Source organism: the organism of the source record quoted next, unplaced genomic scaffold, assembly GCF_019419815.1.
Source record: "Pyrus x bretschneideri cultivar Hongxiangsu unplaced genomic scaffold, Pyrus_bretschneideri_v1 Contig138, whole genome shotgun sequence".
Classification (NCBI taxonomy): Eukaryota; Viridiplantae; Streptophyta; class Magnoliopsida; order Rosales; family Rosaceae; genus Pyrus; species Pyrus x bretschneideri.
Window position 1 is genome coordinate 115,223 of NW_025999433.1, and position 137,154 is coordinate 252,376.

General features: G+C 37.2%; 7 protein-coding genes and 4 long non-coding RNA genes across 54 annotated transcripts; 2 read left to right on the forward strand and 9 right to left on the reverse strand.

Annotated features, from left to right (window-relative positions):
* Positions 1-33,309: 33,309 nt before the first annotated feature.
* On the reverse strand, positions 33,310-39,408 carry LOC125475135. 3 transcript variants are annotated; one of them, XM_048579503.1, is made up of 3 exons: positions 39,231-39,408; positions 38,536-39,063; positions 33,310-33,558 (listed from the first exon to the last, which is right to left on the reverse strand). In XM_048579503.1, exons 1-3 carry the CDS (start codon positions 39,253-39,255, stop codon positions 33,455-33,457), a joined length of 657 nt encoding a protein of 218 aa, XP_048435460.1. In that variant the 5' UTR covers positions 39,256-39,408; the 3' UTR covers positions 33,310-33,454. The 3 variants fall into 3 exon arrangements, with proteins under 3 accessions (XP_048435460.1, XP_048435461.1, XP_048435459.1); XM_048579504.1 differs by lacking the exon at positions 33,310-33,558 and having other exon boundaries at positions 38,218-39,036; positions 39,231-39,387; XM_048579502.1 differs by lacking the exon at positions 33,310-33,558 and having other exon boundaries at positions 38,218-39,063; positions 39,231-39,383.
* A 3,545-nt stretch (positions 39,409-42,953) lies between these two features.
* Positions 42,954-44,287, reverse strand: LOC125475140. The gene is made up of 2 exons (XM_048579510.1): positions 43,971-44,287; positions 42,954-43,549 (listed from the first exon to the last, which is right to left on the reverse strand). The coding sequence occupies exons 1-2, from the start codon at positions 43,993-43,995 to the stop codon at positions 42,954-42,956; spliced, it is 621 nt and encodes a 206-aa protein (XP_048435467.1). The 5' UTR covers positions 43,996-44,287.
* Positions 44,288-46,672: 2,385 nt separating this feature from the next.
* LOC125475128 lies at positions 46,673-48,617 on the forward strand. Its single transcript, XR_007256464.1, has 5 exons — positions 46,673-46,704; positions 47,001-47,091; positions 47,245-47,876; positions 47,959-48,065; positions 48,418-48,617. It is a non-coding gene; the product is annotated as an uncharacterized LOC125475128 (long non-coding RNA).
* Positions 48,618-53,663: 5,046 nt separating this feature from the next.
* Positions 53,664-54,795, reverse strand: LOC125475141. The gene is made up of 4 exons (XM_048579511.1): positions 54,754-54,795; positions 54,570-54,656; positions 54,360-54,449; positions 53,664-54,098 (listed from the first exon to the last, which is right to left on the reverse strand). The coding sequence occupies exons 1-4, from the start codon at positions 54,793-54,795 to the stop codon at positions 53,664-53,666; spliced, it is 654 nt and encodes a 217-aa protein (XP_048435468.1).
* A 16,217-nt stretch (positions 54,796-71,012) lies between these two features.
* Positions 71,013-76,340, reverse strand: LOC103963054. Its single transcript, XR_007256475.1, has 3 exons — positions 75,940-76,340; positions 72,418-72,582; positions 71,013-72,099 (listed from the first exon to the last, which is right to left on the reverse strand). It is a non-coding gene; the product is annotated as an uncharacterized LOC103963054 (long non-coding RNA).
* A 20,848-nt stretch (positions 76,341-97,188) lies between these two features.
* Positions 97,189-98,909, reverse strand: LOC103963058. Of its 4 annotated transcripts, none has more exons than XM_048579505.1 (4): positions 98,749-98,909; positions 98,402-98,503; positions 98,146-98,267; positions 97,189-97,922 (listed from the first exon to the last, which is right to left on the reverse strand). In XM_048579505.1, exons 1-4 carry the CDS (start codon positions 98,783-98,785, stop codon positions 97,365-97,367), a joined length of 819 nt encoding a protein of 272 aa, XP_048435462.1. In that variant the 5' UTR covers positions 98,786-98,909; the 3' UTR covers positions 97,189-97,364. The 4 variants fall into 4 exon arrangements, with proteins under 4 accessions (XP_048435462.1, XP_009374111.2, XP_048435464.1 ...); XM_009375836.3 differs by having other exon boundaries at positions 98,146-98,282; XM_048579507.1 differs by having other exon boundaries at positions 98,636-98,777.
* Positions 98,910-100,586: 1,677 nt separating this feature from the next.
* On the reverse strand, positions 100,587-104,604 carry LOC103963056. The gene is made up of 6 exons (XM_048579512.1): positions 104,464-104,604; positions 102,652-102,864; positions 102,381-102,541; positions 102,006-102,181; positions 100,746-100,805; positions 100,587-100,662 (listed from the first exon to the last, which is right to left on the reverse strand). The coding sequence occupies exons 1-4, from the start codon at positions 104,602-104,604 to the stop codon at positions 102,022-102,024; spliced, it is 675 nt and encodes a 224-aa protein (XP_048435469.1). The 3' UTR covers positions 100,587-100,662; positions 100,746-100,805; positions 102,006-102,021.
* A 28-nt stretch (positions 104,605-104,632) lies between these two features.
* LOC125475136 lies at positions 104,633-106,407 on the reverse strand. The gene is made up of 3 exons (XR_007256476.1): positions 105,951-106,407; positions 105,747-105,836; positions 104,633-105,485 (listed from the first exon to the last, which is right to left on the reverse strand). It is a non-coding gene; the product is annotated as an uncharacterized LOC125475136 (long non-coding RNA).
* Positions 106,408-107,438: 1,031 nt separating this feature from the next.
* LOC125475137 lies at positions 107,439-108,135 on the reverse strand. The gene is made up of 2 exons (XR_007256477.1): positions 107,904-108,135; positions 107,439-107,774 (listed from the first exon to the last, which is right to left on the reverse strand). It is a non-coding gene; the product is annotated as an uncharacterized LOC125475137 (long non-coding RNA).
* Positions 108,136-123,788: 15,653 nt separating this feature from the next.
* LOC103963046 lies at positions 123,789-130,119 on the forward strand. Of its 39 annotated transcripts, XR_007256504.1 has the most exons (13): positions 123,792-123,974; positions 124,139-124,195; positions 124,658-124,840; positions 124,924-125,026; positions 125,130-125,220; positions 125,382-125,419; positions 126,229-126,314; positions 126,406-128,136; positions 128,413-128,446; positions 128,529-128,635; positions 128,988-129,056; positions 129,539-129,612; positions 129,885-130,029. XR_007256504.1 is itself a non-coding variant. In XM_048579508.1 (3 exons), exons 1-3 carry the CDS (start codon positions 124,523-124,525, stop codon positions 125,330-125,332), a joined length of 624 nt encoding a protein of 207 aa, XP_048435465.1. In that variant the 5' UTR covers positions 123,804-124,522; the 3' UTR covers positions 125,333-125,375. The 39 variants fall into 39 exon arrangements, 1 of the variants encoding a protein (XP_048435465.1); XR_007256506.1 differs by having other exon boundaries at positions 123,793-124,195; positions 124,658-124,770; XR_007256487.1 differs by having other exon boundaries at positions 123,794-124,501.
* Positions 130,120-131,775: 1,656 nt separating this feature from the next.
* On the reverse strand, positions 131,776-137,148 carry LOC125475138. The gene is made up of 13 exons (XM_048579509.1): positions 137,121-137,148; positions 136,774-136,899; positions 136,079-136,194; positions 135,673-135,761; positions 135,435-135,589; positions 134,803-134,931; positions 134,654-134,680; positions 133,768-133,815; positions 133,424-133,486; positions 133,190-133,305; positions 132,916-133,020; positions 132,710-132,799; positions 131,776-132,516 (listed from the first exon to the last, which is right to left on the reverse strand). Exons 1-13 carry the CDS (start codon positions 137,143-137,145, stop codon positions 132,229-132,231), a joined length of 1,377 nt encoding a protein of 458 aa, XP_048435466.1. The 5' UTR covers positions 137,146-137,148; the 3' UTR covers positions 131,776-132,228.
* Positions 137,149-137,154: the final 6 nt, after the last annotated feature.

A 137,154-nucleotide genomic window follows, 5' to 3' on the forward strand; every position in this document is an offset into this window, starting at 1 on the left:
CAAATTTTTGTCCCTATCATACTCGGAGTAGGCTTTGGAGTAGGCTGGAACATATTGTTCTAACTGCTTCAACAAACCCATAATCATTGGTCTGGTGCCGGCGGGAAAGCAATTAGAATCTACCAAGCTCTGGATGCCTGGAATCACGCGAGTTCGTTGAACCTCGCCAGCCATTGTAATAAAGTCCATTTCTAAAGTAGCTCTGGTCGTCGCTATGGCTTGCAAGTCTATGGTAGGATTCGAAACGGAGGAGCTGGCCGGCGTATTGGGTGCAGATGCTCGGTCTAAAAGTTCAAGGAGTTCTTCAAGAGAGCACATCACCTCACCTCCCGCAAAATCATGACTCTACAATAGAAAGAGATTGAAGAAAATTAATAAGGCCTCTTTAAGCTAGTGTCAAAGGACTGGAACAGAATATATATATGTGATGTATCTCAAACGATGACATGGATGCCAGCTTCCAAATCCCTCTAAACCACAGCCTTGCTTTTGACATTAAAAGGGCATAGTTTCCTTCTCTTGACTCTTGTGTTTAAACAGATTTGTTATTGAAAAGGTTCAAATAAAACAGGATCAGAAGATAAAAACAAACGCAACAAGGCATTCGAGGTTGGTTCCGACCGCACCAAGGCAGGATTGCTAGACTCGGAAGCAGCAGTGCCATTGGTTGTGGCGTTAAAAACAACCCTAGTGGTTGCAGTCTTGAGCCTAGCAGAAGGAAATTTATCTTTTTGATACAAAAAGATATTCTACTTTAAATTAATATAAAATGAAAGCAAGGGAGATTAGGTGACTTTGGGTGGCTGAGTCTACCTTCTGGCCACGGCTGACTTTGGGTCGCTTCCGGACTCGGTTTATATCGTTCCCCACTTCATCTTTCTCTTTGTCGACTTCTTCAATGGTTGCATGGGGTGTAACCTTGGACTTTCCATCTTCTGAGGCAGTGGAGTCTAGAAATAAGTCATCACCCTCAGCTAAGAAACCAAGTGTATGAACTAGAAGTATGATGCAGAAAGTAAAAGCAAATTCGCGAAAGAAAATTCGAGTTTAATCAGCCAATACAATATTTCTTAACAAATGCAATGCAGCAGAAAGTCATACTTTCCTCCGGACGTAGCCCTTGATGATGTTTCACGTCGAGTCTTGCTTCCATTCTACTTGCTGCATCCAATCATATCATAATCAATAAATAATAAAATATCTCAGTTGAAAATTTTGATATATCTAAGTTGACAACGTCGAAGAAAACATAAGAACCACAGATAACCTTGGATCAAAATATTTTTGCGATCACAAGTAAATCTCCTTTACCAAAAAAGACCTAATTGATCAAGAAGATCGCGAGTGCTCTCCGGCATAAACTCGGCAGTGGGTTTCGATTAAATTCACTGAGATTGCAATTTGCACAAGCAGCTGCAGATCCAGCAACAACATATATATTCCTTTCTTTGAGCCTTATGGCATCCTTGTTGGCGGTTCCTTCGAGTATCTATAATATTATAATAATGCATTGCTTTGATCCGAAAGTGGATCCCTGAAAGTGTTTAAAAACAAATAAACCGAGTGCCGAGTAAAAGGCAGAACGCGTTTAAAAGTGAAAGCCGAGTAGCCGATTAGTGCCGAGTAAAGGACAATACTTCTTTTTCTCGGTGCAACGAGTGAGCAGCTGCGTAAGTGCTGCCATGGCGAAGGAGAAGGTTGGGTTTGAGCGGGCAGGATTCAGTTCGACGGAGGAGAGAGATTGATTAAGAAATTCGGGTTGGATTTGATGGCAATGGGATCCGCGGCATGGGCTGAGGAGGACATAGGAGAGAGACTGGTTGTTTGGTTACAGGAGCAATCTTAGAGTTGGTTGTTTGGTTATAGGTTTAGAGGGAGCTTTAAATGACACATGGCTTGAGAGACCTTTCTCACCACCGCTTGTGTGAGGGTTCCACTTTCGATCAACTCCGATGCCACCAACCCTAGCTGTTGCTGGGGTCGGTGGTTGTGCTTTCTTTGTTCTGTTGTCTTCCTTTTTGCTGTTTTTCCCCCTGCTCTTCTTTCGGATCTACCCATTTCTTCATACCCCCATCGGCGTTACTCCTTGCTCATCTCTACTCCGATCTACAGCCGCTTCATAATTGCGGCTTGTTGCGGTATTTCGAGATGGTGTGTAGAGTTCCGGTGTTCCCATCGGCTCGGGTATTCAACACCACCACCTTCTCACTGTCTGCCTTTGTTGGCAGTGTTGCTCGTGGAATCCCACGGGCTTCCTATACATGGTTCTTGGTTCTCGTCTGTGTGGCTGTGTTCGAACAGGTGCTTGTGGTTGGATGTTGCAACGGCGCGGCGTCGATTGGTTGGTGGCGAGGGTTTGTGCTGGTAGGGATGCTTGGCGGCAGGTGCAGCAAGGGAAGCCTTGGGTTTCTGTTGTTGTATTTTAGGGTTTGGGCCTTTTTGTTTGTTGGGTCATTTGGGCTAATTTGGATCTTTCCTGTTTTGTTTGTTTATGCTTTTGTATCTTTGGACCTTGTACTGTTACTTCATGTTTGGTAATGATATTAACCCACTTCCGAAAAAAAAAAGATTCTTAAATTGTATTAAATTACACATTTTATCTAATAAATTATTTAAATTTTCACTAAATTGATGACATGATGAGCGTAAAATCTATAATTGAGTTGATATGCAAGGCACAATTAAAATATAATAGACGTTAAAATATACAAAAAGTGTAAACTGATAAATTTTCAAAATTTTAAGGAGATTTAACAAATGGCCTAATTTGAAACTTAGCTTAAATCTTATAGGTATAATGATGAAGTGTCGATTTAGTCCCTAAATTATCAACTCAATAAAAATTAGGTCCCTTAATTCATTAAAAATTGCTAATTTCATCTCTACTATTATATTCAAAACTATTTTATCTAATTTTTTGTCAACTTAAGTCATTTGACACACTTTAGAGTATAATACCATCATTTTCTCGCCTATAGGCCCTTAAAGTTTAATATACATTAGGCCTGGCAATTTCTGACACGACCCGATAACCCGACACGACACGACACGAAATTAACAGGTGTTTGGGTCGACACGATAACGAATCGGGTCTTATCAGGTAACCCGATAAGCACCTGTTAAGATAACGGGTTGGTTCGGGTATACACGTGGGTAACACGATACACGATAAGCAGAATATTATTTTTATAATTTTATAACCCTAAAAAATATTGTAATAATTATATACATTAATTTTACAATTTTATATCCCTAAAAATTATAATAAATATATATATATATATATTAAATTAACTATAAAATTTATAATAATTATAATAATTATATATACTATAATAATTATACCCCCAAAATATTAAGTCTATCTATAATAATTATATATATATATATTAAATTTTATAAAAGCTATAATAATTATTAATTAATAATTTAATATGCATGATCATGCATTGCATATTTGCATGATTTTGCATCCATTGAAATTTGATGCGTCAGATGTGATTTGTTACCATTCAAATTTCAATAATCAATTTTTTGCCATTGCCATTTGCCAACTTGCCGCCCTTTTTGAAAAAAAAAATGGAGGGAAAATGAAAATGTTAAGAAAAGTTGAAAATAAAACAAAAAAGTGAGGGAATTAGGGAAAGATGTTGGAGGGAAAAGTGAAAATAGTAAGAAAAAGTTGAAAAGGTAACAAAAAAGAGAGGGAAAAATGAAAATTAATAGAAGTGGTGAGAAATTTTTTTTTTTTTTTAAGTTATTAACTTTTTATCACACACATGACTGTCATGACATATCTCACTATTTTTATAATGACACACGTGACACGTGATGTATGTACTATTCCGTGTACCAGTCAATTATAATTTATACGCACAAAATAAATAGATTTAAATCTACTTAATAAATATATATATATACACACACACACACACGGAACTTGATTGATGGCATACGAATTCTCCAGAACTAATTTCAACGATCCCAACCGTCAAACTTGTTTGTATATGCTTTGAGATCACATCAACAAAAAATCATAAAAAATAAACATTCAGAGATCAAGTAACGGGACAAAGCTTTTCAACGGTTATAAACGAAAAATCACGATTTAACAGTTATTTTAACTCTGATTTTGATGATTTTTTATAACTACACTCCTTGACCCTATATGAATACAATGAATGAATTCGATCTTCAATTTAAAATATTTACACAAGTGGATACCACAAAATCTTATGTTATACTTAATGAAAGTATAAATAAACTCTAAGTGTTAGTCAATCTATCGTTTTACGAATTCTCCAAAACTAATTTCAACGATCCAAACCGTCAAAATTGTTTGTATATGCTTGGAGATCACATCAGCAAAAAATCACAAAAAAAAACATTCAGAGATCAAGTAACGGGACAAAGCTTTTCAACGGTTATAAACGAAAAATCACGATTTAACGGTTATTTTAACTCCGATTTTGATGATTTTTTATAACTACACTCCTTGACCCTATATGAATACAATGAATGAATTCGATCTTCAATTTAAAATATTTACACAAGTGGATACCACAAAATCTTATGTTATACTTAATGAAAGTATAAATAAACTCTAAGTGTTAGTCAATCTATCGTTTTACGAATTCTCCAAAACTAATTTCAACGATCCAAACCATCAAAATTGTTTGTATATGCTTGGAGATCACATCAGCAAAAAATCACAAAAAAAAAAACATTCAGAGATCAAGTAACGGGACAAAGCTTTTCAACGGTTATAAACGAAAAATCACGATTTAACGGTTATTTTAACTCCGATTTTGATGATTTTTTATAACTACACTCCTTGACCCTATATGAATACAATGAATGAATTCGATCTTCAATTTAAACTATTTACACAAGTGGATACCACAAAATCTTATGTTATACTTAATGAAAGTATAAATAAACTCTAAGTGTTAGTCAATCTATCGTTTTACGAATTCTACAAAACTAATTTCAACGATCCAAACCGTCAAAATTGTTTTTATATGCTTGGAGATCACATCAGCAAAAAATCACAAAAAAAAAACATTCAGAGATCAAGTAACGGGACAAAGCTTTTCAACGGTTATAAACGAAAAATCACGATTTAACGGTTATTTAAACTCCGATTTTGATGATTTTTTATAACTACACTCCTTGACCCTATATGAATATAATGAATGAATTCGATCTTTAATTTAAAATATTTACACAAGTGGATACCACAAATCTTATGTTATACTTAATGAAAGTATAAATAAACTCTAAGTGTTAGTCAATCTATCGTTTTACGAATTCTCCAAAACTAATTTCAACGATCCAAACCGTCAAAATTGTTTGTATATGCTTGGAGATCACATCAGCAAAAAATCACAAAAAAAAAAAAACATTCAGAGATCAAGTAACGGGACAAAGCTTTTCAACGGTTATAAACGAAAAATCACGATTTAACGGTTATTTTAACTCCGATTTTGATGATTTTTTATAACTACACTCCTTGACCCTATATGATGCATGCTTTTTTATGATGTAGGATTTTGATAATAATTATGATGGTTCAAGTTCGATTGAAAAAAATGAATTGCAGAAGTATTTGGAGGATAAAAGAATAGATAGAAAAGTAGACATAGATGTTCTTTCTTGGTGGAAAATGGAGCGTTTTCATTATCCGATACTTTCTCAGTTAGCACGAGATGTGTTAATGATTCCCATTTCAACTGTTGCATCAGAATCTGCATTTAGTATTGGGGGTAGAGTACTAGATCAGTATCGTAGTTCATTATTACCAGAAACAGTTCAAGCTTTGTTGTGCACACGAGATTGGCTATTTGGAAAAAGAGGTAATATATTTTTATATGGTATAGTATTATTATTTTATTTCTTTTCATAATTATTTTGTTTAACTTTTCATAATTGAATGATTTTTAATGTTTGCTTTTTCTATACTTAGTTTATGCGGAAAAGAGTTCTGACGTGGAAAATCTTACTGAAAACATCTTCAACATAACTCTTGAAGGCAATAGATCAAGCCAAAGTTCCAATAAAATTTCATGAAGTTCGATGTAAATTGAAGATTTTGTAAATGGAGGTGTAAACTTTTAAGAAAGACTTACAATCTTAAAAACAAAAACTCTTTATCCTTGCACATTTAATATTTGTAATAGATTAGTAGTGTATGTATTATTTTTTTATTAGGCTTTTATTTTCGAGTGTAGATATAGTACTTGAACGAGAAATGTTTTAATATTTTCAAGTAATATTTATGTCGCAATGTGTGGTATGTGCAAATTTTTAAAAAATATATTTTTTTCTTAACGGGTCATAACGGGTCGGGTCACTTTACCCGTTGGGTAAAGTGACACGACCTGTTAAGGACCCGTTAAGATAACGGGTGTGACACGACACGACCCGTTAAGATAACAGGTATTACACGAAAACGACACGAACACGACAGACATGACCCATTTGCCAGACCTAATATACATTGCGAATCAAACGTCTAATTTACCCTTCAAATATAATTTCATACACTATTTCTTTATGAAAAATTACCAATCTACCCTCCAATGTGTATCACATGCACATAACGTGACTTAAGTTGATGAAAATCTGAATATAGTAGTTTTGAATCTAATATTAGAGATGTAATCAACAGATTTTTTTTCTAAAAAAAATTTAAAAAATAGTTTAAGACCCTAATTTTTACTCAGGTAATAATTGAAATACTAAATTAACAGTTCACCTCATAACTAATAATAAATATAGCTAGTCCGAAAAACTTCAACAAAGAATCTCGCATGGTCAAACCTACAGTTATATCCAACTTTCCTAAATATTAACCATGATTGAAACAAAGCAAAAAAAAAAAAAAAAAAAATGACTTGACCAAATCTTAAATAAATTATTATAAAGAAAATTGGGTTATTGTTGATTTGGTACATCCATGAAAACCAATTGGGTGTTTATCACAAACGTCTCTGCAATTAACATGCCCAATCAAGGTGGTCGCTGAAATTACGTTTTTCGTGATTGTCCAGATGCCATCTCCAATATCCAAGTTGGGTTTTAGATTACCCTCATTTTCTCTAAATTGATCTTGCTGTAGGAGCAATTTCTCAAGCTGTGCCTGGATCTTGAGATTACGCTCAGTCTCTTTGACGGCGCCATGAATTTCAGCAAGTATTGCAGCCTGCCTGACTTCAATACTCATTTTCCATTTGGCAAGCTCTTGAAATTCTCTCCTTGCTATTACAAAACTGAACCTTATCATACTCGGAATAAGGTGGTCCCTGAAATTACGTTCTTCGTGGTTGTCCAGATGCCATCTCCAATATGCAAGCTGGCCTTGAGATAATCCTCATTTTCTTTAAATTGATCTCGTTGTCAGAGCAGTTCCTTGAGTTCTGCCTGGATCCGTTTAGTCTCTTTCTTGGCGCCATCAATTTCAGCACGTATTGCAGCCAGGTCGGCTTCAATCTGCATTTTCAATTTCTCAAGTTCCTCAAGTTCTCTCTTCTTGCTATCCCAAACCTGAGCCTTAGGTTCAAGACGCTTTTTCGTAGCTTCGACTTGGTCATTCAAGTTTTTGCCCTTATCGTACTCGGAATAGGCTCGAAAAGATTGCTCTAGCAGACTCGATATTGACAAAATCATTGTTCTGATGCCGATGTCAGAGCATTCAGAATCTACGAAGCTCCTGATGAGTGAGATCTTGTCAGTTCGTTGAACATCGCCAGCCATAGTAGTAAAGTCCATTTCTAGAATAGTTCTGATTGTCGCTATGTCTTGCGAGTCTCTGGTAGGAGTAGAAATGGAGGAGCTGGCCAGTGTATTGGGTGCAGACGCTCGGTCGTAAAGAGCATGGAAGCTTTTACAGGAGTCCATCACCGCAACTTCTGAAAACTCATGACTCTACAATAGAAAGACGTTGGAGAAAACTATTAAGGCCTCGTTAAGCTAGTGTCAAGTGCTGGAATGGAATAGATATATACGATGTATGTCAAACAAAGACATGGATGCCAACTTCCAAATTATGTCCAAGTTGAAGCTAGAAGATAGTTTAGTTTTGAAGGAAACTTATCCATCCAAATTCTACTATTTTCTAATCCATGTTTTACCTTCAAACTTGACAAGACCTAAGGGATGTCGAATTAAAGAAAGTTGTGTACGTACCTTTCCCGTCCAAAAATCATTTTGAACGACAACCTTGCTTTTGCCATTTTCTAGCTCAGTGGAGGTAGGCTTGAGTTCTTTCTCTTGATTCTATGTTCAAACAGATTTGTTAACGAAAAGTTTCAAATAAAGAAGGATATTAAAAAATAAATAAAAAATACGCACACACACATACACACGTACAAATCAAAGATGAAATGGTGTTTACCTCAACGTCTTGGACAAAATCTTGGTTGGCATCTGAGGTTGGTCTTGATTGCAGCATGGCTGGATTGCTAGACTCAGGAGCAGCAGTCATGTTGGTTGTGGCAGAAGTAGCAATCCCAATGGTTGCGGTTGGTTGTGGAACTGGTGGCTGCAATTTTTGAGCCACCACAACAAAATATTGTCAGAAGTTTAGAAACGAAGGAAGACGGTAGTAAGAGAAGAAATCTGAGTCGCATTCTGTAATGAGAAACAAGGAATGTTAGTTTTGGAACATGAAATAATTGGGGGTTTCATCCACTAGTTACTTTGGGTGGCTGAGTCTACCTTCTGGCCACAGGTGACTTTGAGTCGCTTCCAGGCTTGGTTTGTATCGTTTCCCTCTTCGTCTTCATCTACTCCTTCAATGGTTACAAAGGGTGTGGCCTTGGACTTAGTGGAGTCTAGAAATAAGTCATCACCCTCAGCTAAGAAACTATCTAGAGACTGCCTCTAGGAATTAAGTGTATGAATGAGAAAAAATCAACGCAGTTTTTGTAATGTTGCAACTTGAGAATTTACCGCATTGCCTTTTTCCAAGAGATGAATGACTTGGCTCCACCGCAGCACTTGAGCTGACTCTCGAGTTGGTGCAAGCTGCATCTGAACAATAATGGTTTAAACTTTGTAAGCATAGGGAAAAAAAAGTGCAAAACAAAAGAAAAAAATTATCGTGCCATTGTCCACCATCTTAACCCAGATTTCAGTGTCCTCATCTTCGTGCAAATATGAAACAGATTCTTCAGGTTTTTTTTTGTTGACCAATTCAACAAATAGCAGCTATTTAATGAACTCATGTATTGACAAAGACGATATAGAGTTAAAAGATACATTGGAACAAGTTGCTTGAATAAGACAAAAGGATCACATTGCACGTACTAGGTAACCCAGTACATGAATTCTCGGGGATTCCCCAATCACTAGAGTCTGCACATTATAGAATGTCAAGTTAAATAATGAACAACTCTAGAGAAATATGGAAGGCAAAGCTGGCAAAGGAATAACAAAGGGAAACAACCAACAAGTTTTGTTAAACAAATCACCAAAATCTTGAAATTTTTTGGAAAAACACAGACAATGTACAACAAAAACGTGAAGAAACAGCTTCCTCAACCTCTCTTTCTTTGTAATCTGATTCAACAAACAGTAACTATTTGAACGAATTCAGGTGTTGACAAAGACGATATGGATTTTTAAAAGGTAACAAGTTTTACTTAAAAGTATCAAGGAAAACTCAAGAGGCGATCTGATGGTGGCTGGGTGAATCCGTAATTCATGGAAGCAAAAGATATGTGTACACGAGTTGTAGTAAACATAATTCTTATCTCAAGTCATCTAGGGGTCATGGAGTGGTGAAAAACCCTTAAAACAAAGCCCAAATGTGCTCCACATGATGTGCTTTGACTGAGTTTTTTACAAAACTAACAGAGGTAGTACATTCACACTAAAGGAACAAACAAGTTTAGTTTACCAAATCACCAAAATGATTATAAAAGAAAAGTAGTACTTGATGAAACAGGTACTTGTCAAGTGCCTGTTCATCATCTCCAAAGTTTGATGAATTTGGGCTATACAAACTATGGAAAGAGGTTTCAATGTCTTCCTCTTCGTGCAAATATGAAACAGCTTTTCAGTCTTTTTTTTATTGACCAATTGAACAAATAGTAGCTATTTAATGAACTCATGTATTGACAAAGACAATATAGATTCAAAAGATACACCGGAACAAGTTACATGAATAAAACAAAGGATCACATTCCACATACCATTAAGTAAATTCTCGAGCCAATTATCTGCACATTATAGAATGTCAAGTTAAATAATGAAAAACTCCGGAGAAATATGGAAGGCGAAGCTGCCAAATGAATAACAAAGGGAAACAACCAACAAGTTTTGTTTAACAAATCACCATAATCTTGAAAGTTTATCGCATCTGTAGCTTGTGAATGCTGGAAATTACTTTGATTGGAAATAGAAGAAGCAATCTCATATCCAAGAACATAGAGTACCCCAAGACTTACTTGGTGATTAGATGCTGCAACATTTATTGTGTTAAGCGAAGACGACAACAATAAAAGAAATACATAGAAGATAAACACGGAGAACAAATAATACAAAAAAAAAAAAATCACTGAAATATTTGTAAAAGAAAAGGAACTCGTTGGAGAAAGATTTTGACAATGTAAAACAAACACCTGATATAGTGGTTTCAAGTTCTAATGTCTGAGCACTATTCAAGTTTGTCACATTCGTAGCTTGTGAATGCTGGAAATTAGTTGGATTGGAACAAGAAGAAGCAATATCATGTTGCAATCCAAGAACAGGGGGAAACCCATAACTTGCTTGGTGATTATATGCTGCAACATTTATTGTGTTAAGCGAAGACGACAACAGTAGAAGAAATATATAGAAGATAAACATGGATAACAAATAATACAAAAAAAAAAAAAAAAAAATCACCGAAATATTTGTAAAAGAAAAGGTACTCGTGACAAATTTCGGGGAAAGATTTTGACGATGTAAAACAAGCACCTGAAACAGTATTTTCAGGCTCTGATGTCTGAGTGCTATTCAAATTTGTCGCATATGTAGCTTGTGAATGCTGGAAATTACTTGGATTGGAACTGACAGTGTAAGGCATAACCCTTACATCCCGATAGTGGATAAGAACCCTACGTGAGAGATTCCTACAGCAGTGAAATATTAGGGTTTAGAGGAGAGATTACTGCATTAAGGCCGAAAAAGAGAATAAATTCTTTTAGAAACTTACTTATCAATCAACCAGTAAATGCGTCGTTGAAAATCTTTATCATCTTCTCTATGAGCATAGTAGCAGTGCACTACATCAACACCTTCAACCTGACAGAGATGTACAATAATAGTTCAATGAGTTTAATTAGGAAAATAAGGAATTTTCAACATGGTTATTTTCTTCCCACAAATGCAACACATCAAAATTATACCATGCCATTGCTCCATATCAATTTTGTACCAAAATTCTTCCAACTATACTACATCAAATTACAGATGGCGATATCCAACATGCCAATTTGTTCCACAAAATAAATCAACATCTACAAGATTAACTGATTAAGTTACATAAGTATAGTTGTATGGTTAAGTGTCATGCTTAATACATCATACTTCTTATAACATCAACCTTGGCGTATGCTTACCTTGAGCTTCTCATGGGCTTCCTTGACACTCTTTCCATCTTTTGGCCTCTTCCATACATAGCCATCTTTTCTAAAATGCCTCTGCACCTTCTTATCAAAAAATAAAATGGATCCACCTAAAACAATTCATGTGTGTCAAGCAAATATAGGTTTCATATGTTTCCAAATAAAGCAATTCAATGTTCACATGCATCCCAAAATAATTAATAAAAATGAAGTCTTAACATCCAATGCAAATGTCGATTCTTATATTCTTGAAAGCCAATAACACTATATCCCAATTAATTTCTTATAAATAAAAAAGGGTCCTATTATTGGCACTCCAAAAATCTCATTGTGCACTCCTCACAAATGAGAATTTTGGAGCACCAACATCAATTCACATAAAAAATAGCCTGATTAATTTTATAAAGAAAAGAAAAACCCACAAATCTCATGTGAGAGGGCAATCCAAAAGAAAATGATCTACCAACTCGACCGATACTTTACATAAACACCGGTTGACATAAACTTTCCTCTTATCCAAATGACCAACAGTTCAAAACTTATCAAGGGAATTTTCAATACACATCCAAATAAATCTTCTAAGAATGATGCAAAAAGAAAAATCAAATTCTTAAAATGCTAAAGAAAATTCGAGTTAAATAAGCCAATACAATATTTCTTAACAAATGCAGTGCAGCAGAAAGTCATACTTGGTGGCATATATTCAGGCACCTCAGAAATTGTAAATCCGTTAGGATTTCGAAGAACATCACATATTTCCTCCGTACGTAGCCATCGATGATCTTTCCCGTCGAGTCTTGCTTCCATTTCACTTGCTGCATTCAATCATATCATAATCAAAAAATATTCATAATCAATAAATAATAAAATATCTAAGTTGAAAATTTTTATATATTTCACGTGTGTGTGTATATATATATATTGACAACTTTCAAGAAAACATAAGAACCACAGATGAACTTGGATTGGATCAACGTACTCATATTGCAATGAATTGCAAAAAGTCAAACATTGTTATCGAACATATCAAACTTACAATGATTGCGATCGCTCTCCGCCATGAAGTCAGCAGTGGGTTTCGATTAAATTCATTGTGATTGCAATTTGCATAAGCAGCCACAGCTCTACAATTCACTCACTCGTGGCCTGCATTATATGCAGTGCCTTGATCTGAAGGTTTGGTGAAACAAAGAAACCGTGTTCAGAGTAAAAGGCAGAGTTTGAAACTCCTAACTGATCAGGAAGATCGCCGCCATGAACTCGGCAGTGGGTTTCGATGAAATTCACTGTGATTGGAATTTGCACAAGCAGCTGCAGCTCTACAATTCACTCACTTGTGGCCTGCAACATATATATCCAGCAACAATATATATATATATCATTATAAAACTGTTTCGGCCCAAAATAATATTGTTGGGCCAAGCAGCAGGTTGCGCTCGGCCCAAGGGTGTGTCAAGTGCTATGGGCCGAGTAAATAAGTCCCGGGCCAGTTGGTAGGGTCGGTCGGGTGCGATCCAAAGGAGTAGTCCAGATAAACATAAAAGGGTCGAGGAAGTCCTGGAGCGACCAGGATTCCCGGTCGGCAAAGAATAAAGCCTCGAGAAAGGGAAAGTTCAAAGCCTAGTGGGAGTAGGTTTGTTCGAGGTAGAGTTGAAACGGGACAAGGACTCCCAATCCAGATAAGGATGCAATTCAAGGGATGAGGTGCTATAAATACAAGAAATCATGCAACGAGAAAGGACCTTCAATTGAGCATACAATTGCCCTGCGCAAAACCTCTCAAATACCTTGAGATTTTCCCTTTTCTTTTTTTTTTGCCGACACACCTTCAGTTTGGATAAACAGCACTGTGGAGGCACCCGGCGAGCACCTTCAGTTTAGACAAACAGTACTGCTGCCGCAGAATCAGCCGACCGAGAAGCACCTTCAGTTTGGATAAACAGCATTGCGTCGAGGCCGACCGGTTACCTAACTAAGTCTCAGCCGAGAAGGGTTTTCGAGCCCTTGTTGGTAGAGGTCACCTTGCTAGCCTTCCCGGCGTAGTTAGGTGTTACGAATTGTGTTACTCGGCGTACTGGACGCCGAGTGATTTTATGATTGGATACTCGCGAGTAAGTTTCAGGGGTCGGCATTCCGACGGCCGAACTACATTTACCATCAAGACATACATCACATTTGAGTACCTGTGCCCATATAGCTTGGTCTCGATTCGACGTGCTTATACTCTCACGAATATAATCACAGTCGCCGAATCAGGCTCCAACGATTGGTGAACTCCGCGAAATTAGTAGCCTTGTCTTCAGGCTATAGAACCCAGAGACCGAGAGTGTTCCTTCCTTGGTCGCAATCGCAAGATAGTGAAGTCAACGACGCGCTCAACGCGACATCAACGAATTTTACTCCTCGGCCAAGCCCGGTCGACGAGTTGGCACGCCCCGCATTCAACCGAAGAACGTAGTTAGCTTATTAGTTACTCGGCCTGCGCGCCACGTAGGTTTTGTAATTTTTAGGGTCAACATTTTGGCACGCCCAGTGGGACCTTTGTGCTAAACCTTCGGAGTTCATGACCATTGAGACACGGTCTGTAAAGAAGAAAACAATCATGGGAAAGTCAACAGCTAACTTGCCAGTGCAAGGCCTTGGGCAGGATTTGCACCCTGCAAAAAATTCGATCATTGTTGCGCCGCCCGAGGCCACAAGCGCGACACGCCGAGAGAATGAAATCTACCTCGGCGGACAACCTCACAACTCAGAGGTCCCTAACCAACCAGCAGGCATGTTCGTGGAAGGAATAGTGGAAGATTGCGACGATGATGGTGGGGAGGGTTCTGATCCACCAACTAGGTCGTTTCTTCGGAGGCGACTTGATGAACAGTATCGACAGGTCGAGCAGTCAATTGGTCAAAAGATGAATGATTTACTGGAGGCAATACGAAGTAACAACGACACACAGACCAGGATGCTTGAACTGTTGATTAGTAAAGCCTTCGAAGATGGTCAGGTCGGCCAGCCTCGGCAGCTTTCTACGAATGTTCCAATACAAGCTGAGAAAGGGTCCGCCCGGCCACAACCAATCACCTTGGATAAAAGAGGTGGACCGGGCAATAGATCCGAGGGACCAAGCCAAGGAGAAGAAGCCGCTTCCGTAAACATGACCGAAGTCCAGAGAATGATTGACTCGGCCCTAAAGAAGGGGCCGAAGTTTCCAAAATTCATCCATCCATACCCGGCTTATGTAGAAAGGTTTGAATACCCACGAGGTTTTAAGATCCCTGATTTCAGTCTCTTCGCCGGGGAATCGTCTTTATCCTCATTAGAACATGTGGCTCGGTTCACAGCGCAGTGTGGAGACGTCAACAGCCACTTCTATAAATTACGGCTATTTAATTTTTCGCTAACAAGTTCAGCTTTCGCCTGGTACATTAATCTCCCACCCAACTCCGTGCAGAGTTGGGAAGAATTAGTCGAGAAGTTTCATGAACAATTTTATAGGCCAGGGATGGAAATGTCCGTATCATCGTTGGCCAGGATGGCTCAAGCATCCGACGAATCTCCAATGGAATACCTGACAAGGTTTAAGTCGGCCAGGAATTGGTGCTGAGTACCTCTCCCCGAAGTGGAGTTCGTTAGGATCGTCCTTAACGGATTAGACGTGGAATACAAGAAGAAGTTTCTGGGGGCAAACATTCGAGATATGTACGAACTTGCTCAACACGTTAAACAGTATGACTATCTGCTCCGAGAAGAAAAGATATCAAAGTCACCATCCCGGGGGACGTTGTATAAGAATCCCACGGTTAGCTATGCATTGGCCGAAAGCGAGGACCCTCAGTATGCTAGTGTGGATGCGGTCGAGATAGTAATAGATAAACCTTACGTCTGCAAGGCTTTGGCTCAAGTGAGTTCCAAAGACACCAAAACCCGTTCGGCCGCCGAAGAGATGAGTAAGTCGTCGAAAGTATACACTTTCGATATCACCAAAGCCGATGCAATTTTCGATCAATTATTGGCAGCAAAGATCATCAAGCTTCAGTCGGGACATACTATCCTTAAGGCCGATGAATTGAAAGGAAAGATATACTGCAAGTACCATAATTCTAATAAGCATGCAACCAATAACTGTGTTGTATTCCGAGACACAATTCAAAATTGGATCGAGAAAGGAAAGTTGAAATTTTCGGAAAAACAGATGGCGGTCGACGTCAATCCCTTCCCTTCGACAACAATTGGTATGGTGGATGCCCATCTTCCTAAAAACAAAGGAAAAGCCGAATACGTCCCGGTGCAGCATATCCGTAAACGGAATAGTCAAACGAGACTAAAGCTTGATTTATTTTCAAATGCACCACCTACGGAAGGCTCGGGGCCACCCACCAATGAGCCTATAACGGGGTCGGGTTCCGACGAAACTCATGAATCAAAAGTTTTATGCGACCATTGTAAAACACCAGTTGAACCTGGGAAGAAGACATCTTCGAAACCCTCCACGGCCTCTACAACATCACCAAGGGGACTTGGTAAAGGTTCACGACGTCAAGTGTTTGATAGACTCGGCCCACAAGTACGGCCGAAAGACCAGGCCCCGGTCAGGTGGTGTCTTGACTTCGACGTACCTTTCTATAACGAGGATTATTGCTCGCGTAATACCAGCATTTTGGGCTCTCCAGCTGATCGCAAAACTTTCAAACCACCCAGGACATCGGATCAATGCTGGTACAGTTACAATTCTCCAACTGGCCTGTATACGGCGTTGTCTAAATCTCAAAAACGTCGTCGCCAACGGATAGATTGCATGGCTCGACGACGAGAAGCACAGACCAGCCCTGTCAACCGGTGGCAACCGAAAAAGGCCGTGGAAAGCATTAGTGAACGGCCAACCCCAACTATCATGACCGAGTTGGTCGAAGGGAGAAAAGTAACGGCTCCCGGCGTTGAAACCACTATCGAAGAGTTTGAGAAACGTATCAAGCTCCTTCTCCGGCTTAGGGAGACGAAAGCTCGTCTAGAGTATTTTAGACAAGAGGTCGAAAGGAAACTTTCCTAGTTACCACCACGCGAGCCGATCATCAAAATACGACGTAATTTACACCCTCCATTCCTCGGTGAATCCCTGGAGTACATGCGAGAATTTCATAAGAAATATTCCGCCAATGACTTGTACGGACTATCCAAGGCGTGCCAGGAAGCCCTCGACCTAGCTCTAACTTGCTCGGATGCCGAGCAAATTATCCAGAAAACTTCCGACCCAGCGATTAAAGCTAGATTTCAACATATACGAGAGGCTCGGGTCCTTGGCTTTGAGGTCGACCCTTACACAGATATTGACGCCGCCGAATTACCCTTTTCCCTCGAAGACCTTCAGCATTTACGCTATCATTTTGAAGTTTTCTCGGCGGTATCTCTCTTTGGCCTCACGGCCGACGAGGAAAAACGGATATCACGGTTGGATACATATCTAGACACGAGGAACGCCCGTATCGCCTATGAAGAACGAGCTCGTATAACGCAGGACCAACATAAATCTTCGGCGGTAAACATAGTCGAGGAAAATAGCCAAAACAGACTCAACTTGGTCAACACGCCTCAGATGCCGGCTCATACCGAGGCACTCAAAAGTTCGATTGAGGTTGTTCCGTCGACTGGTACTGGGATTACTTCTGCAGAAGACGACGACCACGATCCGATGGGTCCCTCGGTCCTCGAACATATGGAGATCAGTATGGTCCACGTCCTACCAGCTGAATTCCAACCAAGTACTCACCAGTCAAATTTCTTGGACAGGGACGTGGTTGCCGAGGAAGCAACACAAGTAGATTTCGTCGTAAACGACGATGACAGGGAAGTCCGAAACGGGGACAACCTTAAGGCGGCTTTGGCCGAACTGTTTCCTCGTTCCCCCTCGGTTAATCTCCAACACCTGAAGCCGTTGTACATCACAACTCACATCGAAGGATTTCCCATTTCTAAAGTGTTTGTCGACTGTGGAGCCACAGTCAACATTATGCCAATGTCCGTCATGAAGGCTTTACGCCGTTCTGATAATGAACTCATTCCGTCAGGTATCACTATGAGCAGCTTCGTTGGTGACAAGTCTCAGACCAAAGGAGTGCTCTTGTTGGAAGTCAGCATTGCCGGTCGTCAACACATGACGGCATTCTTCATAATTGACTCCAAGACTGACTATAACGCATTACTTGGCCGCGATTGGATCCACCAAACCAGTTGCATTCCTTCATCACTATACCAAGTCCTCATCTTTTGGGATGGCAAATCGGTCGTAGTCCACCCAGCCAATAACCAAACATTTGAAACCAACATGATTCAGGCTCGCTATTACGATGACCACGTCGGCTACATCACCCTCCAAGGCCTTAACGAGGATGGGCGGCCGACGAGAATTTCGGTACAGAAAGTGATTGAGGTCGGCGCCGAGACTGTCCAACAGGATTCGATGAGACTTGGCTTGGCAGATTTAGTCACCAATGCCGATGATTGATAACACTAAGCAAGAACAGCGTCAGGTCGCGGTTTCATCTACAATGGAACGTCTGCTGGCCCATTGGTATGCCATTACCAAGCACCCAAATTCCGGCATCAATTTAATCGAATTTTTGGTCGAAGTAGATAACGGCCCCGTTCTATCTTTTGATAAAGTTCAGGCCGCACCAGCCGAACTCGAAGACCATCGGCCCCAGGTTAAGGACCCATTAAAAGAAGTTAATGTAGGCACGGCCGATGATCCTCGAATATTGTTTATCAGTGCATTACTCCCACCGTCCATGAAGGTCGAACTCCGTAAGCTACTCCAGGAATTTAGAGATTGCTTCGCGTGGAGCTACCATGAAATGCCAGGCCTCGATCGAAACCTTGTAGAGCATGAGCTACGCATCAAGGACGGGTGTAAGCCTTTTCGACAACCCCCTCACCAATTTTCGACCGAGGTACAACTCGGCATTAAAGAAGAATTAGTTCGGCTTCTAAAAGCCGGGTTTATTAGGACCGCTCGGTACGTCGAATGGTTGGCCAATATCGTCCTAGTGTTGAAGAAAAACGGTGCCCTTCGCATTTGCATCGATTTCCGTAATCTAAATCTGGCCACTCCCAAGGATGAATATACAATGCCCATCTCAGACTTGCTAATTGATGTCGCGGCTAATCATGAATTGCTATCTTTTATGGACAGCCATGCGGGTTACAACCAGATTTTCAGCGCCGAAGACGACGTCCACAAGACGGCTTTCCGCTGCCCTGGGGCACTTGGTATTTACGAATGGGTAGTCATGCCATTCGGCCTCAAGAATGCAGGTGCCACATACCAACGAGCCATGAATATGATCTTCCACGACATAATCGGTACAATCGTCGAAGTTTATATCGATGATGTGGTGGTAAAGTCTAAACACCGCCAAACGCACCTGGATGATCTGCGGCAAGCGTTCCTTTGCATGCGCAAGAATAATCTCAAAATGAACCCGGCCAAGTGTGCTTTCAGTGTTTTGGCCGGTAATTTCCTAGGATTTTTGGTGCACCATCGCGGCATCGAAGTCGACGAAAATAAAGCCCGCGCCATCATTACGCCCCACCTCCGACAACAAAGAAACAGCTCCAGTCGTTACTCGGGCAAATAAATTTCCTCCGCCGCTTCATCGCCAATTCGGCCGGTAAGATGAAGGCATTCTCTACGCTCCTTAAACTTAAGGATACCGACAAATTTGAATGGCGCGAAGAGCATCAAACTGCATTTACGCAAATCAAGGTGGCCCTTTCCACCCCACTCGTGCTAGTTCCACCTTGTCGCAACAAACCCCTTAAATTATACATTTCGGCAGCCGCTGAATCCATTGGTTGTCTCCTCGCGCAGGATAACAATGTAGGGCGTGAGCAAGCTATCTTTTATCTTAACCGAAATCTGAATTCACCAGAGCTCAATTATTCACCTGTCGAAAAACTTTGCTTAGCTTTGTTTTTCGCCGCATCAAAGCTTCGGCATTACATGCTCCCCACAGTTACGCAGGTCATCGCCCAAACAGACGTAATTCGTTACATGCTCACTCGGCCCATCGTCAAAGGTCGAATCGGGAAATGGACGCTCGCCTTATCCGAGTTCAGCCTTCAGTACGTACCCCAAAAGGCCGTCAAAGGGCAAGCGCTCGCCGACTTCTTGGCCCAACACCCTTCCCCTTATGGTTTTGAGGAAGGTGACGTCGACATCGGTTTAGTCACCACACGCGATAATCATTGGACTATGCATTTCGATGGTTCCAGTACTTCGACCTTGGCAGGTGTCGGTATTGCAATTCAGTCGCCTGACCACTGCCGATGGTATTTTTCTCTCAAGTTGGATTTCAGATGCACAAATAATCAAGCCGAATATGAAGCCCTCATTATCGGCCTCCACGTTTTACACGATTTACGAGCCTCCCGCGTTCTCGTCCTCGGTGATTCCGAACTTGTGATTAACCAACTGAACGACATGTTTCGTTGCATGAGTTGTACTTTAGCGCCCTATCACATGGTCGCCACCTATCTGGCCGAATCGTTCGAACGGATCACATTTGAACATATTTCACGTATTCACAACACAGACGCCGACGAACTCGCCCAGATCGCCTCCGGAGGACAACTCACGGGGGGTAAGCTAGGCCGAATTGCAGCCACAAGTCTGCGATCGTACCCAGCCTTGATCAATCGGCAAACTCTCCAGCGCGCACACGTAATACGCACAAGGGTAATGTCGCTTCCATCCCTACTAGAACGGGGAGACCCCGTAGAAGTAGGTGTCGTCGAGGTGGAACCAGATGATTGGAGAAAGACGATGTTACGGTACCTCGATAACCCTAATGGGAAACACGACCGGAGAACAAAGGTCCTCGCCACGAATTACGTGTCGTACCAAAATGAACTATACCACAAGGGTGAGGATGGGTTACTACTATTATGCCTAGGCCCACACGAGGCTGCCCAAGCAATGACCGAAGTACATGAAGGAATTTGTGGGGCACACCAATCTGGATGAAAGATGCGCTGGTTGCTTCGACGACACGGTTATTTTTGGCCAAGTATATTAAAAGATTGCATCGAATATGCACGATGATGCGTATCATGCCAAATTCATGGACCCGTGCAGAGAGCCCTAGCTGAATTACTCCACTCGATTACTAAACCATGGCCGTTCAAGGGATGGGCAATGGACGTAATTGGCAAAATCACGCCATCGTCGGGGGTGCAAAACACGCGTGGATAATTGTAGCGACTAATTATTTCACCAAATGGGTCGAGGCAAGATCATACGCCGAATTAAGGGCCAAAGAGGTATGCAACTTCGTAGAGGAGAATATTGTGACCAGATTCGGCGTACCAGAAACGATCATAACTGACAATGGCACCATATTCACGACCGATAGGTTTAAGGAATACGCGGCAAGTCTGAATATCCGACTTTAGCAATCTACACCGTACTACCCTCAGGCAAACGGATAGACCGAAGCAAGTAATAAAGTGCTGATCGGCATCCTCGAAAAAACGGTAAGAGAAAGGCCTGGGTTGTGGCATTTGAAGTTAAATGAAGCATTATGGGCATACCGAACTTCACACCGGTCGGCCACTGGAACCACTCCTTACGCGTTAACTTATGGACACGACGCTATGTTACCGGTCGAGTTGAGTATAAACTCATTACGAGTAATCGAGCAGAGTAGTTTGTTCAGTGTCCAATATAGTCAAGCGATGCGACAAGAATTAGAAGACTTAGAAGAAGATCGAATCGACGCGGGTAATTTATTGATAGCACGAAAGAAAATTACCGAACGAGCATATAACCAACGTGTAAGACAAAAGACGTTCGGCGAAGGAGAATTGGTTTGGCAAACGGTGTTGCCCGTGGGAATTAAAGACCCCCGATTTGGTAAATGGTCGCCGAATTGGGAAGGGCCATTCATCGTTCACAATGTTCTCGGCAAGGGGGCATATCATCTCAGAGATCGGACGGGTTCGATTCACAAATTGCCAATTAATGGAAAGTTTTAAAAAAATACTATCCAATTACATGGGAAATGCAAGAGTAAAAGACCATTGTATCGATAGCAAAAGAGCCATTATATTGATAGCAAAAGAACAAGTACAAAAATAATTTCCTAGGGGGTCGAGGGGAGGAAAGTCTCAAGGGCAGCTTTTAGCTCCAGCCACTTCGCTTCGCTCAAAATTATCTCAGCCTGCCTCGTCTTTTTGTTGACCTGCAGTTGCTGGATGTGCCGTGCGCCGGCAGTGAAGGCCGTCAGTCGAGCCCTGTTGGCTTCGAAGTCTTTCTCAAGCTCTGAAGCGGCAGCAGACCTTTGCCGCTGAAGGTCAGAAATCTGGTGATCAAACTCGGTCAGCTTCGCTTTCTTGGCTTTTATTGCCTCCATCTCCACTCGACCAACCTCTTGCGCGACCTTGGCCGCCTTCAACTCATCCTCGGCCTGCAGTGCTCGTTTAAAAATATTGAAGTGTTGCCTAGTCCGCTCTAGAAGGTCGGTGAGGAAGGAGATATTCTCCGTGCTCAGGTAACCGCTGCTGGCAAGGTCATTAAGACACTCCCCAACAGAGTCAAGACCCTTGCATCGGAGAACCTGGGAGGCAGAAAGAGACAGGACTTCGTGCAGCTTCACGAAGGCTTGGGCCTCCGGCATGATCCCCGCTGGTTCAGCAGGAGCAGCAGAAAAGCTGGCCTCACCAGTCGTGCTCTGAAGAAGGGCGTCGAGCTCCACTTCCCACGATGGCTGCACATAAAAGGAAAACTTTGTGAAGAAAAATAAGACATCGTAATATAGTGCATGACAAAGGGATTGTTTTAGACCTGCCGAGAGGAGACTTCGGCCATGCCCTCTGGGTTATTGCTCGAACCCAGGGAACTTAATGGCCGAGCCCAGTGCCTTAGACCGCTTCTCAATTCACGCGGTCGATGGAGGTTATCTACATTCGATGGCCACGATGGTGGCCAGGAAATATAGACAACGCCCGTCGGCGTATAAAATTGTCGGTGAAATGAATGTTCGGGCACCTGACATTTAATAGTTCATTAAGAACATGTGTCATGATAAGATCAACGCAAAAGAAACAAGACTTACAAAGGCCGAAGAGACTTCTTGCGGAGGAATGGGGAGGTCCTCATCCTGCGGATGGATCGCCGTTTCGGCCGTTGCCTCAGGGTCAGCCATGGGCCTCTTTCCCCGATCCGCCGTAGGACGACGCGGTTGAGCGATCGCCTCGACCACTGGAGGAGGATGGACGGGAGGAGAGTTGGCTGGTCGAGGACGACGCTCCAGCGGGACCTCGTCACTCTCACTCTCGACGTCCTGAAAAGGGAAAAAATTTTGTTATGACTAGAAGCCTAAAGAAACAAAGGATGGAAGTAGAATTATACCTCTTCCAGAAAGACCGTCGGTCGCTGAGTGGAGGGTGCCTCGACAGGTGCAGCCAACTCCCCCACTGCAGGCGCCACGACCGGCTCCGAAGCTGGAGCTGATACGACGACTGGATCGGCCGTGGTCCCAGGCAGGGAGACGGTTGGAGGAATCGGGTTTGGAGAAGCTGGGGCAGCCGGTACAGAAGGAGAGCCGGCAGGAGCAGTTATCCCTGTGGTATCATTAGGAACAACATGAATCTCCCGGTCGCCCTTCTTCGCCAATTTCTTGACGCGTTTAGAAGGACGAGGAGCATCACCCTCCGCCTCGGCTTCTCGATGGGGGGAATTTCGCGGGGACTGGCCGCTCGGTGGCGATGGTCCTCTGCGTGAGAACCAATGTCTTCGACCTCGCCACCGCGGCGACCACTTCCACTTTCCTCGGCACGCGACCCCCTGAAATAGCAAAATGATTAATAACCAAGGACAAGCAATTGAAATACAAAGAGCGAAAGGACAATATACCTTGGATCGACTCCTTGGGTTGGGCCGAGGGCGCTACTCTGGGCTGGTCGCCGAAGATTCTGCTTACCACGTCTTCGGCCGAGACGCCGAAAAAGTCGCTGGTGTACTCCTCCCACCAGTCCCCGAAGGTATCGGTTCCCAAGGATTCAGGAACCGTTAGCCGGAGCCGGAATTTCTTGCACTTCTCCTGAAACTCCTGCTCCGACGTTTTACATTCCCTCTCAGAAGAACCAGAAAGACGCCCTCGACTCAGGAGGGACCGAGAGGCAAGCAGGGGTACAGGGCAGCCTTGGAGGTAGCTAAGCTGCCGGGCGACAAAATGGGGGTGGTAGACCTCCCAGCTGGCTCGGCGGGCATCGCAACCAAAGGGAAGATCGCGAGCCAAAACGAATGACCCCCAGCGTTGACGGATGTCCGCATCCTCGGACTCGGCCCACGCTGCCGTGGGGAGCTTGATCGAGGTGGGGTACTCCTGGCGCTGGCATACCAGGAACTCATCGTCCGAAAGGACGTTGAGGCTGAGGAAGTGTTTAAGGACCTCGTCGGCCCGGTGATGAGGCGTCGGTCAAGACGCCAGTTGAAGGCCGAGGGCGGCCGAAGGGTGGAAAAGTAAACCTGCAACCAGAGTTGGAACACCCAGAGGGGTCCGTTCTGGTGCGGGTCAATCTTGTGAATCGTTGTCTCGGCCAGGCAACGGTAGAGCTTGGCGAGTATAGCCGGGCTGAGCGCCAAGGAGCGACCATTGGCCAGTGCCTGGGCCACCGGTATGTTCTCGACCAGGCATTTGTTTGACCTGGTACAACAAATGAATTTGTTGTACCAGTAGAAGAGGAAGGCTTCGTGTTCTCCCTTCCTAAGGCTTTCCTCGCCTCGGCCGGCGAAGTGAAGGATGAGAGTGTTGTAGTTGAAGAAGTTCTTGTGGAGCTTTTGAACTTCTTCCCTTGAGGGCTCCCGGTCGCCCTAACTAAGCGTCTCGACGGCCTGTTCGTCGAATAACGCCTTTAGGTCGAGAGAAGAAGAGCCTCCGGAAAGGGCGGCATCAACGGGAAGGCCGGTTGGGGAAGTCCCAAGGATGGCCGAAATGTCGAGGACTGTGGGGCCGAGAGGGCCGAAAGGCAGGATCATGGTGTTGGTGGCCGAACACCATAAACTCAGGGCCACCATGAGCAGCTCCTTATCCATGGCAATCTCTATGGTCGAAAGAATAATGGCATCATAGATACCAAGAGCTTTCCACTCCTCGCTGAAGAATGCTCTCATTCGATCGACCCAGGCGGCCCAGGCTGTGGTGGGCGAGGGCCAAGCTCCTTGAGGCCGAGCCAAGCACCATTTCGACCAGTCGAACCTCTGAAGCAGGGGTGTTAGGCACTGCTCCTTGAGAAGATTGGCGAGGCACGACGGCACTGCATCTTTAAAGAGTGGGCCCAGAATCTGATGAGTGGTGGCCATGTCATTCTCAAAGCGTAGCGTCTTGATTGCGCTCCGATCGATGAAATCCTTGCACTTGTTGCACTTGTCAGAAAGCTTCGAAATAAAGGAGGCCATTGGTAGAGAAGAGAGAATTGGTTTTGAAAAAGGAGAGATTGCAGAAGGACGAACTGGAAGGAGTTGCTTGAGCAATCAAGAATGATAAAGGAAGGATTCGAAATTTCTGAAGGCGTGGGATGCAAATGGCAAAAGTTTGGGTATTTATAGGCTTTTCAGAGTGAAGATCAAACGTTTGGTATTCGAAAAGCACTGGTTCGAATTGGGGGGAAATTTAACCGGGAAAAGGTCCCAATCATTTCGGATATTTTGGGAACGTGCGAGGATAGGATCGAGGTTTTAGGACGCACGATTGCGTGCGGCGATGGTTTTAATGCATTAATGAGGATGAGACACTTCGGTAGATGCACGTTTTCGAGGGTCATGATTGAAAGTGGTTAAGACCGACGGAGAATCGACACGTGGCTGTACGTTGGGGGTAACGAGAAAAGTGCAATCATGTCTCATAAATATGCATAAGCAATGGTCATCAAGGAAAATAGTCCAAAAAGCAACAGGCGTTTCTGCTTCTTCAAGGTTGAGGCCTGACCAAAAGGTTGACAGTCGTCGACCTCAGAAGCAAGGGGGTAATGTTTCGACCCAAAATAATATTGTTGGGCCGAGCAGCAGGTTGCGCTCGGCCCAAGGGTGTGTTAAGTGCTATGGGCCGAGTAAATAAGTCTCGGCTAGTTGGTAGGGTCGGTCGAGTGCGATCCAAAGGAGTAGTCCAGATAAACATAAAAGGGTCGAGGAAGTCCTGGAGCGACCAGGATTCCAGGCCGACAAAGAATAAAGCCTCGAAAAAGGGAAAGTTCAAAGCCTAGTAGGAGTAGGTTTGTTTGAGGTAGAGTTGAAACGGGACAAGGACTCCCAATCCAGATAAGGATGCAATTCAAGGGATGAAGTGTTATAAATACAAGAAATCATGCAACGAGAAAGGACCTTCAATTGAGCATACAATTGCCCTGCGCAAAACCTCTCAAATACCTTGAGATTTTCCCTTTTCTTTTTTTTTTGCCGACACACCTTCAGTTTGGATAAACAGCACTGTGGAGGCACCCGGCGAGCACCTTCAGTTTGGACAAACAGCACTGCTGCCGCAGAATCAGCTGACCGAGAAGCACCTTCAATTTGGATAAATAGCACTGCGTCGAGGGCGACCGGTTACCTATCTAAGTCTCGGCCGAGAAGGGTTTTCGAGCCCTTGTTGGTAGAGGTCACCTTGCTAGCCTTCCCGGCGTAGTTAGGTGTTACGAATTGTGTTACTCGGCGTACTGGACGCCGAGTGATTTTATGATTGGATACTCGCGAGTAAGTTTCAGGGTTCGGCATTCCGACGGCCGAACTACATTTACCATCAAGACATACATCACATTTGAGTACCTGTGCCCATATAGTTTGGTCTCGATTCGACGTGCTTATACTCTCACGAATATAATCACAGTCGCCGAATCAAGCTCCGACGATTGGTGAACTTCGCGGAATTAGTAGCCTTGTCTTCAGGCTATAGAACCCAGAGACCGAGAGTGTTCCTTCCTCGGTTGCAATCGCAAGATAGTGAAGTCAACGACGCGCTCAACGCGACATCAACGAATTTTACTCCTCGGCCATGCCCGGCCGACGAGTTGGCACTCCGCGCATTCAACCGAATGACGTAGTTAGCTTATTAGTTACTCGACCTGCGTGCCACGTAGGTTTTGTAATTTTTAGGGTCAACAAAAACATATACATATATTACAATGCAGTGCTTTGATCTGAAGGTGGTGCTGTAAAACAAAGAAACCGAGTGCCGAGTAAAAGGCAAAACGCGTTTGAAAGTGAAAATGCCGAGTAGTCGACTCTAACTTTTCTGTTCCGACCTCACATACAAAATAACTTTCCCAAATTGTCTTTTTATTTGTTTTTGTCTTCAAAAGTTAGAATTTGCTTCAATTTTTATTTTATTGGGTGGGTACCCACTACCCAGTGCCCTTCTTGAATGAAACTTTCAGTACGAATCCTACTGAGGTCCATTAGAGATCAGAAGCCGTACTGCCCTCTCTTACTCTAGAAATAATGAGGTGGGAAATTTTATTTTATTGGACGCGTGCCCACTACCCAGTGCCCTTTTTGAATGAAACTTTCAGTATGTCCGTATTGTCCTCATTTACTTCCACAAATAACGCGATGTGAATTTTTATTTTATTGGAAGTTTCAATAAAAATGACTTAAACTATTAATTCTGATAGGGTGCAGGATAAGCATAAGATGGAGGACGTTGGGGGTTTGGGTCTAGGTTGGATTGCAAGAGAAGGAGGAGGAAGAGGAGGGTGGGGGTTAGGAGAGGAATGGTGAAGGTGGTGGTTATGGAGAGAAAAGGGGGCGAGGAAAGGAGGAGTCGAAGAGAGAAGAGGGGCAAAGGTTTAGTGTTTTTAATAATTAAATTTTTTATTTTTTATTTTAATTTTATTATTATTATTATTATTTTAATGTTTTGACATGTGGTGTCTAGTCATGATCTAAGTGGGCGCCACATCATCAGTTAACAGAGATTCTGACGGAAAACTTAACGGATATATGAAAATGTCCCAAAATTATAACTTTAGATACCAAACTAAGACGAAAAAAACTTGATGTACCAAATCTTAAAAACTAAGAAATTTCAAGGTAGTAAACTGAGATTAACCCTTTAAAAGCTAAGAAATTTCAAGGTAGTAAACTTAACATCATCCGTCCTCTTCTGCTAGATCACCGCAGGCGATGAAAATCCGACAACTTCCGGTGTCAAATGAAGTTGTCGGTGTGGTCTAGGATTTGGAGACATCAACATAATCTAATATATGTGAGCACTAGACAAAAGACTTGTCTATTCATATGTGTGGGTTTAGTAATTTTTCAATATTTATCAGAATCTAAATATTTTTAGGTTAAAGTGTTCATCAAATAAATTAGGATAGTCTACATAATAGTTTACATAAAATCAATTAGCCTTAATTCATTTTTTAATAATCTTGGCTAAAAATTTAACCTACAAGGGTTGGAGTAGAAAAGTTGTTTCTGAGTTAAAGCATAAATTGTCTAACTAGGGGTGGGTTGAAAAAACCGAAAACAAAAAAAAAACCAAACCGAAAAAAAAACTGAACGGAACATGAAAAACCGAACCGAACTAAAATGGTCTGGTTCGATTTCGATTTTTGGGATTCGAAAACCGAACCAAACCGAAGCGTGTATAAAAAGACATCATTTTACCGTTAGATGCACTGATGTTGTTTTTACCCTTAAGTTAATGTTGTTTTTTGGCTATGCTATTAACCCTATGAGAGTTTTCTACCCCCGCGTCTCCCTCACTAAGTCACAGACTCATTCCCTCACCTGTGTCGTTCTCTGATCTCTCAGCCATCATTCCCTCACCTGTGCCATTCTATGATCTGTCTCCTGCGCCTCCCTCACTTTGTCTCTTAGTTAGCCATCACTCCATTCTCACAGCTGGGAGCCCTGCAGCCTTGCAGCGCCTCGCAGCCCCACAACCCCGCCGTCGAGCACTCGCCCGCCTCGCCATCACCATAGTCGACAACCATTACAAAGGTAAGTATTTTGGATGGGTATGTGTTTGTGAAATTACAGAAAGAAGTAAAAAAATTGGAAAGGAAAATCAAAATGTGAAAAGGAAAATGAGAAATGCCAAACCTCTAATTTTATCTATCTCTCTCTGTTATCTGTTATTCCATTCCATTTATTAATTTTGTTGCTGCATATTAATCTGAACCATCCCTATCCAGCAATTTGAGTTAGGGTTTATAGGTAATTAGATACATAGGAAATTGTACTATTTCTCTTCCTTTTGACAAATGTAGACCGTAACTCTAAAACCCACATTTTGGAATTGAGTTAGAGTTCCCAATATTTTTCCTTTTTGCTATTAATTTCTTCTGTATAGGTTTCTGCTAGAACCCGGAAAGGTTTCCTTTCTGCCATACCACAGCAGTGCATGTTCCTTTTTCATAATAATATGTTTCAAACCGAGGGTGTGATTTTGTTGTTGTTTTAGCAGTCCTTTGTTATGAATAAATTGTTATATATTGCGTAGGTATAAAACTCCTCAAAAAAGGTGAAAACATATCATGGCATTTGCCATCAGATTGGAATAGGAGCTTTTCTTTCTTCTATCTTCATGCATCATGTCTCTTCTTAATTTCTTGATTGATCCCATTGACATGATTGACATGGTCTTTCAATGCGCTGATATAAAACCATTCATTATGCTATATATGTTGGTCAGTTCAAATAAGGTTATCTTTAACCGAATGAGGACCAGATGACTCTCTTTGGCCCTATAGCCCTCCAAGAAATTAATATTTTAATGAACAATGCAAGGTCATATTTCTTATCATATCCAACCGAAGGGCTAGAGGGCCATAGGCCAAACATAGCCCTGTGACAAAAAACCATCTCCAATCGAAGGCCATAAGGCTATAGAGCCAAACATAATTTAAATTTAAAGACTACAACAACTTAAATTTAAAAACTACAACAACTTAAATTTAAAAACTACAACTAAATTTTAAAAACTACAACAACTTTAATTTAAAGTCCATAATCATCATCATCTTCATCATCCGCCATTGTAGGAGTATAGTTGGAGGTAAAAAATTGTCACCGGGCCATAATTTTCCTCTTTTTCCTATCAAAATAGGCCTTACTCATTGGAGTGTAATCCGAAATGTTCCTTTGCATATTCCTATCATCCATCTCTTCTTGTATTTGTTTGACTTGTTCTTCATGCCTATGGTTCCTTTCTTCCGCGGCAATGGCATTTTGCTCCGCCATTAATTGCAATGACGTTGCCACTTCCTGTTGAGCGGCGTAATCATCCTTTGCCTTACCCTTTTCCTTCAACCTTCGAGTGGCGTAGGACCTACTCTATGTTGAGGTGGATCTTCAAGTAACATCCACCCCTTACAAATTTCCCAACAACTGTAATGCTAAAAGGGTTTCGAATTGCCCTCCATATACAATTCCTCCGTTTGGCGTACCTATAAAATATAATTACAAAAATTAAAGGAAATTAATTTATGAAATTAAATGTAATAGAATTAAATATAATTACAAAAATTAAAAGAAATTAATTTATGAAATTAAATGTAATATAATTAAATATTTAAAATAAATTGTGAAAACACTTACTTCGTCGTAGTAATTGGCGCCGCTTTCATGTCTACTTGCGGTTGCTAATAGTGATTGATGCCATTTTATTCAAACTTGGATGAAGATGTTTCTTCCATCTTGAAGAACAACTCTCGTGGTTTCGGGTATTCCGTGGAGTGGTGCCTTCGTAGAACTCATAGTATTTTTTGAACACACGAGTCCAAACACCTTCACTTGTTTGAAAACTTCCCCTCACACTATCTTTTGAGACCCATCTATAAGCCTTGCAAAGTGCTTCATCTTCCTTTCGGGTTCAAGCCCTACCTTTCATTGAAGATGAGGCTATTTGAAAATTATTTAAAAAATTGAAGGAAATATTATTGGAAGAGGTAAGAAAATAGAATGTGAAGAATTGAAATAGAATGAAGCGAGATAGTATGGAATGGTGAAAATTATGTGACAAATGATGTAGGAAAGGCTTAGGTATTTATAGGAAAATAAAATGAGAATTTAAAAAAAAATTTAAAAATTTAGGCTGAAAAAAAAAAAAATCAAATCCAATCCAATGGTTGGTTGGCTAGGTTGGGCCAATTGGTTGGCCATTCGACTCTTTTTTGTCTCGTGGGGCCCATTAGCTCTCAGTTGGAGACGGTTTCGGGCTATTTTCGGCCCTGTAGCCCTCTGGATCATTCGGTTGGAGATGGCCTAAGGCCATTGTGGATTTGTTAAGATTGGCTTTAGGTTTTTCCTCCAGTCATATTTTTGTTGAGACAAGTCTAAACACATGTATGCACACATATGCTCATTGTGGCTGCTGCAGCTTTTTATTTTCATCAGTTAATTAGGAGTATATTTTGTATTTGTATTTTTTCGATTTGGTACATCGTCGAATATGTCCCTGACTCTTTTTGTCAACCGGATCTTTGTTTGAATAGAGAGGTGGTAGGAAAATAATCAATGATAGCATACAGTGGTATATGTTAATTTATTCCTCTTTTTGTCAACCGGACCTTTGTTTGAGTTATGGTTATCTACTTCTGCTTATTTCATAGATTCATTATTCATATATGTTAACTTTTGCCTATAATTTAAAATGTGGTATCCAGTGGTATATGTTAATTTTATAGGATAATTTTTGCCTATTTCATATATGTTAATTTCACCGACTTTTGAGGAGATTGAGTTTTGTGAAGAAGTTGAGAAAGGTAATCTTACTTATTAGATTTGGTTTTGTTAGATTATTTAAATTAGATGTTATGTTGCATACTTGCATTACATCATGTTCTTTCTTTCTTTATCTGCATGTAGAAATGACAAGTGGAAGTTCAAGAAAATGTACTATGTTGCCTCATAGGCCGCCTAAGCGTTGAGTTTGAGGACTTGTAGAGAATAAGTGCGTGTAAGACATGAAACCTTGAACTACTTTGTTATGTTTATTTTAGGTGTGGATACTTGAAGTGTGATGTTTATTTTAAATTTGGACTTTTGAAGACTTAAACTTTGTTTTTTTTTAGTTTGGACTTTGGAACATTTGATTGATGATTCTAGTTGAACTTTAAATGTTTATTTTCATTGTGTTGGAATGCTTATGTTATGATTGTGTTGGAGATGTTAAAATTTCAGATTTCAATGTTGGAAACTTGGATTGCTTATGTTATTATTATATTGGAGATGTTAACATTTCAAATTTCAAAAAAAAAAAATTCGAAAAAAAAAAAAACGTAACCGAAGCCAAATTAAACCGAACTGGAAAAAAACGAAAAAAAATGAACCAAACCAAACCGAACCAAAGTTTCGATTTTGGCAAAAAACCGAACCCAACCCTATGTCTGACCTAGAAAATTTAGGTTTTAACCTAAGGGTTGGAGATTATCTTATCTGTTCTTCTTTTTGCTTTTTTAAAATTTAAAATTTTTAAATTTTTTTAATATCCACGTAGACTCAGATTGACCACAGCACCTAGTCATTGTCCACATAGAGGTTACGTCACAAGTTAACGATTATTTTAATAGAAAAGTTAACAGATGTATAAAAGTATCCTATAATTATCACTTTAGAAACCTGACTGAGATTAAAAAACTTGATGTATGAAATTATAAAAACCAAGAAAATTCTGGGTAGTAAAGCTTTTTCATTTTTTTAACATTCATTTTCAATTGGGTTTTGTTTTCTTTTTGGTGAACTACATTTTGCAACTGGGAAAAGCTTTTCATTTTCTATTGGGTTTTTTTCTTTTCTATTGGCTATTTATATTTTGCACCCTCTATGTTTTGCGTGATTTTCAAAATGGGTCATCAGATTTTAATTTGTCACATTGCACCCCTAATATTTTGAAATTGTATCAATTTACTCATTTTGTGTAATGAATTAACTAAATCTTCATTAATTTGATGACATGGTGAGCTTAAATCCGTAACTGGATTGACATGTAAGCCACATTTGCAACATATAACCTAAAAACTCATCAATTTATTGTATAATAGACATTTAATGTTACAAAAAGTGTAAATTGATATAGTTTCAAAACTTTAAGAAACAATTTGAAAAAATTAAAATTTAATGACCTAATTTAAATATCATCTTAAACTTTGAGAGCATAATATATAGTTGGGGCAAAAAACTTTAACAAAGAATCTCTCAGAGTCGAACCTATAGTTATATCCAACTTTCCTAAACATTAACCACGATTGAAATAAAAAAGAAATTGACATGACCAAATTTTAAATAAATTATTATAAAGAAAACTAGGTTATTGCTGATTTTATACATCCATCAAAACCAATTTTTCTTTATCATTGTCATGCATTTAGATTCTAATTATAACCTCATCCTTCCGTTTCGGCTCAAACGAAAATGAGAGATTACAAGAGTAAAAAATAGAAATACAAGGTTGACAAAGCAAGGATCAGAATCCTCTCCTGATCTTTCTATAGGGATCCTCATAACCAATAAGTGTGGACCGTTGGATGAAAATCCAATGGTTATAATTATTATAACGATAAAGGGACTCTTCTGTTTGTAGCCGTTAGATTTTCATCCAACGGCCTACATTTGTTGGTCATGAAGATCCCCATAGAAAGATCAGGAGAGGATCCTGATCCACAAAGCAAATGCACTCGTTAGTGACAATCTAAAAAAGTCATATAATATAAAAGTACTTCAATTAAAGTTCAAAAGACCAAAATACGGCTTAAACATGATTTTTCAATCTACGGGGCACACCGCCCGTAACAACACCAAAAGGAAATGGAAAAAGAACTGCAGCCCAAATGCAACCCAAGAAAGGAAGTCACGTAGGGAGGTGGGGGTGAATTATGTTTTTCAAGGTTGTCCAGAGGCCATCTCCAATATCCAAGATGGTCTTGAGATTACCCTCATTTTCTTTAAATTGATCTTGCTACAGGAGCAATTTCTCTCTGTATCTGTTATTCCATTCCATTTATTAATTCTGTTACTGCATATTAATCTGAACCATCCCTATCCAGCAGTTTGAGTTAGGGTTTATAGGTAATTTGATACATAGGAAATTGTACTATTTCTCTTCCTTTTGACAAATGTAGACCATAACTCTAAAACCCACATTTTGGAATTGAGAGTTCCCAATATTTTTCCTTTTTGCTATTAATTTCTTCTGTATAGGTTTCTGCTAGAACCCGAAAAGGTTTCCTTTCTGCCATACCACAGCAATGCATGTTCCTTTTTCATAATAATATGTTTCAAACCGAGGGTGTGATTTTGTTGTTGTTCTAGCGGTCCTTTGTTATGAATAAATTGTTATATATTGCGTAGGTAAACTCCTCAAAAAAGGTGAAAACATATCATGGCATTTGCCATCAGATTGGAATAGGAGCTTTTCTTTCTTCTATCTTCATGCATCATGTCTCTTCTTAATTTCTTGATTGATCCCATTGACATGATTGACATGGTCTTTCAAGGCGCTGATATAAAACCATTCATTATGCTATATATGTTGGTCAGATCAAATAAGGTTATCTTTAACCGAATGAGGACCAGATGACTCTCTTTGGCCCTATAGCCCTCCAAGAAATTAATATTTTAATGAACAATGCAGGGTCATATTTCTTACCATGTCCAACCGAAGGGCTAGAGGGCCATAGGCCAAACATAGCCCTGTGACAAAAACCATCTCTAATCGAAGGCCATAAGGCTATAAGGCCAAACATAATTTAAATTTAAAGACTACAACAACTTAAATTTAAAAACTACAACAACTTAAATTTAAAAACTACAACTAAATTTTAAAAACTACAACAACTTTAATTTAAAGTCCATAATCATCATCATCTTCATCATCCACCATTGTAGGAGTATAGTCGAAGGTAAACAATTGTCACCGGGCCATAATTTTCCTCTTTTTCCTATCAAAATAGGCCTTACTCATTGGAGTGTAATCCGAAATGTTCCTTTGCATATTCCTATCATCCATCTCTTCTTGTATTTGTTTGACTTGTTCTTCATGCCTACGGTTCCTTTCTTCCGCGGCAATGGCATTTTGCTCCGCCATTAATTGCAATGATGTTGCCACTTCCTGTTGAGCGGTGTAATCATCCTTTGCCTTACCCTTTTCCTTCAACCTTCGAGCCTTGTTTCGTCCCATAGCCCTAGGTGTGGAACCTTCACCCGAAGACAGATTTTCTACCCTTGTTTCTTGAATGGTAGGAGATCCATCTTCATCCCCATCTACAACTGAGGATGTAGTTCTGAACATCGGCGTAAGACCTACTCTATGTTGAGGTGGATCTTCAAGTAACATCCACCCCTTACAAATTTCCCAACAACCATAATGTTAAAAGGGTTTCGAATTGCCCTCCATATACAATTCCTCCGTTTGGCATACCTATAAAATATAATTACAAAAATTAAAGGAAATTAATTTATGAAATTAAATGTAATAGAATTAAATATAATTACAAAAATTAAAAGAAATTAATTTATGAAATTAAATGTAATATAATTAAATATTTTAAATAAATTGTGAAAACACTTACTTCGTCGTAGTAATTGGCGCCGCCTTCATGTCTACTTGCGGTTGCTAATAGTGATTGATGCCATTTTATTCAAACTTGGATGAAGATGTTTCTTCCATCTTGAAGAACAACTCTCGTGGTTTCGGGTATTCAGTGGAGTGGTGCCTTCGTAGAACTCATAGTATTTTTTGAACACACGAGTCCAAACACCTTCACTTGTTTGAGAACGTCCCCTCACACTATCTTTTGAGACCCATCTCTAAGCCCTGCAAAGTGCTTCATCTTCTTTTCGGGTCCAAGCCCTACCTTTCATTGAAGATGAGGCTATTTGAAAATTATTTAAAAAATTGAAGGAAATATTATTGGAAGAGGTAAGAAAATAGAATGTGAAGAATTGAAATAGAATGAATCGAGATAGTATGGAATGGTGAAAATTATGTGACAAATGATGTAGGAATGGCTTAGGTATTTATAGGAAAATAAAATGAGAATTTAAAAAAAAAATTTAAAAATTTAGGCTGAAAAAAAAAAAAAAAATCAAATCCAATCCAATGGTTGGCTGGCTAGGTTGGGCCAGTTGGTTGGCCATTCGACTCTTTTTTGTCTCGTGGGGCCCATTAGCTCTCAGTTGGAGACGGTTTCGGGCTATTTTTGGCCCTGTAGCCCTCTGGATCATTCGGTTGGAGATGGCCTAAGGCCATTGTGGATTTGTTAAGATTGGCTTTAGGTTTTTCCTCCAGTCATATGTTTGTTGAGACAAGTCTAAACACATGTATGCACACATATGCTCATTGTGGCTGCTGTAGCTTTTTATTTTCATCAGTTAATTAGGAGTATATTTTGCATTTGTGTTTTTTTGATTTGGTACATCTTCGAATATGTCCCTGACTCTTTTTGTCAACCGGATCTTTGTTTGAATAGAGAGGTGGTAGGAAAATAATCAATGATAGCATACAGTGGTATATGTTAATTTATGCCTCTTTTTGTCAACCGGACCTTTGTTTGAGTTATGGTTATCTACTTCTGCTTATTTCATAGATTCATTATTCATATATGTTAACTTTTGCCTATAATTTAAAATGTGGTATCCAGTGGTATATGTTAATTTCATAGGATAATTTTTGCCTATTTCATATATGTTAATTTCACCGACTTTTGAGGAGATTGAGTTTTGTGAAGAAGTTGAGAAAGGTAATCTTACTTATTAGATTTGGTTTTGTTAGATTATTTAAATTAGATGTTATGTTGCATACTTGCATTACATCATGTTCTTTCTTTCTTTATTTGTATGTAGAAATGACAAATGGAAGTTAAACAAAATGTACTATGTTGCCTCATAGGCCGCCTAAGCGTTGAGTTTGAGGACTTGTAGAGAATAAGTGCGTGTAAGACATGAAACCTTGAAGTACTTTGTTATGTTTATTTTAGGTGTGGATACTTGAAGTGTGATGTTTATTTTAAATTTGGACTTTTGAAGACTTAAACTTTGATTTTTTTTTTAGTTTGGACTTTGGAACATTTGATTGATGATTCTAGTTGAACTTTAAATGTTTATTTTCATTGTGTTGGAATGCTTATGTTATGATTGTGTTGGAGATGTTAAAATTTCAGATTTCAATGTTGGAAACTTGGATTGCTTATGTTATGATTATATTGGAGATGTTAACATTTCAAATTTCAAAAAAAAAAAAATTCGAAAAAAAAAAACGTAACCGAAGCGAAATTAAACCGAACTGAAAAAAAACGAAAAAAAATGAACCAAACCGAGCCGAACCAAAGTTTCGATTTTGGCAAAAAAACGAACCCAGCCCTATGTCTGACCTAGAAAATTTAGGTTTTAACCTAAGGGTTGGAGATGATCTTATCTGTTCTTCTTCTTTTTGCTTTTTTAAAATTTAAAATTTTTAAATTTTTTTAATATCCACGTAGACTCAGATTGACCGCGGCACCTAGTCATTGTCCACATGGGGGTTACGTCACAAGTTAATGATTATTTTAATAGAAAAGTTAAAAGATGTATAAAAGTATCCTATAATTATCACTTTAGAAACCTGACTGAGATTAAAAAACTTGATGTATGAAATTATAAAAACCAAGAAAATTCTGGGTAGTAAAGCTTTTTCATTTTTTTAACATTCAATTTCAATTGGGTTTTGTTTTCTTTTTGGTGAACTACATTTTGCAACTGGGAAAAGCTTTTCATTTTCTATTGGTTTTTTTTCTTTTCTATTGGCTATTTATATTTTGCACCCTCTATGTTTTGCGTGATTTTCAAAATGGGTCATCAGATTTTAATTTGTCACATTGCAACCTAATATTTTGAAATTGTATCAATTTACTCATTTTGTGTAATGAATTAACTAAATCTTCATTAATTTGATGACATGGTGAGCTTAAATCCGTAACTGGATTGACATGTAAGCCACATTTGCAACATATAACCTAAAAACTCATCAATTTATTGTATAATAGACATTTAATGTTACAAAAAGTGTAAATTGATATAGTTTCAAAACTTTAAGAAACAATTTGAAAAAATTAAAATTTAATGACCTAATTTAAATATCATCTTAAACTTTGAGAGCATAATATATAGTTGGGGCAAAAAACTTTAACAAAGAATCTCTCGGAGTCGAACCTATAGTTATATCCAACTTTCCTAAACATTAACCACGATTGAAATAAAAAAGAAATTGACATGACCAAATTTTAAATAAATTATTATAAAGAAAACTAGGTTATTGCTGATTTTATACATCCATCAAAACCAATTTTTCTTTATCATTGCCATACATTTAGATTCTAATTATAACCTCATCCTTCCGTTTCGGCTCAAACGAAAATGAGAGATTACAAGAGTAAAAAATAGAAATACAAGGTTGACAAAGCAAGGATCAGGATCCTTTCCTGATCTTTCTATGGGGATCCTCATAACCAATAAGTGTGGGCCGTTGGATGAAAATCCAACGGCTATAATTATTATAACTTTAAAAGGACCCTTCTGTTTGTAGCCGTTAGATTTTCATCCAACGTCCCACACTTGTTGGTCATGAAGATACCCATAGAAAGATCAGGAGAGGATCCTGATCCACAAAGCAAATGCACTTGTTAGTGACAATCTAAAAAAGTCATATAATATAAAAGTACTTCAATTAAAGTTCAAAAGACCAAAATACGGCTTAAACATGATTTTTCAATCTACGGGGCACAACGTCCGAAACAACACCAAAAGGAAATGGAAAAAGAACTGCAGCCCAAATGCAACCCAAGAAAGGAAGTCACGTAGGGAGGTGGGGGTGAATTATGTTTTTCAAGGTTGTCCAGAGGCCATCTCCAATATCCAAGATGGTCTTGAGATTACCCTCATTTTCTTTAAATTGATCTTGCTGCAGGAGCAATTTCTCGAGTTGTGCCTGGATCGGTTCAGTCTCTTTGATGGCGCCGTGAATTTCCGCAACTATTGCAGCCTGCCTGGCTTCAATCCAGAATTTCCTTTTTGCAAGGTCTTGAAATTCTCTCTCCTTGCTGTCACAAAACTGAACCTTAGGTTGAAGAAGCTGTTTCGTAGCTTTGACTTGTTCGCTCAAGTTTTTGGCCATATCATAGGCTTCGGAGTAGGCCCGATCAGATTGCTCTAGCTGCTCCAATATTGCCAAAATCATTAGTCCGATGTCGGTGGGAAAGCAATTAGAACCTACCAAAATCATAGTAATGTCCATTTCTGAAGTAGGAGTAGAAATGGAGGAGCTGGCCAGTGTATTTGATGCAGGCGTTCGGTCTAAAAGTTCATGGAGTCTTTCATGGGAGCTCATCACCACAACTTCTTCAATGGTTGCATGGGGTGGTGTAACCTTGGACTTTCCTTCTTCCGAGGCAGTGGAGTCTAGAAATAAGGCATATTTCTTAACAACTTTGAAGAAAACATAAAAACCACAGATGGACTTGGATCAAAATATATTTAAGATCACAAGTAAATATCCTTTAAAAAAAAAAAAAAAGAATTATTCAAATCGGATCTTACTCTTATTGCAATGAAGTGCAAAAAGTCAACATTTTTATCCAACATATCAAACTTACAATGATCGCGATCGCTCTCCGCCATGAAGTCAGCAGTGGGTTTCGATTAAATTCACTGTGATTGCAATTTGCACAAGCAGCTGCAGCTCTACAATTCACTTACTCATGGCCCACAATATATAATGCCGAGTAGCAAAGAAACCAAGCGCCGAGTAAAAAGGCAGAACCGCGTTTAAAAGTGAAAATGCCGAGTAGCAAACTCTGATTTTTCCGTTCAGACTTCTCACACAAAATAAGGCTCGAGTGCCGAGTAAAAGGCAGAACCCGACAAAAGACTTAAAAAAGGCTGAATGACGAGTAGTAGCCGACTCTGACTTTCTTGTTCAGACTTTCCATACAAAATAATTTGTCTGCATCAAATCAATTGAAGCACCCGACAAAAGAAAAAATCAATCGAAGCACCAAATTGTCTTCTTATTTGTTTGTCTTCAATATTCCGAATTTACCCTTGCTTCTGACAGAAAAAAATAAATAAAAATTAATATCCAGTTCCAAATTACTAATGTTTATTGACTGAAACCTTATTAGTTTTCAAATCTTATTCCAAGTTCCTAACATTAATGTAATAATGAAACTCTAATTCTTATATAAGCCTTAGAGTCTTTTGCTTATAAGGTCTACTGGAAAACCTCAAAGTAAACAATTGCAAAGCCGACTTGCTTCTAGAGCACAGAAGGTCATTACAACTACCTATAAATATTTATGTCATCATACTTGACACACCCCGACCGAGATCAGGGCATGCTGGCCGTCACGTGGAAGTGACGTAGCCAAGTGCACAGTGCGGAAGCTAATCGAAGTAATATAAAAGTACGAATAATTTAAAAAAACTAGCATACATAATGTGATAAGATAAGTGCTAGCGTAAGTGAGACGCCGAATTCAGAGCATAAAGCCTACAGCAGTCCAAAGGAAATGATACGACAATAGTGCACCCGAAGGTGACCCTACATCGGTGAGTGTCTGTCAGAAATGCCGGGACGCCCTCTGGGAAAACCACCGAACTTGCTAAGCAACTAGAACCTGGAGGGGCGCAAAACAAAAGCGTGAGTGGGCAAAAACAAAGCTCTTTGAAAACCATTTAGTAAAATACATTCTAACCCCTCGCCGTAAAACCTGTATACTTCCCAGAAATAAATATATATATACGTATGTATAAATATGCCAATCATGTTCAAGAATGTGCCATGTCAAAGCCTTATAATGATATGCAAGTGCTTAGGTATAAATCACATCAATAGCATAACATCTGGCAGCCGGAGTCCCCTAAGTGACCTGTACGGCTGAATCTAGAGCTCAAATCTCAATCTCAATCACTAAACCTGCCCACGAGTCGGAACCACCTATAGTGGTCTGTACGACAGGCCTAGGTGTAATACATATAAACGCTCTAGTGCTACAATCACGTGAAGGCTGTGCGAATAATCGCGGGTCACCTACGAGTCGGAACCACCTAAAGTGGTATGTACGACAGGACTGTGCACCTAACTTGGATCCAAGCTGAGCGTATGGTGCGGGAGGTGAACATCACGTGAAGGACTGTGCCCTACTCTGGGCGGGAGCACTAACACCGGGGGTGCAGGTTATGAGCTCTCTAAGCACCTCTAATCACTATTTATTGCAAAGGTTAAATAACGCTTACCTGGCACTTACCTGCGCCTCCACAGCACCAAATATAAATATGTATATGTATGACACTACTAATGTATATGACAATGCATAAACAATAAGGATATAGTGCATGGCATAAAACGAATAACCCTTTTTAACAATTTCTGGGAATATAAATGTATATAGGTATATACGGAAAACCAAAAACCCACTCACTGGTATGTGGAAGGGTCGTAGGCCCCCTGTCTCGCGTGAGCACGCTCGTCCTCGGGATACGTGTCACCTATATGCGAAAATACTATAAAAACGTAAATTTTAAAGCACATAACCTTCCGTTCAAAATAACTTCTCATACATTGCTCAAAATGGACAATTGAATATACCAACGTGCTCTACACAACCTCAGGATCACAACCAAATTTTTAGAAAAATTTTCCACCGCCGCACGTGCCTAGCACGCTGACGGCGTCAACTGACGCCGTTAGGAATATTCCGTCAGTTTTGACAGATTCCGTTAACGGCGTCAGGAATATTCCGTCAGAATTCTGACGGAATATTCCGTCACCTTCTCCGGCGAGACTCCGGTGCCGTCGCCGGAAAACCTGCAAATCGTGTTTTCTCGCTCGTTTTTCCACCATTTTTCATGATTTTTATACCAAAATGAAGCCCTAAACTAGTAGAACACGTCTATACAAGTTTTAAAGGCTAAAACCTACGAAAACTCACCTGTCCACAAACCTCCAAAACCGGTCAAACTCGAACCAGGTGATTCCTACGTCCAAACACTTCCAACGAAGCACTCCGAGGCTCCTTGGAACCTCACTAAGACACCTATGAGCTTCAAAAGTCCAAAAACATGCTAGATCAATGTTTGCATGAATAGTAACTAAACGGACTTCGTCGAATCGACGTGAAAACAGCTACAACCGTACCTGAAAATGGTACCACTGTGCTCCTCACAGCCTCAGGAGCTTGATGGTGTCCTTGGTTCCTTCGATCTGCAAGGATTTGGTGGGTTTTGGGTTTGTTCGTACACTCGAAGGAAGAAGAAGAAGGATAGAGGACTCGGGAGAGAGAGAGAGAGACAGGGAAAGGGACAGGGAAAGGTGGAGTGTGTGGCTATGTGTGTGTGTGATTCCAAACATGCCAACAAGGCACACAAACAACCAATAACGTAAACGAACTAGCTAGGGGGCAAAGTGGTCATTTCACATGTACGTTTCGATAGTTTCGGGACGGGATATCACAATACTTAATAAGGTTTTCAAGATTGTAGACTTTAAAAGTAATATAAGAGCAAAATCGGAAAACCACATTAATAGAATTAAAATAGATAAATTAAAAATATAGAAGGAGTGTGGATTGAGATTATAGGAGTGCCAATAACAGCTCCCTTAACTAAATCTTCATTAATTTGATGACATGGTGAGCATAAAATCCGTAACTAGATTGACATGTAAGCCACATTTGCAACATAAAACCTAAAAACTCATAAATTTAATGTATAATAGACATTTAATGTTACAAAAAGTGTAAATTGATATAGTTTCAAAACTTTAAGAAACAATTTGAAAAAATTAAAATTTAATGACCTAATTTAAATATCATCTTAAACTTTGAGAGCATATAATATAGTTAGGGCAAAAAACTTTAACAAAGAATCTCTCGGAGTCGAACCTATAGTTATATCTAACTTTCCTAAACATTAACATGACTGAAATATAAAAAAAAAATTGACATGACCAAATTTTAAATAAATTATTATAAAGAAAACTAGGTTATTGCTGATTTTATACATCCATCAAAACCAATTTTTCCATTATCGTTGTCATGCATTTAGATACTAATTAAAATATCATCCTTCCGTTTCGGATCAAACGAAGATGAGAAATTACAAGAGTAAAAAATAGAAATACAAGGTTGACAAAGCAAATGCACTCGTTATTAAGAATCTAAAAAAGTCATATAATACAAAAATACTTCAATTAAAGTTCAAAAGACCAAAATACGGCTTAAACATGATTTTTCAAGTGTACTGGGAACACCATCCAAAACAACACCAAAAAGAAATGGAAAAAGAACTGCAGCCCCAATGCAATCCAAGAAAGGAAGTCACGTGGGGAGGTGGGGGTGAATTATGTTCTTCAAGGTTGTCCAGAGGCCATCTCCAATATCCAAGATGGTCTTGAGATTACCCTCATTTTCTTTAAATTGATCTTGCTGCAGGAGCAATTTCTCGAGTTGTGCCTGGATCGGTTCAGTCTCTTTGATGGCGTCGTGAATTTCCGCAACTATTGCGGCCTGCCTGGTTTCAATCCAGAATTTCCTCTCTGCAAGGTCTTGAAATTCTCTCTCCTTGCTGTCACAAAACTGAACCTTAGGTTGAAGAAGCTGTTTCGTAGCTTTGACTTGTTCGCTCAAGTTTTTGGCCATATCATACTCAGGATAGGCTTCGGGGTAGGCTAGAACAGATTGCTCTAGCTGCTCCAATACTGCCAAAATCATTAGTCCGATGTCGGTGGGAAAGTAATCAGAACCAACCAAAATCGTAGTAATGTCCATTTCTGAAGTAGGAGTAGAAATGGAGGAGCTGGCCAGTGTATTGGATGCAGACGCTCGGTCTAAAAGTTCATGAAGTCTTTCATGGGAGCTCATCACCACAACTTCTTCAATGGTTCCAAGGGGTGTAGCCTTGGACTTTCCTTCTTCTGAGGCAGTGGAGTCTAGAAATAAGTCATCACGCTCTGCTAAGAAACTATTTATATAGAGTCTCCCTCTATGAAATATAGTGTATGAATGCAGAAAGCAAAATCAAATTCCTAAAATGCTAAAGAAAATTCGAGTTTAATCAGCCAATACAATATTTCTTAACAAATGCAACGCAGCAGAAAGTCGTACTTGGTGGCGTAATTGCAGGCTTCTCAGAAAGTCATACTCGATGGCATATTTCTTAACAACTTTGAAGAAAACATAAGAACCACAGATGAACTTGGATCAAAATATATTTACGAACACAAGTAAATATCCTTAAAAAAAGAAAAAGAATTATTCAACTCTTACAGGATCAACATACTCATATTGCGATGAATTGCAAAATGTCAACATTTTTATCCAACATATCAAACTTACGATGATCGCGATCGCTCTCCGCCATGAAGTCAGCAGCGGGATTCAATTAAATTCAGCGTGATTGGAATTTTTTGATGAACCAGTGTGATTGGAATTTTGCACAAGCAGCTACAGCTCTACAATTCACTGACTCATGGCCTGCAATATATAATGCAGTGCTTTGTTCTGAAGGTTTTGTGAAACAAAGAAACCGAGTTCCAAGTAAACGGGCGAGTTTGGAACTCCAAATTGATCAAGAAAGGTTTCGATTGCCGTTTAAAAGTGAAAATGCCGAGTAGCATACTCTGACTTTTCTGTTCACTTCTCACACAAAATAAGGCTCGAGTGCCGAGTAAAAGGCAGAACGCGCTTAAAAGGGATTGCCGAGTATTCAAGAGTGAATGCCGAGTAGTAGCCAACTCTGACTTTTTTGTTCAGACTTTTCATACAAAATAATTTGTCTGCATCAAATCAATCGGAGCACCCGACAAAAAAAAAAAAAAAATCAATCGAAGCACCAAATTGTCTTTTTATTTTGTTTGTCTTTAATATTCCGAATTTACCCTTGTTTCTGGAAGAAAAAAAAAAAGGAGAAATTAAGTTCACATTTTTTTTTTTGTTACCTCATTGATTAAAATCTTATTTATTTTCAATTTTTTATTAAGGTCCTTGGGTATTAATAACATCATTAATTATTTGAATAATAAAATATTTTTATTTTTAAAATATGTTCCTTTAGTGTTAAAAAATGTTACAATTAGTATATTTATATTTATGACTAAATTTTTTATCATATATTTTTATTTTTAGTTTGTACCTATTTTTAATTTGCAAATATTTTTAATTTGTACCAATTTTCTTTTAATTTTTAATTTGTACCCATATATTAGTTTCTTTTTGTGCCCATATTTTTTAAAGTTTTATTTGTGTTTGTACCCATGTGTACACCTTCACATGACATTGTATATTTAATCAATGATAGAAAAATTACATATTGTATATTTATGTTTTATGCCTAAACTTTGTATCATATATTTATATTTCTAGTTTGTACCCACTTTTAATTTGCAACATTTTTTTTTAATTTGTGGTATTTTATTTTTAGTTTTATTTTGTACCCATGTATTAAAATATTTTTTAAAAATTCATTTGTACTCATAATTTTTTTAATCTTTTATCTGTACTCTAATTTATTTATAATGTACCCATTCTTCTTTATTAATGTACCACTTTTGTTATATGTGAAATGTACCAATTTTAATTGTTTATTGTTTTGACATGTGGCGTCTAGTCATGATCTAAGTGGGCGCCATATCATCAATTAACAAAGGTTATGATGAAAAACTTAACGGATATATGAAAATGTCCTAAAATTATGATTTTAGGTACCAAACTAGGACGAATAAAACTTGATGTACCAAATGTTAAAAACCAAAAAATTTCAAGGTAGTAAACTGGGATTAGCCCTTTAAAAAATAACATGAGTTACCCACAACACCTCCATCCTCTTCCGCTAGATCACCACAGGCGATGAAGATCCGACAACTTCCGGCGTCAAATGAAGTCGTCGGTGTGGTCTAGGATTTAGAGACATCAACGGAATCTAGATATGTGAGCACTAGACAAAAGACTTGTCTATTCATATGTGTGGGTTTAGTAATTTTTCAATATTTATCAGAATCTAAATATTTTTAGGTTAAAGTGCTCATAAAATAAATTAGGATAGTCTACATAATAGTTTACATAAAATAAATTAGCCTTAATTCATTTTTTTATAATCTTGGCTAAAAATTTAACTTAGAAGGGTTGAAGGAAAAGAAGTTGTTTTTGGGTTAAAACATAAATTGTCTGACTAAGGGTGGGATAAAAAACCGAAAACCAAAAAAAAAAACCGAACCTAACCTAAATGGTCTGGTTCGATTTCGATTTTTGGGGATTAGAAATCGAACCGAACCGAAGTGTGTATAAAACAACGTCGTTTTACCCGTTAGATGCTCAAATGTCGTTTTTACCCTTAAGTTAATGTCGTTTTTTGGCTATGCTATTAACCCTAGGAGAGCTTTCCACCCCCACACCTCCCTCACTAAGTCACAGACTGACTCCCTCACCTGTGTCGTTCTTTGATATCTCAACCATCACTCCCTCATTTGTGTCGTTCTATGATATCTCAACCTCCACTCTCGTAGCTGGGAGCCCCGCAGCCTTGCAGCGCCTCGCAGCCCCACAGCCCCATCGTTGTGTACTCGCCCGCCTCGCCATCCCCATAGTCGACAACCATTACAAAGGTAAGTATTCTGGGTGGGTGTGTGTGTGTGTGTGTGTGAAATTACAGAAAGAAGGAAGTAAAAAAATTGGAAAGGAAAATCAAAATGTAAAAAGGAAAGTGAGAAATGCCAAACCTCTAATTCTAGCTCTCTGTTATCTGTTATTCCATTTTTTTTTTTTTTTGCTGCATATTAATCTGAACCATCCCTATCCTATAATTTGGGTTAGGGTTTATAAGTAATTAGCTACATAGGAAATTGTATTATTTCTCTTCCTTTTGACAAATGTAGATCGTAACTCTGAAACCCACATTTTGGAATTGAGTCAAGAGTTCCCAATATTTTTCCTTTTTGCTATTTAATTTCTTCTGTATAGGTTTCTGCTAGAACCCGAAAAATTTTCCTTTTTGCCATACCACAGCAATGCATGTTCCTTTTTTACATAGCAATGCATGTTCCTTTTCCATTCGTCACTGGATGGCCCTCTGGCAGTGAGTACTCCCAAGTCAATTTTGAATCCTTCTTTCAGATACATATATAAGTTTAAGAACTCAATTACTTTTCATTTCTATAGGTCCTTTATAGATTTTTGGATTACTTAAGCAAGTTTGACTGGGAGAACTATTGTATAAGTTTAAATGGACCAGTATGCAAATCATCCTTGCCTGACATAGTGGGTAAGAGATATTATTGTGTGCTTTTGATGTTGGATGGCTTATTTGTGTTTTCTCTCTCTCTCTCTCTCTCTCTCTCTCCCTCTCTGACTCACTCACTTATTAAACTGCAGCTAAGGCACCCGAAAACGGGAGAGATGATCTACTGCTGAGTGAAGAATTTATTCGAAATTGTGTGGAAATGTTCTCTGTTCCAGCAAAGGGGTATGAGACAAACTTGCGAGCTTTATCCCTGAAGCATCTTAATTTAATAGATCCACTAAAGCAGGACAACAACCTTGGGCGAAGTGTCAGCAGAAGTATGCATTCTCCCTAAAGTCTATTGTCCACTTTAATAATCGTTCGTTGTTTGCACAGATTGATTGTCGTGTTTTTGAAAATTTCAGCTGTTTAAGGTAAGCAATTTAAATTTTTTAATTATTGAGTTTTAAATTTTAGGCTCTTTTATAGTATATGTGATATATATATTTGCTTAGTCTTCGTATTCTGTGTTTCTTAATGCTTCTTTTTCTCATTTTTGGTTTTTGTCCAGTGTGGTTTGCGCTAATTTCCACCTTTTAAAATGAAACAATCAAATTATAAAGTTTACTTATATTCTACAAGTTGAATGCAAAAGTCATAACATCAAATGTTAACATAAAAGATGACTTCTGGCGAGAGACCAGTCCAAAAGGCCAAGGTATGCCATTGTGATACTCTAATATCAAATAGATAGTCATTTATCTCAATATACAACATGAGTTCCAACTCATTCTAAAATGTCTGTTTACATTTCTTTAAAAAAATAAAAAAATAAGTAAAATGTTATTAGTGAAAGGATGTGATTTAGAGTAGACATCATTTTCATTCTACCAATAGAGTTATCATTTCATGTCTACGTTTGCATTCTTTACAGTATAAATTTCTTCATTTCTTCATGTCTAAATTCATTGAATTTTTTTTCTCTTTTGCCTAGGCTGAGAGAACTTATTAGGATGAGAAAAAGAAAGGTACAGAGTTTTAAATATTTTTTTTTTTTTTTAAAGATTGTTGCCATTATAATCTATAATTTCTCTTTCATTCTATTTACAGATTTGTTTGAAAACTTGCGGAAGAAACAATGAGGCGGTTGAAGTGCAGAATGAAGGTTTACATTAATGCTGCTAGGCTAGATCACTCTGTGAAATTTTCAGTTCGAGGTGTGTGTATATATGTTTGTGACCCTTGTATACTTGGGACAGAATTTGAGTTTTAGCATTACAACTATTTGTCCATAGACACATGATGCAGATTGGGCATGAATGTCACATTTAAATTGGCATGAGTTAAGGTGCAAAATGAAAATTTACAGCCGCTATAGAATTTCTAGGATCTTACCAAAACAAAAAGGGTTGTCCATGCAATCTAAGAATGAAAATTTCAGCTGCGATAGAATTTCTTGGATCTTACCAAACAGTTTCTGGGATTTGAATCTTTTCCATTTTTAGCTTATCCTTGAATAAGGAATTTTGATGAATTTATATTTACCACTCAGTTTTTTGGTGTTTTCAGGCGATTGGAGCTGAATATGGATAAGTTTTTGAGACTTTTAGACTTTTTGGACCTCTCAAGATTGATGTGGTAAGGAGTTTATAGAGTTACACATATAGTAGTCGAATTGTTCTCTATGTTGTGTTGAATCTAATTTACTGGTAATACTTTCTGCTTGGTATTTACTATGCACGTGCATATTCATGTTATACTAAATGTAAACATACACAAGTTTTATTCTTTTCATTGTTAATCTACTGATGCTAAGGATAATTTGAGCTTTTACACTTTTCACATTTAACTTGCAGGATTAGTATCACAGTACACATTTCCACGATTCTGTGTTCCGTCTTTTTCCCTTTTGTGTAATTTTAGTCAATTGAACTACTCTTTTTAACTTAAGATTGAACTGAAGTGCTAAGAACTTAGTTAAATGAAAGTTTACTTTGGTTTGATGACATTAGGTATTCGGTGTTGAGTGCAAGATTATTAGGTCCACAATCATTACATGCATGATCTTTCATGTGTTTTTACCATAATATATCATAATCTAAAAACTCATCAATTTCAGGCCATCTCCAACATCTTCGTCACCTTTCAGGCTATTTTCCGACGATCTCCGTCAACCATTGGGTTTCCAAATAGGTATAATCTTGTTCTAAACTTTCCTTTCATTTTGATATATTATGTGTCAAATTTGGTTAAGAAATGATTGAGTTACATAGCTTTGAAAATTGCCCAACCTTCTGGCCAAGAACTCTGGGACATTTAACAGAGTTTGTAACGGAATGTCCAAAATAATGGATGGTGGACAATCTCAAGGACTATTTTGATTAAAAAAAACCTTATTTAAATTAGATATTATGTTGCATACTTGCATTACATCATGTTCCTTCTTTTTTTATTTGTATGTAGAAATGACAATTGGAAGTTCAAGGAAAGGTACTATGTTTCCTCATAGGCCGCCTAAGCGTTGAGCTTGAGGGCTTGAAGAGAAAAGTGTGTGTAAGACATGAAACCTTGAAGGACTTTGTTATGATTTTAGTTAAGTGGAATATTTCTTTAAAGTTTGGACTTTGTTATGTTTATTTTAGGTGTGGATATTTGAAATGTGATGTTTATTTTAAATTTGGACTTTTGAAGACTTAAACTTTGAATTTGTTTGTTTTAAACCTTTTCTTTTTTTTTTTGAAGTTTGGACTTTGGAAGACTTGATTGATGATTCTAGTTGAACTTTAAATGTTTATTTTCATTGTGTTGGAATGCTTATGTTATGATTGTGTTGGAGATGTTAAAATTTTAGATTTCAATGTTGGAAATTCGCAATGCTGATTTTATGATTATGTTGGAGATGTTAAAATTTCAATTTTCAAAAACATAAAAAATTTGAAAAAAAAAAAACGTAACCAAACAAGAAAAAACCAAACCAAAATTAAACCAAACAAAAAAAAAAAAAACCAAAAAAAAGGAACTGAATTGAACCAAATTGCAAAAGTTTTGGTTTTGGCAAAAAACCAAACCATTTTGAATCGAACCCAGCTCTAAGTTTGATCTAGAAAATTTAGGTTTTAATCTAAGAGTTGAAGATGGTCTTATCCTTTATTCTTCTTTTGGCTTTTTAAATTTTTTTTACTTTTTAAATTAAATTTTTTTTTTAATATCTACGTGGATTCAGATTGACTGCGGCGCCTAACCATTGTGTGACACACTCCGACCGAGGACAGGGTGTGCTGGCCGTCACGTGGAAGTGACGTAGCCATGTGCACAGTGCGGAAGCTAATGAAATAGTAACATAAAGGTACGAATAATTAAAAACTAGCATACATAAGTTAAAACTAGCATACATAAGTTAAAAGTAATAAGTGAGACGCTAAGTTCAGAGCCAAAACTCCTAAAGCAGTCCAAGAGGAGAAGATGCGACAATAATACACCCGAAGGTGGCCCTACGCTGGTGATCGTCTGTCAGAAATGCCGGGAAAGCCCTCTGGGAAACCACCAAACTTGCTAGCTAGCTAGAACCTGGAGGGGCGCAAAACAAAAGCGTGAGTGGGCAAAAACAAAGCTTTTCGAAAACCATTTCAAAAACAATATTTTAACCCCTCGCCGTAAAACCTGTATACTTCCCAGAAAATAAACATATGTACGTAGATATAAATATGCCAATCATGCTCAAATATATGCCATATCGGAACCTCAGAATGGAATGCAAGTGCTCAGGTATAAATTATATCAATAACATATAATCTGGCAGCCGGAGTCACCTAACGTGACCTGTACGGCTGGATCTAGAGCTCAGATCTCAATCACAATAACTAAACCTGCCTACGAGTCGGAACCACCTAAAGTGGTCTGTACGACAGGACTGTGCACCTAACTTGGATCCAAGCTGAGCGTGTGGTGCGGGAGGTGAACATCACGTGAAGGACTGTGCCCTACTCTGGGCGGGAGCACTAACACCGGGGGTGCAGATTATGAGCTCTTTAAGTATCACAGATCACTACTGAATATAAACGTGAATAACACTTACCTGGCACTTACCTGTGCGTCCACAGCACCAATTATGCATACGTATATATATACGACTAATAAAGCAACCAATGATGCATAAGTAACGATAATATAACACATGGCATATAACTAATATACATTTAAATCAATTTCTGGGAAAATATAAGTATATAGGTATATAGGGAAAACCAAAAGCCCACTCACTGATAAGTGGAAGGGTCGTAGGCCCCCTGCCTCGAGTGACCACGCTCGTCCTCGGGATACGTCTCACCTATATGCGAAAATACTACAAAAACGTTAATTTTAAAGCACATAACCTTCCTTCCGTAATAACTTCTCATACATTGCTCAAATTGGACAATTGAATATACCAACGTGCTCTACACAACCTCAGGATCACACCCAAATTTTTAGAAAAATTTTCCACCGCCGCACGCGCCCCCACGTGCCGGCCACGCGCAGGCACGTGCCTGGCACGCTGACGGCGTCAACTGACGCCGTTAGGAATATTCCGTTAGTTCTAACGGAATCCGTCAACGGCGTCAAGAATATTCTGTCAGACTTGACGGAATATTCCGTCTCCTTCCCCGGCGAGACTCCGGCGACATCGCCGGCGCCGGAAAACTGGAAAAATTTCAAACGTTGATATCTCGCTCGTTTTTCGTCCAAATTTCATGAAATTACTACCAAATTGAAGCTTAGACCTAGGAGAACACAAATATACTACTTTTAAGGGTTAAAAACCACAAGATCTCACCTATCCACACAATCCAAATCCGGCTAACTTCGAATACGGTGATCCCGACGTCCAATTCCTTCAAACGAACTACTCCGAGACTCCTTGGGACCTCACCAAGCTACCTACAAGCTTCATTTTCCCTAAAATGTGAGAAATTACGTTCGCATGAATAGTACCCAAATCGGACCTTCGTCGAATCGACGTGAAAACGTTGATATTCTTACCTGAAAATGGCACGGTTGGGTTCCCACGAGCCTCACGAGCTTAAATATAGGTTTAGTTTCTTCGATCTGTGGGTGATTAGTGTGCTTGTGTGTGTGTCCGTACGTTTATGGTGAAAAGGGAAGGGGAATGGGGCTCGGGGAATCACAGGGAGAGGGACAGGGACAGGTGGGAAGTGTGGGAGTGTGTGTGTGGCTCCACACATGCCAACAAAGCTAACAATGACAATTAAACGTAAAGAAATCAAACTAGGGGCAATTTCGTCTTTTCACACATACGCTAAAATGTTTTTGGGACGGGCTGTCACATTGTGCACTTTGGGGGTTACGTTACAAGTTAAAGAAAACTTAACGAATGTATGAAAGTGTTCTAGAATTATCACTTTAGATACCTAACTGGGATTAAAAAACTTGATGTATGAAATTATAAAAACCAAGAAAATTTTGGGTTGTAAAGCTTTTTCATTTTTTTAACATTCATTTTCAATTGGGTTTTGTTTTCTTTTTGGTGAACTACATTTTGCATCTGGGAAAAGCTTTTCATTTTCTATTGGCTATTTATATTTTGCACCCTCTATGTTTTGCGTGATTTTCAAAATGGGTCATCAGATTTTAATTTATTACATTGCACCATAATATTTTGAAATGGTATCAATTTACACATTTTGTGTAATGAATTAACTAAATCTTCATTAATTTGATGATATGGTGAGCATAAAATCCGTAACTAGATTAACATGTAAGCCACATTTGCAACATAAAACCTAAAAACTCATCAATTTATTGTATAATAGACATTTAATGTTACAAAAAGTGTAAATTGATATAGTTTCAAAACTTTAAGAAACAATTTGAAAAAATTAAAATTTAATGACCTAATTTAAATACCATCTTAAACTTTGAGAGCATAATATATAGTTAGGGCAAAAAAATAAAAATAAAAATTAGTATCTGGTTTCTAATTACTAATGTTCATTAACTGAAACCTCAATAGTTTTCAGATTATGATCCAAATCCCTAGCATTAATGTAATAATGAATTTACATATCGGTTACATAATTTTTTAAAATAAAAATTAATAATAGATTTATAATTTTAATACACAAACCTTTATTAAACTCCTAACTAATTTTCAATTCCAAAACATTCCAAAATAAATAAAAAATTAGAATAAGTTTGTACCCATAAGCCGTCGAGAAAGGTACCATTCTCTTCGTGCCATCGAGAAGTATGAATTTCGCTTTGGAATCACTCGATTTTGTTGAGTATTGAAAAAGTTATGAACGTTTAAAGTTTACCCAGTTTCTAACAAGTTTTCCAATTTTTCCACGGACCAATCATCTTTCAAGCTATTTTCTGGCCATCTTTGGCAACCCTTGGGCTTTCAAATAGGTATAATCTTGTTCTACACTTTCCTATCTTCATTTTGATATATTATGGGTCGAATTTGTTAAGATACACCACCAAAAAGAAAAGGAAAAGAAAAAAAATCTTCATTTTGATATATTATGGATCGAATTTGTTAAGATACACCACCAAAAAGAAAAGGAAAATAAAAAAAAAACTGCAGCCCAAATGCAACCCAAAGAAGGAAGTCACAGACCAAGGTTGTTGAAAATTAATTTCTTCAAGATTGTCCAGTAGCCAGCTCCAATAACCAAGCTGGTCTTGAGTTTAGCCTCATTTTGTTTAAATTGATCTCGCTGTGGGAGCAATTGATTGAGTTCTGCCTGGTTCCGTTCAGTCTCTTTGACGGCGCCACCAACTTCAGCACATATTACGGCCTGCTTGGCTACAATCTACTTTCTCTCATTCTCTAGTCTTTGAAGGTCTCTCCTCTTGCTATCACAAAACTGAACCTTAGGTTGAAGACGCTTTATCATATCTTCGACTTGGGCATTTAATTTTTTGCCCTTATCATACTCGGAATAGTCTCGAACAAGTTGCTCTAGCTGCTCCAATAATGGCAAAATGCATGTTTTGCTGTCAGAGGGAAACCAACTAGAAACTACGAGTCCCTTGATGTGTGAAATCATGTCAGTTTGTTTAACATTGCAAGCCATAGTAGCAAAGTCCATTTCTAGAAAAGTTCTGATTGTTTCTATGGCTTGCGAGTCTGTGGCAGGAGTAGAAATGGAGGAGCTGGCCAGTGTATTGGGTGCAAACCCTCGGCCTAAAAGTTCAAGGAGGCTTTTATAGGAGTCCCAAACTGCAACTTCTGAAAACTCATGACTCTACAATAGAAAGACGTTGGAGAAAACTATTAAGGCCTCGTTAAGCTAGTGTCAACGACTGGAATGGAATAGATATATACAATGTATGTCAAACGAAGACATGGATGCCAACTTCCAAATTATGTCCAAGTTGAAGCTAGAAGATAGTTTAGTTTTGAAGTAAACTTATCCCTCCAAATTCTATTATTTTCTAATCCATGTTTTACCTTCAAATTTGACAAGACCTAAGGGACGTCGAATTAAAGAAAGTTGTGTACGTACCTTTCCTGACCCAAAATCATTTTGAACGACAGCCTTACTTTTGCCATTTTCTGGCTCAATAGAGGTAGGCTCGAGTTCCTGCTCTTGATTCTATGTTCAAACAGATTTGTTAACAAAAAGGTTCAAATAAAGATGGATCAAAAGATTTTTTAAAAAAAAAAAAAAAACATACGCGCACACACTACAAATCAAGGATGAAATAGTGTTTACCTCAAAATCTTGGTTGGCATCTGAGGTTGGTCTTGATTGCAGCACGGTTGGAGTGCTAGACTCAGGAGCAGCAGAAGTAGCAATCGACTTTTGAGCCACCAAAACAAAATATTGTCAGAAGTTTAGAAATGAAGGAAGACAATAGTAAGAGAAGGAATTTGTGTCGCATTCTGTAACGAGAAACAAGGAAGTTAGTTTTGGAACATGAAATAATTGGGGGTTTCATCCACGAGTGACTTTAGATGGCTGAGTCTACCTTCTGGCCACAAGTGACTTTGAGTCGCTTCCGCGATTGGTTTGTATCGTTTCCCTCTTCCTCTTCATCTACTCCTTCTATGGTTGCAAGGGGTGTGGCCTTGGAGTTAGTGGAATCTAGAAATAAGTCATCACCCTCAGCTAAGAAACTATTTAGAGACTGCCTTTAGGAATTAAGTGTATGAATGAGAAAAAATCAACGCAGTTTTTGTAATGTTGCAACTTGAGAATTTACCGCATTGCCTTTTTCCAAGAGATGAATGACTTGGCTGCACCGCAGCACTCGAGCCGGCTCTCGAGTTGGTAGACAATTACTGAACGCCACGTGCTGGCCTACTTCAATATTAAAAAATTAAAAAAAAAACACAAACAATTGTACCCATCTTCTCCCCCGCACCTTCTCCATCCCTTCTCTCTTCCGCAACCCACACCCCTTCCCCCACTTCTCTCTTCTGCACTTGCACCACCCTCCTTTCTCTCCTCTACAACCTATACCCACCCTCCTCACACACCCAACCCAACAAAATCCCACCCAAAAGAATTCCAATTCAAAAACCCATCCAATTTCTGAAATTTATCAAAAACCCAGTTACTCAAAAAAATTCCAAATTTGTTAGACAGATTGAGATGGGAAAGCTGCACCCCTACCTCGTCGCCATGGTCTAGAAGCTTTGCATATGACCTTATAGGTTACCAGCCTTCCCCAACCCATAAATTTAACCTAGACGGAGTCCGATCTCTCCTCTCTCTCTAAGGCCATCTCCAACCGATGGCTTAGCCCTCTGGCCCTCTAAGATATTAACATTTTACTGAACAGTACAGGGCCATATTTGCCTCTGTCTCCAATCGAGGACCAAAGGGCCAAAGGTCTCATTTTAGCCCTGTCACAAAAAACTGTCTCCAACCGAGGGCCATAGGGCCAAACATAATTTATTATTTAAATTTAAAAACTACAACAACTTAAGTTTAAAAACAACAACTTAAATTTAAAAACTACAACTTATATTTAAAAACTACAACTAAAATTTAAAAACGACAAATTAAATTTAAAAACGACAAATTAAATTTAAAAACTACAAATTAAATTCGAAAACAACATTAACTTAAATTTAAAAACTACAACAACTTAAATTTAATATCCATAATCAACATCATCTTCATCATCCGCCATCGTAGGAGTATAGTCAGAGGTAAACAACTGCCGTCGGCTCATAATTTCTTTTTTTTTCCCTATCAAAATAGGCCTTACTCATTGGAGTGTAATTCGAAGTGTTCCTTTCCATATTCTTATCATCCATCTCTTCTTGTATTTGTTTGGCCCATTCTTCATTCCTACACTTCCTTTCTTCCACCTCAAGGGCATTTGGCTCCGCCAATAATCTCAATGAGGCCGCCACTTCATGTTGAGCAGCGTAATCATCATTTGCCTTGCCCTTTTCCTTCAACCTTCGAGCTTTGTTTCGTCCCATAGCCCTAGGTAAGGAACCTTCACCCGAAGACAGATTTTCTACCCTTGTTTGTTGAATGGTTGGAGATCCATCTTCATCCATATCTGCAGCTAAGGATGTAGTTCCAAACACCGGTGTATGAGCTCTCTGTGGTGGATCTTCAAATAACACCCACCCCTTACAAATTTCCCAACAACTGTGAAACTGAAAAGGCTTCGAGCTGCTCTCCATATACAATTCCTTTGCTTGGCGTACCTAGAAAAAAATTAAAGGAAATTAATTTATGAAATTAAATGTAATATAATTAAATATTTAAAATAAATTGTAAAAACACTTACTTCGTCGTAGTAATTAGCACCACTTTCATGTCTACTTGCGGCTGCTAACAATGCTTGATGCCATTTGTTCAAACTTGGCTGAATATATTTCTTCCATCTTGAAGAACAACTCTCGTGGTTTCGAATATTCACTGGAGTGGTGCCTTCATAGAACTCTAAGTATTTTTTGGACACATGAGTCCAAACACCGTCATTTGTTTGACAATTCCCTCTCACACTATCTTCCAACACCCATCTAGAAGCCTTGCAAAGAGTTTCATCTTCTTTTCGGGTCCAAGCCTTACCTTTCATTGCAGACGAGGCCATTTCAAAATTATTAAAAAAATTGAAGGATAGAATTTTGAAAGAGGAAGTAAAATATGAGAATTGAAATGGTGTAGGAATGGTGAAAATTTTGTGAGGAATGGTTTAGGTATTTATAGAAAAAAAAAAGGCCCAAAAAACCTAAACAAAAAAAAAAAAAAAAATTTGAATCCAACGGTAACTGGCGCTAGCTAGCAACGGCTAGCTGACATCAGCTAGCCATTGGATTCAAAATTCTTTTTAAGAATTCCTATCGGTTATAACCGACAGGAAAACTGATTTTTCTGGCCAGCCCCGGGCTGGTTGGCTGGCTGCACCTCCAGCCCTGTTCGATTTCGTGGGGCCCTCCCAAATTCCACAGCCCTCTGGCCTAGCCCTCTGTTGGAGACGATTTTCGGGCTATTTTTGGCCCTCTGGACCCTTCAGTTGGAGATGGCCTAACTTCTCCATTCTTCATCCCTCTCTGCTTAGTACTTCAATTTCTGGCACGAAAACCTTCCTGTTTCTGGATTAGTTCAAATTGATTTGCTTTTGGTTTCATATTTCAATTCAAATTCTTCGATTAATAACCCATAAAAGATTCTTTGATTCATATTCCTGGCATGAGGTAGGAATGCTCAAGAATCAGTTAGGATTTGGGAATTTATCCAAATTAGGGATTTGGGTCAACTGGGTGGCATATGGCTCCAATCCTTTGCTCCTCAATTCTTCTACCTAAAACCCATTTGAAAATCGAATTCAAGGAAGCAAATTTCAAACCCATAATTTGACTTCCTTCATGTCCCAACACTCTGCCATTGAAGTTTCAGAATTTCAGTCAAAGATTTATTGGAAATAACTTACCTTTTTCAAACAAATGGCTCGAACAACGTCTATATTAGAGGTGGAGGAAGATGTGGATGATCGCCGGTTGCGGTCGCTGGCTCTGGCAGCGTTGGCGGGAGTGGTGGAGATGGAGGTAGAAGAGCAATAACAGAGGATAACTCTAGAATACGAAGAAGAATGAGAAAAGGGTTGTTTGAGAGTCATCGTGGTGGTGGAAGAAGCAACGTGGAAAAGGTGATTCAATGGTTGCGAGGATACAAGGGAAGGTGGTGCAAATGTAGAAGAGAGAAGGGAGGGAAGGGGTGCAGGTTGCAAAAGAGAGAAGGGAGGGAGAGGGTGCAGGGAAGAAGATGGGTACGGTTATTTATATACATATTTTTTCTGTGTTTTTGTTTTTGTTTTTTTTTTAATTTTTTAATATTGAAGTAGGCCCATATTGACATGTGGCGTGCATTAATTGTCCACGTAGGTGCCAGGTTATCAGTTAACAGAAGTTCTAACGGAAAGCTTAACAGATGTATGAGACTGTCCCAAAATTAACACTTTAGGTATGATTCTGGGACGAAAAAAACTTCATGTACTATATGTTAAAAACCACAAAACTTGAGGGCAGTAAACTAAGATTAACCCTTTATTTTATGGGAAGTTTCAATAAAAATGACTTAAATTATTAATTTTGATAGGGTGCAGGATAAGGATAAGGAGGAGGAGGTTGGGGGTTTAGGTTTAGGTTGGATTGCAAGAGAAGGAGGAGGAAGAGGAGGGTGGGGGTTAGGAGAGGAATGGTGAAGGTGGTGGTTATGGAGAGAAAAGGGGGAGAGGAAATGAGGAGTCAAAGAGAGAAGAGGAGCAGAGGTTTAGTGTTTTTAATAATTAAAAATTTTATTTTTAATTTTTTCATGTTTCGACATGTGGTATCCAGTCATGATCTAAGTGGGCACCATGTTATCAGTTAATAGAGGTTCTAACGGAAAACTTAACGGATGTATGAAAATGTCCCAAAATTATGACTTTGGGCCATCTTCAACCGAAGGCTGGCCAGAGAGCTCGTTTTAGCCCACTGGCCCTCCAAGATATTAATATTTTAATGAACAGTACATGGTCATATTTGCCTCCATCTCCAACCGAGGGCCAAAGGGCTCGTTTTAGCCCTGTGACAAAAAGCCGTCTGCAACCGAGGGCCAAAAATAATTTATTATTTAAATTTAAAATCTACAACAACTTAAATTTAAAAACTACATCTTATATTTAAAAACTACAACTTAAATTTAAAAACGATAACTTAAATTTAAAAACTACAAATTAAATTTAAAACTACAAATTAAATTTAAAAACAACATTAACTTAAATTTAAAAACTACAACAACTTAAATTTAATATCCGTAATCAACATCATCTTCATCATCCGCCATTGAAGGATAGCTTTTTGAAAGAGGAAAGAAAATATGAGAATTGAAATGATGTAGGAATGGTGAAAATTTTGTGAGGAATGGTGAATGAATGGTTTAGGTATTTATAGGAAAAAAAAAATTAGAATTTTTAAGAATTAAAAAAAAAAAATTGGCACAAAAACCAAAAAAAAAAAAAAAATTGAATCCAACGGTAACTGGCTTTAGCTGGCCATTGAATTCAAATTTTTTTTTTAAGCAATCCTGTCGATTATTACCTACAAGATTGCTCTATTTTCTAGCCAGCCCTTTGGCCCTTTCAGATTCTGTGGGCCCACGAGCCCTTTGGCCTAGCCCTCGGTTGAAGACAGTTTTCGGGCTATTTTCAACCCTCTGGCCCTCTGGACCATTCAGTTGGAGATGGCCTTAGATACCAAACTAAGATGAAAAGAACTTGATGTACCAAATGTTAAAAACCAAGAAACTTCAAAGGAGTAAATTGAGATTAACCCTTTAAAAATAACGTGAGTTAACCACAACACCTTCGTCCTCTTCCGCTAGATCACTGCAAGCGATGAAAATCCGACAACTTCCGGCATCAAATGAAGTCGCCGATGTGGTCTAGGATTTGGGGACATCAACATAATCTAATATATGTGAGCACTAGACAAAAGACTTGTCTTCATATGTGTGGGTTTACTAATTTTTCAATATTTATCGGAATCTAAATATTTTTAGGTTAAAGTGTTCATAAAATAAATTAGGATAGTCAACATAATATTTTACATAAAATAAATTAGCCTTAAATCATTTTTTAATAATCTTGGCTAAAAATTTAACCTAGAAGGGTTGGAGTAGAAAAGTTATTTCTGGGTTAAAACATAAATTGTCTGACTAGGAGTGGGTTGAAAAAACCAAAAACCAAAAAAAAAACGAATCGAAAAAAAACTGAACCAAACATGAAAAACCGAAACGAACCAAATTGTGTATAAAATGATGTCATTTTACCGTTGGATGCGCTGATGTTGTTTTTACCCTTAAGTTAATGTCATTTTTTGGCTATGCTATTAACCCTATGAGAGTTTTCTACCCCCGCGCCTCCCTCACTATGTTACAGACTCACTCCCTCACCTGTGTCGTTCTCTGATCTTCAGCCATCACTCCCTCACCTGTGCCGTTCTATGATCTCTCTCACTGCGCCTCCCTCACTTTGTCTCTCAGTTAGCCATCACTCCACTCTCGCAGCTGGGAGCCCCACAGCCTTGCAGCGCCTCGCAGCCTTACAGCCCCGCCGTCAAGCACTCACCCGCCTCGCCATCCCCATAGTCGACAACCATTACAAAGGTAAGTATTCTGGGTGGGTATGTGTTTGCGAAATTACAGAAAGAAGTAAAAAAATTGGATAGGAAAATCAAAATGTAAAAAGGAAAGTGAGAAATGCCAAACCTCTTATTCTATCTATCTCTCTCTGTTATCTGTTATTCCATTTATTAATTGTTTTGCTGCATGTTAATCTGAACCATCCCCATCCGGCAATTTGAGTTAAGGTTTATAGGTAATTAGATACATAGGAAATTGTATTATTTCTCTTCCTTTTGACAAATGTAGATCGTAACTCTAAAACCCACATTTTGGAATTGAGTTAAAATTCCCAATATTTTTCCTTTTTTCTATTAATTTCTTCTGTATAGGTTTCTGCTAAAACCCGAAAAGGTTTCCTTTCTGCCATACCATAGCAATGCATGTTCCTTTTTCATAATAATATGGTTCAAACCGAGGGTGTGGTTTTGTTGTTGTACTAGCAGTCCTTTGTTACGAATAAATTGTAGTATATTGCGTAGGTAAACTCCCCAAAGAAGGTGAAAGCATATCATGGCATTTGCCATTGGATTGGAATAGGAACTTTTCTTTCTTCTGTCTTCCTACATCATGTCTCTTCTTAATTTCTTCATTGATCCCATTGACATGATTGACATGGTCTTTCAAGGCGCTGATATAAAACCATTCATTATGCTATGTTGGCCAGTCCAAATAAGGTCATCTTTAACCGAATGAGGGCCAGATGACTCTCTTTGGTCTTATAGCCCTCCAAGAAATTAATATTTTAATGAACAATGCAGGGCCATATTTCTTATCATGTCCAACCGAGGGGCCAGAGGGTCATATGCCAAACATAGCCTTATGACAAAAAATCATCTCCAACCGAGGGTCATAGGGCTATAGTGCCAAACATAATTTAAATTTAAAGACTACAACAACTTAAATTTAAAAACTACAACTATATTTTAAAAACTACAACAACTTAAATTTAAAGTCCATAATCATCATCATCTTCGTCATCCGCCGTTGTAGGAGTATAGTCGGAGGTAAACAACTACTGCCGGGCCATAATTTCCTTCTCTTTCTATCAAAATAGGCCTTACTCATTGGAGTGTAATCTGAAATGTTCTTTTGGATATTCCTACTCTTCTTGTATTTGTTTAGTCTGTTCTTCATGCCTGCGGTTCATTTCTTCCGCGGCAATGGCATTTTTCTCCGCCATTAATCGCAATGACATCGCCATTGAGCAGCTTAATCATCCTTTGCCTTACCCTTTTCCTTCAACCTTCGGGCCTTGTTTCGTCCCATAACACTAAGTATGAAACCTTCACCCGAAGACACATTTTCTACCCTTGTTTCTTGAATGGTAGGAGATTCATCTTCATCCCCATCTATAGCTAAGGATGCAGTTTTGAACACTGGCGTATGGCCTACTTTATGTTAAGGTGGATCTTCAAATAACACCCAACCTTTACAAATTTCCCAACAACCGTGATGCTGAAAGGGTTTTGAGCTGCCCTCCATATACAATTCCTCTGTTTGACGTACATAGAAAATATAATTACAAAAATTAAAGGAAATTAATTTATGAAATTAAATGTAATATAATTAAATATTTAAAATAAATTGTGAAAACACTTACTTCGTTGTAGTAATTGGCGCCGCTTTCATGTCTACTTGCGGCTCCAAACAGTGCTTGATGCCATTTATTCAAAATTGGATGAAGATGTTTCTTCCATCTTGAAGAACAAATCTCGTGGTTTCGGATATTCCGTGGAGTGGTGCCTTCGTAGAACTCATAGTATTTTTTGGACACACGAGTTCAAACACCTTCACTTGTTTGAGAACTCCCCCTCACACTATCTTCCAAGACCCATCTATAAGCCCTGCAAAGTGCTTCATCTTCTTTTCGGATCCAAGCCCTACCTTTCATTGCAGATGAGGCCATTTCAAAATTATTGAAAAATTGAAGGAAAGATTATTGGAAGAGGTAAGAAAATAGAATGTGAAGAATTGAAATAGAATGAAGTGAGATAGTATAGAATGGTGAAAATTATGTGACAAATGGTGTAGGAATGGTTTAGATATTTATAGGAAAAAAAAAATGAGAATTTTTAAATTTTTTTTCAAAAAATTTTGGCAAAAAAAAAAAAAAATCAAATTTAATGGTTGGCTGGCTGGTTTGGGCCAGCCGATAAGCCTTTTGACACTTTTTGTCCCGTGGGGCCCACTAGCCCTCAGTTGGAGATGGGTTTTGGGTTGTTTTCGGCCCTGTGGACCATTCGGCTGGAGATGCCCTAAGGCCATTGTGGATTTGTCAAGATTGGCTTTAGGTTTTTCCTCCAATCATATTTTGTTGAGACAAGTCTAAACACATGTATGCATACATATGCTCATTGTGGCTGTTGTAGCTTTTTATTTTCATTAGTTAATTAGGAGTATATTTTGGATCTGTATATTTTTGATTTGGTACATTGTCGAATATATCCCTGACTCTTTTTGTCAACCGGACCTTTGTTTGAACAGAGAGGTGGGTATGAAAATAATCAATGATAGCATACAATGGTATATGTTAATTTATGCCTCTTTTTGTCAATTGGACCTTTGTTTGAGTTATGCAGTGTTCTAAAAATCGGCCTAGTCGGCCGCCTAGGCGTTAGGCAATAGAGTGCCAATGCGACTTGGGCCACATCGGGTAGGAGTTAGGCACCCGCCTAGACGCTCTTTAGGCAGTCTAGGCGGCTTGGACGGTGGCCTAGGCGCTGACCATGGCGGTAGTTGTTTTTTTTTTTTGGCTTCGGTTGTTGTCGTTCCCATTCACTCGCCATCGTATCTTTAGCAGAACATGGATGATCTATAGAGAAGGGGAATGATGGGAGAGAGAACAATTCAGATTGAAAATCTGCACTCCATCGAAGAAGGAGGAAAGTTACAGAGCAAAATAGAAGAAGAAGATAAAGTAGACGAAGAAGAAGCGAGAGAGAAGGAAGAGGATACAAAAAAGAAACCCCAAATAAAAGCTTTCCTCTTTCCAATGCATCAAATGTGTTGGTGTGTGTTGAATTTGAAATTTTTACACTATTTTATGTCTGATATAGGATTGGGAGTCTCAATTTGGGACCTTGGGTTATGTGAGAGATATGGGATGAATCTTTGACGTGGCTCCACGGTTTGGAACCTTGGATGATGTGATGGAGGAAAGGTGGAGGGGTCCCCATGTGGTTTAAAGAAAATGTTAAACACTAATTTCATTCAAAATATCTTATATTTATTATTTTATTTTTTAAAATTAAATTGTTTTATTTGGGAAATCCATCTTTGAGACCTTGATAGTCTCTTTGAAGATTAGATCATGCTATATACTTGAAACTCTAATGTCACATATACTATTTTTTTGTAAAAAAAATAACATATTTTTCATGTCTTTCTTATATATTACATAGTAAATTTAATTAACTTATATAATATTTAATAAAATTTCTTAAATCCACCTAGTCAGCCTAGGCGCTAGGCTCCAGTCCACTGCCCGACTAGTGCCTAGCGTCTTTTAGAATCTTGCTATTTTGCATTTTATCATTCTTTTATTATCTTACCCATGGATTTCATACAAGTATAATTTTTTGTAAGTGCCAATATGCACTTATTTACAAGATATACAAGCAATTTACCTAAATCCGCCTAAGCCGCCTAGAACCTAGGTGCCAGCCCGCCACCCAACTAGCGCCTAATATTTTTTAGAACCTTGGAGTTATGGTTATCTACTTCTCCTTATTTCATAGATTCATTATTCATATATGTTAACTTCTGCTTATAATTTAAAATGTGGTATCCATTGGTATATGTTAATTTCATAGGATAATTTTTGCCTATTTCATATATGTTAATTTCACCAACTTTTGAGGAGATTGAGTTTTGTGAAGAAGTTGAGAAAGGTAATCTTACTATTAGATTTGGTTTTGTTAGATTATTTAAATTAGATGTTATGTTGCATGCTTGTATTACATCATGTTTGTTCTTTTTTTATTTGTATGTAGAAATGGCAAGTGGAAGTTCAAGGAAATGTACTATGTTGCCTCATAGGCCGCCTAAGTGTTGAGTTTGAGGACTTGAAGAGAATAAGTGCGTGTAAGACATGAAACCTTGAAGCACTTTGTTATGATTTTAGTTAAGTGGAATATTTCTTTAAAGTTTGGACTTTGTTATGTTTATTTTAAATTTGGACTTTTGAAGACTTAAACTTTGATTTTTTTTATTTTTTTATTTTTGGACTTTGGAACATTTGATTGATGATTCTAGTTGAACTTTAAATGTTTATTTTTATTGTGTTGGAATGCTTATGTTATGATTGTGTTGGAGTTGTTAAAATTTCAAATTTAAAAAAAAAAAAATTCGAAAAAAAAAAAGCGTAACTGAACCGAAATTAAACCGAACTGAAAAAATCGAAAAAAAATGAACCAAACCGAACCAAACCAAAGTTTCGATTTTGGCAAAAAATCGAACCTAGCACTATATGTTTGACCCATAAAATTTAGGTATTAACCTAAGGGTTGGAGATGATCTTATCCCTTCTTCTTTTTGCTTTTTTAAAATTTTACATTAAATTTTTTTTTTTTTAATATCCATGTGAACTCAGATTGACCGCGGCACCTAGTCATTGTCCACATGGGTGTTACGTCACAAGTTAACGACTGTTTTAATTGAAAACTTAACGGATGTATAAAAGTGTTCCAGAATTATCACTTTAGATACCTGACTGAGATTAAAAAACTTGATGTATGAAATTATAAAAATCAAGAAAATTCTGGGTAGTAAAGCTTTTTCATTTTTTTAACATTCATTTTCAATTGGGTTTTGTTTTCTTTTTGGTGAACTCCATTTTGCATCTAGGAAAAGCTTTTCATTTTCTTAACATTCATTTTCCCTTGGTTTTTTTTTTTTTTTTTTCCATTGGCTATTTATATTTTGCACTCTCTATGTTTTGCGTGATTTTCAAAATGGGCCATCAGATTTTAATTTGTCACATTGCACCCTAATATTTTGAAATTGTATCAATTTACACATTTTGTGTAATGAATTAACTCAATCTTCATTAATTTGATGACATGGTGAGCATAAAATCCGTAATTGGATTGACATGTAAGCCACATTTGCAACATATAACCTAAAAACTCATCAATTTGTTGTATAATAGACATTTAATATTACAAAAAGTGTAAATTGATATAGTTTCAAAACTTTAAGAAACAATTTGAAAAAATTAAATTTTTAATGACCTAATTTAAATATCATCTTAAACTTTGAGAGCATAATATATAGTTAGGGCAAAAAACTTTAACAAAGAATCTCTCGAAGTCGAACCTATAGTTATATCCAACTTTCCTAAACATTAACCATGATTGAAATAAAAAAAATTTGACATGACCAAATTTTAAATAAATTATTATAAAGAAAACTAGGTTATTGCTGATTTTATACATCCATCAAAACCAATTTTTCCATTTATTGTTGTCATGCATTTAGATACTAATTATAACCTCATCCTTCCGTTTCGGATCAAACGAAGATGAGAGATTACAAGAGTAAAAAAATAGAAATACAAGGTTGACAAACAAATGCACTCGTTATTGACAATCCAAAAAAGTCATATAATATAAAAATACTTCAATTGAAGTTCAAAAGACCATGATTGTACCCAGAACACCATCTGAAAAAACACCAAAAAGAAATGGAAAAAGAACTACAGCCCCAATGCCAGGCCCCGCCCAGGCCTAGCGCGGGCAAGGCGACCGTTCGGGGCCCAAAAAAATTGGGGGCACCAAAATTATTAGGGTGGTATATTTATATATGTTTTTATAAGAGTATAAATTTATAAAATTTGGTTTAGTGACAAAGAAATTTAACTAGAATTCGTGGTTTTGTTGTTTAAAATGAATGAGGAGGTCTTAGGTCCAAAACACCATGTGTGCTTATTTACATTCCTATTTTTACAAATTTCTTTTCATAATAATATAAAGTTATAAAATTTGGCTAAATGATCAAGAAGTTTAATGAGAAGCAATCGTATATGCATGTTTATTTTTTTCAATTTTTACAAATTTTTAACAAATTTTTCTTATTGATCAACAAGTTTAATTAGAAGCAATGATCAAGAAGTTGTTTAAAATTAACGAGAGGTCCTAAGCTCGAAATGCTATATGCATGTTTATTTTTTCAATTTTTACAAATTTTTGTTTGGTTTTTAATTTATTTACTAGCTAGTACCTATGTGAGTTGTTATTTTTAAATATCCGTTCCAATTCAAGTCTAATCTTCAGTAAAGAGTAATGCATAGACTAAATTTTTACACCAAATTTGCAAAAATATTACGTGTCATCAAAAGGTTTAATTTAGTGTTCATTCATTATTTATACATATCCTTAAAGACTCAAAAACATTAATATTTTTTTAGTCTTATATTGACGAGGTTAGTAAATAAGAAAAAATAACTCACAATTTATACAAAAACACTTTAAAAGTTTAGATGAAAAAAAAAAACTCATAATTCATCTACTTGTAAGCCCGAAGTTTTTTAGTTTCCTTCATTTGATACAAAATAAATTAATTATTCCGTGTTTCTAAATTATTGAGTTTGAAGTGTTTCTAATTTTATCGATGTGTTACATGTGAAAACAAATATATTTTTTATATAAAATGAGGGCACATTTTTTTACATCGCCCGGGCCTCAAAAATTTCTGGACCGGCCTTACCCAATGTAACCCAAGAAAGGAAGTCAAGTAGGGAGGTGGAGGTGAATTATGTTCTTCAAGGTTGTCCAAAGGCCATCTCCAATATCCAAGATGGTCTTGAGGTTATCCTCATTTTCTTTAAAAGTGAATGCCGAGTATTTAAAGTGAATGCCGAGTAGCCAACTCTGACTTTTTTTATACATCCATCAAAAACCAATTTTTCCATCTATCGTTGTCATGCATTAGATACTGATTATAACCTCATCTTTCTGTTTCGGATCAAACGAACATGAGAGATTACAAGAGTAAAAAATAGAAATACAAGGTTCACAAAGCAAATGCACTCGTTATTGACCATCCAAAATTTATAAAAGTACTTCAATTAAAGTTCAAAAGACCATAATACGACTTAAACATGATTTTTCAATCTACCAGGAACACCGTCCGAAACAACACCAAAAAGAAATGGAAAAAGAACTGCAGCCCAAATGCAACCCAAGAAAGGAAGTCATGTAGGGAGGTGGGGGTGAATTATGTTCTTCAAGGTTGTCCAGAGGCCATCTCCAATATCCAAGATGGTCTTCAGGTTATCCTCATTTTCTTTAAATTGATCTTGTTGCAGGAGCAATTTCTCGAGTTGTGCCTGGATCGGTTTAGTCTCTTTGATGGCGCTGAGAATTTCCGCAACTATTGCAGCCTTCCTGGCTTCAATCCAGGATTTCCTTTTTGCAAGGTCTTGAAATTCTCTCTCCTTGCATATACTGATGAGCACATGATTTTCATATGCTACGTTTGAGATATTATGATTTGTTGTGTTTCTTGAATTATTGATGAATTTCATTTGATTTCATACTTAGACGTAGTGTGATTTTACGGAAAATATACTTGTTTTACGGCGAAGGGTTAGTACGTTATGAAAATAAACGTGTTTCTTGAACTTTTGTTTTGCCCACTCACACTTTCTGTTTTTCGCCCCTCCAGGACTTAGTTACCTGAATCTTCTGTGGCGAACGAGGGATCTCTGACAATTCTGACATCCACTCAAGTAAATGTAGGAGTTTATTTCTGGTTGTGTAATAATATCTTAACTAGATTCGACTGCTTTACTTATGTCGTACTATCATCCATGCTCTGACTACTTGTGTAATATGAGTTCTTCCCATTACCGTGCACTCTTTATTAGCTTAAATAACTTCTAGCTTTGGTTTAAATTTATTCATATTTTTCCACTTCACCTACACTTTTGGCTATGTCACCTTTGCGTGTCGGCCAACATGCCTTGACTCCGGTCAGGGTGTGTCATCTATGACATCTAGACTATTACGTATATTCCACTATGCAACCATCCATGGCATTTGGATTACTTTAACATAACAGCAGTTCCACCGTTGCTAAGGCCTCCCCGGGTTATTCACTATTTAATCCACCCAGTGAACAGTAACTGCCCTTAATGAACAGTAACTGCCTTTTGCATTTCCACCCCTACATTGAATAGCCCTGGCAATAGGCAATAAATATTATTATTTAAAAAGAATAATATAAAATAATTTTATTTGTACTTTCGGATAAGATTTTTAATCGGTCTCATTGAACCACTTTCTATTGAAAAATTTATTTTTATATGTTCAATTTTTTCTTTTCACATGATGCAGCACACCATTCCAAAACCTTTGTTTTTTTCACATGGTGCCGATGCACCATTCCAAAACCTTATTATTATTATTTTTTCTTCTTTTCACATGGTGCCAACACACCAGGATCATGATCATTTCAAAAGCTCTGTGTTTTTTTTTTCTTTCTTTTTCAAGCTCAGCAGCTATCTCTCACTTGAGCTTCGGAGGCAGGGCCTCAAACTCTGACAACATCAATAGCCGATCCATGCAAAAATTCACAATTTTTCCTTAGTTAAGTAGGTAAAGGATCGCTAACTCCTTAGTTAAAATCTCTCTCTCTCTCTCTCGCTCTCCAAAAACAAATCCCCAATCGTGCGATTTGGGTAGGGGCGAAGGCTGTGTGGGGTGCGACGGCAGCTGCGACGGAGGAGGGACTGGATATCTCCCCTTTGTTTGTGGGTGTATCATTAGCCTCTGCAACGAACTCCGGTGAAAGCCGTTAAGTTCGAAGGCTGGGTTTTACATTTTTTTAATTTTTTATTTTTTTTTACTTTTTTTTTTAATATTTAATATTTTTATTAATTTTATATTATGGCTGACGTCACCTTGATGTCAGCATTCTGTCACATTGCATTTGGGCTCTCAGGCTGGTAACTCATGCTAGGCCTCTCCCTCGGGCTGCCACACGTTGGACCAAATCCGCCGGGCTCTCTAGCCCTGTTCACTCGTCTGACCCTCGGGCTCCAACACACGCTGGAGCTGCTTTAATGAAACTCATTATGATAAGTGGAAATTTATATAAAGATTACACAAATCCTAGAGTATGGCATCTGCTACTAGATAATTTATGGTATTTATTTGCAAGCTATCACTCAAGTTGAAAACATGGCATCTGCATAGCTTGCATCAAATTTACTAAGAGTCAAGATGGTAGCCAATCACCAAGACTATAACCAAGCATATAAGCACAACAAATGATACTCAATGAAAATTGAAAACTTGAAAATAATTCACTTTAGAATTTAAGTATTCATAATCATGGCTACATCGTAACCCTAGCTAAGGAAAATTAGTTCTGAAACATAGATAAAAACGACAATGAGTCCATAATAAGAAAAATGAAAATTAAGTTTACAAAACCTTGAAAAATTATTGGCTCTGCTACTGCTGTCTTGCCGTATGTCCTCTGCTTCTCCAGAATATTGTTCAGTCGAGCTTTTCTTTTTCCTCTTCTATTTTGATTTTCTTCTCCGTAGCCAACAACAGTTTAAAGCTCATTTATTGACAACATTAGAAGAAAAGAAAACGGAAGAACTCTTCAATATCTGCTAGCCACTCTGTACATTAAACACACCTTGATTAGTTCTCCATTTGATGCCTTCCTTCGTGCCTTTCATCTCCTTGCTGCTGTTTACTCCTTTGGTTCGATAATTGTTTCTTTGCCATCAATAAACCCAGGAACCGCGGGTCGGGAGAAGTACGAGCCGGATCTAATTTTTTTAAAGAAGAAATAGGGCGGGGCAGGACGGGGCAGTGGTATTTATGAGGCAGGGTGAGTCCAAATCTATAGAAGCACAGGCCCCCGAGCCGGCCCGTTCTAAAATGGAATGAATGGATGAGATTTGTTTCTTTGAGAGACCTAGCCTCCTTTCCCACTCAACTCATCTTTTCCCACTTCTATCTCTCCTCGCCGACATCACCGAACACAGACCACCACTGATCACCACCATTGTCATCCATCACTGCTGTCGCGACCATCACCACCCCAGTATTATATTTTTTTGATCATTTTATAGAGTCACAGCTGTTTTTTACATAAAAATTTACCAAACACTATAACACTTTTTTTTTTAAAGCACTTTTACAAAAAAAATTTACCAAACACTCTACTGCATACCAAACTTGCCCTATGTGTGGAGAATTTGCTAAGTTCCTTTTGGTATGTTTTGGTTTCACTTACGCAAAATGTTTTAGTTTTCACTTTTGCTATATATTTTGGCAACCAAATGTATGTTACGTATTGGCTTATGATTAATGGTGGTGGTTTGCTTATTTTCTATATATGCACACAGTTTTGATCATCTCAGTTTGCAACAATCAACTTCTTCAATGGATAGAGAATGAATTGATTTGGGTTTTCAGTTGCATTCCTGGTTTTGCTGCTATCCTTCCTTAACCTCATTGCAAAAATTGATGCGGCAAAGGAAAAGTATCTCACAGCTTCTCCTTCGTCAAATATCAAGGTAACTCTGCTGATTAAAATGCATCCTTCTACATTGGCATTTAATTTATATGTTGTCGATATTGATCTCAGGGGCGGTTTTATTTCAGTTTGTCTAATTCAGAATCCTTGGCAGTTTGGAACAATTTGGTATGGCTCATGTTGTTGGACTTCCTTGTCAAGATTGTTAATGCAACCGCTCAGAGGTACCGGAAGAAACAGCAGGAAACAGAGGTTGCTTTGTTGTCAAAGAAGTCGTAGAATACCAGTCACACAAAATTCAGCCATTACTCGGTTTCACAAGTAGAAGTAATGGGAATTGCTATATACAGCTCTTTCGGAAGGCACCTTTGATCTCTCCCCAAAATGTTCTGTGCATGTCCTTGTTAGAAGCTTGTATACAATCACTAATGTAATGGAGAAGTGTAGAAGTTGCAGGTCAGTGCTGGTGAATTATCTTCTTAAAGGTTGTCCAGAAGACATCTCTAGTATCCAACGTGGTCTTGAGATTACCCACATTTTCTTTAAATTCATCTTACTGTAGGAGGAATTTCTCAACTTGTTCCAGTATCGCTTTGATGGTGCCACAAATTTCAGCATGTATGCCATGAATTTCAGCAAGTATCGCAGCCTGCTTGCCTTCAATCTTCATTTTCCCTTTCACAAGCTCTTGAAATTCTCTCTCCTTGCTATCACAAAACTGAACCTTAGGTTGAAGAAGCTGTTTTGTAGCTTGGACTTGGTCAGTCAAGTTTTTGCCCCTATCATACTCAGAATAGGCTTTGGAGTAGGCTGGAAGATATTGCTCTGGCTGCGTCAACAAACCCATAATCATTGGTCTGGTGCCGGCGGAAAAGCAATTAGAATCTACCAAGCTCTGGATGCTTGAAATCATGCAAGTTCGTTAAACCTCGCAAGCCATAGTAATAAAGTCCATTTCTAAAGTAGCTCTAGTTGTCGCTATGGCTTGCAAGTCTACGGTAGGATTCAAAATAGAGGAGTTGGCCAGTGTATTGGGTGCAGATGCTCGATCTAAAAGTTGATGGAGTTCTTCAAGAGAGCACATCACCTCACCTTCTACAAACTCATGACTCTACAACAGAAAGACATTGAAGAAAACTAATGAGGCCTCTTTAAGCTAGTGTCAAAGGACTGGAATGGGATAGATATATATGATGTATCTCAAACAAAGATATGGATGCCAACTTCCAAATTATGTCCAAGTTGAAGCTAGAAGACAGATTAGTTTTAAAGGAAACTTATCCCTCCAAATTCTACTATTTTCAATCGAGTTAGGCTCAGTTTCTTTCTCTTAACTCTTGTGTTTGAAGTTGAACAGATTTGTTATTGAAAAGGTTCAAATAAAACTAGCACACGCAAGCGCACAAATCAAAGAGGAAATATTGTTTACCTTAACTACGTCTTGGGCGAAATCTTGGTTGGCATTCGAGGTTGGTTCCGACCGCACCAAGCCAGGATTGCTAGACTCGAAAGCAGCAGTGCCATTGATTGTGGCCGAAATTACAACCCCAGTGGTTGCAGTTGGTTGTAGAACTGGTGGCTGCGAGTCTTGACCCTAGCAAAATGAAATATTCTCTTTTTGATACAAACGATATTCTACTTTAAATTAATCTAAAATGCAGACAATGGAGATTAGGTGCATAGAGGGTATATCCACGAGTGACTTTGGGTGGCTGAGTCTGTTAGGATGCCAAGTGGCATCACTTAGTTAGCTAGGTGTCAATTGTTGAGTTGGATTTCTTTAGCCTGCAACCAGCTATATAAGTTGAGATATGTGCATATGCAAAAGGGTGAATGAATATTTGATTGTATTAGTGTTCTTGTTAGTATATCTTGCATTTGAGTAAAGGTTGAAGTGGCATTCAATCATTGGTATTAGAGCCAGTCTTGATCCCTCAATCCCTTCTCTTTTGTCGATTGAATCGTGCGTCGACGAAGGAAGTCATGAAATTTCAGAACCATCTTGCTGCAATTAACGACACTCTCAATGTGCTAATCCAGCGATTTGACGCCATGGAAGCTTGTCAAGATTCTTCTCATGCTCGATTTGAGAAACTATACCACGATTTTGTGGACAAATGCGATATGGGTTCGCATACGCCGTTCATCAAAATGGCATCTCCTATCTCTTTTGAGAAATCGAACCGAGTCGTTCTCAAGCTTCAATCTTTCCATGAGGAAAAGAGAGAGTGAATTAGTTCTTCTCTCAATTTCATCAAAGTTACAAGCCCAAGACTCGTCCTTGTTTATGACCCATATTGAAGAGATTCAAGAAGGTTCGTGACTACGGCAAACACAACTACGATGGTTTTGCAATATTTCGTTCCAATTCCAAATTTCAAGAAAGTTGTGGGTTTTTTTCGAAAAGCTTTGGTTGTGGAGGATGAAAAGGTTTTCAATTTGTTCGACAGGGAAGCTAAAGATCATGTGAAAATTCCTCCATTTCTTGATTCTAATCGCAAGGCAGGCACGGCAAAGGAGTTGGTTTCTTTATTCAACAAGAAAGCTGAAGATTCTGTAGTAGCTTCTCTAGTTCTTGATTCTGATTGCAGGAAATCCAAGGTTCAAGCTTGTGTTCTGGGTTTTACATTTCATAATGGCTTGGCTACTTCTTTTGGACAAATTCATTCAGTTTGGGACGACGCCTTTGTCTATTCGTGAATCTGGTTGCAAGAACGACGTGGTCCAGGATTTCATTTTCACAATTCCTGTTTCTAAAGATGGGTTCGTGAAAATTGATTCACCTGCACTCCAGGTGTTTGATGAAAGGAATGTTTGAAAGGAATGTTCATGGATCTTTTGGTTTGCCAGATACCAGTCACATACTTGAGGGTGGTATATTAACTGGTAGAAGAATGATGACAATGAGAGGCCAAAACCGGAGGATGGGTCTAGTGTTTTGGGTTTGTTATTGTTAACTCTCTAGAGTAGTAATTTGATCTGGGAAGCTACTATTACTTTGCTGCCCGTTGTAGAAGCTATTATTGCAATTCCACCTTGGATTGTAGATGAGGCTTTTACGTTTAATACTCATCTCAATTGGTAAAACAAATTGGATTGTGGGAAATACTGTGTTGCGCAATACATGGGGGTTGCCAATTGAGAGGGCAGATTCTTGTCAACCGATATTAACACACAAATTTCCAAATAATACTACGAGCATGGTTGTTAATTTTGTGTTTTAGAAAGAACGAATAAAGAAAAATATACGCACACTGACTTAAGTGTAAGCAAATAATTTAGCTTTAAAATAATGTTTTAGAAAGAACGACAAATGCAGATTGAACACAATAAACTATTACATTGTTGGCCTCATGGACAATTGTAAGGTAAGCGAGGAAAAAAAAATAATCTGACCTTATCTTCTTCAAATAAATGGTACTCATTATTAAAAGATCCGGATAAAGGTTTCTTTCTTCCTCATCCTCCAAACCCCTCCTATACAAACCAGAAGAAACCGAATAGAGATTCAATTGTTCTGAGTCCAAATTGTGAAAAATAAAAAAATAAAAAAAAAGAAAGAAAGAAAGAAATGCTAATTGATAACCGATTAATACTGTGTAATCACTAAAATTGATAAACTTGGTAAGGAAGGGAGAGAGGGGATACGAACGATGAAAAAAAAAATAAATAAATAAACTTTCGACCAAAAAAAATACTGAAAGCCAAAATTATTCCTAGCATCAATAAATTAACAACCAAAAAAATATAATCAATATAAATTTACAGGAAAATCAAAAAATTGTATATCAACGTTACAATAAACTTAGCCGCAAACCTAGATAAACCCATACTGAATCACACTAAAGAGAAAACACATAAGTTATAACGCTGAAATAAAACCTCAGATAAATAAATTTGAAAAAAAAAAATAGTAAACTCTGGTGATTAATTGTTCTCAACAGCTTAAAACATGGTGTCAATATATATATATATATATATATATATTTTTTATCCAACGTAGACTGCCTTCTTGACAACGAACACCAGTGGAAGAAAACTTTTACCACCATCTATCAATCTAAATAAAACAACGTTCTCCAATATTTTTTGCTGAATAAATACCTCAACAGTCAACACACGATGAATTCCCCAACAGCAAACAACTCAGCATTTCACAATCTTTTGTGTCTATATGCGGCTAACAGTAAAAAACCACATAGTAAGTTGTAACCCAATTTATTTAAATATCTAACAGAACAATGATAACACACTTGAATCAAACTGGTTACATTTTCCACCCAATTCTTATGAAACATATATAACCAAAGACTAATCGTTTAAATGTGTTAAATGAAGGATTCAATTAAAAAAATTCCCTTCAAACACATAACCCTAACTAATCCATTATCCTAAGCCTAATTGGCAAGATATATATATCAATTCAGCTAAACAACACAGATAGATAAGAACACGTGATGTTCAGATTAGAAATAATACAAATCACTGACACTTATTTAAAAACTAAAAATAAATATATGAAATTTATCTTCACACAAAGTCTAATGCTAGTACAAAATATTAAAAACCTATGTCCAAGCACCTGCTCAGTGCCCCCTTTCTTCCATATCCATCCTTTTTCCCCCTTTTTCTGCAGACCACTCTTCACAATAATTCTACACTCTTCTTGTGCCTTTCAATTATTTTAATTAATCAAAACATCAGATCATATTTTCAAACACACCAAAAAACCCGAGCAAATCAAAATCACAAAATGGTCCAATGTTTTGATTCATTTTTATGATCAATTAATTATTTTCTCAGGCAGTAAAAAAAACCCACAAACTCAAAACCACAAAAAATTCCAATCTAAAACATCGAATCACATATTCTGATGCACAAAAAGATAAATTACAAATCCAAAACAATATAAAATTCAGAAACAAATTAAAAACTGAGATGAAGACCATACCTTGAGAAAGGTAAACACACAAAACTCTTCCAGTCAGATTCTAATTCCGCAGTCGGAAACTAAAATTGAATCCAATTGTAAACGATTTGCGGCAGGAATCGTAAGATCGATAAAACAATCAGAACACAATTTATAGGTTTGCACTAAACGCTGACAAACCTAGCTTTCAAAAAGTTTGAAAAAATCAGCCACTCCTCAGATGGTGGGTGCAAACAAAATTCCAAAATGAAAAAACGTAGAATTGGGTTTGCTTCGATCAGTTTTTGCGAGAAGAAAAGTAGGAAGATTTGATAGCAGGAGAGACCAAGATGGAGAGCAGAAAAATTATGGATCTGTGAAGGAAAAGAGCACGGACAGAAGAAAACATCTAGAACACCCAGCCAAAGCATACAATCCAACGATGATCGACGCGTGGCCAAGATGGGTAAAAACGTCATCTCACTGTACCAAGCAGGCAAGACCATGGGTAACAAAGAAGACGCCGAGGGGCATTTTAGCCATTACACTGCTCGTGAACAGTGCCACCGGGTTTTAGTATATAGATAATGTTAATTTCATGGAATAATTTTTGCCTATTTCATATATGTTAATTTCACCGACTTTTGAAAAGATTGAGTTTTGTGAAGAAGTTGAGAAATGTAATCTTACTTATTTTGAAATTGTATCAATTTACTCATTTTATGTAATGAATTAACTAAATCTTCATTAATTTGATGACATGGTGAGCATAAAATGCGTAACTGGATTGATATGTAAGCCACATTTGCAACTTATAACCTAAAAACTCATCAATTTATTGTATAATAGACATTTAATGTTACAAAAAGTGTAAATTGATATAGTTTCAAAACTCTAAGAAACAATTTGAAAAAATTAAAATTTAATGACCTAATTTAAATATCATCTTAAACTTTGAGAGCATAATATATAGTTAGGGCAAAAAACTTTAACATGTTATAGAATTAGTGGGTGAATGCCCACTCAAAAGAATGCCCAAAGACTTAGTAATAGTGAGTAATAGTGTTTGATACTTTCAAAAGTATCATCATTGTATTTTGATGGTTGTTGTTACGAGAGTCGCTCTATAAATAGAGCACTCCATGCACTGCGAAAGAAAGCAAGAGAAATAATATCAGTATCCCTCCCTCTCTTTATCTGCCATCCTTTTTGTGTTATAGCTACTAAAGTTATAGTGTGATATTTTGCACATGCTTTGCTCCTGTCCTTAGAAAGGTTATCTCCCTAACTTTTGTCTATTTATAACACGTTATCAGCACATCTATCTAACCTTAAATAGTTCACATCTCCCCTTCACCGAAAGAAGGAAGAAAAAAAATGCTTCCTTTAAGGTTTTTCCTGTTTTTCTTCTTCTTCTGCTTCATCTGCGTGATGCACCCTCACGATGAACTGCTAGCATCATGCCTGCTTCTCATTCTAAATTTAACAGTTACTTATATCTTTGATTTCTTATTTGGTGCAGTTCCTGTTTTCTAACCTAGTGTTTATTTATGTTAATTTTACTGTAATCAAAGATGGTGCGGTACAATCGCTCATCTTGAACTACAAATTTAATTTTCACTGCAATCAAAGATGGTGCGATACAATCGCCCATCTTAAGCCGCAAATTTAATTTTACTGCAATTTTAGGTGGTGCGGTATAATCGTCCACCTTACTCTACATATTTAAATCGATTATATCTTGCTCTGCATATTTAAATTTTTTTCCTGTTCAAGTGGTGTGGAATAATCGTCCATCCTATGCTTGTTTCGATGAGAATGGTGCGGTACAATCGCCTTTCTCATTAATCATGAAAATCTCGAGCCTAAAGTTTCGAGCGCTTATCATTTTTGGCCTGAAGATCAAAATGAAAATTTTGTAAGAACCAAAAGTTCTAATGCTATATTCCTCCAGGAAGACATATTATTGCAAGTTCTTACGCATCTCATTTTCCTTTTAGAAAGAAAAGAAAATGGCGAACTTGGCAAAGCTTGATTTTGTTGCCCTGGACATTACTGGGAGGAATTACCTTACCTGGGTACTGGATACCAAGATCCATTTGGAAGCAGGGAATCTTGGAGATACCATTAGGGAAGAAAACAACTCATCCTCTCAAGATCGGGCGAGGGCCATGACCTTTATTTGTCACCATCTTGATGAGGGACTAAAGAGCGAGTACTTAATGGTTGAAGATTTGTTAGCTCTCTGGAAGGCATTGAGAAACAGATACAATCACCAGACAACGGTGATTTTTCCAATGGCTTGCTATGAATGGACTCACCTAAGAATCCAGGATTTCAAGTCAGTGTTTGAGTACAATTATGCGTTGTTCATAATTACCTCTCACTGAATACAACCAGCTGATATCTGTGCTTTTGGTAGCTGAACAAAACAATGAGCTCCTGATGAAAAATCATCAGTCCTAACCTACTGGATCTGCACCATTCCCAGAAGTGAATGTTGCTTCCCTCGAAGTGAACGTCATATCCTCTGGTGGCGATAATCATAAACAAAGACGTGGTCATAAGCGAGGCCGGTGGAACAGGAAAGGCAAAAATCATGGTGGTTAGTTTCACAACCAAATTCCAAGGCAAAATTCAGGCTCGAGCTTTAAAAATGGAAATCGCCACAAAGGCAAAGCTCATAAGAACAATGCTCCTAGAAACTCTGATGGAGCCTACCATAGGTGTGGTAGCGATAGGCACTAGGCGCGTACCTGTCGTACCCCAAAACATCTGGTGGATCTATATCAAGTCTCTCTCAAGGAGAAGGGTGTCGAACTAATTTCCTCGACCAGGCTAGACTAATGGATATACCTAATCCAGTGTGTGACTTATCAAGACAGTTGAACACAACCCACCTAGATGTCTCAGACTTCATTGTGGAAAGGGGGAGTGAAGTGTATCGGTTCGATTGAACCATTTATATTTGATGTACTTTTATTATTCTGAACTTGTAGTTTAAAAACTCGCATTTCAATAAAAGAGGCATTTAAATTTCTAAGTTGTTTTTAACCGTGATCCCCTTTACTCATAAAGCATGGATAAAAGCTATGGTTATTCTCAAAACATGAGAAATGACGGAGATATTTGTTTTGCAGACAGTGCAACCACAAATACAATACTTCGTCATCGAAAGTATTTCCCAAGCTTGATGCCTACAAGAGTAAGGGTAACAACAATATCAAGTCAATCGGATGTAATTGAAGGCTTAGGGAAAACCCTTTTGGTGATGATGTAATTGAAGGCTTAGGGTAACAACAATATCTGGTGATGATGTTATACAAGAACTGGATGAATTAAGAAAAATAACTCATGGCAAGCAAAACAAGCAGATGATACCTAGGTTTGGAAGGAGACATAATTGGAAAAACATTCTATATTTTTTCAATTACCTTATTGGAAAACACTTTTGGTGCGTCACAACTTAGATGTTATGCACATTGAGAAAAATGTATCTGAGAGTGTGATTGGCACAATGATGAGCATTGATGGTAAAACAAAGGATTCTTTAAATGCTCGCATTGATCTTCGCGAAATGGGTATAAGGGAAAGATATCATCCAAAAGTAAGAGAAGATGGTAAGCTTGATTTTCTCCTAGGTGACTATACATTGTCAGATGATGATAATAGAGTTTTATGTAAATGGTTATCTGAATTACAAGTTCCAGATGGATACTCTAGAAATTTATCTCGATTTTTGGCTGCTGGATAACGTAATATTTCTGGTATGAAGACCCATGATTGTCACATTTTCTTGGAAATATTACTTCCCTTTATAGCTCGAGAGTTATTGCCTAAAGACGTATGTGAGCCCCTCATTGAGCTTTCTTATTTTTTTCAAGGAATTGTGTGCTAAAGTGTTAAGAGAAGAAGATTTGAATGTTCTTGAAAATCAAATTGCTATTACATTATGCAAGATGGAACAAATATTCCCTCCTGCCTTCTTTGACATCATGATTCATCTAACTTGCCATTTAGCATGTGAGGCAAAAACGGCGGGTCCAGTGCAATATAGGTGGATGTATCCTGTAGAAAGGTAATGTCAATTTTCAAATATTATTATTACATAACATTTTATTTGATATCAAGTTATATTCTCTAATTTCAATTTTTACTATCTGGTTAGGTATTTGCATAAACTAAAAGGTTATGTTCGTAATAAGGCTCGTCCAGAAGGATCTATTGCGGAAGGCTACTTAGGAGATGAATGCATAACATTTTGCTCTCATTATTTGCATCAAGTTGAAACTAAGTTTAATCAAAGGGATAGAAATGATGATGGACGTCAATCGTTATCTAATACATCTCGATTACCTATTTTTTCAACACCAGGTAAATCTTTTGGGAAAGGTGTACTTGAAGAGATGTGTATCGAACTCCTTAAGGCTGCCAAGTTTTACGTCCTACAAAATTGTGATGAATGTCTACCTTTTATTCAGTAAGAAATCTCTCATACCATATGAACTTTCAACATTCGATCTTTTACTACTTATTTTTAGTATTACAATATTTTAATATATTAATTTAACTAACTCCTTGTTATATGTGCAAAGAACATAAGAATATTCTAATGCATTCTGGTGTTAGAAATGTGGAGGAGTCACATAGGCCTCAATTTTCAAATTGGTTTCATGAGAGGGTATGTATAATATTTATGTGAAAACTGTTGATTATTAGATATATTGTTTCTATAATATTTTTCTTTCCATATATGCAGATCAAACAACTATACTATGATAACAAAGTTGATAAGAAAATGCTTTCGTTGGCTCTCGATCTGAAAAGGCGAGTAAAATATTATCCTGGTTACTATATGAGTGGGTTTAGGTTTCATACATTGCAACATGATGAGAATAAAAAAAAACTCAAAATTGTGGAGTTATGGTTAAGGGGGAGAATCAGATTGATAGTGTGCCTTGGTATGGAGTATTAAAAGACGTGGTTGAGCTTCGTTACACAGAATGCAATAGAGTTGTATTGTTCAATTGTGAGTGGTTTGACATTGTGCGAAAATGAACATGTTATAAGATAGATCGTTATGGAACAATTAGTATTAATACAACTCGCAAGTTGAATACTAAAGAGCCATTTGTGCTGGCAAACCAAGCAACCCAAGCTTTTTACGTGAGAGATTAAAAATAAGGCTTGGAGTTATGTGGTGGAAACGAAGCCTAGAAATGTTTATGAGATGCCTAATGTTGATGATGATGATGAGCCATACCAAGAAGAAGAGGCGCATGGGGGTATTCAAGCCAACCAAAATGATGACGAAGATGATGAAATTATGGGATAAGCTCTCATTGTGATTGTGTCTTTCTTTTATTTATTTTTTTTTTTTTTGTCTGAAAATTTAGTTGTGGAAGTGATGTGGTTATATTTTGTTCAATGTCCATGACAAATGTTATGATTTAACAAAGGCATGCAAATTATTTTTTTATCATAGAATACTATATTAAGTTATACACCTTTTTGCTCAATGGTTTTTTTTTTTTAATTTTATGGTCCAATTTTCTCCATATGTATTCTCAGCTGTATGATCTATTTATTGTAGAATTTAAATTAAGCATCAAACTTATTTCAAGAATATTCAAACGACACATGTGACCTTCAGTAAATAATTGATTCCAACAAAACCATATGCCTTAAAATTTATTCTAACAAAGAAAAAATTTTGTCGGAAAAAATATGATTACTTCCGACAACAACTAATCACCCTCGAAAATATAAAAGCATTACCGAGAGGACTTTTTTTCCCTCAAAAATATAAAAACATTATCGAGAGGACTTTTTTGCCCTCGAAAATACTAAATCAATTTTGTCAACATGAGTAAACCTTCGGAAATAACCATTCTATTTCTGATAAGAACTTTACTCGTCGTTAATACAATTGGCGCCAATTCTTCCCGCCAAACAAAAGTGCAATTCCAACGAAACTTGAGACTTTTTCTGAGGACATCATGTGTGTTGGTAATAAAAATTTGTTTCATGCCATGTTACAGACGACTCATATTTTATCGTCGCAAAATGTGGTTTTTACGACGATTTTTTTGGGCCCTCGGAAAATCTTCGTCAGTAATAACTACTTTTTTTTTTTTTTTTGTAGTGAGCCCAGATTATGTTACCAAATGGAACAATCTTGTCCATACAAAATGCATTGTATGCTACTCGATCTACTCGAAATTTGTTGAGTTTCAAAGACATACATTTAAATGGATACCACATTGAAACGAAAAGTGCATAAAATGTGGAGTATCTATGCATTATCTCAAATGATACCCAGAAGCGTATATTGGAGAAGTTGTGTGGTTTGTCGAGTGGATTGTATTATACATACATAAGGACAATTGAATCACATGCTGTCATGAACCAGAAGTTCATTAATTCAAAAGATTACATGTTTTGGCATGACCGTTTGGGTCATCCAAGATCCACCATGATAACATGCCATCTTACATGCTGCATCATTGGTTTGATTGAGACCTATAGCCAACCACTAATACTCCTCAGTACAACTCGTGTTTGGACATCAACCAAACATTTCACATTTACGAGTTTTTGGTTGTGCTAGTTATGTGCCTATTGCACCACTGCAACGCACTAAAATGGGACCTCAGCGTAGACTGGGAATTTATGTGGGTTTTGATTCACCATCTATCATTAGATATTTGGAACCCCTGACAGGTAATATGTTTATAGCTCGTTTTGCTAATGTCACTTTGATGAACAGTCTTCCCGTCGTTAGGGGGAGAAAAGACCGTTCCAGAAGAACGGCAAGAATTAACATGGGTTGTACCCACCTTCTCTCATTTTGATCCACGTAGCACTCAATGTGAAAATAAAGTGAAAAGGATTGTTCATCTTCAAAGTATTGTCAATCAAATGCCAGATGCATTTAATGATGCTATGAAAGTGACAAAATCACATATACCAGCTGCAAATGCACCTGCAAGAATTGATGTCTCTGTTGGACAAAATAAAGTGGCAGCGAATGATTCATCTGGTGCACGCTTGAAGCGTGGTAGACCCCCAGGTTCAAAAGATTCAGCCCCTTAAAAGAGAAAGACAAGGGCACAGCTGAATTTAAATGAAATCATTCAGGAAGGGAAAATGAATGAAAAATCCGTAATTCATGATTCTGTACTTCCAGAAAAAGAACATATCATTGATGAGACACTTGTCCCTAAAGAGACAACAATACATGAAAGCAGAGAAATCTCCATAAATTATGCATGTACAAATGAATTGTGGGATTGGAATGAAAGAATCATCGATGATATATTCGCATTCGCAGTAGCCACTAAAATCATATTAAGTGATGATATTGAGCCTCACTCTGTTGATGAATGCAAACAGAGACAAGATTGGCCTAAGTGGAAAGATGCAATCCAGCCAGAATTAAATTCCTAGGAAAGGCGAAGTGTTTTTGGACCGGTAGTCCAAACTCCGCCTGATGTAAATCCCGTGGGTTACAAATGGGTATTCACAAGACAACGCAATGAGAAAAACTAGATTGCAAGATACAAAGCACGACTTGTTGCACAAGGCTTTTCACAAAGACCTGAAATTGATTATGAGGAGACATATTCTCCTGTAATGGATGTAATTACGTTACGTTGCTTAATAAGTTTAGTGGTTTCAGAAAAACTTGACATGCGACTTATGGATGTCATGACTACGTATCTATATGGAGAATTAAATACTAACATATACATGAAGGTCCCAGAAGGACTTAAGTTGCCTGAAACAACTAACAAACCACAAGCTATGCTCTCGATCAAATTAAGACGATCATTGTATGGGTTGAAACAATCTGGACAAATGTGGTATAATCGTCTCAGTGAATATTTGATCAAAGAAGGATATATCAACAATGTCATTTGCCCTTGTGTGTTCATTAAGAAATCTAATTCTGGATTTGCTATAGTGGCAGTATATATTGATGATATGAACCTAGTTGGAACTCCTGAAGAGCTCAATAAAACTGTTGAATATCTGAAAAGCAAATTTGAAATGAAAAACCTCGGGAAAATAAAATATTGTCTCAGCCTGCAGATTGAGCATTGTGCTAATGGAATTTTGGTCCACCAATCAGCTTACATTGAAGAAATTCTAAAGCGATTTGGCATGGACAAGGCTTATCCACTCAGCACGCCAATAGTCGTTCGTTCTTTGGACATTAAGAAAGATCCATTCCATCCAAAAGAAGATGATGAAATGGTTTTTGGTCCAAAAATACCATATCTGAGTGCAATAGGTGCTTTATTGTATTTAGCGCAATGTACTAGACCAGATATAGCTTTTCAGTTAACTTGTTAGCAAGGTATAGCTCTGCTCTAACAATTCGTCATTGGAAATGAGTTAAAGATGTTTTGCAATACCTTCATGGGACAACAAACATGGGTATATTCTACTCAAGAAAATCCACAAATGACCAGATCCTTGCTGGATATGCAGATACTGGTTTCCTCTCTGATTCGCATAAAGGCCGCTCACAAATTGGATATGTATTCACTAATGGAGATACAACAATCTCATGGAGCTCAACAAAGCAAACATTAGTTGCTACATCTTCAAATCATTCAGAAATACTTGCTTTACATGAAGCAAGTTGTGAATGTTCCTGGTTAAGATCAATAATCCATCATATTCGGAATTCATGTGGTCTACCTTCGAAGACAGACAATCCAACTATCATCTATGAAGATAATGCAACCTGTGTTGTCCAAATGAAGGAATGATTCATTAAGGGCGATAAGACTAAACACATATCTCCAAAAATTTTCAGCGCACATGAGTTTCAGAAGGCTAAAGTTATTGAAGTCAAACAAATCCGTTCCAATGAAAATCTGGCAGACCTGTTCACCAAGTGTCTACCAAAGCGTTTCAGAAGTTAGTGCAGAGTATCAGCAGATTACGTCAACTTTCCAATCAGCTAAATTTGAAGAATGCAAAATAAGGGGGAAATAAATATCAGGGGAAGCATCCATGATACATGCTTGTTGTACTCTTTTTCCTTCGATTATGATTTTTCCCATAGGGTTTTTTCCTATCAAGGTTTTAACGAGGCAACATAAGCATGCTTAACACTATATCAACAATCCAGGTAAAGCTGTACTCTTTTTCCTTCGCTATGGTTTTTTTCCACTGGGTTTTTCCGAGCAAGGTTTTAACGAGGCAACTGATGTTGATATGTGGGCATCCAAGGGGGAGTGTTATAGAATTAATGGGTGAATGCCCACTCAAAAGAATGCCTAAAGACTTAGTAATAGTGAGTAATAGTGTTTGATACTTTCAAAAGTATCATCATTGTATTTTGATGGTTGTAGTTACGAGAGTCGCTCTATAAATAGAGCACTCCATTTGTTATCAAATGCACTGCGAAAGAAAGCAAGAGAAATAATATCAGTATCCCTCCCTCTCTTTATCTGCCATCCTTTCTGTGTTATAACTACTAAAGTTATAGTGTGATATTTTGCACTTGCTACACTCTTGTCCTTAGAAAGGTTATCCCTCTAACTTTTATCTATTTATAACATAACAAAGAATCTCTTGGAGTCGAACCTATAGTTATATCCAACTTTCCTAAACATTAACCATGATTAAAATAAAAAAAATTTGACATGACCAAATTTTAAATAAGTTATTATAAGGAAAACTAGGTTATTGCTGATTTTATACATCCATCAAAACCAATTTTTCCATTTATCGTTGTCATGCATTTAGGTACTAATTATAACCTCATTCTTCTGTTTCGGATCAACGAACATGAGAGATTACAAGAGTAAAAAATAGAAATACAAGGTCAACAAAGCAAATACATTCATTATTGGCAATCTAAAAAAGTCATATAATATAAAAGTACTTCAATTAAAGTTCAAAAGACCAAAATACATCTTAAACATGATTTTTCAATCTACGGGGCAGAACGTGTGTTATACCAAAGAAACCAAGCGCCGACTAAAAAGGCAGAACCGCGTTTAAAAGTGAAAATGCCGAGTTGCAGACTCTGATTTTTCTGTTCAGACTTCTCATACAAAACAAGGCTCGAGTGCCGATAAAAGGCAGAACGTGCCTAAAAGGGCATGCCGAGTATTTAAGAGTGAATGCCGAGTAGTAGCCAACTCTGACTTTTTTGTTCAGACTTTTCATACAAAATAATTTGTCTGCATCAAATCAATCGAAGCACCCGACCAAAAAAAAAATAAATCGAAGCACCAACTTGTCTTTTTATTTGTTTGTCTTCAATATTCCGAATTTACCCTTGCTTCTGACAGAAAAAAAAAAAAAATTAGTATCCTATCCCTAGTTGCTAATGTTTATTGACTAAAACTTTATTAGTTTTCAGATCTTATTCCAAGTCCCTAGCATTAATGTAATAATAAATTTACATGTCAGTTACATAATATTTTAAAATAAAAATTAATAATAGATTTATAATTTTAATACTCGCACATTTATTAAACTTCTAATTAATTTTCAATTCAAAACATTAAATAAAAAAATTAGAATAAGTTTGTACCCATTAGCTTTTTTAAAAAATGTTTTCAATTTTTTAATCTTATATGTACTCATTCTTAAATATATCAATTTGTTATATGTAAAATGTACCATTTTTGTTTATATAAAATCTATTCAATTTTTTTCTAATCCATTTTTAAACTTATATGGGTACATTCTTTTTTCTTTGATTTGAGAATGTATCCATGTCAAGTTTAATTGAAGAAATTTACTAATGTTATTAAGCCTAATATCTTCTTCTTTTTTCTTTTTTTTTCTTTTTTTTAAGAATGTACCCATATTTTGTTACAATAATTTTTTGATTAATTTAGATGAATGTACCCATGTTTATACACACACACACACAATAGTATAATTTATATTTTAATATTTTTAATCCCACAAATTATGGTTTTTTATTTAAAATCTCATTAATATAAGCAACTATTAATTTAAATTTTTAATTTAAAAAATATAGTAACATCCATAGAAATAAATTATCACATTAATTTCAGGGACTTCGATTAAAAATTGAAAACCAACAAGGTTTCAATCAAAGAATATTCATAGCTTAGGACCGCATCCAAAGTCTCTAAAAAAAAAAAAAACACCTCTCCTCCAAACCTCACGCCAGCAACTTCCACCACGAAAACCCTCATGCCATCTCCCATCTTTCCCCTCTTTAAATCTTCACGGTGGTGGACAAGTAAGACCAATGCAGGAAGATAGAGAGGAAGATGGAAGAGAGAGAAAATGAGAGGATGGTCGGTGTTGCTGGCGGCGCCTCCGCCGTGGCATACCCTGCAGAGGGAGGCTACGGCGGCGTGGGGTTCTGGGTCGTACCTTGCGGTTGTTGGTGCGGCTGATGCATCGTCGTCTATGGTACTAGGCGGTGTTCTAGATCGTTTCTTCGTCTGCGTACCCATGCCCTGTTTGAATGAAACTTTCAGTATGCCCGTATTACCTATCGAAGTAAAAAAATACACATGCAAAAATGAAATTACAAATAAAAATAAGGGAGTTTTAACGAAAAGCCCGTGGTACTGTTCATTTTAACGAAAAACCACATTTTTACACCAAAAAGTCAAACCTAGTACTATTCACTTTACCCATTATTTTGTCCTTATTGTTAAAACTCAAAGTTTTCAAGCCCTTTTCATTAGTTTTCCTTAAAAATAAATGAATGAACATGAAGTCGCTCCCGCATTCAAGGAAGGTGGAGTTGGAGTTGGATGTAGCGTTTTTTTTTTCTTTTTTCTTTTTCTCCTCTTCCCACGTTGTCTTTTAGAAGGCATCTGATGGTGGATATTACACTATATATTTTACTTTAATTTTTGCATTAATTTATTAGATACTTATGAGAATTTTGATACTTTAAATTATATTTTTAATACAAGACATTCGACTTCCTCTTGAGCAAAAAGTGATCAAACGGATGACTTTTGGAGAAATTCCAATTGGAGGATATTCGTGAGTAAACCTGGCATTCGTGTCATGTTTCGTGTTTGTGTCATTTTCACGACATACCCGATATCTTAACTGGTCGTGTTGTGTAGCACCCATTAAAGTAAACGGGTAATATGACCCGACCCATTATCCGTTAAAGAAAATATATTTTAAATCAATAAATAATGAAAATGAGACACATAATTTGACCTCAAAAAAAAAGGAAGACATAATACTAAATTAATATATGCATATTATTGTTTGGGCCTGAAGTAACACTTTTGGCCGAGCCTAGCATTGCTTTCGGTCCAATAAGGAGCATTGGGAATATTGTCATGGGCCAAGCCCAATGGAGTTTGGCCCAATCCTGTCATGAGATGGTTCGGCCTGGATAAGGGTGAAGTGGTCGAATCCTAGAGCAATGATGATTCTTTAGGAGTTAAGGATGTTTCAAATCGTCAAAGATGTCGAGAGTCAATGAGTAAATCTGAATGGTTAAAGAGATTAGTTCAAAATCCTATAGGGGTTAGGATTGGTCGAGATCTAATCAGATTGGGTTAAGGAATTCTTGTCCGACTAAGATTTTACTTCGGTCATTGGGAAATCACTACATAAATAGAGAAAGAAATGCATCATTCAAAACCCCCTCCAATTCAACACACAAATTGCTATACGCAAAACCTCTCAACAACCTTGAGATTTTTATTTTCTTTTTTCCAGCCAACACATCTTCAGCTTGGATAAACAGCACTGTGAAGGCAACCGTCGACATCTTCAGTTTAGATAAACAACATTGCTTCGAGACCGACTGGTTATTATCCAAGTCTCGGTCAACAAGGATTTTCGAGTCCTTATTAGAAGAAGTCATCTCATCAGCCTTATCGACGAAGTGAGGTGTTACCAGACTCGGCACATTGAAAGCCGAGTTTATTTTATGATTGGATATTCGCAAGTACATTTTAAAGTTCGGCATTCCGATGGCCAAACCACATTTACAATCAAAACACTTATCTCTTTTGAGTATTTGTGTTCGTACAGTTTGGTACTAGTTCGGCGTATTTATATTCTCACAAATATAATTACTGAGGCCGAACCCGATGCCAATGATTTGTGAACTTCAAAGAAACGAGCAGCCTTGTCTTCAAGCTCTAGAACCTCAAGGTCGAGACGTGTTCCTTTTTCGGCCGCAGTTGCGAGATTAAGAAGTCAACAACGTGCCCAACGCCACATCAACATACATTTTACTCCCCAACCGAACTCGACCGACGAGTTGGCATGCTTACCACGCAGCCGAATGATGTAATTAGCTTATTAGTTATTCAGCATGCGCGCCACGTAGGTTTGGTAGTTTTTAGGATCAACATTTTAGCATGCCCAGTGGGACCTAGTGCTAAAGCTACGAAGTTCATGACCATTGAAATATGGTTAGTAAAAAAGTAAACAGTTATAGGTAAATCAACTACTAATTTACCCCTTATAGTTCAAAGCCTAGCACAAGACAGTGCAGCATAGGCATAGGAACTTCATGGTGCCGTGGCACCTGAAGCCACAGGTACATCACACTGAGAAAAGGAAATTAGTCTCGACAGTCGGAGTCATGATGTGGTAATCTTCACCTAGACTACCAAAACGGCAAAAGATGGTTTTATCGAAGGACCAGTGGAGGATTGCGATGACGACGACAATAAGATCTCTAGTCCACCATCTAAATCTTTTCTTCGACGACGATTGGAAGAACAATCTCAGCACTTTAGCAAATGTTTAGTCGGGATATGAAAAGCATACTTGAAGAAGTACGCGATAATGGTGCTTTGAATATTATGTTGCTCAAAATTCTAGTAAACAACAAAGCTCATGAGAATGATCTCATTGATTGACCAACTTCTTCGAGACCGACTAGTTATTATCCAAGTCTCGGTTAATAAGGATTTCCGAGTCCTTGTTGGAAGAGGTCATTTCATCAGCCTTCTCAGCGAAGTAAGGTGTTACTAGGCTCGGCACATTAAAACCTGAGTTTATTTTATGATTGGATATTCGCAAGTACATTTTAGAGTTCGGCATTCCGACGACCGAACCATATTTACAATCAAGACACTTATTTATTTCGAGTCCGTACAGTCTGGTACCAGTTCGGTGTACTTATATTCTCACGAATATAATTACCAAGACTGAACTTGACGCCAACGATTCATGAACTTCGAAAAGACTAGCAGCCTTGTATTTAGGTTCTAGAACTCGAAGGCTGAGATGTGTTTCTTCCTCGGCCCCAATCGTGAGATCAAGAAGTTAGCAGCTCACCCAACGCGACATCAACATATTTTACTCTTTAACTGAACTCGATCAACGAGTTGGCAAGCCCCACACACAACCGAATGACGTAGTTAGCTTATTAATTACTCAGCATGCGTGCCATATAGGCTAGGTAGTTTTTAGGGTCAACATTTTGGCACGCCTAGTGGGACCCAGTGCTAAAGCTATGAAGTTCATGACCATTGAAACACTGTCAGTAAAAAAGAAAACAGTCATGGGTAAGTTAACGACTAATTTGCCACCTATAGTCCAAAGCACAGGATAAGATGGCACATCACAGGCATAGAATCCTCCTGTTGCAGTGACACATGAAGCCACAATACAATGCGCCGAGAAAAGGAAATTAATCTCAATGGTTAGACTTATGATGCAAAAATCCCCACCAAAATGGCAAAATACGTCTTTGTCGAATGACTAGTGGAGGATTGTGACGATGACGATAATAAGGCCTTTGGTCCACCATCTAGATCTTTTCTCAGGAAACAATTAGAAGAACAATCTCGGCAGTTTGAGCAAATGTTCGGCAGAGAGGTAAAAAGCATACTTGAAGAGATGCATGATAACAGGGCTGTGAATAATAAATTCCTTGAAGTTCTGGTTAATAAAGCCCATGAAAGTGGACTCGTTGATTGACTTAGGCAGCCTCCTCTCCTAAAGAATATTCTCTTGCCACCAATACAGGCCAAGATAGGATTTGTTCAGCCCAAAATGATTGACCGAGGAGTAGAGGCGGCGCCTATTGACATGTTCGAAGTCCAGAGAATGATTGATTTGGCCTTAAAAAAGGGGTTGAAGTTCCCAAAATTCATTCACCCATATCTAGCCTTTGTAGAAAGGTTCGAATATCTTAAGGGATTTAAAATTCCAGACTTCAGCCTTTTCGCTGGAGAATCATCCTTGTCCTCGTTAAAACACGTGGCTCCATTCACTGCTCATTGTGGAGATGTTAACAGTGATTTTGATAAACTACGATTGTTCAATTTCTCGTTAAACGGCACAACATTCGCATAGTACATCAACCTTCCACCCAACTTCATCCAAAGTTGGGAGGAATTAGTCGAGAAATTTCATGAGCAATTATATGGGCAAGGGATCAAAATGTCAGTTTCTTCTTTGGCCAAGATGGCTCAATCATCTGACGAATCACCGATGGAGTATCTTATGAGGTTTAAATCGGCTAGAAACTAGTGCTGAGTACCCCTCCCTAAGGTCGGGTTTGTTAGGCTTGCCTTGAATGGCCTGGATGTTAAGTACAAAAAGAAATTCTTGGGGGCAAACTTCCGAGATGTGTATGAATTGGCTCAACATGTCGAGCAATATGATTATTTTCTCAGATAAGAGAAAATCTCGAAAACCCCTAGCCCGAGGGACGATCTATAAAAACCTAACGGTAAGTTATGTATCGTCCGAAGGTGAAGAGTCCCAAAATGCTAGTATAAATGCAGCCGAGATAATAATTGACAAACCGTACGTATGCAAGGCATTAGCTCATGCTAATTCCAATGATGTCAAAACGTCGAAGGTCTACAATTTCGACATCATCAATGCTGACACCATCTTCGACCATCTGTTACTTGCAAAAACCATCAAGCTTTGGCTAGGGCACAATATCCCCAAGGCCGAAGATTTGAAAGGAAAGACGTACTGCAAGTACCATAACTCAAACAAGCATATGACAAATAATTATGTTGTATTTTGTGATGCCATCCAAAGCTAGATCAACAATGGCAAACTCGAGTTTTCCGAGAAACCTAAAATGATAGTCGACGCCGATCCTTTTCCTCCAGCAACGGTAAGCATGGTAGATGCTCATCTACCTATGGACAAGAAAAAAGGAAAAGCCGAGTTCGTCCCAATGCAGTATGTCCTCAAACAGAGCCTTCGGCCGCAATTGAAGATTGATCTATCTTCGGACTAGCCACCCAAGTCATTTTCAAACCCAGCTTATGCCGAGTCAATGTCGGACTCCAGCACAGGAGAAATTGAAGGCCCGATGGTTCTGTGTAGTCGATGCCAATAGACCGTCATCATAACTGAGCCAAAACCACAACCACTTCCTGCTGAGTCACCACAACTGGCACCTGCAGCTGCGGTAACATCTCACAAAGTGCTCAGTGCAGGCCAACGCCAGAGAGTTTTCGATAGGCTTGGCACTCAAACAGAGTCACAAGCCGTCTTTGGCTAGACGACGACTCGACTTCGATGAGCCATTTTATAATGAAGATTATTATGCGCGCAACTCTGGCAGCTCAAGTTCACCCGTGAACCAATGAACCTTCAAGCCACCTAAGTCACAAGACCAACGTTGGTATAGCTACAACTTCTCTGCTAACGCATATATCGCGCTGTACAAATCACAGAAGCATCGCCACCAAAGAATAGACTGCATGGCCTGTGGACAAGCAGCCCAGGCTACCCTAGCTACCAAATGGCAGTCGAAAGAAACGGTGGGAAACGAAGATAGTCGACAAACTCTGGCAATCATGACGGAGCTCCTTCAAGGAAAAAAGGTTTTAGTTTTCACTTATGCAAAAATGTTTTAGCTTTCACTTTTGCTATATATTTTGGCAACCAAATGTATGTTACGTATTCGCTTCTGATTAATGGTAATGGTTTGCTTATTTTCTATATATGCACACAGTTTTGATCATCTCAGTTTGTAACAATCAACTTCTTAAATGGATAGAGAATGTATTGATTTGGGTTTTTAGTTGCATTCCTGGTTTTGCTGCTGTCCTTCCTTAACCTGATTGAAAAAATTGATGCGGCAAAGGAAAGGTATCTCACAGTTCTCCTTTGTCAAATATCAAGGTAACTCTGCTAATTAAAATGCATCCTTGTACATTGGCTTTTAATTTATATGTTGTCGATATTGATCTAAGGGGTAGTTTTATTTCAGTTTGTCTAATTCAGAATCTTTCACAGTTTGGAATAGTTTGGTATGGTTTATGATGTTAGACTTTTTTGTCAAGATTGTTAATGCAACCGCTCGGAGGTACCGGAAGAAACAACAGGAAACAGAGGTTGCTTTGTTGTCAAAGAAGTCATAGAATACCAGTCACACAAAATTCACAAGTAGAAGTAATAGAAATTGCTAAATACAGCTCTTTTGGTAGGCACATTTGATCTCTCCCCAAAATGTTCCATGCATGTCCTTGTTAGAAGCTTGTTAGTCGTAGGTCAGTGTTGGTGAATTATCTTCTTAAAGGTTGTCCAGAGGACATCTCCAGTATCCAACGTGGTCTTGAGAAATGTTATATACGTGATTATCTAAATCATATCGTAAAACTCCCAATTTACCATATCGTAAGTTCACTCATGAGGAAGTACAGAGAAAGAAAGACCAGGAGGAATGTTGGTTTTGCCCTGAGAAATGGATCATGGGGCATAAATGTACACATAAACAGTTGCTTTTGTTAGATGTGTGTGATGATGGGGAATTGTGTGAGGAGAATGACGAGGCTGTGCAAACTGAGTTGCAAGGAATGACACTGAGTGAATGTACATTTTATGGCATGAATGTTAAGCGCTTCCTACAAACTATGAAGGTTTTGGGTAGTGTTAAGGGCCAACCTGTACAAATCCTCCTCGACTCGGGTAGTACCCACAACTTTATTGATTCTAGTTTCACTAAGAAATTGGGGTGGTCTTTACAAACAACCAAACCATTTGAAGTAATGATAGCAGATGGAGGCAAAATCAAAAGTCAAGGTTGTTGTAGACATATTCCGTTGGAATTAGGAGGATACCATTGTCACACTGATTTGTTTGCATTGCCTTTGAAGGGTTGTGACTTGGTGTTGAGAGTGCAATGGTTGTCTACGGTGAGTTCGGTACTCTGGGATTTTCAATTACTCACAATTGAGTTTCAAGTGGGCCAAAACAAGTTCAAACTGTCCTATAGTATACCACCACAGCTGACTATCCAGGAAATGTCATTGCAGTAGCTCAACAAGGAATTCTATGGTTCTAACTTGGGAGTTTTATTGTATTCAATGGAGTTTTCACCAAAGGATATTGGCACCCTCAGTGCTCAACAAATGGAAAAGTTACAAGCAGTTTTAATGAGATTTGATGCAGTGTTTCATATTCCTTCACAATTGCCTCCACATAGAGCACAAGATCACAAAATCTCGCTTCTCCAAGGATCTAAGCCTCAAAACATTTAGCCTTACCATTATGGCCCTACACAGAAAGATGAAATTGAGAAAGTAGTGCAGGAACTTCTAAAATCAGGGTTCATCAGGCATAGTCACAGTCCATTCTCATTCCCTGTGTTGTTGGTGAAGAAAAAGGAATGGACATGGAGGTTATGCATGGATTATAGGGAATTGAACAGACTCACAGTCAAGGATAAGTATCATATTCCACTGATTGATGATCTTTTGGATGAATTATATAGAGCTCACTATTTCTCAAAGCTTGATCTAAGGTCCGGCTATCACCAAATTCAAATGCATAAGGATGACATTGAAAAAACAGCTTTTAGAACTCATGAGGGCCATTATGAGTTCCTGGTTATGCCATTTGGCCTCACTAATGCCCCTCCAACATTTCAAAGCCTCATGAATGACATTTTTAAACCTTACTTACGGAAGTTAATCCTTGTGTTCTTCGATGACATATTAATATATAGTTAGTCGTGGGATGAGCACCTAGTGCATTTGGAAAAAAACTTTAGAATTATTGCAACAACATCAACTATTTGTCAAGAAACAAAAGTGTTCTTTTGGGCAGCACCAAGTGGAATACCTTGGCCATATAGTATCCAGTGAGGGAGTTTTTGCAGATCCTGCAAAAATCCAAGCTATATTGGAGTGGCATGCTTTTAAGAATGTTAAGGAGTTAAGGGGATTTTTGGGGTTAACAGGCTACTACAAAAATTTATACCTGGATATGGCAAAATTTGCCAGCCTTTGTACAAACTCACTGGAAGAGAAGGATTCCTGTGGTTAAAAGCAACTGAGGTAGCTTTCCAGAAATTGAAGCAAGCCATGACTTCACCCTAATTGCTAGCTCTACCCAACTTTGCAGAACCATTTATAGTTGAGTGTGATGCTTCTGGTTTAGGTATTGGAGCAGTTTTGCAGCAACATGGGAGGCCTATTGCTTTTGCCAACCAAGCTTTAGGTTCAAGAAATCAGGCATTGTCAACTTATGAAAAGGAGCTAATTGCCATCGTTCTTGAGTCAAAGAACCAACACCCCATTCCAACAAAAATGGGTGTCCAAACTGTTGGGACTTGATTATAAGGTGCAATATAGACATGGCAAGGAAAACATTGTGGCAAATGCCCTCTCTCGGGTTCCAGGGTCACCACCTCTTTCTGAGCTACCTTTAGAGGAGAATGGAGAATTACTGGTTGCTACTTATCCCTATTTTGGGTGGTTGGATGACCTCAAGAGAGATTTAGAACATGATCTGTGGGTTAGATCAAAGAAACAAGAAGTAGAGGTACGAGATCAAGATCCTAGAACTACTATCACTGCTCCTAAGTATCAACTGGATAATGGCTTCTTGAAATACAAGCATAGGATTTTATTGGGAGTTGATTCTAGTTGGAGAAGAAAAGTTTTCGAGGAGCATCACTCTACTCCCACAGTAGGTCATGAAGGGGTATTGAAGACTTACCAAAGATTGAAAAGAGGTTTTTATTGGGTTGGGATGAAAAAAGATATAAAAGCTTGGGTGGCTGAATGTAGGACTTGTCAACAGAATAAGTATGAAACAATATCACCACCTGGGTTACTGCAACCTCTTCCAATTCCACAACAAGCCTGGACAGATATAAGTATGGATTTCATTTGCAGATTGCCTTCATGCAAGGGGAAGTCGGTCATTTTAGTGGTGGTGGACAAGCTTTTTAAGTATGGGCATTTCATAGCATTGGGGCACCCATACACTGCTAGCATGGTAGCACAAGAATTTGTGGAAAACATTTTCAAATTGCATGGCATGCCACTGACCATAATGAGTGACAGGGATTCCATTTTTCTTAGTGCCTTTTGGCGGGAGTTTTTTAGACTACAAGGATCGAAGTTATGCATAAGCTCGAGTTATCACCCACAAAGTGATGGACAGACGGAGGTTGTCAACAAATGTTTAGAAACCTATCTGAGATGCTTCACTAGCTGCTAACCCAAGAAGTAGCTCTAGTGGCTTCCTTGGACTGAATGGAGTTACAACACTTCATTTCACACTGCCTCCAAGTTCACACCTTTCAAAATTGTATATGGCTACCCTCCTCCACACATTGCCTCTTATGAGCTTGGTTCTGCTAAACTGGAGAGTGTTGAATAGGGATTGATGGCAAGAGACAGAATGTTGACAATGCTAAAAACTAATCTGATCATTTCTTAAAACAGAATAAAGGTGCAAGCGAATAAAAACAGGAGTGAGAGAACCTTTGAGGTGGGAGGTTGGGTCTACTTGAACCTTATTCCTTACCAGTTGCAATCACTAGCAACTCATGCATACCACAAACTTCACCCAAAATTCTATGGCCCCTTCGAAGTATTAGAGAAAGTTGGCAGTGTGGCCTACAAGCTAAAGCTTCCTGAGACCTCTAAGATACATCCTGTCTTCCATGTCAGTTGCTTAAAGAAACATGTGGGTCCTGATGTTAATCTTGTGCCACTGTTACCACTAGTGACTGATGATGGACTACAAGCTCAAGAACCTGCAGCAGTGCTGCAAAGAAGAGTCTACAAGAAGAACAATGCAGCTGGGGTTCAACTGCTCATTCAATGGAAGGACAAGAATGCTGAAGAATGTACTTGGGAAGATTATGATGAGTTCACTACAAAATTTCCAGGATTCAAGTTTTAACAGCAACCTTGAGGACAAGGTTTAACTCAAGGGCGAGGCAATGTTATATCTGTGATTATCTTAATCATAGTTTAGCAATTAAATAAGAATTTTGATTAAGTTGTTTTGTAATTAGTTATGCCAGCTGGCTTTGAGAGTTTTGGGGAACCATATATGTAGCCACTTGTGGAAGGGAAGAAACAACGAATATTCAAAAAGAAGTATATTTAAAAAAAAAATACTCTTCTCTCTTTCTAGCTCTTCTCTGTATTCCTCCATCCGCCATTGTCACATACTTGTCGGTCTGAGTTAAGGTTCTGAGTTTGGATCCTAACAAGATTACCCACATTTTCTTTAAATTGATCTTACGGTAGGAGGAATTTCTCAACTTGTTCCAGCATCGCTTTGATGGCGCCACAAATTTCAGCAAGTATGCCATGAATTTCAGCAAGTACTGCCGCCTGCTTGCCTTCGATCGTCATTTTTGCTTTCGCAAGCTCTTGAAATTCTCTCTCCTTGCTATAACAAAACTGAACCTTGGGTTGAAGAAGCTGTTTCGTAGCTTCGACTTGGTCAGTCAAATTTTTGCCCCTATCATACTCGGAATAGGCATTGGAGTAGGCTGGAACATATTGTTCTAGCTGCTTCAAAAAACCCATAATCATTGTTCTGGTGCCGGCAGGAAAGCAACTAGAATCTACCAAGCTCTGGATGCCTGAAATCATGCGCGTTAGTTGAACCTCGCCAGCCATAGTAATAAAGTCCATTTCTAAAGTAGCTCTGGTCACGGCTATGGCTTGCGAGTCTATGGTAGGATTCGAAATGGAGGAGCTGGCTAGTGTATTGGGTGCAGATGCTCGGTCTAAAAGTTGATGGAGTTCTTCAAGAGAGCACATCACCACACCTATCGCAAACTCATGACTCTACAATAGAAAGACATAGAAGAAAATTAATAAGGCCTCTTTAAGCTAGTGGCGGAAATAACAACCCCAGTGGTTGCAGTATTGAGCCTAGCAGAACGAAATTTATCTTTTTGATACAAGAAGATATTCTACTTTAAATTAATATAAAATGAAGGCAAGGGAGATTAGGTGCATAGGGGTATATCCACTCTAGCCACGTGTGACTTTGAGTGGCTGAGTCTACCTTCTGGCCACGGCTGACTTTGGGTCGCTTCCGGACTTGGTTGATATCGTTTCCCTCTTCATCTTTCTCTTTGTCTACTTCTTCAATGGTTGCATGGGGTGGAACCTTGGACTTTCCATCTTCTGAGGCAGTGGAGTCTAGAAATAAGTCATCACCCTCAGGTAAGAAACTAAGTGTATGAACGAGAAGTATGATGTGCGAAAGAAAATTCGAGTTTAATTAGCCAATACAATATTTCTTAACAAATGCATCATACTCGGTGGCATAATTGCAGGCGGATTTCGAAGAACTTCACATATTTCCTCCGGACATAGCCATCGAGGTTGTTTCTTGTCGAGTCTTGCTTCCATTCTACTTGCTGCATTCAATCATTATCATAATCAATAAGTAATAAAATATCTAAGTTGAAAATTTTGATATATTTCATGTGTGGGACAACTTTGAAGAAAACATAAGAACCAGAGATAAACCTGGATCAAAATATTCTTACCATCACATGTAAATCTCCTTTAAAAAGTAACGAATTATTCAAATTGGATCAACATACTCATATTGCAATGAATTGCAAAAAAGTCAAATTTTTATCCAACATATCAAACCAACCTAATTGATCAAGATGATCGCGATTGCTCTCCGGCATAAACTCGGCAGTGGGTTTCGATTAAATTCACTGTGATTGCAATTTGCACAAGCAGCTGCAGATCCAGCAACAACATATATATTCCTTTCTTTGAGCCTTATCGGGTCAAAAGGCATCCTGTTGGCGGTTCCTTCGAGTATCTATAATATTATCATGCATTGCTTTGATCTGAAAGTGGATCCGTGAAAGTGTTTTAAAACAAATAAACCGAGTGCCGAGTAAAAGGCAGAACGCGTTTAAAAATGAATGCCGAGTAGCCGATTAGTGCCGAGTAAAGGACAATACTTCTTTTTCTCCGTGCAACCGGTGACCAGGTGCGTAAGCTGATGCATGCATAAAATTTAGGCTGAACTGTCAATTTAGTCCTTGAATTATCATTCCAGTAAAAATTAGGTACCTAAACTTTTTTTTCAGAAAAAAATCATCCTTAAATTATAAAAATCTACCAATTACATCCCTAGTATTATAGTCAAAGCTACTATATTCAATTTTCCGTCAATTTAAGGCATGATACTTCTATGTAATACATATTAAAGGGTAGATTGATAGTTTTTCATAAAGAAATAGCGTATGTAATTAACTTTAGAAGGTAAATTAGTAGTTTTTCATAAAAAATAGTGTAAGTTAACTTTGGAGATTAAACTATACGTTAGATTAGCAACCTATATGAAATATTAAGGGTTTATAGGAGAGAAAATGACAATATTACACCCTAAAATGTGTCAAATGATTTAAGCTAACGAAATTTTGGATAAAATAATTTTTAATATAATAATATGGATGAAATTAGCAATTTTTAATGAATTTAGCAACTTATTTTACCAAAAAAAATAATTTAATGACCTAATTTTCACTAAGATGATAGTTCAGGAACTAAATCAGCACTTTACCCTATAATTTTTTTGTTTTTTTTGTTTTTTTGAGAACTGGAAAACCAGGGCAAAGATGCCATAAAGTTACAAGAGAAGTCTACACCGAGACCAAACAAGGGACAAACATCAAAACAAAGCAATGAAGGGGATAAGAAGACACTAGAACTAGGTCCAAGTGTCAACCCAACAACTGCCACCATAAATCAAGGGGGCCAAGGTAGTCCATCCTTATTGAGAACATGAACCAGCGAAGATGGAAGTCTGCAAACCCATTTAGTATTGCACATCTCCGTACTTCTTTGCGATGCTAAAAAGTTTGCCGTCATGTTGGCTGACCTTGGAACCCAAGACCAGCGACAGTCCTGAAAGAACTTCCCTACCCAATTAACAAGCGTTAAGGTAGGAAAGGCCTCCCAGCTGCCATTATCCAACGAAGTAGATAAAGATGAAATCATCTCCTTCGAATCAGATTCAATGATAACCCAACGGTGGCCCAAAGTTGTAGCCAAACCCCGTTGACCTCTGATAACAACCCCAGCAAAACCCCAGCAAAAACAACCCGTTGACCTCTGATAACAACCCCAGCAAAACCAGTGAGAGACGATGGAGACCAGCTTGCATCCACATTAACTTTGACCAAGGGGGAAGTAAGGGGGGACCAATGGGCCACCTGAACAGCCATCGTGGAACCAGGCGGGTGGGGAAGAGGAGCAGAAGTCACGCTAAGGAACACAGCAGTGGAAGTGGAAATGGCAAAAAGAACCTGGTTAGGATTAATAGGAGATTGATTAAACAAAAAGTTGCAACTTGCTTTCCAAATATGCCAACAAGTGAAGGCCACATGCGCAAGCACTATATCGTGCTCCTTCTTAGACTCAAACCTCCTATTAGCAAGAGAAAGAAACCAAGCCATCCAAGAACAGATCTGTTGGTACCAAAAGACAAATGTAGAGCTGTTTCAGCTCGAAATCCAATGAAATACTGCAAGGCAATAGCAGCATGTTCCTGAAATAAGAAATTATACGCATTTAATGGAAAGGCCCATTACTTGACTAAAATAAACATGAACAGACAATTAAAGCTTTTACCGTGATAAGCTTATAGACATGATAAATTGAAAAACCTCTTGCATGTATGTAGCTGCCTCCCTGTTATAGAATGAAAATACAATTATGCTCTGTTGTGATTGGGAAAAAAAAGAAAGAGAACACATGCTTATATAATTCGAAAGCAGTGAAATCTAAAGGCTTTGTAACAGAACACAGGATACATGACATTTTAACAAAACCAGAGTTTATTATATAGCCTTCTATGAAGAAAGGAAGCATTGGCAATTCAGTTAGAAAGACAAGCGAGTACGATATCTAACAAGTGAGTACGATATCTAACTCGAATTTTCTTGATTAAAGATCAATGACTAAGATAATGAGTGAAACAGTATGAACCAAAACAGAGAATGAGGCAACCTAATACTAAATTGCGTAGTACGCGACCAGGTCATTAGGGTTCAACGTAACACAAACTCAGTACGGGTCCATTGTTACGCGACCATGCCATTAGCATTCAACAGAACACAAACTGTCAGACCAGTCCATAGGTGCCAGTACAGCTGATACTTACAATTGATAGGACCATCATGAAGTCTGAAATGGCTGTAGAATTTGCTAAAACAAATTGATGACGAAGACAACAAGAAAACTGTGGTTCATTTTATGCATTGTCACAAACCCTCGAAATTAGATATATGTATTTAATATTGCTAACTAATTTGAATTCTCTCTTTATTCACTTTAGACTTTTGAGAAATTATTAATTAGTTTATGGAGTAAATTGCAATTGCTTAAAGGATGCACCATATTTCTAATAATTGATTGACAAGGTTGATTTTAATTTTCCTAACCTTTCCCAATTCTAGTTCCCCTTCTTTCTCTCTTTATTTCTTATACAGTTCTACCTTCGCTCTTTTTCCTACATCACCAATTTGTCATGCTTTACGGTAGCTTTGGAATCGCCAGAAACAGTTGTATATCACTACAAAAACCAGTTAAGTGATTTCATAGTTTGCAAACAACGCATATAAGATGATTTGTGCACTCGGATAGCAGCAATTAAAATTTGAAAACTTACACTCTAGCGAATTATTTAGATTATAGTGCAGATAATTTGATTATAACCATCTCCCTGAAATAATACAAAAATAACATAAAAGAAAAGTTCATGTCCCAGTAGCTTTCAAGCAAATTAGGAACAGATGTAAAATTCAACATTCTAGTAGGAGTTCTTTGAATGACGTGTTATAATTTCTTTATCTTGCCAATTCCATATCTGAGACAATGGACAGTTTTTACCTGTCATCAGTGGAGATCACAATTCCTCTGAGAAACAACCCACATGGTAAGCCCCGGAAACATTCAAATTTGATAACGCTTTCGATGTGGTGAACTGCCAATAAGGACGACAAACTGGAGGTAACCTAAAACATTGATCATGCCTTTTCTGATCAGTGAAGGCCTTGAGAGCTAACCTAAAACATTGAATGACAAAATTCAAGAAATGGCTTCATAGGTCAAAATACGAAACTTGTATTTGCTCCATATCCTCTTTAGTGAAAAACTATTCAAAATCTATAATTTTTTGGAACATATGTATGCTTTGGAAATTTTGAAGGAAAAAAAAAAGCTTTCCTTTAATTATAATTTTTTAAGTAAAGGATATAGACCAACCTGGTCCTGTCAACCGCAGACACGCCAGCTTGGCCGGCGAGCTGCCGCTTCCAAGTATACGCAACAACGGCGTCGTCGGGACAAAGCAACGGCATATGTAATCCCAATAATTGCTCCGTGATAGCAGCGACTCGTTCAGAAGTCCAGATTCTTCCAGCCGCCTTCCTAACAAAAATAAGCACAAAACCCCTAAAAATGTGTGGATTTTTCAATGCGAGACAGGTTATTGGTATTGCGAATCAAATCCTAGAGAGAGAGAGAAGGTACCGACGGAGCGGAGGTCGAGGAGGTACCGACGATGCGGAGGTCGAGGAGGTGTTGGCGCATGGATGCGTCCTTGTTGAGGAACAAATGGAGAGGCTTGGAGCTCTGGTGAGGCTGAGCGACGGAAATACCGTGAGTTACCCACAACACCTCCGTCCTCTTCAGGTAGATCGCCACAGGCGACGGAATCCGACAAATTTCCGGCGTCAAATGAAGTCGTCTGTGCGATCTGGGTTTCGGAGACATCAGCGGGTCGATTAGTGCGTGCGGCGTCCAGTTTGATGAAATTGGTTAAACCAATTGGTAATACAGGAGGAGTAGTTCAAGATTATATCAGCACATCATAAATTTTCGATAAGGAACAACTTTTTTTTTTTTTTTTTTTTTTTTTTTGGTTGGTCGATAAGGAACAACTTTTAACATGCTTTTCAAGCTTAACAACATGTGGAGTGCGTGTAGCCATTTGGTTCACATGAACACAATCTGTTCTGATACCATGATAAAATTGATGTTCCACCATAAAAAAGTTGTCCCACATCGGTGAGGAACAAGGTTGAGTTGTCCCACATCGGTGAGGAACAAGGTTTGTTATGTGCTTATATGGTCTTGGCTACTCCTCATATTGCCAATTGGTTTTATGGTGGAACCCTAATTTCATCATGGTATCAGAGCGGGTTGTTCTCGTGAAGCCAAACGGCCACACGCGCTCCACGTCATCCAGTTATTGTCCACGTGTAGGCTTGAAAATCTGCCACACATGTGAAGGCGTGCTATGAGTTGTCCCACATCTCATAGTCCCACATCGATGAGGGACAAGGTTTCATCACAATGAATCTAAAGGCGTGTTATGAGTTGTCCCACATCAATGAGGGACAAGGTTTTATCACAGTGAATCTAATTGAATAGCTGCGATGAAATAGAGAGAGGGTAAAAACATAAACGTAAAAATCATTTTTTTTTTTTGATAAAAAACAAATTAAGAAATGTACAGTTTGACAAAATTAAAATTAAAGTTAAGAAATGTACAGTATTGAAAAAACTTCGCCTAATTATATTTTGCACCCTCCAGGGTGATTTTCAAATTGGGCGTGAAATTGAATTTATTCGCAGTGTCCTAAGATTCTTAAATTGTATTGAATCACACATTTTGTCTTTTAAATTATTTAAATTTTTACTAAATTGATGACATGATGTGCTTAAAATCTGTGATTGAGTTGATATGTAAGGCACAATTAATGTATAATAGACGTTAAAATATACAAAAAGTGTAAATTGATAAAATTGCCAAATTTTAAGGAGCAATTTAATAACATCATGGCCTAATTTGAAAATTATCTTAAATCTTATGGGTATAGTAGCTTTGAATCTAATATTATTAGGGATGTAATCGACATATTTTTTCTAAAAAAAAAAAAAAATTGTTTAGAGACCTAATTTTCACTCAGGTGAGAATTTAAGGACTAAATTAGCAATTCACCTTATAATAAATATAGTTAGTCCGAAAATCTTCAACAAAAAATCTCTCAAGTGATAATTCAAATACTAAATTAGCAATTGTCTTATAATAAATATAGTTAATCCGAAAAACGTCAACAAAGAATCTCTCAGAGTTGAACCTACAGTTATATCCAACTTTTCTAAATATTAACCATGATTAAAACAAAAAATAAATAAAAATTTGACATGACCAAATCTTAAATAAATTATTATAAAGAAAATTGGGTTTTGTTCATTTGAAACTTTCATGAAAACCAATTGGTTGTTTATCACAAATGTCTTTAAAATTAACATGCCCAATCAAGGTGGTCCCTAAAATTACATTTTTTGTGATTGTCCAGATGCCATCTCCAATATCCAAGTTGGATCTTGAGATTACCCTCATTTTCTTTAAATTGATCTTGCAGTAGGAGCAATTTCCCGAATTGTGCTTGGATCGGTTCAGTCTCTTTGACAGCGCCATGAATTTCAGCAAGTATTGCAGCCTGCCTGACTTCAATACTCAATTTCCATTTAGCAAGCTCTTGCAATTCTCTCTCTTTACTATTACAAAACTAAACCTTATCATACTCAGAATAAGGTTCGACTTGGTATACCAGAAACACGTCCTGGTACACTGAAAAATCTCTACTTAAAAATAATTTGCTGGTAAATGCGAGCAGTTACACCACCAAAGAGAAAACGAAAAGGAAAAAAACTGCAACCCAAATGCAACCCAAAGAAGGAAGTCACGGAGGGAGGTTGCGGGGAATTACTTTCTTCAAGATTGTCCAGTAGCCTTCTCCAAAATCCAAGCTGGTCTTGATATTAGTCTTATTTTCTTTAAATTGATCTCGCTGTGGGAGCAATTCCTTGAGTTCTGCCTGGATCGGTTTAGTCTCTTTGACAGTGCCATCAATTTCAGCACGTATTACAGCCTGGTAGGCTTCAATCTGCAATTTCTCATTCTCTAGTCTTTGAAGGTCTCTCCTCTTGCTATCACAAAACTGAACCTTAGGTTGAAGATGCTTTATCATATCTTCGACTTGGGCATTCAAGTTTTTGCCCTTATCATACTCGGAATAGGCTCGAAGAGGTTGCTCTAGCTGCTCCAATATTTGCAAAATCCTTGTTCTGCTGTCGGTGGGAAAGCAATTAGAATCTACGAATCTCTTGATGAGTGAAATCTTGTCAGTTCGTTTAACATCGCCAGCCATAGTAGTAAAGTCCATTTCTAGAATAGTTCTGATTGTCGATATGGCTTGCGAGTCTGGCAGGAGTAGAAATGGAGGAGCTGGCTGGGTCTAAAAGTTCATGGAGGCTTTAACAGGAGTCCATCACCGCAACTTGTGAAAACTCATGACTCTACAATAGAAAGACGTTGGAGAAAACTATTAAGGCCTCATTAAGCTAGTGTCATGGACTGGAATGGAATAGATATATATGATGTATGTCAAACGAAGACATGGATGCCAACTTCCAAATTATGTCCAAATTGAAGCTAGAGGATGGTTTAGTTTTGACGTAAACTTATCCCTCCAAATTCTACTATTTTCTAATCCATGTTTTACCTTCAAACTTGACAAGACCTAAGGGACGTCGAATTAAAGAAAGGTTTGTACGTACCTTTCCCGTCCCAAAATCATTTTGAATGACAACCTTGCTTCCGCCATTTTCTGGCTCAATAGAGGTAGGCTCGAGTTCCTGCTCTTGATTCTATGTTCAAACAGATTTGTTAACGAAAAGGTTCAAATAAAGAACGATCAAAAGATTTTAAAAAAAATAAAAAAATGCGCGCACACTACAAATCAAAGATGACATAGTGTTTACCTCAACGTCTTGGACAAAATCTTGGTTGGCATCTGAGGTTGGTCTTGATTGCAGCACGGCTGGACTATTAGACTCAGGAGCAGCAGTTATGTTGGTTGCGGCAGAAGTAGCAATCGACTTTTGAGCCACCAAAACAAAATATTGTCGGAAGTTTAGAAATGAAGGAATCTTGGTGGTGGAATGAGGTATTAGGAGAGTCCAAGGGCTTTGCTCCACACCAAAAGGAATCTTGATGGTGGAATGAGGAGGTACAAACAAAGGTGAAGGCTAAGAAAGAATGTTGTAAAGCCTTATACAAGGATAGGACCGATGAAAATGGTGAAAGGTATAGAATAGCAAAGCAGGAGGTGAAGAAAGCTAGAAAGCTGTGAGAGAAGCTAAGCTAGCGGCTTATGACGATATATATAAGTGACTAGATACCAAAGAAGGACAGTTGGATATCTATAAACTAGCTAGAGGTAACCTAAAACATTGATCATGCCTTTTCTGATCAGTGAAGGCCTTGAGAGCTAACCTAAAACATTGAATGACAAAATTCAAGAAATGGCTTCATAGGTCAAAATACGAAACTTGTATTTACTCCATATCCTCTTTAGTGAAAAACTCTTCAAAATCTATAATTTTTTGGAACATAAGTTTATGTATGCTTTGGAAATTTTGAAGGAAAAAAAAAAAGAAGCTTTCCTTTAATTATAATTTTTTAAGTAAAGGATGTAGACCAACCTGGTCCTGTCAACCGCAGACACGCCAGCTTGGCCGGCGAGCTGCCGCTTCCAAGTATACGCAACAACGGCGCCGTCGGGACAAACCAACGGCATATGTAATCCCAAGAATTGCTCCGTGATAGCAGCGACTTGTTCAGAAGTCCAGATTCTTCCAGCCGCCTTCCTAACAAAAATAAGCACAAAAACCCTAAAATTGTGTGGATTTTTCAATGCGAGATAGGTTATTGGTATTGCGAATCAAATCCTAGAGAGAGAGCGGAGGTACTGACGGAGCGGAGGTCGAGGAGGTGTTGGCGCATGGATGCATCAAATGAAGTCGTCGGTGCGATCTGGGTTTCGGAGACATCAGCGGGTCGATTAGTGTTTGCGGCGTTCAGTGTGATGAAATTGGGGTTCCACCGTAAAACCAATTAGCAATATAACGAATAGTCCAAGATCATATAAGCACATAGCAAAACCCACAAATCTCATGTGGAAGGGCAATCCAAAAGAAAATGATCAACCAACTCGACCGATACTTTACATAAACTTTCCTCTTATCCAAATGACGAACAGTTCAAAACTTATCAAGGGACTTTTCAATACACATCCAAATAAATCTTCAAAGAATGATGCAAAAAGCCAGTTAAGTGATTTCATAGTTTGCAAACAACGCATATAAGATGATTTGTGCACTCGGATAGCAGCAATTAAAATTTGAAAACTTACACTCTAGCGAATTATTTAGATTATAGTGCAGATAATTTGATTATAACCATCTCCCTGAAATAATACAAAAATAACATAAAAGAAAAGTTCATGTCCCAGTAGCTTTCAAGCAAATTAGGAAAAGATGTAAAATTCAACATTCTAGTGGGGGTTCTTTGAATGACGTGTTATAATTTCTTTATCTTGCCAATTCCATATCCGAGACAATGGACAGCTTTTACCTGTCATCAGTCGAGATCACAATTCCTCTGAGAAACAACCCACATGGTAAGCCCCGGAAACATTCAAATTTGATGACGCATTCGATGTGGTGAACTGCCAATAAGAACGACAAACTGGAGGTAACAGTAGAGCTGATTTCAGGTCCATTGTAAGCAGCCGTCCACACTTGCTGCATAAAAATGTAACATCAATAACTTCAAAGCCAGTAAAAGGTTTCTGAGGTAAAAAATGTACTTTGATCAAATGAAACATAATAAGCTTTATTTTTTGTAAATATATTGGCGGTAACCAAGATTACCTCATCTGGAGAAAAGAAAGCCACTGCATCTGGGTCAATAGAACCAGCAGGATGCAATGAAACTACAACTCTGATGGTAGAAGAAAAACAGCAACTCAATGACAGCAACCTTATCTGGTGCAACATCAAGCGGACCTGATCGTAACTTCACTTGAACTGTGATAACTATGATCCTTTAATGTTTCACTGGAACTCTCATTTTCTGGCAGTGAAGATGCTCGTTTCAACCAATCCAATAGTTCATATGTGGAAACTTTCAAATTAGGAACCTTTTCTAAACGCGCTAAAACCTCTGACAGCGCTTTGCTACCGGTGTTTGGGAAACGCGATGCTTCCTCGAAGCTGACTCATTACATTGACCATTTGACGCCTTATCAGCTCAGTAAAAATCTTATGGGTATAATGGTGAAATGCCGATTTAGTCCCTAAACTATCAACTTAATAAAAATTAGGTTCCTTAATTCATTAAAAATTGCTAATTTCATCCTTACTATTATGGTCAAAGCTATTTTATCTAATATTTCGACAATTTAAGTCATTTGACACACTTTAGAATGTAATACCGTCATTTTGTCGCCTAAAGGCCCTTAACATTTAATATAAGTTGCAAATCAAACTTCTAATTTACCCTTCAAATTTAATTTCATACATTATTTCTTTATGAAAAATTATCAATCAACCCTTTAATGTGTATCACATGCAAGTAACGTGACTTAAGTTGACAAAAAATTGAATATAGTAGCTTTGAATCTAATATTAGGAATGTAATCGACATATTTTTTCTATAAAAAAAAAAAAAATTTAGAAACCTAATTTTCACTCAGGTGATAATTCAAAGACTAAATTGGCAATTCATCTTATAATAAATATAGTTAGTCTGAAAAACTTCAACAAGGAATCTCTCAGAGTCGAACCTACAGTTATATCCAACTTTCCTAAATATTAACCATGATTGAAACCAAAAAAAAAAAAGAATTGACATGACCAAATCTTAAATAAATTATTATAAAAAAAATTGGGTTATTGTTGATTTGATAATTCCATGAAAACCAATTGGGTGTTTATCACAAATGTCTCTGAAATTAACATGCCCAATTAAGGTGGTTCCTGAAATAACGTTTTTCGTGATTGCCCAGATGCCATCTCCAATATCCAAGTTGGGTTTTGAGATTATCCTCATTTTCTTTAAATTGATCTTGCAGTAAGAGCAATTTCTTGAGTTTTGCCTGGATCTGTTCAGTCTCTTTGATGGCGCCATGAATTTCAGCCAGCCTGCCTGACTTCAATACTCATTCTCCATTTGGCAAGCTCTTGAAATTCTCTCTCCTTGCTATTATAAAACTGAACCTTATCATACTGAGGAGGTTTTTAGCCAAAATGGTCTCTGAGATTTGCATAACACATAATTTTGGTCCCTGAGATTGCAAATCAATAGAAATGATCCTTGAGATTGTCTACCATCTATCATTTTCGTCATTCCGTTAAAAACTCTTTGGGCAATTTTCAAAGTTTCGTAACTCAATCGTTTCTTAACCAAATTCGACCCATAATATAGCAAAATATGAAAGTGTAGAACAAGATTATACCTATTTAGAAGCCCAATGGTTGCGGAATATGGCCGGAAAATAGCCAAAAAGGTGATTGATCCGCGGGAAAACTAGAAAACTCGCCAGAAACGGGGTAAACTTTAAACGTTCATAACTTCATAACTTCTTCAATACTCAACAAAATCGAGTGATTCAAAAACAAAAATCATACATCTCAACGAGACGAACAGAATGGTATCTTTCTTGATGGCTAGATCACTGTGGTTTGGCTGGAAAATGGCTCAAAAGTGGCTATCTTGGTCTCGAGTTAGCCACTTTCGAGCTGTTTTTCGACCAAACCACCACCAATTAGCAATCGAGAAAGATACCATTCTCTTCGTCTCATCGAGAAGTATGAATTTTGTTTTTGAATCACTCTATTTCGTTGAGTATTAAAGAAGTTATTAACGTTTAAAATTTACCCAATTTCCAACGAGTTTTCCACTTTTCCAGCTGACCAGTCACCTTTCACGCTATTTTTCAGCCAGCTTCGGCAACCATTAGGCTTCCAAATAGTATAATCTTGTTCTACATTTTCCTATCTTCATTTTGATATACTATGAGTCAAATTTGGTTAAGAAACAACTAAGTTACAAAGCTTTGAAAATTGCCCAAAAAGTTTTTAACGAAATGACCAAAATGATGGATGGTGGACAATCTCATGACCATTTATATTGATTTTCAATCTCAATGATCAAAGTTATGTGTTATGCAAATCTCAAGGACCAATTTGGCTAAAAAGCCTACTCAAAATAAGGTTCGACTTGGTATACCGGAAACATGTCCTAGTACGCTAAAAAATCTCTCCTTAAAAATAGTCTGCTAGGCAAATGCGAGCAGATACACCACCAAAAAGAAAAGGAAAAGGAAAAAAACTGCAGCCCAAATGCAACCCAAAGAAGAAAGTCACGGAGGGAGGTTGTGACGAGTTACTTTCTTCAAGGTTGCCCAGTAGCCATCTCCAATAACCAAGCTGGTCTTAAGATTAGCCTCATTTTCTTTAAATTGATCTCGCTGTGGGAGCAATTCCTTGAGTTCTTCCTGGATCGGTTTAGTCTCTTTGACGGCTATTGATTCCACATATCAACCAGCATCCAGCTATATGGAGCACAACACAAGGAATTCCCTTAATTACTAATTCTACTAAAAATCTAATAAAGTACCCAACTCATCTCCTGACTTCCATCTTCATCTCATGCTAGGTAGTAATGCCAAGTTCACATAGGTATTCAGTTGGCAAGCATATCCAAATAATTATCAAACAATATTTAGATCCCATAATTGTCATAACATTCATCATCATTATCATTCACATTATTAAAAAGTTAATCAAACACACACACACACACACACACACATATATATATATATATATATATCACAACATCCATACACAAGCCAAATCATAGTTAATTAGCATATGTCTATGGCTAAATATATAAAATTCACATTTCAATAGAAATCATAATTATAATACCAATTCATATTCGCAAATGATACTAATATAAGAAATTAAGATAATAACCATATCACATATGTTAAAGTTTGGTGACGATCCAACGGTCGGATCATCAATTCACACTTTTACCAATTAATGTATCGTAGAGAATTTAGGTTCCAACCATCAACTTATATCATACAATTACCAAAACTAAGCTCAAGGCATCTAATTTAGCCTAAGAATGACATCGACGGCCCCCTGGCCACGCATCGCTGCACTTGCCGCCGTCGGTGGCGGTCGACCGCCTCGACTCGCCGGAAAAATCCAACTATTTCCAAAAATTACCAAATTTTACAGGAATGAAGATCTCAATGAGTAGAGTAAACTATACATGCGACCAAGGCCAATTTGGCCGGAAAACACCCCAAACTGGCCACAAACCGCTGGAACCCTAAGGTGGGTGTGCTTTGAATTTGGATTCCAATCGAACTCCAACGCCTCTAACACTGCTTGGGCTTTGTTCCTGGGGTTGAGGGGAGTCTTTTGGTGGTGGTTATGGACGAACTGGAAAAATGGGAAAGAAATTGGGAAATCTAACACTACAAAGATGTAGGGCTCATCAAGGGCTTTCCATGGACACCAAGATCACCCAAAACGGAGTTCGGATGAAAGAGATATGGCCAGGTCAAAATTGGAGTTTCGCGGGTCAAAAATGACCCAACTCGGGTCTCTCTCATTTCCCCTCCTTGCTCCCCTCTGATTGGGCTGTTTTTCCCCCTATAAAAATCTGATTGGTTCCCTTTTTATTAAACTAACTTAACATTTAACCCACATGTGGGAATTAAATAATTCCCACAATCTATAGTTCACAATTTCAAACGTCCGTAACTATACCTTTATAATTCAAACTTGCAAACGGCTTCGCCTATGCGTTCGTGGGTTCAAGATCTATTCAAAAACGTTACTTGTGACTTCAAAAGGTCAACGAGTAAATAATAATTTTCCAAACTTCACTTCTCGTTACTAGTTTAATTGAAATCTAATTTCAAATAAATTAATATAAAATCTCAATAATACAAATACGTAAATTATAACAGTGAAATCAGGGAACGAGATTTCACATCAGCCATCACTCCCTCACTTGTGCCGTTCTATGATCTCTCTCACTGCTCCTCCCTCACTTTGTCTCTCAGCTAGCCATCACTCCACTCTCGCAGCTGCGAGCCCCGCAGCCTTGCAGTGCCTCACTGCCCCACAGCCTCACCATCGAGCACTTGCCCGCCTCGCCATCCCCATAGTCAACAACCATTATAAAGGTAAGTATTTTGGGTGGGTGGGTGTGTGTGAAATTACATAAAGAAGGAAGGAAAAAAAATTGGAAAGGAAAATCAAAATGTAAAAAGGAAAGTGAGAAATGCTAAACCTCTAATTCTATCTCTCTATTATCTGCTATTCCTTTTTTTTTTTTTTTGGCTGCATATTAATCTGAACCATCCCTATCCTACAATTTGGGTTAGGGTTTACAAGTAATTAGCTACATAGGAAATTGTATTATTTCTCTTCCTTTTGATAAATGTAGATCGTAACTCTGAAACCCACATTTTGGAATTGAGTTAAGAGTTCCCAATATTTTTCCTTTTTGCTATTTAATTTCTTCTGTATAGGTTTCTGCTAGAACCCGAAAAGGTTTCATTTTTGCCATACCACAGCAATGCATGTTCCTTTTTTATAATAATATGGTTCAAACCGAGGGTGTGGTTTTGTTGCTGTTCTAGCAGTCCTTTGTTATGAATAAATTGTAATATATTGCGTAGGTAAACTCCTCAAAGACGGTGGAAACATATCATGGCATTTGCCATCGGATTGGAATAGGAACTTTTCTTTCTTCTGTCTTCCTGCATCATGTCTCTTCTTAATTTCTTGATTGATCACATTGACATGATTGACATGGTCTTTCAAGTTGCTGATATAAAGCCATTCATTATGCTATGTTGATCAGACCAAATTAATAAGGTCATCTCTAACCAAAGAAAGGTCAGAAGGCTCTCTTTAGCCCCGTAGTCCTCCATGAAATTAATATTTTAATGAATAATGTAGGGTCATGCTTCTTACCATGTTCAACCGGGAGGTCAAAGGGTCATAGGCCAAACATAGCCCTGTGACAAAAAACCATCTCCAACCGAGGGTCACAAGGCTATAGGGCCAAACATAATTTAAATTTAAAGACTACAACAACTTAAATTTAAAAACTTCGACTTATATTTAAAAACTACAACTAAAATTTAAAAACTACATCAACTTAAATTTAAAGTCCATAATTGTGAAATCCCGTCCCCGGATATCACTATTTAAAGGTACGTATTTTCGTATTATTAATTTCAACGTGTTTATATGTACGAAATATGGTTTTTTGAGACGCCCCTCGATCGCGTATTGTTGTAAAAAAAAAAAATAATAAATAAATAAATAACTAGAGTTGCTAACTGGCAGCTAGGCCTGGAAAACGAGTCATGTCTGTCGTGTTCGTGTTATTTTTGTGTGACACCTGTTATCTTAATGTTTCTTAACAGGTCGGGGGTAAAGTGACCCGACCTGTTATGATCCGTTAAGAAAAATATATATTTTTTCTTAAATTTGCACATACCACACAGTGCCACATAAATATTACTTCAAAACTTTAAAACACATTTGTCGTTTAAGTACTACATCTACACTCGAAAATAAGAGGCTAATAAAAAAACATTCATACACTACTAGTCTATTACAAAATATTAAATGTGCAAGGATATGCAAAATGAAAGTGTTTTTTTCAAGGTTGTGAAACCTTTCTCAAAAGTTTAAACTTTGCCAAAGGAACTCAAAGCTTGCATGTTATTCCTTTTACAAAACCCTCAATTTTCATCGATCATCATGAGGAAATTGTATTGGAACTTTGGCTTTATCTATTGCCTTCAAGAGTTATGTTGATGATGTTTTCAGTAGGGTTTTCCATGTCAGAACTCTCTTCCTCATAAACTAAGTATAGAAAAACCAAACATTAAAAATCATTCAAATTATGAGAAGTTTACCAAAATAATTATGAAAAGAAATAAAACAATAGTACCAGGGTCGGCCGTGAGATTTCAAGGGCCCTGTTCAAAAAAATAATTTTAGTTTTCAATTGAGCTTCTATAAATTCTAATAGCACAAACAAATTTAACAAATCAACAAGTGGAAATGTGACGTATTGTTTTTCCTTAACTATTTAGAAGGCCAGGGTTCGAATTTTCATGTTATTGTGTGAAAATTTTATATTATTTTGTGGAAGCTTATGCATTGAATAAAAATAAACTAAAAAAATGATGGAGACGAGTTTCGAACCCATTTCCTAGGCTGCTATAAAGAAGCAATAATACCACTTACGCTAAGACTCAAGTCTGTAATATTTTACACATGCTACTATATATACGTAAATGCATGCAAATTTGAAAAATCGGGGGCCTTTCAATTTGGGGGCCCTGTGCGATGGCACTTATTGCACCCTTTCAGGGCCAGCACTGAATAATACTATACCATATAAAAATATATTACCTCATTTTCCAAATAGCCAATCTCGTGTGCACAACAAAACTGGAGATTAAATCTTAGCCGATCCAATGGTCACCAATTTTTTATATATATAATTATTATAGTTTTTAGGGGTATAAAATTGTTAAATTAATATATATATATATATATTTATTATAGTATTTTTTTAGGATTATAAAATTATTGAATTAATATTTTGCTTATCGTGTATTGTGTTACCCACGTGTATAACTGAACCAACTCGTTATCTTAACAGGTGTTTATCAGGTTACCCGATAATGACCCAATTCGTTATCGTGTCGACCCGAACACCTGTTAATTTCATGTCGGGTTATTGGGTCGTGTCAGGAATTGTCAGGCCTACTGACAGCTAAAGAAGAAAGAAAGAAAAAAAAGGAAAGGATGAGAGGTTGTCTGATGGCAGCGAGGGAAAGGAAAAGAAAAGGGAACCAAAGAAAGGAAGGAGGTTAGACGAATCGGGGGAGGAAAGAGGAAGCAGGGGAACGAATCAATGAGGGGAAGGAGGGGACGAGATAGAGGGAGAACAGCACAGGATCAAGGATCCTTACTCAGCTTGTGTAACCTGACCTGGTCGGAAGTAATGGAACCACGGGTTCCTTCGGCCACATTTCGGTGAATTAAGTTGAGCCACCACCTGGGAATCACTGCATGACCTTCCCTCTACCCATTCCATTCCAAAATTGATGGAATTTGGCCTTGAAATTGTGAAACCCGCACGGTGGGTGTGACGGGGTTCGTGGCTGTGATCCATCAATTGTGAAGGTAACTCAACCAATTACCACCACCAATAGGCTCCCCTCAACCCTAGGAACAAAGCCCAAGCCGTGATGGAGGCGTCAGAGCTCGCATAGAGGGGTCGAATTAAAGCACACCCAATTACAGGGTTCCGGCGGTTCATGGGCGATTTAAGGTTTTTTTCGGCCAAATTAGACTTGGCTATAGGTATGGAACTTGCTCCACTCATTGAGATATACTTGCCTGTAAAATTTGGTAATTTTTGGAAATAGTTGAATTTTCCGGCGAGTCGGGACGGCTAGCCGCCACGTGCGACAACGCGTGGCCTGAGACCTCACCTGCCCTTCCTAGACTAATTTGGATACCATGTTTCCATTTGTGATGTTTGATTGATGAAATCTCATCGTAAGACTATAGTTTTATAGAGATCGTCACTTGGACATTAAACGAATCGATGATCTGACCGTTGGATCGTCACCAAACTTTAATATGTTATCGTATGTAATATTTGAGGACATTATAAACTTATGGATTTGGAATTTGACGTATGGATCTGCCCAAATTGGATTTGTAAGTTCGTAAAATAAAAAGTCGATCGCTACTTGAATTCGTGATTGGTGGAGATCCGACTTTTGGATCGTATTAAAATTTTAGTATGTTATTCTAGAAGTATAATGTGGACTTTAGGAAGTTATGAATCTGAAATCTGATGGGCAGATCTTTCGGATCGAATTAGGATACAGTCCTGCTTGGTATATCCGCGTTGGTGGACTGTTAGGGGTGATGAGGATTAGTTGTACTTGGTACATATGAAATAAGTGATCATAGTTTAGGTGGATTCTGTTGAGTGGTCCGGGCCTTGCTTTTGCTTATTTCCATAAGGTTAGTCTAGAACCCTAGATTCGAGCGAGTCAGAATTACCCACAATAGACCTTGTGAAGATAAATTAGAATTACCATGTTTATTACTTATAATCCAAGTAGGGAATTATATAGAGTTCCTTAATTAAATTCAAGAAATTATATGTTATTTCATTGATTGATTAATGTAGTTAGATGTTAATATCAGACATCTTTGATTTATGGAATTGATTAATTGATGTGATTGTGGAATGACGTTGCATATGATTAAGATTATTATGATTAGATTAGTTGATCATTGTGACTTGAGAATAATATTGTGTTTCGTTAGTTCTTTGATATGTTACATACTATGAATTGCGGTATTATGTGAAACATAGTGATTTATATAATGGATGAATTGGAAAGCATCTATGTAAGAATGGCTTACATGCATGCATGGAAATGTGATAATTGTTGTTTCGCATAAGGTTGATGTGTAGTGTGGTACTTTATGACTTTTGCTAGAAGTATTTTACAAAAAGATTAGAGTTTGACGAATGGTGAACTACGAATGGCTTGATCCCTATTAAGGGTACGTAGGCAGTCTAACGAGGAGGTCAGATGCAACCATAAAGCATACGAAAAATTATTACGCAATTTTGGCCTTGAGTGGTGCTTATTACATATCCCGAAAGCAACGTATGTTAAATGTACGAGTAATTGGTGACGTCACGTGTCGATCCTAGATGCAGGTAGGGATCGGGGCGTGACAATAATCATCATCCGCCATTGTAGGAGTATAGTTGGAGGTAAACCATTGCCGCCAGACCATAATTTCCCTCTTTTTCCTATCAAAATAGGCCTTACCCATTGGAGTGTAATCCGAAGTGTTCCTTTGCATATTCCTATCATCCATCTCATCTTGTATTTGTTTGACCTGTTCTTCATGTCTATGGTTCATTTCTTCCGCGGTAATGGCATTTTGCTCCGCCATTAATCACGATGACGTCACCACTTCCTGTTGAGCGGCGTAATCATCCTTTACCTTACCCTTTTCCTTCAACCTTTGGGCCTTGTTTCGTCTCCTAGTCCTAGGTATGGAACCTTCACCCGTAAATGGATTTTCAACCCTTGTTTTTTGAATGGTAGAAGATCCATCTTCATCCCTATCTACAGTTGAGGATGCAGTTCCGAACACCGGTGTAGGACCTACTCTATGTTGAGGTGAATATTCAAATAACACCCACCCTTTACAAACTTCCCAACAACCGTGATGTTAAAAGGGTTTCGAGCTGCCATCTATATACAATTCCTCCGTTTGACGTACCTAGATAATATAATTACAAAAATTAAAGGAAATTAATTTATGAAATTAAATGTAATATAATTAAATATTTAAAATAAATTGTGAAAATACTTACTTCGTTGTAGTAATTGGCGCCGCTTTCATGTCTACTTGCGGCTGTTAACAGTGCTTGATGTCATTTATTCAAACTTGGATGAAGATGTTTCTTCCATCTTGAAGAACAACTCTCGTGGTTTCGGGTATTCGGTGGAGTGGTGTATTCGTAGAACTCATAGTATTTTTTGGACACATGTGTCCAAACACCTTCACTTGTTTGAGAACTCCCCCTCACACTATCTTCTGAGACCCATCTATAAGCCTTGCAAAGTGCTTCATCTTCTTTTTGGGTCCAAGCCCTACATTTCATTGCAGATGAGGCCATTTAAAAATTATTGAAAAAATTGAAGGAAAGATTATTGGAAGATGTAAGAAAATAGAATGTGAAGAATTCAAATAGAATAAAGTGAGATAGTATGAAATGGTGAAAATTATGTGACAAATGGTATAGGAATGACTTAGGTATTTATAAGGAAAAAATGAGAATTTTTTTTAAACTTTGGCCAAAAAAAAAAAATTCAAATCCAATGGTTGGTTGGCTCGGTTGGGCCCTTCGACCCTTTTTTGTCATGTGGGGCCCACGAGCCCTTTGGCCTAGCCCTCAGTTGGAGACGGTTTTCTGACTATTTTCGGCCCTCTAGCCCTCTGGACCTTTCGGTTGGAGATGGCCTAAGGCCATTGTGGATTTGTCAAGATTGGCTTTAGGTTTTTCCTCCAGTCATATTTTTGATGAGACAAGTCTAAACACATTTATGCACACATATGCTCATTATGGCTGTTGTAGCTTTTTATTTTCATCAATTAATTAGAAGTATATTTTGGATTTGTACTTTTTTTATTTGGTACATCTTCGAATATATCCCTGACTCTTTTTGTCCACCAGATCTTTGTTTGAACATAGAAGTGGGTAGGAAAATAATCAATGATAGCATAAAATGGTCTATGTTAATTTATGCCTCTTTTTGTCAACCGGACCTTTGTTTGATTTATGGTTATCCACTTCTACCTATTTCATAGATTCATTATTCATATATGTTGACTTCTGCCTATAATTTAAAATGTGGTATCCAGTGGTATATGTTAATTTCATAGGATAATTTTTGCCTATTTCATATATGTTAATTTCACCAACTTTTGAGGAGACTGAGTTTTGTGAAGAAGTTGAGAAAGGTAATCTTACTTATTGGATTTGGTTTTGTAAGATTATTTAAATTAGATGTTATGTTGCATACTTGCATTACATCATGTTCTTTCTTTTTTTATTTGTATGTAGAAATCACAAGTGGAAGTTCAAGGAAAGGTGCTATGTTGCCTCATAGGCTGCCTAAGCATTGAGCTTGGGGACTTGAAGAGAAGAAGTGTGTGTAAGACATGAAACCTTGAAGGACTTTGTTATGATTTTAGTTAAGTGGAATATTTTTTAAAAGTTTGGACTTTGTGACGTTTATTTTAGGTGTGGATACTTGAAGTGTGATGTTTATTTTAAATTTGGACTTTTAAAGACTTAAACTTTGATTTTTTGTTTTTTTAAGTTTGAACTTTGGAAGACTTGATTAATGATTCTAGTTGAACTTTAAATGTTTATTTTCTTTGTGTTGGAATGCTTATGTAATGATTGTGTTGGAGGTGTTAAAATTTCAGATTTCAATGTTGGAAACATGAATGCTTATGTTGAAGATGTTAAAATTTAGAATTTCAAAACAAACAAAAAAATCCAAAAAAAAAAAAGACGTAACTGAACCGAAACCGAACTAGAAAAAACCGAATTGAAATTAAACCGAACTGAAAAAAATCGAAAAAAATGAACCGAACCGAACCGAATCAAAGTTTTGATTTTGGCAAAAAACCGAACCTAGCCTTATATCTGACCCAGAAAATTTAGGCTTTAACCCAAGAGTTGAAGATGATCCACGTGGACTCAGATTGATTGCGTCACCCAGTCATTGCCCACATGGGGGTTACGTCACTAGTTAACGACTGTTTTAATAGAAAACTTAACAGATGTGTAAAGTGTCACAGAATTATCACTTTAGATACCTGACTGGGATTAAAAAACTTGGATGTATGAAATTATAAAAATCAAGAAAATTTTGGGTAGTAAAGCTTTTTCATTTTTTTAACATTCATTTTCAATTGGGTTTTGTTTTCTTTTTGGTGAACTACATTTTGCATCTGGGAAAAGCTTTTAATTTTCTTAGATCATCTCCAAATGAAATGTCAAATCCTAAATTGAATGCTACGTAATCAAATTTGAAGGTAAGAACAAATTCGTATGTCAATCGGATTGACATATGAGTTTTCATATGTCAAATTTGACATATGAGAAAAGGTGAGGTCAAATCATTTTTAATTATTTTATTGTGTGGGTCTCATTAATGCACCAATTATAGATCTTTGAAATTTATTTTAATTGATTTCTTTTTAAAATGGGTCCTACAAATATCATTTATAACAAAAAAAACATATTGGTTGGAAGTAGAAATCTGATATTATCACGTCAGCCATCAAATTAACATTTGACATTTATCTTTTGACATCTCATTTGAAGATGCTCTTAACATTCATTTTCTATTGTTTTTTTTTTCTATTGGCTATTTATATTTTGCACCCTCTATGCTTTGCGTGATTTTCAAAATGGGCCATCAAATTTTAATTTGTTACATTGCACCCTAATATTTTGAAATTGTATCAATTTACACATTTTGTATAATGAATTAATTAAATCTCCATTAATTTGATGACATGGTGAGCATAAAGTCCGTAACTGGATTGACATGTAAGCCACATTTGCAACATATTATTCTATACTAAAACTCGGTGGATAACTATTGTTCACTAACAGTTAGGTCTGGCAAACGGGTCATGTCTGTTGTGTTCGTGTAACACCAGCTATATTAACGGGTTGTATTGTGTCACACATATTATCTTAACGAGTCCTTAACAGGTCGGGTCACTTTAGCCAACGGATAAAGTGACCCGACTCGTTATGACCCGTTAAGAAAAATATTTTTTTTTTCTTAAATTTGCACATACCACACATTGCCACATGGTAAAGTGACCCGACCCGTTATGACCCGTTAAGAAAAATATTTTTTTTTCTTAAATTTGCACATACCACACATTACCACATAAATATTACTTGAAAACATTAAAACACATTTTTCGTTTAAGTATTACATCTACACTCGAAAATAAGAGCCTAATAAACAAACATACATACACTACGAGTATATTACAAAATATTAAATGTGCAAGGATATGCAAATTGAAAGGGTTTTTGTTTTCAAGGTTGTGAAGCATTTCTCAAAAGTTTAAATATTGCCAATGGAACTCAAAGCTTGCATATTATTCCTTTTACAAAATCCTCAATTTTCATCGATCATCATGACATAAGATTTTGTGGTATCCACTAGTGTGAATATTTTAAATTGAAGATCGAATTCATTCATTGTATTAATATAAGGTCAAGGAGTGTAGCTGTAAAAAAATCATCAAAATCGGAGTTAAAATAACTGTTAAATCGTGATTTTTTCTTGATAATCGTCTAAAAGTTTTGTCCCGTTACTTGATCTTTTAATTTTTTTTTTTTTTTTTTTTTTTTGCGATTTTTGGTGTATGCGATCTTGAAGCTTATACAAACAAGTTTGACGGTTAGATTGTTGAAATTAGTTTCGTAAAATGCGTATCCCATCAAAACGATAGATTTACTAACACTTAGAGTTTATTTATACTTTCATCAAGTATAACATAAGATTTTTTGGTATCCACTAGTGTAAATATTTTAAATTGAAAATCGAATTCATTCATTGTATTCATATAGGGTCAAAGAGTGTAACTGTAAAAAATAATCAAAATCAGAGTTAAAATAAATGTTAAATCGTGATTTTTTGTTGATAATCGTCGAAAATTTTTGTCCCATTACTTGATCTCTGAATGTTTATTTTTTGCAATTTTTGGCATATGCGATCTTGAAGTATATACAAACATGTTTGACGATTGGATCGTTGAAATTAGTTTCGTATAATGCATATCCCATCGAAACAATAGATTCACTAACACTTAAGAGTTTATTCATACTTTCATTAAATATAACATAAGATTTTGTGGTCTCCACTAGTGTAAATATTTTAAATTAAAGATCGAGTTCATTCATTGTATTCATATAGGGTCAAGAAGTGTAGCTGTAAAAAATCATCAAAATTGGAGTTAAAATAACTGTTAAATCGTGATTTTTCATGGATAACCGTCAAAATTTTTTGTCCAATTACTTGATCTTTGAATGTTTGTTTTTTGCAATTTTTAGTGTATATGATCTCGAAGCATATACAAACAAATTTGATGATTGGATCGTTGAAATTAGTTTCGTAGAATGCGTATCCCATCAAAACGATAGATTCACTAACACTTAAGAGTTTATTCATATTTTCATTAAATATAACATAAGATTTTGTGGTATCCACTAGTGTAAATATTTTAAATTGAAGATCGAGTTCATTCATTGTATTCATATAGGGTCAAGGAGTGTAACTGTAAAAAAAACCATCAAAATCAGAATTAAAATAACCGTTAAATCGTGATTTTTCGTTGATAACCGTTGAAAAGTTTTGTCTTGTTACTTGATCTCTGAATGTTTGTTTTTTGCAATTTTTGGCGTATGCAATCTCGAAGTATATACAAACATGTTTGACGGTTGGATCGTTGAAACTAGTTTCGTAGAATATGAATCCCATCAAAACAATAGATTCACTAACACTTAAGAGTTTATTCATATTTTCATTAAGTATAACGTAAGATTTTGTGGTATCCACTAGTGTAAATATTTTAAATTGAAGATCGAGTTCATTCATTGTATTCATATAGGGTCAAGGAGTGTAGCTGTAAAAAAACATTAAAATCGGAGTTAAAATAACCGTTAAATCGTGATTTTTCGTTGATAACCATAAAAAAAGTTTTGTCCCATTACTTGATCTTTGAATGTTTATTTTTTGTAATTTTTGGCGTATAAGATCTTGAAGCATATACAAACAAGTTTGAAGGTTGGATCGTTGAAATTAGTTTCGTAGAATGCGTATCCCATCAAAACGATAGATTTACTAACACTTAGAGTTTATTTATACTTTCATTAATTATAACATAAGATTTTGTGGTATCCACCAGTGTAAATATTTTAAATTGAAGATCGAATTCATTCATTGTATTCATATATGGTCAAGGAGTGTAGCTGTAAAAAATCATCAAAATATGAGTTAAAATAATAGTTAAATTGTGATTTTTCGTTTATAACCGTCGAAAAGTTTTGTCTCATTACTTGATCTTTGAATGTTTGTGTTTTTGCAATTTTTGGCATATGCGATCTCGAAGTATATACAAACATGTTTGAAGGTTGGATTGTTGAAACTAGTTTCATAGAATGCGTATCCCATCAAAACAATAGATTCACAAACACTTAAGAGTTTATTCATACTTTCATTAAGTATAAAATAAGATTTTGTGGTATCTACTAGTGTAAATATTTTAAATTGAAGATCGAATGCATTCATTGTATTCATATAGAGTCAAGGAGTGTAGCTGTAAAAAATCATCAAAATCGGAGTTAAAATAACCGTTAAATCGTGATTTTTCGTTGATAACCGTAAAAAAGTTTTGTCCTGTTACTTGATCTTTGAGTTTGTTTTTTGCGATTTTTTGCTGATGCGATCTCGAAGCATATACAAACAAGTTTGACCGTTGGATCGTTGAAATTAGTTTCGTAGAATTCGTATCCCATCAAGTTTAATGATATATATATTTATTAAGTAGATTTAAATTTATTTATTTTGTACGTATAACACTTAAGAAATTGAATAGTAGTATATTTAAGCCGATCCAATGGTTACCAATTTTTAATATTTAATTTTATATATATATATATAATTATTATAGTTTTTAGGGTTATAAAATTGTTAAATTAATATATATAACTATTATAGTATTTTTTTTAGGGTTATAAAATTATAAAATTAATATTTTGCTTATTGTGTATCGTGCATTGTATACCCAAACCAACCTGTAATCTTAACAGGTGTTTATCAGGTTACCCGATAACGACCCAATTTGTTATCGTGTTAATCCAAATATTTGTTAATTTCGTATCATGTCAAATTATCGAATCGTGTCAGAAATTGCTAGCCTTACTAAGACTGCCCACCCGGTTTTGCCCCTCATTCTCTTCATGTCTTTTAGGCTTTAGAGGGGTTGTATGGTGAATTGGCCACTTTGCCCCTATCTCATTTTTTGTCCCGTGCGTTTTGTGTGGGGAGATGCTTACAGCATCTTTCATTTTTTCATTTTTCACTTCCCTCTTCTTTCCTTCTCTCTGTCTTTCCGTTTTCTCTATTTCTCCATTTGTCTTTCGGTTTCGATTCCGATCGGATCGTGTGGAACGGTGTTTGGCCTGTTTTTCTCGCTGTTTTCCACGAACGAATCGCTCTGGTTCAGGTGTTTTTGTTCATGCGTTGCTTTATTTTCTGTTTGGTTAGGAAGAAATTTTTTTAATTGATTGTTTTAAAGTTCGGCTCTTCACCTATTTTGCTCAGCGTTTTCTTTATTTCTTCGTGTTTTACATCTGGTTCTTTCGTTTGATTTCGTTTTTTTGGTTGCAGGAAATATTCGTCTTCGAATTTTAGGGTTTATTCTGCGAGCTTGCAAGCCCTTTTTGGGTCAGGAATATAATTTATCTCTTTGCTGTTAAATTTGTTTTTTATTTGGGTTTTTTGATTGTTTGTGGTTCAATTTTTCCCTGAAAATTTAAAAAGAGAGGAATGGTCATGATTAATTTTTTGGTTTTGCCTTGGATGTTTCCGTTTTTGCTGTGGATGAACAATTATTATTATTATTATTATTTGTGTTTTAATTAAAAGGCCAAAGTTTTGTCAAGATGATATATGGATGGACATGATTACCTTTTGGGTTTACTTTGCCTATTTCAGTTAGGATGATTTAGTACTCTACACTTCCTTGAACAGGTATGATCACGTTAAATATTGATGAGCTACGGTTGGTATTGCATAACCGAGTCATATTGCTCCGATGCTATTTTAATTTATCTACTATATCACTGGCACGAAAGTTCACTCAGGTTTCATCTTTGGGTCATATTTCTCATGTCGCTTCATTTGCAGGTTGATAATTATATTGGCAAAAATCATCTCTTCAAGCGGAGTATTATTCTGATAAAAGCCTGGTGCTACTATGAGAGTCGTATTCTCGGGGCCCATTATGGGTTGATTTCAACGTATGTTTTGGAAATGTTAATCCTATATGTTTTCCATTTTTTCCATTCGTCACTGGATGGCCCTCTGGCAGTGAGTATTCCCAAGTCAATTTTGAATCATTCTTTCAGATACATATATAAGTTTTAGAACTTAATTACTTTTCATTTCTATAGGTCCTTTATAGATTTTTGGATTACTTAAGCAAATTTGACTGGGAGAACTATTGTATAAGTTTAAATGGACCAGTATGCAAATCATCCTTGCCTGATATAGTGGGTAAGAGATATTATTGTGTGCTTTTGATGTTGGATGGCTTATTTGTGTTTTCTTGCTCTCTCTCTCTCTCTCTCTTTCTCTGACTCACTCACTGAAACTGCAGCTAAGGCACCCGAAAACGGGAGAGATGATCTACTGCTGAGTGAAGAATTTATTCGAAATTGTGTGGAAATGTTCTCTGTTCCAGCAAAGGGGTATGAGACAAACTTGCGAGCTTTTTCCCTGAAGCATCTTAATTTAATAAATCCACTGAAGCAGGACAACAACCTTGGGCGAAGTGTCAGCAGAAGTATGCATTCTCCCTAAAGTCTATTGTCCACTTTAATAATCGTTCGTTGTTTGCCTTTTTGCACAGATTGATTGTCGTGTTTTTGAAAATTTCAGCTGTTTAAGGTAAGCAATTTAAATTTTTTAATTATTGAGTTTTAAATTTTAGGCTCTTTTATAGTATATGTGATATATATTTGCTTAGTCTTCGTATTCTGTGTTTCTTAATGCTTCTTTTTCTCATTTTTGGTTTTTGTCCAGTGTGGTTTGCCCTAATTTGTTTTGAAACTGGTGTTACAATTTGTTTCTGTCATGTCAAAAAGATCTGCAAGTGCTTTAACAAGTAATGAATGTATTTTGGGTTATTCTTCTTTTCATAGGCTCGAAATACAGTGCTTATTTTGTGGTTGACAATTTTCCTAAAGGTATTAAGATATCCTCTTTTGCCAAATTTTCCTTCCTTTTTGGTTAATGGTGGGAACAATACAAGAAAAAAAAAACTGCATGTTTCAAAGGAAAAAACACACCAGTGTACACTTGGAAATAGCTGGAGGTATTGGCAAACCTCACTTTGTGTATACATGCTTTACAGTTCATGGAAAACCACAACTCCTAAAAATGATAGTAGCAAATATGATGTATTGGAACTAATATTTTAGTAACATGTTTCTTACGATGTTGGTTGTGCCAGGATGAGTAGTTTACACTTGGGTGGGTTGATGGTTGTACGCACATTACATTTGTGTTACGATACTTAAAAATAACATCTTATTTCGTGGATGAAATTTATTTCTACTCTTCGTTTAAGCATTGAAGCCGATGCAATCTTAACATCTTGATAGACTAGAAGTACATATATGTTTTGTTTTCTGCACACTTCTGTGTAACTTCTTCTTGAATGTTAGTGTGGTTAATTTCTCATTGCTTTCTTGCAGGTTACTACATATGGCTTATATGAAGTAAGAGTTTTTGGTGATGGGAGTTATCAGGTGTCTGCAATAATAAGAATGCAAAGTAATAGGTTTGTCATCTTTTGATTTATATTAATTTCTTATTGTTTCATAGATTAATAATTATGTGACCTGAGTATATTTTATTGTGTTAATGTGTAGCAAAATAGAGCGAGAGTGAAAAATGAATGAGGGTAAGATTTTCAAGCTATCCAAGGGCTTTAGTATAACAAAATGTCCCGACATTTTAAACTTTTTTCCTATTTACCTTTAAATTTTTTTAGCCTCTCAAATTCATTTTCTGCATTAGTTTTAAATTTTCAATTTAATTCTCATTAGTTTGATTCCAATTCAATAAATTTGTGTAACATACAGTTTTCTAGAGAAAAAGAATTGACCTTTGAATAGAAGCTGTAGTCTTGCTTGACATTACTAGACTAGCAGGTAAAAAACCTACGATGCATGGACACGGGGAAAAGCCAGCATATCCCGTATTTGACACGCAGGGATACGGATACGCACATGATACGCATGGATACGGGCCCGATACGTATCCGAACGAATGGATACGTTTATTGATGAGATACGCGTATCATACTATCGAGATATGCGTATCATACTTTTTGCATACGTTTCAAACTAAATCAGAGGATAATTAGAGAAAAATAATCCAATAAATCCGCACAGAATCATGATTGATTCAAATTAGCTAAACTGAAACGATTGTTTGACTAAAAACCAAAACGATTTCGAACCTCAAAAATCAAACTTGTCGTCTGCAACAGCTTCGTTTGTCTGTTGTCTCTATCATCTCCGTCTGCCACTGCTCCGTCATCTCCATCGTCTCCATCTGCACCTGTTGGTGAGAGCTTTCGACTTCGTTTTCGCTTTGTTAATTTTGAAGCTCAATCTGATTCCCAGAACCCATCTCTGAAACTGAAAGGAGGCTTGCTTTTCCGTTTTGAACTTCGAAGCTAAAATATTCTTTTGCCTTGACTGATTCAATGACTTTTAGCTCATCTGTTGTGTTATGTAAATTGGAAAAACTTAAAGCCCCTTTTGCTTTTTGTATATAATATTATTATTATATTTTGTATGCTTATTTTCACTTATCTTTCTGTTTTGAGTTTATTGAAATAAATTTAAGTTTGGGTAATAAATTTGAATGCTTATTTTATAATATTTTAGATATATTTATTTATATATGTTTTTATTTGCCGTATCCTTGATGTATCGTGTCTTCGTTTTTAGAACTTTGACGTGTCTCTGTGTCGTATCGTATCGTATCTCCGTATCTGTGCCCGTGTCCATGCATCCTAGTAAAAAACTCAACCTTTTCCTATCTCTAAATGTTGATTCCTCTCTATTCAACTTAGAGTAATTACTTTTTGTTTTCAAGCCTTGAATGTTATAAACCGTTACATTTTTTAAACTGTTAAGTTGATGATTACATCGATCCATTTCTTCAAAAATTTAAATTATCAGATGATGTCTCATGATATCGACTCCCCGTACAAGGGCATTATGAATCCAGCCAAGTGTAACCTTCTCATTCCCTTTTTTCAACATTTAGAATATAATTTTTTTTTATCATGCATATTACCGATCTTCATTCTTGATTTGATTCGTTTAGTATTAAAGCTGATGCAACGATTATTATCTCATTGTACCACTGTAGCTACTACCACAGTTGTCACAATTGCAGAAATTCCCAAAAACAATAAGATTTGCTATTGAGAAAAGTAAGACATCTATTTTTATTTTCCACCTTTTAAAATGAAACAATCAAATTATAAAGTTTACTTATATTCTACAAGTTGAATGCAAAAGTCATAACATCAAATGTTAACATAAAAGATGACTTCTGGCGAGAGACCAGTCCAAAAGGCCAAGGTATGCCATTGTGATACTCTAATATCAAATAGATAGTCATTTATCTCAATATACAACATGAGTTCCAACTCATTCTAAAATGTCTGTTTACATTTCTTTAAAAAAATAAAAAAATAAGTAAAATGTTATTAGTGAAAGGATGTGATTTAGAGTAGACATCATTTTCATTCTACCAATAGAGTTATCATTTCATGTCTACGTTTGCATTCTTTACAGTATAAATTTCTTCATTTCTTCATGTCTAAATTCATTGAATTTTTTTTCTCTTTTGCCTAGGCTGAGAGAACTTATTAGGATGAGAAAAAGAAAGGTACAGAGTTTTAAATATTTTTTTTTTTTTTTAAAGATTGTTGCCATTATAATCTATAATTTCTCTTTCATTCTATTTACAGATTTGTTTGAAAACTTGCGGAAGAAACAATGAGGCGGTTGAAGTGCAGAATGAAGGTTTACATTAATGCTGCTAGGCTAGATCACTCGGTGAAATTTTCATCTCGAGGTGTGTGTATATATGTTTGTGACCCTTGTATACTTGGGACAGAATTTGAGTTTTAGCATTACAACTATTTGTCCATAGACACATGATGCAGATTGGGCATGAATGTCACATTTAAATTGGCATGAGTTAAGGTGCAAAATGAAAATTTACAGCCGCTATAGAATTTCTAGGATCTTACCAAAACAAAAAGGGTTGTCCATGCAATCTAAGAATGAAAATTTCAGCTGCGATAGAATTTCTTGGATCTTACCAAACAGTTTCTGGGATTTGAATCTTTTCCATTTTTAGCTTATCCTTGAATAAGGAATTTTGATGAATTTATATTTACCACTCAGTTTTTTGGTGTTTTCAGGCGATTGGAGCTGAATATGGATAAGTTTTTGAGACTTTTAGACTTTTTGGACCTCTCAAGATTGATGTGGTAAGGAGTTTATAGAGTTACACATATAGTAGTCGAATTGTTCTCTATGTTGTGTTGAATCTAATTTACTGGTAATACTTTCTGCTTGGTATTTACTATGCACGTGCATATTCATGTTATACTAAATGAAAACATACACAAGTTTTCTTCTTTTCATTGTTAATCTACTGATGCTAAGGATAATTTGAGCTTTTACACTTTTCATATTTAACTTGCAGGATCAGTATCACAGTACACATTTCCACGATTCTGTGTTCTGTCTTTCTCCCTTTTGTGTAATTTTAGTCCATTGAACTACTCTTTTTAACTTAAGATTGAATTGAAGTGCTAAGAACTTGGTTAAATGAAAGTTTACTTTGGTTTGATGACATTTAGGTATTCGGTGTTGAGTGCAAGATTATTAGGTCCACAATCATTGGATGCATGGTCTTTCATGTGTTTTTACCATAATATATCATAATCGAAAAACTCATCAATTTCAGGCCATCTCCGACATCTCCGTCACCTTTTAGGCTATTTTTCGACCATCTCCGTCAACCATTGGGCTTCCAAATAGGTATAATTTTGTTCTAAACTTTCATATCTTCATTTTAATATATTATGTGTCAAATTTGGTTAAGAAACGATTGAGTTACAAAGCTTTGAAAATTGCCTAATCTTCCGGCCAAAAGCTTTGGGACATTTAATAGAGTTTGTAACGGAATGATCAAAATAATGGTTGGTGGACAATCTCAAGGACCATTTTGACTTAAAAAACCTTATTTAAATTAGATGTTATGTTGCATACTTGCATTACATCATGTTCTTTTTTTTTTTATTTGTATGTAGAAATGGCAAGTGGAAGTTCAACGAAAGGTACTATGTTGCCTCATAGGCCGCCTAAGCGTTGAGCTTGAGGGCTTGAAGAGAAAAGTGCGTGTAAGACATGAAACCTTGAAGGACTTTGTTATGATTTTAGTTAAGTGGAATATTTTTTTAAAGTTTGAACTTTGTTATGTTTATTTTAGGTGTGGATATTTGAAATGTGATGTTTATTTTAAATTTGGACTTTTGAAGACTTAAACTTTGAAATTTTTTTTTCAAATATTTTTTTTTTTTTTTTAAGTTTGGACTTTGGAAGACTTGATTGATGATTCTAGTTGAACTTTAAATGTTTATTTTCTTTGTGCTGGAATGCTTATGTTATGATTATGTTGGAGATGTTAAAATTTCAAATTTCAATGTTGGAAATTTGGAATGCTTATTTTATGATTATGTTGGAGATGTTAAAATTTCAATTTTCGGAAACAAAAAAAATTTGAAAAAAAAAAAAAGACATGATGGAACAAGAAAAAACCAAATTGAAATTAAACTGAACGAAAAAAAAATGAACCGAACTGAACCAAATCGCAACAGTTTCGGTTTTGGCAAAAAACCAAGCCATTTTTAATTGAACCTAGCCCTATGTTTGATCTAGAAAATTTAGGTTTTAATTCAAAAGTTAAAGATGATCTTATCCTTTATTCTTCCTTTTGCTTTTAAATTTTTTTTTTTTAATTTCGAAATTTTTTTACTTTTGAAATTAAATTTTTTTTTTCAATATCCACGCGGATTCAGATTAACTACGGCGTCTAGTCATTGTCCACATAGAGGTTACGTCACAAGTTGAAGAAAACTTAACGGATGTATGAAAGTGTTCCAGAATTATCACTTTAGTTACCTGATTGGGATTAAAAAACTTGATGTATGAAATTATAAAAACCAAGAAAATTCTGGGTAGTAAAGCTTTTTCAGTTTTTTTAACATTCCTTTTCAATTGGGTTTTGTTTTCTTTTTGGTGAACTACATTTTGCATCTGGGAAAAGCTTTTCATTTTCTATTGGTGTTTTTTTTTCTATTGGCTATTTATATTTTGCACCCTCTATGTTTTGCGTGATTTTCAAAATGGGTCATCAGATTTTAATTTGTCACATTGCACCCTAATATTTTGAAATTGTATCAATTTACTCATTTTGTGTAATGAATTAACTAAATCTTCATTAATTTGATGACATGGTGAGTATTAAATCCGTAACTAGATTGACATGTAAGCCACATTTGTAACATAAAACCTAAAAACTCATCAATTTATTGTATAATAGACATTTAATGTTACAAAAAGTGTAAATTGATATAGTTCCAAAACTTAAACAATTTGAAAAAATTAAAATTTAATGACCTAATTTAAATATCATCTTAAACCTTGAGAGCATAATATATAGTTAGGGCAAAAAAAATAAAAATAAAAATTAGTATCTGGTCCCTAATTACTAATGTTCATTAACTGAAACTTTATTAGTTTTCAGATCTTGATCCAAGTCCGTAGCATTAATGTAATCATGAATTTACATATCAGTTACATAATTTTTTTAAATAAAAATTAATAATAGATTTATAATTTTAATACGCAAACCTTTATTAAACTCCTAACTAATTTTCAATTCAAAACATTCCAAAATACATAAAAAATTAGAATAAGTTTGTACCCATAAGCTGTTGAGAAAGGTACCATTCTCTTCGTGTCATCGAGAAGTATGCTTTTCGTTTTTGAATCACTCGATTTCATTGAGTATTGAAAAAGTAGTTTCCAGCGAGTTTCCAGTTTTCCCACGGACCAGTCATCTTTCAAGCTATTTTTCGGCCATCTTCGGCAACCCTTGGGCTTTCAAATAGGTATAATCTTGTTCTACACTTTCTTATCGCCATTTTGGTATATTATGGGTCGAATTTGTTAAGATCCACCACCAAAAAGAAAAGTAAAAGAATAACAATTGCAGCCCAAATGCAACCCAAAGAAAAAGTCACAGAGCGAGGTTGTCGAAAATTACTTTCTTCAAGATTGTCCAGTAGCCATCTCCAATAACCAAGCTGGTCTTGAGATTAGCCTCATTTTGTATAAATTGATCTCGCTGTGGGAGCAATTCATTGAGTTCTGCCTGGTTCCGTTCAGTCTCTTTGACGGCGCCACCAACTTCAGCACATATTACAGCCTGCTTGGCTACAATCTGCTTTCTCTCATTCTCAAGTCTTTGATAGTCTCTCATCTTGCTATCACAAAACTGAACCTTAATTTCAAGAAGCTTTCTCATATCTTCGACTTGGGCATTCAATTTTTTGCCCTTATCATACTCGGAATAGTCTCAAATAGGTTGCTCTAGCTGCTCCAATATTGCAAAATGCTTGTTTTGCCGCTGTCAGAGGGAAACCAACTAGAAACTACGAGTCTCTTAATGTGTGAAATCATGTCAGTTTGTTTAACACTGCCAACCATAGTAGCAAAGTCCATTTCTAGAAAAGTTCTGACTGTTTCTATGGCTTGCGAGTCTGTGGCAGGAGTAGAAATAGAGGAGCTGGCCAGTGTATTGGGTGCAAACCCTCGGCCTAAAAGTTCAAGGAGGCTTTTATAGGAGTCCCAAACTGCAACTTTTGAAAACTCATGACTCTACAATAGAAAGACGTTGGAGAAAACTATTAAGGCCTCGTTAAGCTAGTGTCAAGGACTGGAATGGAATAGAAGATAGTTTAGTTTTGAAGTAAATTTATTCCTCCAAATTCTTCTATTTTCTAATCCATGTTTTACCTTCAAATTTGACAAGACCTAAGGGACGTCGAATTAAAAAAAGTTGTGTACGTACCTTTCTTGACCCAAAATCATTTTGAACGACAGCCTTGCTTTTGCCATTTTCTGGCTCAATAGAGGTAGGCTCGAGTTCCTGCTCTTGATTCTATGTTCAAACAGATTTGTTAACAAAAAGGTTCAAATAAAGACAGATCAAAAGATTTAAAAAATAAAAAAAACATACGCGCACACACTACAAATCAAAGATGAAATAGTGTTTACCTCAAAATCTTGGTTGGCATCTGAGGTTGGTCTTGATTGCAGCATGGCTGGAGTGCTAGACTCAGGAGCAGCAGTTATGTTGGTTGCAGCAGAAGTAGCAATTGACTTTTGAGCCACCAAAACAAAATATTGTTAGAAGTTTAGAAATGAAGGAAGACAATAGTAAGAGAAGGAATTTGAGTCGCATTCTGTAACGAGAAACAGGGAATGTTAGTTTTGGAACATGAAATAATTGGGGTTTCATCCACGAGTGACTTTGGGTGGCTGAGTCTACCTTCTGGCCACAGGTGACTTTGAGTCGCTTCCGCGATTGGTTTGTATTGTTTCCCTCTTCCTCTTCATCTACTCCTTCCATGGTTGCAAGGGGTGTGGCCTTGGAGTTAGTGGAATCTAGAAATAAGTCATCACCCTCAGCTAAGAAACTGTTTAGAGACTGCCTTTAGGAATCAAGTGCATGAATGAGAAAAAATCAACGCAGTTTTTGTAATGTTGCAACTTGAGAATTTACCGCATTGCCTTTTTCCAAGAGATGAATGACTTGGCTGCACCGCAGCACTCGAGTTGGTGCAGGCTGCATCAGAATAATAATGGATTAAACTTTGTGAGCATAGGGAAAAAAAAGTACAAAACAAAAGAAAAAAATTATCGTGCCATTGTCCACAATCTTAACCCAGATTCCAGTGTCTTCCTCTTCGTGCAAATATGAAACAGATTCTTCAGTTTTTTGTTGTTGACCAATTCAACAAATAGCAGCTATTTAATGAATTCATGTATTGACAAAGACGATATAGAGTTAAAAGATACACTGGAACAAGTTGCTGAAAATAAGACAAAGGATCACATTGCACGTACCAGGTAACCCAGTACATGAATTCTCGGGGATTCCCCCATCACTAGGGTCTACACATTATAGAATGTCAAGTGAAATAATGAACAACTCCAGAGAAATATGGAAGGCAAAGCTGGCAAAGGAATAACAAAGGGAAACAACCAACAAGTTTTGTTAAACAAATCACCAAAATCTTGAAATTTTTTGGAAAAACACAGACAATGTACAACAAAAACGTGAAGAAACAGCTTCCTCAACCTCTCTTTCTTTGCAATCTGATTCAACAAACAGTAACTATTTGAACGAATTCATGTGTTGACAAAGACGATATGGATTTTTAAAAGGAAACAAGTTTTACTTAAAAGTATCAAGGAAAACTCAAGAGGCGATCTGATGGTGGCTGGGCGAATCCGTAATTCATGGAAGCAAAAGATATGTGTACACGAGTTGTAGTAAACATAATTCTTATCTCAAGTCATCTAGGGGTCATCGAGTGGTGAAAAACCCTTAAAACAAAGCGCAAATGTGCTCCACATGATGTGCTTTGACTGAGTTTTTTACAAAACTAACAGAGGTAGTACATTCACACTAAAGGAACAAACAAGTTTAGTTTACCAAATCACCAAAATGATTATAAAAGAAAAGTAGTACTGGATGAAACAGGTACTTGTCAAGTACCTGTTCATCATCTCCAAAGTTTGATGAATTTGGGCTACACAAACTATGGAAAGAGGTTTCAGTGTCTTCCTCTCCGTGCAAATATGAAACAGCTTTTCAGTCTTTTTTTTATGGACCAATTCAACAAATAATAGCTATTTAATGAACTCATGTATTGACAAAGACAATATAGATTCAAAAGATACACTGGAACAAGTTACATGAATAAACAAAGGATCACATTCCACATACCAATAAATAAATTCTCGAACCAATTATCTGCACATTATAGAATGTCAGGTTAAATAATGAAAAACTCTAGAGAAATATGGAAGGCACAGCTGCCAAATGAATAACAAAGGGAAACAACCAACAAGTTTTGTTTAACAAATCACCATAACCTTGAAAATCTAGAAAGTTTATCGCATCTGTAGCTTGTGAATGCTGGAAATTACTTGAATTGGAAATAGAAGAAGCAATCTCATATCCAGGAACATAGAGTACCCCATGACTTGCTAGGTGATTAGATGCTGCAACATTTATTGTGTTAAGCGAAGACGACAACAATAAAAGAAATACATAGAAGATAAACACGGAGAACAAATAATACAAAAAAAAAAAAAAAATCACTGAAATATTTGTAAAAGATTAGGAACTCGTTAGAGAAAGATTTTGACAATGTAAAACAAACAACTGATATGGTGGTTTTGAGTTCTGATGTTTGAGCACTATTCAAGTTTGTCACATTCGTAGCTTGTGGATGCTGGAAATTAGTTGGATTGGAACTAGAAGAAGCAATATCATGTTGCAATCCAAGAACAGGGGGAAACCCAGAACTTGCTTGGTGATTATATGCTGCAACATTTATTGTGTTAAGCGAAGACGACAACAGTAGAAGAAATATATAGAAGATAAACATGGACAACAAATAATACAAAAAAAAAAAAAAAAAAAAAATCACCGAAATATTTGTAAAAGAAAAGGTACTCGTGACAAATTTCGGGGAAAGATTTTGACGATGTAAAACAAGCACCTGAAACAGTGTTTTCGGGCTCTGATGTCTGAGTACTATTCAAGTTTGTCGCATATGTAGCTTGTGAATGCTGGAAATTACTTGGATTGGAACTGACAGTGTGAGGCATAACCTTTATATCCCGATAGTGGATAAGAACCATATTTGAGAGATTCCTACAGCAGTGAAATATTAGGGTTTAGAGGAGAGATTACTGCATTAAGGCCGAAAAAGAGAATAAATTCTTTTAGAAACTTACTTATCAACCAACCAGTAAATGCGTCGTTGAAAATCATTATCATCTTCTCTATGAGCATAGTAGCAGTGCACTACATCAACACCTTCAACCTGACAGAGATGTACAATAATAGTTCAATGAGTTTAATTAGGAAAATAAGGAATTTTCAACATGATTATTTTCTTCCCACAAATGCAACACATCAAAATTATACCATGCCATTGCTCCATATCAATTTTGTACCAAAATTCTTCCAACTATACTACATCAAATTACAGATGGCGATATCCAACATGCCAATTTGTTCCACAAAATAAATCAACATCTACAAGATTAACTGATTAAGTTACATAACTATAGTTGTATGGTTAAGTGTCATGCTTAATACATCATATTTCTTATAACATCAACCTTGGCGTATGCTTACCTTGAGCTTCTCATGGGCTTCCTTAACAATCTTTCCATCTTTTGTCTTCTTCCATTCATAGCCATCTTTTCTAAAATGCCTCTGCACGTTCTTATCAAAAAAAAAAAAGGATCCACCTAAAACAATTCATGTGTGTCAAGCAAATGTAGGTTTCATATGTTTCCAAATAAAGTAATTCAATGTTCACATGCATCCCAAAATAATTAATAAAAATGAAGTCTTAACATCCAATGCAAATGTCGATTCTTATATTCTTGAAAGCCAATAATACTATATCCCAATTAATTTCTTATAAATAAAAAAGGGTTCTATTATTGGCACTCCAAAAATCTCATTGTGCACTCCTCACAAATGAGAATTTTAGAGCGCCAACATCAATTCGCATAAAAAATAGCCTGATTAATTTTATAAAGAAAAGAAAAACCCACAAATCTCATGTGAGAGGGCAATCCAAAAGAAAATGATCTACCAACTCGACCGATACTTTACATAAACACCGGTTGACATAAACTTTCCTCTTATCCAAATGACCAACAGTTCAAAACTTATCAAGGGAATTTTCAATACACATCCAAATAAATCTTCTAAGAATGATGCAAAAAGAAAAATCAAATTCTTAAAATGCTAAAGAAAATTCGAGTTAAATAAGCCAATACAATATTTCTTAACAAATGCAGTACAGCAGAAAGTCATACTTGGTGGCATATATTCAGGCACCTCAGAAATTGTAAATCCGTTAGGATTTCGAAGAACATCACATATTTCCGCCGTAGATAGCCATCGATGATCTTTCCCGTCGAGTCTTGCTTCCATTTCACTTGCTGCATTCAATCATATCATAATCAAAAAATATTCATAATCAATAAATAATAAAATATCTAAGTTGAAAATTTTTATATATTTCACGTGTGTGTATATATATATATATTGACAACTTTCAAGAAAACATAAGAACCACAGATGAACTTGGATTGGATCAACGTACTCATATTGCAATGAATTGCAAAAAGTCAAACATTGTTATCGAACATATCAAACTTACAATGATTGCGATCGCTCTCCGCCATGAAGTCAGC

What these genes read in the sequence shown, in the direction of transcription:
- LOC103963058 (XM_009375836.3), bottom strand. Translation starts at nt 98,785, where the DNA reads ATGCCGGAGAGCAATCGCGATCATCTTGATCAATTAG. An exon ending in GCCTGCAATTATGCCACCGA is followed by an intron (nt 98,283 to 98,401) that starts GTATGATGCATT and finishes ACTTATTTCTAG; the next exon opens with ACTCCACTGCCTCAGAAGAT. An exon ending in AAGTCAGCCGTGGCCAGAAG is followed by an intron (nt 97,923 to 98,145) that starts GTAGACTCAGCC and finishes TTTCTATTGTAG; the next exon opens with AGTCATGAGTTTGCGATAGG.
- LOC125475138 (XM_048579509.1), bottom strand. Translation starts at nt 137,145, where the DNA reads ATGGCGGAGAGCGATCGCAATCATT. An exon ending in GGAGAGCGATCGCAATCATT is followed by an intron (nt 136,900 to 137,120) that starts GTAAGTTTGATA and finishes GATTGAATGCAG; the next exon opens with CAAGTGAAATGGAAGCAAGA. An exon ending in GCCTGAATATATGCCACCAA is followed by an intron (nt 136,195 to 136,773) that starts GTATGACTTTCT and finishes GAATTGTTTTAG; the next exon opens with GTGGATCCTTTTTTTTTTTT.
- LOC125475135 (XM_048579503.1), bottom strand. Translation starts at nt 39,255, where the DNA reads ATGGCGGAGAGCGATCGCGATCATT. An exon ending in GGAGAGCGATCGCGATCATT is followed by an intron (nt 39,064 to 39,230) that starts GTAAGTTTGATA and finishes TTTTCTTCAAAG; the next exon opens with TTGTTAAGAAATATGCCTTA. An exon ending in GAAATTGCTCCTGCAGCAAG is followed by an intron (nt 33,559 to 38,535) that starts ATCAATTTAAAG and finishes TCCTGTAGCAAG; the next exon opens with ATCAATTTAAAGAAAATGAG.
- LOC125475140 (XM_048579510.1), bottom strand. Translation starts at nt 43,995, where the DNA reads ATGGCGGAGAGCGATCGCGATCATC. An exon ending in GGAGAGCGATCGCGATCATC is followed by an intron (nt 43,550 to 43,970) that starts GTAAGTTTGATA and finishes CCACTGCCTCAG; the next exon opens with AAGAAGGAAAGTCCAAGGCT.
- LOC103963056 (XM_048579512.1), bottom strand. Translation starts at nt 104,604, where the DNA reads ATGGCGCTGTCAAAGAGACTGAACCGATCCAAGCACAATTCGGGAAAT. An exon ending in TCTGGACAATCACAAAAAAT is followed by an intron (nt 102,865 to 104,463) that starts GTAATTTTAGGG and finishes CAGATCGCACAG; the next exon opens with ACGACTTCATTTGACGCCGG. An exon ending in ACCTCCTCGACCTCCGCTCC is followed by an intron (nt 102,542 to 102,651) that starts GTCGGTACCTTC and finishes TTTGTTAGGAAG; the next exon opens with GCGGCTGGAAGAATCTGGAC.
- LOC125475141 (XM_048579511.1), bottom strand. Translation starts at nt 54,795, where the DNA reads ATGAAACCCCCAATTATTTCATGTTCCAAAACTAACTTCCTT. An exon ending in GTTCCAAAACTAACTTCCTT is followed by an intron (nt 54,657 to 54,753) that starts GTTTCTCGTTAC and finishes GTGGCTCAAAAG; the next exon opens with TCGATTGCTACTTCTGCTGC. An exon ending in ATGATTTTGGGTCAGGAAAG is followed by an intron (nt 54,099 to 54,359) that starts GTACGTACACAA and finishes TTTCTATTGTAG; the next exon opens with AGTCATGAGTTTTCAGAAGT.
- LOC103963046 (XM_048579508.1), top strand. Translation starts at nt 124,523, where the DNA reads ATGAGCTACGGTTGGTATTGCATAACCGAGTCATATTGCTCCGATGCT. An exon ending in CACTGGATGGCCCTCTGGCA is followed by an intron (nt 124,841 to 124,923) that starts GTGAGTATTCCC and finishes TCATTTCTATAG; the next exon opens with GTCCTTTATAGATTTTTGGA. An exon ending in ATCCTTGCCTGATATAGTGG is followed by an intron (nt 125,027 to 125,129) that starts GTAAGAGATATT and finishes CTGAAACTGCAG; the next exon opens with CTAAGGCACCCGAAAACGGG.